Source organism: Anopheles ziemanni, chromosome 3, assembly GCF_943734765.1.
Source record: "Anopheles ziemanni chromosome 3, idAnoZiCoDA_A2_x.2, whole genome shotgun sequence".
NCBI classification, from domain to species: domain Eukaryota; kingdom Metazoa; phylum Arthropoda; class Insecta; order Diptera; family Culicidae; genus Anopheles; species Anopheles ziemanni.
In genome coordinates this window covers 66,055,651-66,199,829 of record NC_080706.1, presented here as the reverse complement: position 1 = coordinate 66,199,829, position 144,179 = coordinate 66,055,651, and the positions used below count along the sequence as shown (strand labels likewise).

General features: G+C 39.8%; 1 protein-coding gene and 2 non-coding genes across 3 annotated transcripts; 2 read left to right on the top strand and 1 right to left on the bottom strand.

The window, feature by feature from the left end:
• The first annotated feature begins 42,103 nt into the window (after nt 1–42,103).
• On the top strand, nt 42,104–42,175 carry Trnae-cuc (transfer RNA glutamic acid (anticodon CUC)). Its single transcript has one exon. It is a non-coding gene; the product is annotated as a tRNA-Glu (tRNA).
• A 12,804-nt stretch (nt 42,176–54,979) lies between these two features.
• LOC131285296 (uncharacterized) lies at nt 54,980–127,616 on the top strand. The gene is made up of 7 exons (XM_058314150.1): nt 54,980–55,052; nt 122,755–122,951; nt 123,040–123,211; nt 123,335–123,440; nt 123,717–123,898; nt 126,997–127,122; nt 127,498–127,616. Exons 1-7 carry the CDS (start codon nt 54,980–54,982, stop codon nt 127,614–127,616), a joined length of 975 nt encoding a protein of 324 aa, XP_058170133.1.
• A 2,767-nt stretch (nt 127,617–130,383) lies between these two features.
• On the bottom strand, nt 130,384–130,455 carry Trnae-cuc (transfer RNA glutamic acid (anticodon CUC)). Its single transcript has one exon. It is a non-coding gene; the product is annotated as a tRNA-Glu (tRNA).
• Between the last annotated feature and the right edge of the window lie 13,724 nt (nt 130,456–144,179).

The window sequence follows — 144,179 nt, the reverse complement described above, 5'->3', positions numbered from 1 at the left end:
TCAGTGCAGAGCCAACCTTTTTCGATGGTGACGAATGGATGAAAAAGTTTTTATCAGATCCGGCGCCTTCTTGCAGCATATGGGTCGACGGCCTTCGAAGTAGCGATTTGACATTTGGCGCCAGCCAAGCACACGAGATTTCCGTTTGACGGCGGGGCAACAATCTCCAATTTGCATATCAAACCACCCATCTTTTCTCTGCAGCTGCTTTTGGAAGGAAGCAACCACGAAGCAAATGGAAGACGGTGCGGTTGGGTTTGAGCGTGAACCGTTGGAGTGTCATTTATTTTCTGAATACACTTTTTCTCCTATTAATAACTTCCGGCATATTGAGATGCCGAATTTGAGCAGATTCTGTAATTGGATGCAACCGAATCTAGTGATACGGAAGGAAGCGAATTCTGCAAAAGGATCATACTGATACAAGTAACAACTATCATAAAAATCATTAGTTCAGTAATACCATATTTGGCCAGACTGTGTGCTGTATTTTGTGGAAATGCCACACTTTCCGAATGCTTCTTTTTAATTGATTCATTTAAAGATGAAAAAATAAGAAAAAAAGAAAATAAGAAATAGCTGTAGAATCATGTTGTATTCTTAAACCAGAATTCTTTCACTTCATTTGAGATAATAAATGTAAAAATATTTTAAGATTTGCAGAACGTTACCTTGTCTTTCACATTTTGTACATTATTTATGGTAGTTAATCAAGGGCTTAAGATTTTGTATTTATTCACGACAGATTATTCAAAAGCAAATTTACAATACTCATGTAAACCAACTTCAGTCGGTCAACACTTGACAAATATATAGGTATTTATCAGTCGTACTTTGATAAGAAGAAATGTTTCGTATTCAAAATAGCTAGTCAAAACGTTTCCATAAGCTCTGTTGACAGTTTGATACATATGGAGTTAAGAGTGGACCATGCATCACAAACCGAGTATGTGGAATGATGAACGATCAGTCAACAGATCCAGTACGTGACAAACTTCAAACGATTGTGATCCATTTTCTAAGAACTTTTCTCGGGCAAAACAAGAAACGTCTTGTGCTTGTGATGAAAAGGTGTTAGGGCCTTCACCCCCTTTATAATTTATTCAAAACGCTTTCATCAGATATTTTTCACCTCAAACGTGGTAAAAAAATATGTAAAATTGCTGAGGAAGAAAAATAAAATCAAAACATTGACTAACGCATTTACGGAGGTACACTCATATAGAACAAAAAACTCATTGCCTTCGAGATTCGTCTCCTTTCTTAACCAGCACCAAAATGACTGAAACCAGAGTGACAAACTGCCGAGAAAGCCGCGCGGCAGAATGATGAAAACCAGCAAAACGTTTGCCAGCCCGCTTGACGATAAACAAACGTAGGCCACAAAGCAGCGCGTGAAAGAAGCAAGTAAATGAAAAACTACCGTCATTTTGTTTTGTCATAAAAAACCAATTTCCCCCCGGGCACTTTCAGATGCTGACAGCTGGCACCAAAATTGGCAATGGCGTTCGGTCGCTCGATCTTATTGCAGCACTCGCGTGTTGAAATAAAAAGATATGCACAGAGAAAACTCGGGAGAAGAAATGTGGTTAGAAAATCTCCGGTACATGTTTTCAAGAAACCAACCGAGCGACTGGTCTGAGCTAATGTTCGGTAAAATTTCTTGATGTTGCCTTAGAGAAAAACTTTGTCTTACTGGACCCAAGCCTTGCGAAATAAAAATGTGGCAGTATCTTTTAGACCAGACTAACCAGTGCATTTTATTTTTTTACGACTGTGTGGAATAAATGCTATTTAAATGTTTTGTTTGCTATCGAAAAAGTTTATTCTCTAGATTTAATATGATCATTAGCATTGAACAGAATTTCTAATGATCATATTAAATCTGAGCATACCGTTAGAATCAAACTTTTGGTTTTGAAAAAACAAATTTTAATACAGTTTATTACTATAAGTTGCTAATCTTAATCTATTCTTTAGCAATTCAACCGACAATCAATGGAAAAACTTTGTGAAAACTAGCAAAAGAAATGTCAATGGCATCTTTCTTAAAACCCGATGTAAAGGAATCATATGTTAGTAGAAAACTTAAGTTCAACAGAAAATTTCTTTTGCAAACTCTCAATACCGCCACTTGTAAGAACGCCAGAGTAGAGAACCGACCTAGTAACAAAGCGGACAATGAAGATGAAAGCAATTCCATTCTTTGCAGTCGAGAAATCGTGCGTGAGGTCAAATTCAAAACTCAAAAACCGGACTATATTCAACATTAAGAAATTCCTTTTATCGTAACCATATCTTTTCCCTACCAGCGCAGCAGCATACAATGCACTTATTCTGAAGAAAAACCTCTAGAAATATCGACCTGAATGAATTAAAAGAATTTCTTCAGAATGGTATTTAAAGCATTGATTGAATGACGAGAAATGAAAGAAAAAACATAAAAGAACATTTTTTCTTATTAACGGGAACTCTATGTGCAAACAGTAGCTATCGCAACGAACAATATGTTTAACGAAGATATCTATTGCTTGGAACTATTGAACAAGCTCTAGAGCATCATCGAGGTTTTATATTTTCAAAAGACTTTTAGCACAATTTCTCGAGTTCTCTATTGCTAAGCTGATTTGTTGCTATCGAATTACAAAAAGAGCTTTAGTAAATAATTCTGCTTGATCCTACTAGCTGTGCTTAGAAGATACAAATACTTTAATACTATAAAATTTGTCAGAACGATGATTATACTAGTACATTAAAATATCTGTGATAGAATAAATTGAAAAAGCTATGGAAAAATCCAAGGGCTTGACAGTTTGAAAAACAGTTATTAAAAGCTGATTAACTTGATGAGATTCTCAACAGTTTTGAACCCATCAGTAGAAGCAATTTTTTTTTTTTTTATGTGGCACGACATCCCCTAGTGGGACAAGGCCTCTCTCCGAAGAGAGTTTGTATGACCGAAAGACGGTATATTATAGATCGATGGTCAGCCGTTCGTAATACCGGAGGGTGCCAGACTCGAGATTCGATCCCACACCTGTGGTGTGGTGTTTCCTCGCGCTACCACTGCGCCATGGGCACCCCCAGCAGAAGCAATTAGGTTGGTTTAAATCATTCCTATCCGATCAGTCATCCGAAGGTGGAACTTGTTTCATGATCGTAAAATCTTGATTTTAAACCTTTCCATTTCTTCACATGCATTTATTGGAAAACACTATGAATTTGTAGAAATCCAGGAACCGTGCACATACACAAGCCAGTCAAACAAACATCATGCAGGTTGAGTTGTGACGATGTGTCAGTCAACTTGATGCATTTTCTATAAAGTGCAGCCCGAAGCGCATCGGAATTATGCATGCATCTCTCGACCGTACTGAACAGCAGAGCACTGTACAGCCACAATGTGAAACAAATGAAGGGAAATTATTCACCATTGTCCGGTTTGCCCCTTGCCCATGCAAATGTGTTTCATCTGGTTTCCATGGTGCTTTCGTGTAGCGTTTGTTGTTCGCCCGGAAAATCGCCCAGTGAGGTGAAATGTTTTCGCACGTGTCCCAGCTGATTGTGATTGATTAATTACATTTTGTGTACACATAAGAAACAACATAAAACTGACGGCGGTTCATAGCTTTCGGATCGTAAAATTTGTGGAGGCATGTTAAACATTGTGCTTCCTTATAAGGTTCATGAAAAATATAACGGAAACACCCAGAATCTGGTGCCATCAGCTTCAAACGGTTATCCAATGACAGGGTGACGGTTTGTATTTATGGTAGTAGGTTACCATGGTTTGGTATTTGCGAACTCACACTCTCTCCTGACGGACAGTGCTAACCACTCCGGTATTTAAATTTTTGTGGTTTAGAATGCAGTGGAAACACCAATATATTTCTGCATGCAAACATATATGAAATTATGCTTCAGCTTCACCTATAGATCTGCCTATCAGTTCTGTTAAGTCAAATCTTGGAAAGCTCTTGACTTGTTTCACAAATTTTACACATTTCATTTAGATTGTTCCCTTTATTTTAAATGCAACAATCAATTCTAATTTATCTCTTATATCCTCTCTTGTTAAGGTGAAATGTTCATTCTACTGGTTGCGATGAAAAATAGAAAACTAAACATGACAAATGTGGTATGTTAAAACAACACATTTTTATACTTCTATGTTAGTTAAATGGGTCTCAAGAAAAATATTTTCTCTGTCCACCGACCTGACTAGACTCATTTGTCAACGTGTTAAGAATTTATAACACCTAAACAGTGAAAAGCATAAACGTGTGTAACCAACTAGCATAACATCCCAAACAAGTAAATGTGTTAGTAAAGCCAGTCACGTTCGATTCTACAACAAAGTTGTTTCCTATTTTATCATGAACGGTTGTTATTCTTCCAATTCGAAGGAAAGCAGTGTGGAAAGCTGCTCGTTCTGAACACCTTCGGTCCATTGGATACGAATATGGATGAAGTCACAGATCATCAACTTGTAGAGAAAAACAAACAAGCTTCTAAGTGCCCTAGTTCCCAACTATGAACGGTGGGCGTTGCTTGGAAAAAGGTAGAAATCATCTGCAAAACAACAACCAAAAACCCGTAACCCTGTCTTACCAGTAGCTTGAAATAATCCAGAATGCACACAAACGGGACTGATGCCGGAAACAAGGGGCGTATTGGTTGGTATGCTTACAAATCTACCTCGCCAACAAACGGTGGGAAGATGTCTAAAGCATATAAATTACTACCTTTCCTTTCCTTTTGTGCATTTCCCTTAAGCCTTCAACAAATTCTTACAATCCTCGAATGAAAAAATGGAGCCTAACCGATCGGAACGACGAGTTCGGTTTCATCTTCAATAAATTTTCATCTATTTACCAATCAGGTTGGCGCCTCAATAATTTATATCGAAGCATTCTAGTGAAAGAGAGGTTTGGTGGTGGGCAGAAAGAGAGTCACAGAAAGGGGCTGCTCAGCTCTGACCACCTTAGACATATTTTGTCGATGATTGAGTGTTGCAGCTTTGGAACGAAAGCACTCTTGTATCTGTCTTCTTGGAACACGATTCTTCGACTGAATCACAACAATTCCATAGATCCAAATAGCCTAATGGGTTGCGCCTGAGCTTTCTCAAAAAACACAAAAATATCCTGCAAAAACGATTTGCAACGCCTATATTTACACTTCATGGCAACGATCCATTCCATTTTGGAGAAAGCTCCACTACATCTTTGAGAATACCTAGATAGTATAACATTGATTCCATCTTGCCTTTTCTTTCGCTACTTCGGCTTCGCCGATCTGCAACGTTTTTGCTCTGAATCCAATGATCCACAGCGAAAACAAATCTCCGGCGAGATGTGAATGTAAAACAAGAAACCACAAACATATTCGAAGCAAAAGCGAAATGTTGGAAGAAATGTTATTAACCTGCTCGAAGATTCTGGGCAGCATCTTACTCGATTGTCCAACATCGTCCATTGTCCTCAATTTCAGGCACTTCGACTGGAAAGTAGGGAAAATATACTGCCTTCCGGGTACCGTCTTTCACTTCCTGGAATTGGTTCCCAATTTAAGAGTGGACACAGATAGTGGAATGCACTAACGCGCACTCGGCCGTCCCGGAAGCCAAAAGCCCTGAAGTGCACGAAAGTAGGCATAAATTTCCCTCCCAACACAACAGAGCAACTGGGGAGGTCGATGTTTCCGAGTGCCAACATTCCCAGCGGTACGGAATCGGTTCTTTGGCTTCCATCGGAAGATTTTCCACTTTCATAAAGCGCTGAGTCTCAGGGGTGTCGACCTGGTATCGAAGCATCTTATCCTTCTTTTTCTTTACTCGTTTTTCATCCTGCCACTTTAACCGAGAGCGTTGGCATTGATTCGCTTGCCTACCGGGTAAGGCAAAATGTTTCTTCCAAACTGAAACAGTATGAACCTCTGGAACCGAGCCCATGCGAATTATGGTCGTTTGACATCACAGATGGGTAGAAGAGAGCTTCCTTAGTAATAGGAACATAAATTCGGTTATCATAGCCAAACGGAGTATACTTTTTGCTTATCGTCAGCACTTTAATACTCTTGAAAACCATAACCTCACTTGAAAAATGCTGATATTGTGAAAAACCGATTTGCCAAACACAGGAAATTGCTTAATGATTGCACTAGTGCTATTTTCAACGAATGACATAATCATAGTTTAAATCAAGACTGTTGCCGGTCGAGTATTGCTGGTGTGTGGGATAATTACGGGCATTCATATATGTACATTTGACAATAAAACTAATCAAATGGCGTGTGGGATAGCATTTAAATTAATTGCATTCTAAGCGGGTTTAATTTTGCATCCAAATTAAGGGAAGCCAAATTGTACAGAATAATGTACTATTTGGTTACAGATAGAGCTGTAGTATGCGTGGAGATTTTCAATGGAGCACAAACCACAAACTAACAAAGGAATTAACATGTTCTGAATAAATCTCAATCGACAATACCGGAAGCAAAAACTGGAGTACATTCCAAATATCTGCGTACTTTTGTGTACCAATTCACAAAATTAAACGTAGCTGTGTGAGCATCAGCATACACATTTATATCCAATTAGTGCGAATTCTAGGTTGGTTTTTCGAGGCAAATATTTCGAAATAACATGCCTCAGAATTCCATGAGCTCGTATTGGACCTCTTTCCTGAGCGATACACTAAAGAAAGCAAATTTCCACTGCCTCTATTGAGCACGTCTTCTCTCCAATCTGTACGCAATCCATTGTATTGCATAAGTGTTTGGATTTGACTTCTGGTCTCTAGATCAAAGAATAATTACGGATGGAAAAACATCCAAAATCATGTTATCCTGAACACATACACCGAACCAGATTATCCTTATTGAACAGAAAGCATCCGTTGTTACCTGCTGATGTCTAGACGAGTATCCAAAAACCGAACCTAAAAGCAGCAGCTGTGACAACAGGCAGAAAACAGTAAGTTCGGAAAATGGCTGGCCTCTACCCTGTTTCTTCCGCATCACCTTGCAGATGTGGTGAAGTTGTTCGTTGTCTGTTCCAGTCCATCGGTGCATCAAAGAATGGAAGCTGATTCGTCCAACAGAAGACTCTCTTGCTGTGGTGAGAGTAAAGTGAGAAGCAAGGATAAACCACCCTCAAATTACCATCCCACTTTGTCTGAGGATCGAACGTTAGCCGGGTGATTGGGAACTGTATTTTTCCATTCTTCAAGACAGAGAGACAGATTCGTTAGCATACGGGGAAAAGGATTGCAGAATTGTATAAAATCATTGCAACTTCGCTTGGCAAAACAAATATTTGAACTGAAGAGTAGAAGCACTCCTTTCAGGATGATATGATATTCCTGTTGCTCGTACACATACTCGTACGTTCTTGACTTGCATAGCTCCCATCAAAAGTTATTGTGAGGGTTCGTTCAGTCTGAAAGCATTCGGTAGTTTGCTATTTATTTTTTTTAAACAAAAAATGGTTTTCCATGATAGGCATAGTTTTACGTAGATTTTTGTAACACTTGGCATCCTATATCCCACACAACACGAAGTCGTATTAAGTTGAATAAATTGAATCTCATATTAGTATATTTCGAATCGGAATCGCATTATGCATAGACAATGTACGAGCAATGTATATTCTTTGTTGCATATGATGCCGATTAAGAATGTAATACGATTTTCTTTATGCATACGTATAGATATACGAACAATGTACGGCTGATGTATATCGTAAGTCGTATATGATGCCGACTTAGAAAATATACGACTAAACATGTACATTTTGAACAATGTACGGTTAGCGCCTCCACTTTTGTCCGTATAGGCATTATTTTAGCATCATTTACGATTCAATCATATTGCATAGAAGTACGATTATTTCAAGTTGATATTCGATTTATATGCATATGTGTTGTGTGGGATATCATGTGCACAAATTCTAGACAACATATTTGGCAGGTTTCTGCAGGTGACAAGATATTTGGGTTATGAATTAACATCAAAATTTGAACTTAACCTATGTTTTATGGCCTAGAGTGACGTGTTACGTGTACTGAACCGTCTGTGAGGCATGAACAACCTTCCTTACCCTAACGTGTCCATCGCACAGTAGGCTTTGGCAGATTGGACGATAATAGCGAGTAAAAGAATTTAAAGGTTTGGCAAAACGATGAGAATTTGTTGGACGAGCCTCGACGACAATGATTGACGTGCATATGGTGTCTTTCTATCTGGTTCAATACTTTTTTTCGTCCTTCTTACTGCAGCCATATTGGATCCTCTCCAACAAAGTTGGTTTTAATTCCATTTTTCAGTCATTTGCAAAACCAGAACGTGTCCAGAGTTACGAACGTACTGTGTAGTGTGTACCATGCTATTAACGTATGAATTCTTCTCAGTAAAGGCAACCTTCTATCATTTCTAGTTTCAACGTTATCCAAATGATTTTTTTCCAGACGATTCTCTTATCTAGGTATTGTGAAAGACAAAAACGATGCAGCACTTCACACTTTCCTTCACGATACGGAAACGCTTTGGAACGACATCAAAAATTGAAATTGATTGATATGTGGGATGGACGCATGCAGAACAACGAATTTGACCTGGCCAAATGTTAGGTGACGGGATAAGGAATTAGATTTTACTGAGGCCGTAACGAAGCCAAAGCACTAGCCGAAGGCTGATTTTGTTCCTGAAGAAACAGACGTGCACTTTTCGAGCGGTTAAAAAAACTCGACAACGAGACGATAAGGATAAGGAGTTAAGATCCTTATCTGAGGTCGAAAGCCCTCTGGTCGGTGTTTAGAGTATAATTACGGCCATCTGTTGTGTAAGCCGTGTTAATTGATATGAAACCTTGGTCGAAGAACGAATGTTCGTTCCAGTGTAAGTACGAAACTTCAATCTATTTATTGTGACGACTTGACAGTTCGAACGGAAAAGGGGTTCCGTCTGTATCCGGGACTTGTTTTTCAATTAAATTTGATTATTTCGTTTAGTTTAGTTACCATTAAGGTAATCCACGACAGAGTAGTGAGTGATTGAATCACAATCCGACGAAGTTCGTCAACTTACTCACCACGACTAACGAAACCTTCGAGCTTTGACAATAAACTTGTTGTGAATAGTTTAATCTTCTAGCACTCTAATGTTTCGTTTTCTTACACTTCGAAAGTTAGTGAAACTTGGCGACACTTCCTCATTAAAACATGCTAGGGTGTTTGTATGTTCACAAACTACGCTAATCCTCACGTACTGCGTACGGTTGAAGACACATACCTTATTGTTTGTGTAAAGCATACTTATCGCACCGCCTCTCGAACGTGAACTAAGAAACCACCGCGGCTCTACACGAACTGGTGCATCGTTGCTTCCCACATATTCCTCACATGTTTGTGGAGAAAGCATTTCTCCCCAAAACGAGACAAGTTCAGTGCGCGCATGTAGCAAAGCATCACCAGAAAACGAGTACGACATTAGGTTTGAGGTTGGAATGCAGTAAAAACAATAGTTAACGATTGAAGTTGACTGTTGTACTCTCATTTCCACTCCGTCGATTGTACATTCAAGGAAATACTTTTGCGAGAGATTGGGGCATGAATAGTTTTCACATATTCTTTTCATGCAAGGTTTGAGTTTTCTTTCATATTATTTTAAGTTGTAACGAAATTTATTTGCAATAGGGTTTAGTTTTTCACTTGTTTATTTTATTGTTACTACAATAAGCACAACGATTTGAAGTTATATTTTGTGTATTTGTATATGATTTGCTTTTATTGCTTCTTGTTTCAAACGAATTTTTAACTTTTTCTGTTAACCTAAGGACAAATACTCAGTTTTCTCAAATGATCAAGAGTCTTGAGAAGTAAAATTTTAGTTTAAAAAAACTTTTTTTTCCATCATATTTCTTCATCAAACATCCGTATCTTTACTAATAAGGACAATGTATCACAGAATGAAATAAAGTTTAGAAACTCCACCATCAATTGAAGAGTTAATATTTCACTTCTTTGCTCGGATAACCATGACTGCTCACATTCCTTTTTTTTGCTTTAGCCGTGTAGCTCTTTCCACACAAAATTTCCGGATTTGACGTGTTTACTGTGTAGCGTTCCCAAAGGTGGTTTTAGGGATGATTTACCGAGCATTTTATTGAAATAGTTTCCCTAATTTTATGATGCTGTATGAGGCCCTTCCGCTTTTTTGCCGTAATTTCCTCCTGTATTGGTTGGTTAGGTTTGATGACATTTTCCGGATTATTACAACCCCGGAATGTGAGGGTCGCATGCCAAAGAATGCGTTCTACTGTTCGGCAGTTGGTCGATTGGTGGAGGAACTTTCGGCTGGTTTGTCTCTGGTTGATCCTAACTTGGAAAATGATTTGGGCTAGAAGGTACTACAAACCTTTTTTGTAAGGTACTTTTTTTGTGTACAATTTGCCTCACTTGACAGGGTTGTTGCGATGATTGGATGTTGGGTTTTATTTCTATGGCATTCCTCATTTTTGATGAACCGTTCGTTATTTTCCTTTCATAGTTGGAACTAAAATATGAACTTCCATGAATGTGAAAACCATCAAAGAACAGTTAGTTTAGTTTTCCATCAACAGTTAGTTAAGGCTAGAAGTTTACACACACGTTTTCATGCATGGTTTTACTTGAAAAGATGTTACTGTATGTATTCATGATTTTACTCTGCACGGTTCATTTATGCCTAATTTATTAAGTAATATGTGTAACATTATTATATATTTAACATTGATATATTTCTTATGTAAGTTCATGCGTATAAGCGTATAACGACAAAGTGAGCGTATTGGCGATAGTTTGGCTTAGCATGGATACAAAGGACAAAATATTCTAAGGAAGAATTATCCCCCTTTCTTTCCTGATAAAAAAAATATAAAAAGCATACATTATCATTTCTAACCATACCGGGAAGGCTTCACAATGAATAACAAAACTGTTATCTTTGGCAAGAATACGAGGCCGTGACTCTATCGATTTCTTCTGATGCTCATACATCCGAGAAAAATCATTCCACCTGTCCATCCATGATCTACCTTCTCATCATTACCTTTTTCATTTACATCAGCATCATTATAATCATGACCTTCAGTATAGTCATCAGTTTATATTTTCTGTACAGCACAACGCTCAACCCACACGATCATTGTTGTTCATTATCAATGCTTGTCATTATCTAGCTTGCCGCTAGCGACGTTCATGAGGTCGACGTTGGTGGGGTAATCGAGGCACCCTCAAGGCATGCTATTGTTTTAATGGACCGAAACACCTCCCCACCAAGTGATGGATCCATTTCTCTCCAAACGAAAAGGAAGTTCTTATGTCTTTCGTTGAGCATCTATCTGGCGTCTAGAGGTGGTGTTGGCAATCTACTTCCTATGCCCTCGTCACCCTGTGATATGCAAACAGAAAACGCTAACCAACAAAGAAAAAACTCGGAAAAGTGCCATCGGCTATCACCCTTCGTTTCTGTAGCACCCGACTTCGTCACGACCTGAGAAACTCGCTCTGGTTTGATGCTAAACGATGACGAAACAAAAACAGAATGCCTGAAGCAACCATGGGTGGATCTCAAGCGCGGGCAATGAAATTAATACCGAGTTGAGAAACAATAGAATGCCTGTGACACATTTTTGTTTTATGATCACTCCATAAAGATATCGCTCGCTTCAACAAGAGGTTCCGCCAATGTCAACCGAAGCCCGCACACAATAATCTTCTCATCCAACGCCTTCCATCCGGACGTCATACTGCTTAGCTGTCTCGCTTTTCTCCAATTAATGATTCGTGGTAGCATACGTTAGTCGTCGTTATGGTTTTAGCCATGGCGAAATCCATCTCTTCGAGGTTTATACCCGGCAGGTTAGGAAAGCGGAAACGTGTGCTTTCGCTCAAGTTCACTGCATGAAACACTGAAGACAGCTTGATAATGAAATAGTCAGAAGGTAATAAAACATTTATAAGCATTATAAATTGAATAACCGTGCGGCTCCCGATGAGGGCGCGAACGGCGAAACCACATGTGCCAGAACATTCGCACTGGTTTAGCAAAGTGAACGAAACAACCGAGCGAAGGCGACCTATTTAAGGCCTGAGGATTGTATTTCTCTTTGTAATTTATCGTCAAGCGAGCAAATGGCTTCTAGCGACTTTCAACAGAAAGTCCTTGCATGGTGGTATGTTTTTATAGAAGGATCAAATGAAATTGCATGCCTGTTTTATTTGAGAGTTCCTTTCTGCAGGAGAGCGAAAAATAGCTAACAACATGCCATTGTTTGTTTATCTACTTCCGTTGCAGAAGAACCAGCCTGCTTCATCATAATGTACTACGATGTGAGCGCTTTATGCTGGCTGGCTAATTGCATGAACGCCAGCTGCACTTTTCATGTTCCACATAGTGGCTTGAGGCTTTTAAGGGTTCGTCGTCTTGTTTCGCAGATTGTGCTACAATTAAGCAGACACTGTATAATTTTAATTGGATTTTAATCTAACCCCGGGTCTGAAAAAGATGAACTAGGGGTGGGCAATGGGTGAGAGGTCGTTAGATGTTGCATTCAATGTGCAATATAATACTATATGGTGTTAGTGAAACACGAAGTGGTATCATTTTATTAAATGGAATGTGCTACCATCATAACAATTCAAACTATGGTGATTTTTTTAAACAAACCGATCTCTTTTGCTCATAAAACGTTTGAAAAATACTAAGGAATAACACACATTGTATATAAAACTAACAACTACAGGTTCAATAAAATATGTTTTAATATTTTGATTTGATGTGTGTTGCTAACTAGTTTACAAATCAGCATTAAACCGAAAGCAATGCTGCTGGCAGATGAAGGCATCGTTTTGCATGTTTAATATATTCAGTAAAATCAGCCTCGAGCCAAATGAGCGCTTGCATTATCAAATAGGCTATTATCATACGTTTGAATTTCATAATCGACGTACAAATAATTGGCACCACGACTAGGAAAGCATTAGACAAAATGTACAAAAACAACAATAGATTTTGAAAAATTTGGTTAATGAATGTGCATTAAGTGACCAATGTATATTAGAATTAACTGATTCGTTAACAAGTTCGAACGAATGAAGCAATTGTGTTCTGTTGAATTTGCATATGCAACAGTAGTATAGCGTTCAAAATTATCATCAGGTAGTAAACAACGTGTGGAATATTAAGTGAGGGAATATCACAACAAACACACTAAAGCACTGGGTTGCATTTGCTGTAAACAACAATGGATTCCGCAAATGCAATGCATCGTTAATGACATACGGATGTGTGATATTTGGAAACATATTTCATTTATTTGTATTGCATACAATAGGTTAATTATGCAGAAAGAAAAAGTGTGCGATGAAATTGAACACAGTACACCGAGTCTGGAAATTTAATCTATTTACATTATCGGATGGGTGATTGAACATGATTGTAGAGCCGATTCGGCGGGATACGTTTATTTTTTCGAAACAAAATTCGAGGAAATGCTAAATAAATTCTTGTTCATCCATGTTGCGCAATTGTTGGATCAATCAAACTGTATCCATAGGTGTACAAATGGGATAAAAAAGGGAAATTTTCTTCATATTTTTTTCAAAAATCAAAAACGAAGGATCCCATTAAAATGCATATCTCTGATATGGAAACCAGCTCGGCCTGATTGATGCCTGACAACAATAATACACTGAATATTGATAGTGAAAGCTGTGATTTACATGTTCATTTATTCGGTATGTGTTTTTGAATTGTGTTACAAACATCGAGATCGAAAAATTTGTATTTGTGGATTTGTTTAAAAGGTGTAAAACTCATCTTACTAAAATGTAAATTATTAAATAGAACAACATTTTTCTATTACGCAAGAGATTGACAAAGGTAACCAAAACATGTCAAAAAACATTTTCTCTGCATGCAATGAATTTGTGATACACAAAGATATTTTCAAACAACGTGCTCTTTTGTGATGACCATCTTTATCTTTAAATTCAAATCTCATCCTCTTACGTCCAAAGCGCTTAGCAGTCAGTCAGTTTCCGCTACTTCACCGTGGAAAGGCATTTCAACCGATCAAACAAACAAGTGCATACTGCATCGATGCATGACCAATCCAAATGATCGTTTATCAGATAACGAGTGTAACGCAAACGACAAACCCGACGTCTGGCATGCTGTTAGTCCGGAATTTGGTTCGATAGAATCGATTTTAAAACGACGAAAATGCTCAGTTTGCTTCCCTTCGACCATCAACGTGCAGTAACTCGGCTGAATGTGTCATTAACATCGCATAAGTTCCCCTAACCTCCATGGCGGCCGTTACGCCCTGTGTGCTTGGTAGGAACCGCTCATCCTATCTGGAAAGGCTTAATTTGGTTTTGATTACTGTTATTGTTACTGTTATTGTTATTATAGCCAAGCCCACTATCTCGTTTGTATGCAAATTTCGTCGGCCATAAAATAATCATCAAATTATCATATTTATTATTAAAAGGAACTACTTCTCACGTCATCTTTCACTCTCTTCCACTCTCGCTCTCTCTCTTTCTTCTTCCTCAAAAGCACATCCGACTGGAAATCCCCATGAGCTGAGTCCCTCCGTCAACCAAAAGAAAACAGTACAACACTATCGAGTACAGAACCATAGGCCGACCGACAACTACGATACGAGAAAGTGAGAGTAGCCATTCCAACTCACTTCTCACACCTTTGTACTCTCCATTTCGTTGAGATAGACGAATTACTCGTCTAAATTCTCCACTTTGAAAAGACACCCAATGGAGGCGCCCAGTGGTGATGGAGGCGCCCGGTGGTAGATGGAGGTGCCAAGTACTGATGGAGGCGCCCAGTTAGTTTCAGCAACCGGTCCACAGAGGCGTACTGCATTGGCGTAAGGTGATAAAATTTAATTTTTATCATCACTCAAGCTAAGAGTATAACAAAAGCACCTATCTGAGCCCCTAATGAGGGAAGCGGTTTGCTGGTGGCCAAAGTGGAGTCGTTTCTGAGAAGGTACCGAGTAATACCGAACCGCTTTGCATTTCCTCACGGTCGTAAAGCCATCGTCACCCATTCACCAGTTCTCACCAAGCCTTGGCCCAACGTTGACGATGAAAATATTGCCCACTAAACGGCAAGCTCTTGGTGGGCTTACGCTAACCGGCTTTTCACGAGCCTCTTTCGAATGGAAGCCCAAATGTCATATTTCACGGGAAATGCCTGGCACGGTGATAAATATTTATTTTCATTACCATTCAAAGAATGCCGCCCCGGATCGTCGAAACCGTTCAGCATCGCAACGTTTGGTGGCCACTGGTTCCGAAAATTATCACCCCACTAGTTTGTTTAGCGGAAGCCCAGTGGAAATGGCAAATAGACAACCGTTTTAGCACAGCAAAAGGTGCGCTCAGTGCCAGGTTCTACCGAGCGGAACAAAGCGGAATGGATTAGGCCCTGGAATGCATGATAAATTTAAAATGTCATCAATAAAACAACGGTACGGAACTCATACTGTACAGAAATAGGCATCGGGGCTCCGAGCAAACGCACAACCATGACGAATGACGCTGAAAATGATATTATGGCGTTCTTTGGTGGAACGAAAGGCTGTGCAGAGGATTTTGATCCCGATATGTATAACATCAAATTTAGAAGCCTTTGTCTTTTATTGTTACATTTGGTTTAGTTATGGAATCTGTTGAATAACGTTTTCTATGATGTTGAATACCTTTAGAATACCCCCAAACTTTACATGGATTCATTTTAATTAGGCAACGGCTTCCAAAGTTGCAAAGACAAAACCTGTTTTAACGACAAACATCTCCCCACACGAGTGGAACGGGTGTTTACCTTTATGACACCACACTGCAGTTTACGAAATCAGAGCTCCACTACTTGAACCTAGGTTTCTACAATATCCATCGCAAAGGGTAACCGTCGCACAACAAACACATTTTGCTGTGTGTAAGGTTACACAACAGATTTTCCCAAGCCCTAATCGTAGTTTGCACTCAGACGTTTTATGCATCAAACCAGCCACCATATCGTTCATTCTAAAAGCCAAAGTGTAATCATGCTCTGCTTCGAACGACAGATGCATTAAAACACTTCGTTTGACTTTAGTGCCCTTTGTTCCATCACGTACCCAGAGCTTGATTCCCTTAACTTCTTGTGAAATTTGGACGAATGTGGATAATTTGTATGTCTCATCGACAGACGGTTCTTGGGTTGAAAGGTAATCTCGAGTGGCAATAGAAAAGAAAAGTCTGTAAGATTTTAAAGTTAAAAGACACCTTCAGTGAGCTTTTAACCCAAAATACTTGGTATATGAAGACAAAAACATGAAAAATTGTAAACTTGCATACATAATAACAGAAAAAATGTTTACGGTTTAAAATAATTTACTTGGGGCATGTCCAGCCCAGATAATATATATTAATATATTGATATTTATGTATGAGATGGTATTATAGTTTAGGTAGCCATTGACATCTTGTAATTGTATCGACTCATGGAGATAATTTTGAATTAAATAAAAAATTAATTTTATGCCTTATCAAACTTTTTATCAAAATAGATCTGATTGAATATAGTTATTGTGAAATAATTCATTTTAAACTATTAAGTTATTTCAAATAGTTTTCGTATAGTTCTTTTCTTGACAGCTTATTTCATATGGGAGTAATAAACAAATTTTTTTTTTGCAGATCACTATCGTTGTAAACGAATCCACTTCTATCGGTGTAACTATTCGTTTTTACTTTTGTTACTCTAAACGACCAGACCGTAAACGATTACCTTGCACTTCTGATTGTCTATTACCGAGATGGTTCGCAAAAAACGAATCCAAAGTAGCTTGATCATTTCACTCCGTTTCAAAGCGAGTAAAATTCTGGACTCGGATGCCGTGTTCGGTCGAGTGAGCTTTCATCATTTCCGGGCATTGTTTCCTGCAACCATTTAGGTTCAATTTCCGCTTCCGTCATTCCACTACCCGGTAGGTGATTGCAGTTTTAGTGAGAGGCGAAATCGTCGGTCGTCCTTGTGGTGTCCAAAAAGGCACCATTACGCTGTTGCTCTTGGTTATGTTTTCGACTCGAACTCTATTGGTATTGGGGCGCCCATTCGTTGTGTTCCGCTTTTTCCTTGTGTTCTACATTTTTTCGTTCGTTCAGTTTAATTATACACATCCTTTTCGATGTGCAATCGATTCTGTAATACCAAGCGGAGACCATGTGGTTCTCTCTGAGTAGCCCAATTACTTGCTTACGGTTCGTCTTCTTTACAATTCGTTTACCGTAGAAATAGTTTTACGGATAACTTATTTAACGTGTCCGAGAACGTTACCGCACGACAACGGTTGTTAATGAACATTTAGAGCGTAATCTACTTCTGCATCGTGCGATGTTATCGAAGAAACGAAACGATGGAAGTATTTATAAATTGTGGAAAGTGTGGGAAGTGTCGAATTCATTAGGCAAACAACATTTTGATAGCTAGATGAATTTTTTTAAATTTTTAAAAGTTTTTATGCATTCACCTTCCCGGATGTCGCAAAATATGAATCGGACAGCGATAAACGATAGAAGATCAGTAATGAAAGAGTGTGCTAGCAATACCCGCATTTTTCGCTCCCAGATTATGACTGTGCGTTGGCGATCCCGTTCTGGCCCACTTGAACTGATAGTGTGCTGGTCTCCTTTAGCAGCTCTCCCGGGAGAGCGCTGTGTGACATTGAGAGATCGCATGTTGCGTTCTCTCGCAGCAGTGCTGTAGAACGAGAGTACTTCTTCAGTACTCATAGCAAACGTTACAGCGTTTTACATCTCACCTAGCAACTGCGGCAGTGTATGTAGAACATCAAGAATGATAGCCTACTGTAGAGTATTTGATGTTGAATCGCAAAACCCATAAGTGGCAACAGAAACGGGTTAGTAGAAAAGTCATCACTTTCTAGGATCTACCAGAATGAAAGTTGTCTCATGGATGTTTGAAGTAGAGACGACCAGTTGAAAGGTACAGGATAAGGTAGGCTATGATCGCTTTTTCGCATCAGAAAATTAGCGCGAATCACAACAATCCTCGCAAAAGTATGTTTTCGACCGGAAAGCGATTTTCCCCTACTTTTACCTGCACCCCTCGACTGGTCGTGCCTACTTCGAACATCCACGCGACAACTTTCATTCTGGAAGATCCTAGAAAGTGATGGATATTCTACTTACCGGTTTGTGTTGCCACTTGTGGGTTTTGCTATTCTACATCAAATACTCTACAGTAGGCTATCATTCTTGATGTTCTACATACACTGCCCCAGTTGCTACGTGAGATGTAAAACGCTGTAAAACAGAATGCAGTCCTACTCTTACTCCTTGATAATTGGTACTAGGACATCGCGATCCTGTTCACAGCAAAGCAAAACGAGTTGCGCCACATCCTGCAGTAACAGGCAGTGGATTTCTACTCCTTCCTTAAGTTTGATAATGAATTATAACACTCCGACTCAACTAACTTAATGACAATTTTCATATAAAAGAATCATTCCTGTTTTCTCTGTTCATGTAATAGGTAAAAGTATAAAATAAATTAAATGAAAAAATAAATTTCAAAACAAAAGTTTTTCCCTAAACGTACTAAAAAATAAAAAATAATGTATGTGAAATGACATATGTATCTATGTATCAGTTTTTCGTTTTTGTCATTATTCGCATAGCATCGTAGATGGCGATCGAACTGAGAGCAATCTCGATGTAATGCGAATAACGATAAAGACGAAAAACTGATACATAAATGCATATGTCATTTAACATACATTATTTTTTATTTTTTAGTACGTTTAGGGAAAAACTTTTGTTTTGAAATTTATTTTTTCATTTAATTTATATTCCAATTTTATGCGTGTATACTCTTGCTCAGAGCCTTAAATCTGCCAGTTATTCAGTAAGTTTCTAGAAATTTGATTACGCATTGAAGAAGTTCATAAATCATTCGTCGAATGTATTGGCATAACATGTATTTCATAGTGATGATTGTGAGATTATGTTAGATATATTTAAAAGAGTATTTGATAGACTACTCATTTCATTACTCGAGAGAGAATCAACCAGATCCTGGAAATGATAACTTGTGTAAATATTTCTTTACTGCTTGGTGACATTTGGAACATTTCCTGATAGTAATAAATAAATCTAAAATTGTATCAAAACACGTTAAACAAAATGATCATTTTATTTCAAAACCGACAATTGTTTAAAAACATTTTGCGGCCATTCTATGATGAAACATAAAATAACTTAGGAGTCATTTGTTTGTAAGAATCAAAATTAGGACATATACTGTTGGGATTAATTCTACTTCAGCCAATATTGCACAGCCTATCGGTCTCAGCATAGAACACATTTTGTGGTGATGAGGGTCTTGTCCAGTTTAGAGAATGGTCGTAGTGTCAATCCGTCAATCAATTAACGAGCGAAATTAAGTTTATCCAATCCTCTCTACATTGTTCCTCCACATATTTATCAGAGCTCTGCACAGCTGGACCGAACCTTTAGCAATCGATGGGGCGAAGATTGTGACCATTTTTCCGGAACGTGCCGAACGGATGGACGTGATGATTTATACTACCCTCCATCGTGCAGATTGCTCTGGAGAAATGCTTCGTTACGCCCATCGACTTCCTGCTGAGGCAATGGTTCATTAAACCCCTCTTCAAAAATGGTCCTAACGGTACCATGACGTTCCGAGATAGCCTAAGCCGCTGCGTCCTCCATTGAACACGACCACAACGATCGGAAAGGACTAGTAGATGCTCACTCAAGACGCTGGTGTGTTAATTAACAGCAGCGTCAGTGTCATAAAATTTTCAATTAAACCAACACAAAGCGGGAATTGTAAAAATAATCATAGACTTTTATGCTCCACCGGGAATCGGGTTGGGCTGGCGACGGTCCAGGATGAAACCCGACGCCGATCCTTCCGATCTTGGACGTTGCGAAGCTTTGGCAGGCTGTGGATGGGATTAGGCGACCCTTGACACCGGTGGTGCTATGTTTTGTCACTTATTGCCACCATCACCTCCCCCAGGGAATGGGGTGATAAAGGACAGAGAAAGTCAAGACATGTGCGACTTGCGGAGCGGCGCAGAAAAGTTTTTGGGATAGTCGTATGTAGGTTGGAAGTTTTCGTAAATTGCTTCTAAAAGAAAAATAACATTTGCGAATATCTTTGAAGACGCTTGTTATCTTATTTGGTTGAATTGGGAGTCATAAATCGAAAATTTTATTAAAACCACCTTTTTTTACATTGCCTGGCATGCTGACAGTCCGTTTCCATATGTGAAAAAGGCATTGCGCATGTTTCGATGACAGTTTGAATATATCATCGAAGAAAGTTTAGGGCGAAAAAAGGAAGATTTGGATTTGTCAAAATTAAAATTAATTTTTGCATCTTTTTGTTTTGTTAGCAGAAAAGTTACCGACATCAGCCATTGCATATGATGTTATAAAGAATGGTTTATAATAAATTGTCACAACGTTAGGGGAGGTTTTCCTTTTCTCTTTAAATCTTACACTGTTAACAATTGATAACTTATTTGTTATTAGTCTTACCAATTCGTGAATTGTAAAAGCCATGTTTTCCTTTTGGCTCCTCATCTTTTTCTGTTTTCCGGTTCATATTGAAGGAACATACTGAATTTTTCACCATAACGAACGCATTACAAAATATTTGCTTGTTAATTTTACTTTTTACTTTTCAAAAACAGCAACTTACTTATTTGAATTTGCTTCAAATGTAAACAGGATAATTTGATCTTGATTTCTTTGTTTAACATCAAATGCTTAAGAACGATGTTCCAAAACTCCAGAGCGGATTACATTAGATCGTGTTCTTATAGAAGTGGTGAACTAACTGTTTGTTTTGGACAGTCGTGAAACCCTTTTCCACCATTCTCACATGGGACTTAAGGCTCCCAAAATGGTTCTCAATTTGTCGTCCAATTTCCCTCGTGGTGTTAAATAATCGAAATTTATTTCTATCATATCTGTCAACCCCGAAAGATTTATGAATTTATTCCAAATGGGTCTAACACCATAAAACCGCCTCCTTTTGTGAACGTGAGGCAAAGAACACAATTTAAATTCATTTAACAAAAAAAAAAAAACGTTTCGTCAGTGATGTTTACGGTTTTCTTTTTCGAAAATTCTCTACCAATACAATTTACGATACATTTTTTTGTCTCACTAATGTGCTTCAGTGTGTGCATTTTACGGTTGGGCGGGTATTATGTGGGAACTCTTCTTCACCGTTCAATTCGCGACTTTACCTCGGTGCGCTCGGGAAACAAAATTGTTCCAATCCCTTAATCCGATTTGTACGCGACGAACCATTTTCCCGGGACCAAGCAATGAACGCGGGTAATTGTCAGGCTAGCCGGGAAGTGACTAATTCCGCGCACAACCGATGCCAGATGAGCCTTAAATGTGGCCTCTACCAACTGACCACACTGACATGGTTGAGCGTGGTGAAGTTCATGACAGTGGAGCGCTTCCAAAGGGTTTGTCAACGTAATTTGAATGACTTTTACAGCACATTTTAGCCAAAATAATTCAAGTTATCGTCTTTTTCATCAATGAAACAATATTTTCTGTTACTTACCGTATTCTTCATTAAATAAGGGTATCTTAAAAATAGTACTATCGTATTAAAACCGATTTGACAAACGCTTGTCTATTTGTATTCAACTGAGAAACAAATGATCACGAAAAAGGTTTCCACTTGACGGTAAAACTTGACCACATACGATTTTGCTGTTCTGGTGCAACATTCAAATTATACCCAGAGGTTCCCTCGCTTGACACCAACTGCAGCCTGGCAGCACCGACCGTTGAGGTTCATTGGTTGGATAATCTGATAGAGAAATTCGTCACCATAAAACCCATGCTGTCGTATGCTGTAGAGGGAAGCGAATGAAGGCATGTTGTACAACATCCTATTGGACAGGTGTACCGTCCGTTCTTCCGGTGCATTCGACTCGTCTACCGGCGATTGACACTGGCCACATCGGGTTCCGCTTCCGGAACACGGATGAAATTTTCATTTGAACAATTGTTCAAACATCAGCACAAATCAAATCAATTAAAGGCCAATTATTAGCACACGGCACGCTCGGGGGATCCGGAAAACATGTCGTCATCTTGCCGGAAACACCTGTCCACCCTCTGGCATGGGTCACTTCGTTCCACCCTTTCGTTGCACCCTTTTTCCGCCAGCCAAAACCCTTGCGGTCATGCGTAACGTTCGTGGTTCGCTGGGAAATCATATAATTTTTCGTGTCAGTGCGACGCTGTAGTGAAGGGTATGGGTCCATTTTTCACCGGTAACGGGCGGTCAGGCCAGCATTCCATGCTTTTCGAGGGTTCATGGCGATGGAGAAAATGACGGTATAATTCATGAGTTTTCGATCTGATCTTTTTCGTTTGTTTGCGAGTCTGTGCGGAGGTAGACAGTTCGACACTGATTGAGGGGATTGCGGGTACCAACTGCCTGTACGTAAGTAGGCGCTGTTTGAGGTGCCATTCCATACGTGCCACGGTTATTTGAGGTGTTTGTGTGTGTATCGTCCGCCGAAGTCCTTTATTTTCCATTTCTCATACCAAACATTCCAAACAAACTGGATTGAAAACTGCTCGGATGATGCTGGTCCAACACCCTCACACTTGACCACTTCACATACTCGAATAGAAACAATGGGAATTGATTGAATTTTCCCGTTCGGAACATCGATGAAGACAGCATACGACGCCATTTTCCGTTGAACCCACCGCGATTCGATTTTATGCCGGAATGACCACAAGGAATGAAAGAAAGATATACCATTTGGCATCATGCGTATATAATTGAGTACACCCTTATGTGTTGCGTACTAAATGAACGCCCGAAAGAAAAACTGATGAGAATAACGGAAACGGAAATATAAATCCTAACGGAAATCGAACATATTTTAAATTTACCCCCATGAGACAAATAGCGGTGATTAAAATGTTCTCCTGAACTTCCGAACATTAGATTTAAAAAAATGGTTGGATCGAAGAAAATAAATCCGAACTAAAATACGAAAGTATGAAAATAATATCTTGACATCAATAATAATCAAATTTAGTTTCACAGAATCTTGCTCTTGTAATCTACTCCGTAAAGTAATGATATTGGTCTGATCTATATTAACGAGTCTGATCTACAATTCGCTAAATGCTTATGGTGAAGCTCCAGATAAAAATCAAATAAAGAATGATTGAATCATGATGCAGAAAACTTATCCATATTCAACTAAAAATTCAAAGCGCGCTAGATCAAAAAGAAAGTAGAACAAAACGGATTGACGCCCTCGTCCCAAGAGTCGATACGCGATTGATGGCGGGTGTGAATGATTGTTTTTTCGTTTGAAATATTGACGCTAGATCTCATGAATTTTAAATGCTCCTCACCTGGGCTAATAGTCGAAACCCTATCCAGATTTTCCTCTAGCAAGCATAGGTATTGAATCTCATATTCTAATCGGTACCCTCGATTCGTTTCAGAACGGAATGTTGCTTGATTTTCGTATCAATGATTCATGGAGTGGGTGAAAATCGAGCTTTTTTTTCGGCAAAATTCAAATCCGATTTAAAATCACCGCCATTTTTCCGTACCCAACGAGGACGCAACGATTTCGGAAAATGTTTTTCCCTTCCGATTCTATTATGTTTATTTTATATGACCTACCATTTGGCGCTGGCTTGAAGATGTGCCACATTTGGTGGCATTTTCCGTTTCAACTCTTTGGGTTTTTTTTATTGCGTATCATGCAACAGAAATGCGCAGTTTCCGGGTTCTTGCCGCCTCACGCTTTTTATGAGCTTCAGCTGATTTTCCAGGGTGGCGTTTTGTCAAGCATCAACGGAAGTTTGATGCTGCTTCATGCTCGTTGCAGTGGTGGCATAAATATTTATGAACAGCTATTTATTCCATTCGTCCAGAGTCGCGAAGTTATTGACTTTTAGAGTACTCTACGCAAGGCAAGACACATGATTGCATAATTTGGCGCTTACGTTGGTTTTTTACCCAAATCGTTCCATGTTTGGTAGGGGACTATTGAATTGTACGGGACTATATATGAGATGCTAATAATGCGAGCGTTTTAAGATCCAAGAATTTTAGATTCGATTTTTCTCATATAGCTCAACTAAAGCTCAACTGAGTTGAGCCTACACAACGTTCACATACTTAGAACAGTAAAATTTACAGAATCATTGCCATTCTGTGTGAAAAAGGAAATGTCGTTGGAAAACGAAGGCGTAAATCGGCATAAACGTAATGAAATGGCCATAAACATCAATCAAACGATTTCACTCGCCACAAAAAAAAAAGTCAAAATTCTTCCAACGTGCTGCAAACCATGATATTCGAGGAAACGTTATGAAATACCTTCTCGTTGCGCCCTTATAGCATTCGTTCATCACAACGATTTCCGAGGTACTTGGAGAGTTGATGAGTTTTTTATTTGATGCAATTTAAACTCGCAATTCAAAAGCACAGAGATCAATCAGTTAAGTGTATTTCAATTCTGTTGAAGGTTTTAAGAAGGTGAAATAGATGGATTTGATGAACTTACCAGGATATGAAAATAATAAAATGAACATCATGAAAATAAAACTAAGATTTTGCATAAATTTCAAACTGTTGTTATACAGAAACTTCCACTTAAATAAAAAGCATGAAATTGTGTAACGCCATATTGTAGAAAGGATATTGATTATGCACTCAATGTCCAAACTGTTGGTTGTGTTTCCCAGCACAATATTATGATAACGTTCAAACAATATTGCGTGAGTACAAAAACGAAATATTCATAACTTGCAATATTTGCAATGGAAGGAAATAAATCAACAAATGAACAGTGTACCACATACATTTTATCGCTGACAAAAGGAATCTGAAAGCTATTTCCCTTTCAGGGAATAGGTTCATGAATAACTTAACATGTTGTAATTGACAAAATATGATTCCACGAAAGTCTACGGAATGCCTAATTGACCGATATGTTTTGCAGAATTTCGAACACTTTACACACGAAATGGTGAGAGTTCTTTACGAGTGATATTTCTATCAAAACTTTTTCGTGTCAATTCTAGGACCAAATGGTTCAACAAATATAAAATTAAAACAAAAACAGAAATGCAACCATTCAAACCGCGTAAAGTGCGAGGGTGGGGAACGGAGGTGCAATTGAAGTAAAACCTCCTCATTTCACTTCCATTACGTTCGTTGTATGGTGGCTTCATTTTCCCAATGAAATATTTACAGATTTTGATTGCATTTTAAGAGGATAAAACTATTTTTGTTCGAAAGCGATGCACTTTTGAGTTTGAAAGGTTGGAATACGTTCCTCACATAACTGAAATTGATAAGATATTTTGTTTTATTTTCAATTTTTAGTAAAAGTACTACTACATACACACTCATACTACAGTGCGATCGGCAGCTCACTCAAGTGAGTGGCTTTTCACATTGGATTCGATAATTTATTTTAAGCTAAAGTGAAGTAAACCAACGTCTTACGAATGAAAGTTTCCAGGAAACACATTAAAAAAATGTATCCTAAGGGCGAACTTACATAGCATGATGTTTTCTGAAGCAATCAAAGGTAATGCACCCACTCAGCAGTTCCCTGACTCGATTTAGCGATTCGTATGGACCGGTGCACCGGTGAAAGAAACGTGGTTTTGCAGAAAAGAAGATCATCCTGGCAGACCCGGCAGAGCTAAAAACAGAAACCTTTTGGAAAGAAGTCAGCCGAGAGCAAACTAACTGAAGCCAAACAATTTTGTCAAATACCTTCACCCTTTCCACATGTACAGTGCCGAAGGTCAGCAAATAACATAACGATGTAGCCATGACTGAAAGGGCTTGGCAACGGAGCGGAACGGTTGTAGGTGTTTGTGCCGAAACCATAGGACGAAGCGAAATTGCTTCCGGCAGTTTGATGTTCACACGTGCCCGGGAAGAGGAAGCTACTCAACACCTTCCACGCCGGTGATGGTCTTGTCCAATTTATCTTATTTTGACTTCTGGCAACTTGGAAGTCTGTTGTCCATCACGGTTGGGAAAGTTTTTCGCCATGTTTTGCAGGCTGTTTTTAGCTCGAACCTTGCCCACCATACGGTTACTTCGGAGAACGAAAGAAAGGAAATGGTGAAAAACAGTATTGTTCCTGTTCCAAGAGAACTTTCATCAGTCAACGAGTTTGGTGGTCCTTTCATAAAAAAAGTGAAGCGTATAAAGAAAGGACTGAGGCTAGCAAGAAAACTTTTCTCATCTTGCACGAACGAAGTAACGAGACTTTTTTGGGTCACTGCCAATCGTTTGTTGCAACGTGTCGAAGTGAGTCAAATGTCACTAGCGACTCTCAGTTTTATTTTTGAATTTCCTTTCAAGTTTTCTCAGAAGAATCTTCAATAACATTTTAGTTATAAACAAGCAAAATATTTAAAAAAAACTGTTTGTTTACCTTTTTAGTGACGTCTGTCAGATTCTCCATGAAGTTCCATTTTTATAAAGATTATCTGGTTCAAAATCAAGAGCTTTCAAGCACATAAAATAATGCCATTAGTTCCTAAACGTTTTAAGCCATTTCATAATTGTAGATAGAACCAATTTGGCAGACATCAAATAACATTATAGTTATAAACGCATCAAGATAGAGATATCTCAAAGTATTACCAGTGCCGTTTGAGTTTCAACAGATCAATTGTTTAAAGAAAACATTGCATGATTGGTATTTGCATACTTTTATATGAAAATGGACGGAACCCAATCTGAAGCAATCTTCACAGTGTTACTATTTGCTCTGCAGTGTCACCCAAAACAATGATTCATAAATGCAAAATTGGATAATGGAAACAGGAGAAAGGATCAATTCACTGTAAACAAACATAAACTTCCCCATCGTTGGAAATGTGCGCTGTGGTAACACATCGTAGGTGGACACATTGTTTTTGTACTGACTCGCACGGGAAAGAAATCACGCTGGAAATGCTGGGCAAAAAACAGGGCTTTGAAATATCACCGAACGTGGAAAAACAAGCGTCACCCTGGGGACCATGGTATTTATTTTTATTATTTTTTCCCCCATCCACAGCTCGACTGGGACTTTCTGATTCAATGGGCGAGAGACCGGTGCCTTTCCCATTTGCATGGATGAAATTTTTCATTTGCTACGCTCGCTTTTTTGTTCTCCTCCACGATACTGTTTTTTTTTTCGCTTGAGTTTAACGCTCCGCTGTTTACCCGGTCTCGATGAGTTCGAAGAAGAGCTCGGTTGGAACCGAGAATTGATTGGTATCGGTATTTTGTCCATTTGACTCCCGGATGATTGACGTGACGTGATTTATTATTGAAAATGACAGATTTTCCAGCCGTTCCGGTTACCGGTCGCTGCAGACACCGATGAGAAATAGTGGAGACTGTTCGTGTACCGTTACCGTCTGGGATGCATCCGACCGAGGAAGGACACGCAACGATGTATAATGAAAAATTGGAGAGCGCAAGAAAAATGATCTCATATTAATCATGGTTCGCAGGCAAACATGTTGTGCCATAGTGAGGATTTAGCCAATCGAAGAATTTCTTTGGCAAGTTAAATTCGTTTTTAAATGTTATTGGTGATCCTATCTCTATTTAATTAAAGTAAATAAAATCCACTACAGAAAAAACAAAAAAGAATAACCAAAGACAAACCTGTATGTACTCTAACTTGTAAATGTAATCTTAAAAGGAATCTTTTAAGTTCAAACACCACACTTTTTTAAACAACAAGCTAGCAAGTACGGCTGTTTCTAAAACCCGTTTAAGAGATGCAAATGAAATGGAACATTTTTTCGATCAGGTTTAAGGCTGCATATGGTTTAATTTGCATTCGATTTCCTCGAACATAGTTAGGGTAGGGTAAAAGAAACCGGTAGCTGAAATGGTGGCCAAGGAATAAGAACAACGAAAGGTTTACAACTGAAAAAGTGCCAGAGGGATGAATTAAAATAATCCTACAAAACAAATTGAAGCCTATTTGCCTTTTGGGGTTGCACTTTGTAGCCTGATGGAAATGTGGTCTATTCAAAGCTTGAACCAGGGCTTCCTCGTAGTCAACTTTCATGTCATATTCATTTTGTTTGTGTGTGGAAGGAGAAAGTACCGTAGCGCATCCTTTGAACGAGGCAATTCTTCTGGAATCGATATATCGTGTACAATTAAATTCTTCCAGCAACCATCATCGTTCGAACGTTCCATTGGGAGGGGCCATTTTTCTCACCCGAGTGCCCTCCAACCGAAGGTAGACACCATTTACGAAGATCGTTGCAAATCTCGGCTCACAAACCGAACGTACTTCAATGGCTTTCAAACACACAAACACCAGTTCCTGTTGGCTAATCGAGTACACACCTTCGGCAAGGATTTCATTACGCACACTGCGGCGATAACGAACCTAACACGGCATGCGTTTGCTGAAACACAGGACTTCCGGGGCACAAATCACCCACCACCCACCGGAGCCATCGGGAGATATGATAGCATTCGAAATTGGCTGTGCATAATTTATCACCATGAAAGGAAAATAAACCGAACCACATGAACCGCCGGTGGAGTCACCGGTTGTGAGGTGGCTTCCCTAACCTCAAACAGAAGGAAATGGGGATCGTACGTTCGAACGTACGTTGCCACCGATTCCCATTTGTGCCCATTTGTGCCTCTCGGTTTGATTATTCATCGTGCTAGTTTAAACTGTGTAGCCAATTGCATTGCGGGTGGCAAAACTGTGGAACCATTCCTTTGGTTTAGCTCCACTAGACGAGTTGTGTAACCAGAATCCTGCGTTCACCTGGCAATAAGAGACAAAGGGAGGTTAGTAGGCAATGGCGTTATTTTTAAGGCCAGGTTTCCTTTTCTATACGATTCCCTCTTCGTATACGATTAACCACATCAAGTGTACGCAAGCGGAGCACAACGCACCAAACGTTCCAATTGGTGCTGGGTAATTTGTTCGTGTGTTACACAAGGGTGAATCTGATTCCTGTATCTTCCATAAACCGTGGGCTAAACCATATCAGCAAATCCTCGCTCAATGTATGAACGATCGTTTCGAACGGGATATGTTCTGTTTCAAATGCAATTGTGCATAAAATAACCCGACAAAAACGTTGGTTTCTTGAAAGTGTTGGAAAAAGAAACCGAACGGAAGTGGAAAGTATCGAAAAAGGGAAGAGCAGCGAGTGGAAAGTGGCAGATGTTAGAGCTTCTAAGTGGATGCTGTTATGCAGAACCAGAAAAAGCTTTCGTCGAGAGTTGTTAATTGTTGTAACGCGTATCACGACCATTTATTTTCTAAGGGTATTGTATTTTTCCTTTTTGTATTTGCTGAAGCTTGAAGTTGAATGTTATAGTTTCAGCACTCTTCAGCTTACTTAACAGTCGAGCCTTCACTAAAAGGATAATGGTTAATTGAATCATGTCCAGCATTCATTTAACTTATATTTCTCAACGAAATGTAAACCGTCCAGTTCAACATGAATCGGGCACGCCACACACACCGCGGTTGCCGCAGCATCTCAAGCTCTACCGCTCCAGAGCTTTTTAAACCGCGTCAAGTATTCAACCCAGAAATGGTGGGTTTTTCGTTTTGTATGGGAATGACAACGCAGCGCGTTGTCAAAAAATTTGGATCGAGCACTTTTTTGAACGCCACAAATGCCTTCAATTTCAAAAAAAGGGACGTTACAATTATTGATATGAAGTTAATTATTCAATAAACGATACCATGTTATTGTTTATTGTTCGTGTTAATATGGTTTTCATTATTCGCGATATTTTTAGTTGTTTATTATTCCAAAATTCCATGTGAATAATAAATGTTTCTTATTTTTATTTTACTTTCCCGTGTTGACAATGGTGAAAAGGATGGAAGGAATACTTCTAGAAACTATTTAACTCCCTCGATGTGTTTTCTTGTTTGGGGGTACTTTAACATCCGCGCTGGGTGCCGGTTCCTCCCGCCTTTCCCATTCCATGTCTCTCACCGCAGAGACCGCTTTCTCTCCTCAAGGCTTCTGTAAACTTTTCACCATGCACTGTCCAAGCGTTTTCGTTGGCCAGGCTCAGTCGGTGGCCCCTGGCCCTACGGGCCTTGCTCATACCCCCTGTGACATCCACACTTGCAACCTGATGGAGATCAGCGAGGGTGTTTGGTGTGGTGCCTAATAACGGGCACTTGCTGTATGCTGACGATGTAAAATTATTCCTTCCCATATCCTCTCCTTCCGACTTTATACTCCTTCAAGAATCCCTCAACCGCTTTGCACATTTAATTGTTGTGTTATATCCTTCAGTCGATCCGCTGGGGTGACCCACGACTACTATATTGGTAGGGTAGCTTTGTCGCGGGTGTCGGCTATCAAGGACCTTGGGGTGTGGCTGGATGTCACCTTGTCCTTCTGCTGGCAGGCTTATATCTCGCCTAGCGTCGGAGGTGCGGGACCCGCGCTGCTTGCTGGCGCTTTACTGTTGTTGGGTCAGACGGATGCTCGCGTATGCTTCCGTGGTATGGACCCTAACAGGTGTCATTGCCGTGGGACGGTTAGAAGGGGTGCAGAGACGCTTCACGCGTCTGGCGGTGAGGCGTCTTCTCGGCAGCAATGCCTCCTCCCTCCCGCCTTACGAGTCGCGGTGTCAATTGTTGAGGCTATCCTCGATTCAGACTCGCCACCGGAACACTCAAGCTACTTTCATCGCCCAACTTCTCCTGCACTCCACTGACGCTCCAGAACTCCTGTCCCATATTCCTCTCTATGTCCCTTCCTATATCCTTCTGGAAAGGTCACCTTTCCTTATTCCCACCAGCCGTACACATTTCTCCCAGAATGATCCATTTTGTCTGCGCCATGTATTCCTTCAATAGCTCTAGCCACTTGTTTGACTACAACGTCTCCATCCCTTCCTTTCGTTCACGTCTTACCAATATAATAAAACCATTATCAGTAAACGTTGTAGAATGTCTTCATAGAATGGAAAATATAGCGTCGCATACATAAGTGTAAATTTATAACGACCTAATACAGTTTCCCTATCATTGAAACGAGAATATTAGAACACTCGTTTAGTTGTCCGTTATAGTTAACGTTGAATATTTGAATTGTTTTGAAAAGACAAATCAGAGCTTGCGGTAGAACGGGACATCTTTGAGATAGAGCGAGAGGCTTCGCGGCTACGCAAAACGCGCTAGGATCAAGCAAATCGAGTAGTTTCTGCGTTGTCAAATTTGACAACGCGCTGCGGAACGCGGTCTGTGTGGCAGCGGCAAATAAGAAGTATTATCTTATGCTTTTAAACAGTTTCAGTGTTTTCCCACATCACAAGAAAGCTAACCTATAAAAACCTTACCTCATATAAGGCTGTTTGGATGAAACATTGGTTACCATTGCGGTTATCAAGATCTCTAACGTATGCCTCATGGAAAAATTCACCCTTCCGATGCTGGAAATCTTTACAGAAAATTAACCATTGCCTTGTCTTGATCAACATGAGATCCGACAAGATTCACGATTTCTCCATAATAAGGAAATGTTACAAACAGGTGGTTTTAACGCTTTTCCATCGTGTCTGAATAGGTTATGTTTATTCCTCGAGATGGTGTTAGGTAATATCCTCTCTAACACCTAAATCATATTGGCTACAAATCCAATGGAGAAGATTCTAACGAAGTTTTTTACAACTGCGCGAAGAGGATAGGTGTCCTCGATTTACGACTCAAGATAGGAAGCCATTTACATCGGTGTTTACGGCAAGAAAATCCACTGCAGGCAAATTGTTTAAAGAAGCTGATGTTATGATAATGCAAAACATGTATTTCAGCTTTTTTTTGTATCAATCTTTTTGCTTGGGGAGAAATCTTATAACGTGGCATTATTTTGTCGTATGTTTTGTTTGTGGTGATACCTCTCGCCATTTCTCGAAAACTTGGAATCGAATTTTAAAGCACCGATCGAAAATGTAGAATTTGAGTAATAAATTGTACTGAAAAGTTACGTAATGACAATTTACAAGTATCAGCATAAAAATACGGTTACAATTGTTCATATTCTGATAATGATATTCAAACTGTTGTAAAGTAGCATGAACAAAGTTTGGCCCTATTTTTGAACGGATTTAAAGGCTACTTTCAAGCTCAAATCGTCTTCTAAATCACTAGCGAGAATGATGGGGTTGATCACGTTGGCAATGATGGGAAATCATCTCCTGCTAAACGATTCCGTGCTATGACGTAAAGCATAACGAGGGCGTTCAGATTGCAGCTGCAAGCTTCGCCAGTCATATTCGGATCAGACACTTACTGAAGGTGTTCTTTCCAATCCAGAAAACAGCACCACTAACGAGAAGTGTTTCAAAGAACTGGAAAGACGATGCTCTCGAAGGTGCACTGCATCTTACGCCTGGATGGAGGTGCTTTCTGAGGATAGAAAATCGTTCAGACGTTTGCACCATCACCATATTTCGTTTTCGTTATATATTTTTCCGATGCTTCTTAGCGGAACTTTTCTTGGTCCATCTGAATAAGTTTGTGGCAAAGGACGGCTTTATGCATCCCCTGCGCAAACACTTCAGTAATGCTTGCCTTCGCTGTTATTCGTGAGCGTTTTTCGTTGCTGTGCTAGCTCAAACACCCGTTTTACATAGGAAATAGTTGAAGGTCTCTTAAGGAGCAGGTTGAAGTTGGACGGATAAACCAATAAGAGGAAAATAAACGTTGGACGAAAAGTGTTGAAAGGGTGAAACTGCCGAAATACTGACCTCATTCATTTTTTTATTTCTGTTTAAAGATGTTACCAAGGTTCTTGTAGCACCATTTAGCCATCATAAAGTATTATGGCCTTGATCTTGGCAGTCATACTTTTGTTTGCATCAGTTTGTCACTTTTGCAAGCAGCTAGACAAACCTACAATCTCCTTGTTGCTAAAACTAAGTCAATGAATTAAAATATTTGTTCTCTGGTAACCTACTAACTTTTCCGTTCAGACTGTTTATTTGTAGCGATTGAATAATGAAAATCTGAAATTGCATTTTGATGCGAACATATAAAGTGTGATTTTAATCTCACAACATAATCATCAGTTTCATTTTCTTTTAACTTAAAGGTAATGCATCGCACAAAAACTCCCAAAAAGAGAAAATTTTAGTTTCAAAGGAACTGTACTTTGGACTACTTTCATATCGTTGCTTCTCGACGACATGCAGGATCAAATAGAGCATATTTTCCCGTTGATGTTCCTCATTACGTACCACCAACGTTGCGAATGAGAAGCATGTTGTTGTAAATTATGAAGGGTAATAAGTTAAATTTAACACATCGTTTCGGTGCGTAAGTAGGCTATCTTTCAAAGCGTCAGCAATGAAGGAGGCGTTCCATAGTTCAAATTCTGGGAGAAACAAACGATGCCTTCCGTAGGCTAACAAAGAAAATCTACCCTCTTTGATTAAAATAGCGAGGAAAGCATGTAGTTTGAATCATGTTATGAAAAATTGAAGACGATTCTCAAACTCATCACTCATTTAAAGCGTTTTTATTACCATTCATCTGCAATAATCGTACTTCAAGCATTATTTTGAAATGATTGATGATATACCATAGCTATCATCGCACTGAGGATCTATCTCAATCGGAGGTGTTTGTTTCAAATTATTCTTACCACAGGCATTTCTTCTTAACAATCAAATTCAACTAGGTTGCAATAGGTCGGAGTAATTCTTTTCTGTTTTGAATAATTATGTACGAAGGATATGTACCGCTGTACACGGCGATAGTATAAAAGCAGAGTGAAGCCGTAGTTGTTGTGTTGCAATGCATTAACAATGATTATTTAGGCATCCTACATAGCGCACAATTTAAAATTCTTCAAAACAAACACAAAACCTCCATGAAATAACTCAAATTTTGCTCACTACATTAATCTGATATATTGCTCCATTATTTTGCGCAGTTTTGTCATCACAGGAGCGACCTGATAGCGATTCCGACTCACCGTTCAAATGGCACATGGAATATTGCACACATTTCGGTGTACATGCAACACCTTTGTACTTCCGTTGGCAGAATTTTTATTATTGCAAACACTCTTCCCACATTCATCATTCACAGTTTTACTCTACTCTATTTTATGGTATTTTGTTTTCTACTTTTCGCTCTGAGCTAGACAATGAAAGGTTGTGAACTATAGATTAAATGCAGATGTTCGTTGCAGGAAAATGCTGCAGGCAAATGTTTCCCGCATCGTTGCAGGTAAACTCTGCAGGAGGCGCATCTTTAAATCCTTAATAAATCTTCGTTTAGTTTGAGACAAACCATTTAAAACCACAAGCGTTTACAATAAAAAGCAATATAGAAAGCAAGTTAATATGTTTAGTCATATGGAAAACAAGATTAACTTTAAGAAATAATGAAAATAGTAAAATATCATGCAATAAAAAGATTACGGTGTGACTGTGTTGGTCGGGCTGACGCTGGTGGTCCACTCCGGGGCGCGATCCCACTACTGCTTGCCGCGGAGACTCTTAGCTGCTGGTTTTCACCCCTCGCTCGGTTTGTCTCTCCTTGGCCAACCTGAATATCTCGGACTCCTCCGTGACACCCATATTGACGGCCAGCTTAGTGCGGACGTCCCGTCAACATGGTCCAGGTCCAGCGCACAGAACTCCCGCCCTCAAATCAGTCCGCAATCCGACCCACGGGTAGCCGCGTTACAGGAGACGCCACGCTCCCAGTCGAAAGTTGCTGCACTGTGAAACGCACAGATTTGTTCGCTCTGAACGTTTGTTCACCGGAGCGTGACTCGATCTATTTTTAGCTCGTGTGTCACGTACGTGTATCATTTCAGGTGTCAATTGTATTTAATATATACATTTCAGGTGTCAATTGTATTCTATATTAATTGTTGTAACTATCGGGTTTTCTAGATTTTTATCTGCGACTTAATTTTTTATTGGGTTGCAAATTGCTTTCATCGGTTGTTACATTGTAAACGAGAATAAGGGCTCTACAGCTACTTTGGAACATGTTAGATAGTAACTTCACGATACGAACATGTTACCTTCCGGGCAAGCTTCAACACAACTGCAACCGAAGCAGTTGTACATTAGAAATTCGGGAAAGTTGTCGAATCTACAATTCGCCAGCGTTCCATACGGCGTCAGCGAAATGCATAAATTGAAAGTTCCTCGGAACGGAACCGAATGCACATCAAGAGGATAGCAAATTGCAAATTGTTACACCAACGAGCAGGAAGTAGTGTGCAACAACCAATTTGGAAGGAACTAATTCGGAACAACTTTTCCTTTCCAACTGGCGTTGGAATTGAAATGGTCAAGCGGAATTGAAAGCATGACGGTTCGAGATGTAATTTGTCTATGTTCTGAATTCTGGCAGCGATGTTTCCAGCATTTGGTTTTATCGCGCAAAATAACCAATGTTTATTAGAAATGGCAGCAATTTTCCTTAAAGCCTTATGTAAAAGGTACGGAATAGAACAAAGTAAAAGGAGGATTGGAAGCGCCGGATCGTTTGAATGCCGTATGAAAGAAATGGAAAATTGAGAAATGGAACCAATTTACGAGATCCGTGTTAAAAGAAAAAAGTTGATCTGTTTAAATCACCTTTAAGTTTGTAATGTACTGCTTGATGTTTGTCACGATCTTCTTAGGAATGTCATTAAATTATGTTCTGCTAAGGAGATTAGATCACTTGGAATTAAACCTTTGGAATCATATTTGTTTAAAAGCTTACTAACGATCTCAATGTCAGTCGTTTTCGTTATCGAAAAGTAAACATTGTTTGTGCATTTTTCATGCACGTTTTCTTAATGTTTCGCGGCTTTTTTCTTAATGTTGGTTAAATTCAGCCATCCATGATTTCTACGAATGAATAAAAAACCAGAAAATTACGTTTATGATCTTGTCTCTTATTGAAACACAATACAAATGCTTGAATTTAAATTCATGTGTGGAAAGAAAGAGTTTCACGAAACCATGATTTGAATCTGCACTTCATTTCGTGTCGTGGGAATTCGTGGAATACTCGGCGGTAAAATCACGATGCAATGTGATAAATCTGCCACAAAATCCTTGTGGCTTCGTTTGTCCTTTGGGTTGCTGACCAAGTCACGACGGGTGTGCATTTGAGCGAAGCTATTCCGATTGTCCGACGGTTGAAAAAATCCCGCGAGAGAGGTTCTTTCAAACCGCTCGGTAGAAAAGGAAGTGTAAAGCTACAGGTGTAACTGTGCCAAGGGTGGTGGTGGGTGGCGTGTAACCTATTCTCTTTTGTTTTCCTTGGTGTTGGTCAGAAAAGAAGGCAAGTTAACCGTTTCATGTTCATGTTCATGTTCATGTGGCGCGATGCAAGTACATTGCGTCCCTTGTAGGAAACCACGATTCCTCTGTTCTTTCCCAGACAATTGTTCAGCCATCATCCATTGTGACTTTGACTTCATTTCTTCTTTGTACGAAAGAGGGGTTGAGCTGCACTAAAGCAAAGGCATCTTCACTATTTTGATTTTTTCCCAAGTTTCGATGACATGAAACGACGATCCTTTTATACTCGACGTATGTTTTGTTTCCGATTTTTCCATCTCTCGCTTTGATTTATGTAGTTCAACTCACGCGAATCGTATGCTTGGTCACTCAAGTGCAATATTATAGTTCGCTACCTTTTTCGTCGGGTTTCGATTCTATTCGTTGCCGTTTATTACCATTTCTTGTCATCTTCTATTATATTTTATCGTTCCTTAGAGAAAGGAGAAAAGTCACCCATATTTTAGACGATGGAGGCACCTGGTATTATGCAGAAAGAATAAACAAACATAATAAAATATTGTAAAGTTTGGGTATTACTGGCAAATTTTTAAATAACTGTCGCATTCAATGTCAGCCAACACCATGACAATTTAAAATGAAATTTTACCATAGCTCTTTACTTAAATCTAGCTCTTTCGGGTGCAACGATGCCTTGGAAGCATTTGCAATAAATTGGCTAGCGAAAAGCAAACCATTTGTTTTCTCTTTTCTCTTACATTTTTTTGGAAATAGCCCTTCAGTCATCCTGTCCACTCGGAAAAACAATCCACTCAACAACGCAAGCTTCAGGAATGTTCGAAAATATCTTTTAACCTTTGGTCCATCAGAAGAAACACTAGAAGAGAGTAAGGAAAAAACAGGAAAATTAAAATCACAAAACACCATGTGTGCATGTTTGAATTCAATTTCCACCGCATAAATTAAAGCCTTGCTGTGTACAGCACAAAGCCAGGATGAAGCTTGCGGCATGAAATGCTTTCACCAAACCGAAAAGCTTACCTTTGTCCAAAGTTGCATGCTGCTGGGACATGAACATTCGTGCCTTCGGTGTTGCCCGGCCTCGTTTGCCGACGGCGCCATTGCTGACTCCCTGACTTTGCCGTTTTAGAACCGGTGAAACAAAATCTGTTCAAGCCGAAAATCGAGTCGCTTCTTTTTTGTGGTGTTTCCGTAAAAAAATCGAAAAGCCACATACTTGCCTTGAGCCGAACGTTTGCGTCTTGCCCCGGAGGAAACTGTGTTGCTGATGCCCGATGTTGTTTCGGCCTTCGCTCTACATTACAATCAACGTGATGGTTGTCGGTACGGGTCCACTCCACTCTGGAGCTGATGGATGACCAAGGATGGGAGGGGAGAGTGAACAAAAGGATTAAATTTATTATGTTGTTATTTGTGGCACTGGCCATTCCTTTAACCACGGTTTGAGGTTATGGGAAGTGAACAATAAAACTTTAATGTGGACACTGGATGACGAAAAAGTATTACCTTTAACCTGGTTAGTTGTTCGAGACTGGCCTACACTTGAAAGCAAAATGAAACAGAAATATAAAATAAAAGGACGCAAGAGAAAAAGAACGTCAGAAAAGCATGTAACAAATTGCTTAGAAAATGCAGTTTAAGGGTCAATAAACTACGGTCTGACTTAAAAAAGTTTAACATGGATTCTAGGTTTAGTAAAAAACCAAAAAGCAACAAATTTTTTATTCAAAAAAGTTGTTTTGACAACTTACTTATTATTGTACTACGACTCATTGATTCAAAACTAAATTTTTTACCTTATTAAACTTTGAAAAGATGATTTGTGAAGTTTTTTGTACCATTACAAAAATCTTGCTCAGCAAGAATCTCCAGTTTTATTACTCATAAGGATAATTTTTAACTCGCAAAAGAGTATCAACATGAGTCTTTCTTGTTTATATTTTTGTTGTCCTAAATTATATTCTGTAGGTTGCACTTTTTCTCATAAACCCTTGATTTTAATGCAACAATCAACCGTCTTCCACTAGATGCCTCCGTTTAAACGACGGGGGTTCATTCGAAAACTATTAACCTTCTTCCGCACATTGTGGGAAATTTTCCACCCGAATGAAATATACTCCAATCAATGTGGAAACCCTGCGAAAAACCAATGGCACAAAGAAAATTAGCTCCACTTTCCTTTTGTTGTTCCGAACGGTGCAAAGATTCCGGCGATTGCCATTTGTCGTCGTACAGTCGGTTTGACTAATTCACCACCCAACGTACTTCGACAAATAGTGATCGAACTGAGGTGTGAACTTGGTTGATGGAAGACGATGAAGCCTTTCCAAAGAATTGAATCACGTGCCAGTCGGGTCACTGGTGTTGGTGGGAGTTTAAAATAGATTTTCAACAACACCTTACACACCTCGGTGCAGCCGTTGAAAGGCGATAGGTTTTATTGTGTAGTCGCAAGGTAATGGAGAAAGCTCGAGCTCGAGTTCTCATCTCAAATGCATTCATGAGGAAAATTCCAACGCCGCAGCGGGTGGAAAAGGTGAGCATTATCGAGGGTTCCGGGTTTCGTTTGATTGGTTTGTTCGAAGGCGTTCGAATGAACGTCGACGGTGTTGGGCTGCAAAAAGTCAGTTCGTGGTCTGGAGGCGGCAGGATGAGATGAAATGGAGTGTGTTTCAGGTGTATTAACGTGACTACTGAAGCATGGAATGAGGACGTAATTTTCGTCTCCCCTCTTGGAGGAAATTTTTCCGTCGCGCCAGTAATGACGACGAACTTGTGCTATTCTAGGTTAGAGGTCGTCATGTTAGAACGTGCAACGGGCGTGAAAAAGAGCAAAGAGTGTCATGGTGTGCAAGGAAATTCTTTTCAGATTCCTGTGTGTCGTGTGTAGGAAGCACGAAGCAGTTCCGGTGACATGTTTGCATCGTAAATGTGCCTTATCGAAAGCGCCGGAAGAAAACAGGGAAGACAAAAAACACAAAAATATATGCAACGGAAATTCTAACCTCGAACACCGATTACCTGTCCTCTCGACCTATGTTCCCTTGGTTTCATGAGTGGCTTTTGCATTCCACTCTTCTAGGGAGCGTCTTTTTGTGCTTTTTCTTTTCTCCATCCCATCACTTTTCATTTAAAGCTTATGTTGCTGTCGAGTTCAAGTTCCTGTTTCGTTCATGGATCTCCTAACTTCTCAAGAAACACAAAAGAAAAATCCCACGAACACATAGAAACGAACGGAAAGAAAACGAATGGAGGAAACAAACAGGAAACATAACGTGTGTCACGCAGAAGCATCAACATGGGCTCCGAATTTCAATTTACTACCAACGCCTTGTTCCTCGTTCGTTCCTCCGTTTTGGAAAATTTTCCTCCTCTTGCCTGGTGTCGTTGGAAAATGCTTGCACGTGTTTCACGAAAGCTGTGCGTGCAAATTATCGTGCAGGTGGGCGGCTTTCAGAGCATCTAGCACAAAATGGATGCCATGTGTTGTACGTGTTCTCCATGGAGCTTATAGGCTCTGTATGCTCATTTGAATTGTTTGTCACAAAGATATTGAAGCTTGCAATGTGAGCGAGGAACTTTGACTGGAATTGAATGAATGATAACTTGTAGAATATTATTAATATGCATCAAAACAGATCTCAAACAGGATTGTGAACAAATGATCTCTTTCTTGAAAGTTCTTCACGGTCAAATTTAAGGGATATAGTTGTGTCTTTGTCGCTCTTGTTCGTTTACCATTACGTTACTTTTTACTTACACATTCATCCAAAATACATCTTTTATCCAGTCGATTAAATGTTGTTCACTGTTTTATTTTCTCTGTTAAATTTTCTCTTTTGCCTGCTTTTTTGGTTTGATTTTTCTGCAAATGTGAACAGATGTTTGTGTATATAAAACTCTTGATAGCAACAAAAACACTCCTAAAAGTGCTTAAATACTTGGGTTGTTTTTAAGGTTATTGTTGTTTAAGATTATCTGTGAAATTAAACCGCTCATCTTCGTCTCTGAGTGACCAAAGTACAAAGCAGAGCTACGTGAAGTGCACTCTTGAGAGCGATTACTCACCAGGATTAAGGTACTTGGCTTCGCTCAAAGACTCGTTGGATTATATTATGTAACGGAACACCTTTTTCCAGGGGGTGAATAACTACATCATGTGCATGTTTGCAAATGTGTTTGTTTCGTTTCTGGTCGATGTCGTTTTTGTAGGTTGCAAGGACTGCATGATAATGAATCATCTCTTTATTGCAACACCCAAAGAACGGTTTATTAATATTTATGTAATTTCATGGACAATTGAAGGAAAATTCACGCACGATTTAGGAACACCATAGACGGGTTTCGATAAAATTAAATTATCAATTACTTGTACGGATGTTTATCGATAAAAAAAACCTACAGTTCCTGGTATCACTTTGTAACGATTAATTCAATTTGATACGATAAAACAAAAAAATTTTTTATGGAAATAAAACTCTTTGAATATCCGTGAGAGAAGCCACATCATGCGTGACACTTTTCTTTTTGTGGGTCATGCAGAAACAGCTGATGAACTGGTGGAAAACAGGCAATGCTGTTCAATCGGGGGCAATAATGATTTAAATACCAACAATCATTTTCGTATCAGTAAAGAAGCTATAATCAATCAATTAATTAATCAGTGTCGGTTTTGGTACTTATTGCGCTTTTGCCAATTTATCAAACAACCAACTATTCGATGTAAGACTTGTTTGTATCTGTGTGAGTAATCGAACCGGTTCTCGTTCTCGTGCCAGAAAACTGATTGCATACGGTTGCGAACGGTTTTCCACTCCTGAAGGGAGGATCATTATTCCTCCATTGACAGGAGTGATTTTTTATCGTAGTGACAATTTCACGGTGGTTTACCGATATGATGCTACTGTCCATGCCGTGCGTCGTTTGTGGTAGCGTGAGGGGTTTAATAAAATTGATGACCGTTCGGAAAACGCCACCCGCGGTCGCGGGGACAAGTGATTAGTTTTCATTAACTTTGAAATGTAGCTGAAATTAAATTTCATTTACAAATTTAATTAGCTCATTAAGTGTAGGCCGGGTGAAGGGACAATGAAACCAACCGTGTGTCCTTCTCCTTTCCATTTCACACCTATCAAACCTTAAAATCGGTTGTGGAAAATCCATTCGAGCGAGAAAATTGTCCGCTCACTCTGGTTTAGCTTTGATTTCCGGGGTTTTTGTCACACTTGGCACAGGTGGTTTGGTGTTTTTTTTATTGACGTATTGTTTTAGTTTCATCGCGTGCGGTTGCAGCCATGCACAGTTGTTTAGCTTAATTTGTTTTTAATGGACGTTAAAGTGTGATTTAATTCGCTTCACTACTTGTGATCGGTATTGTTTCGAGGAACCATTGCGATTATGTGTATTTAAAGTTAATTAGCGATTCTTTTGTGCTCAAAGTCAACGCTAGGGAGAGTCCATGTTTTGAATTTGTACAATAAAAAGCAAAAACATATCGTAGTGCTGCAATAGAAAGCTGTTAAACGAAGTTTGCTTATTCTGCAAAACATGCTATAAACAAAAGATTAATCGTAATTTATTTTTGCAATAGTGTTGATTTTCTATTTTAAATCATAGCGCTGGCCACCCTCTACATCACTTAACCAGAGGTAGATAGACATCCCATATTGTCTAGTGGTTAGGATATCCGGCTCTCACCCGGAAGGCCCGGGTTCGATTCCCGGTATGGGAAGAATTTTTTTTCTGTATGTTGAAGGTTTTTTATTCACTCTAAGCATTTTCTTTTGTATGCAAATCACCAGGCTGTTCCAAATCAGTAATATACCATTTGTTATTGCGATTAAACTCTTATTTGATGGCCTCTCAAGACTGGACTAATTATATCATCGCGCTTTTGGGATTCAAATCAATGTTTAATCCATTTCAATCCATGCTTGTTGTCGTTCGATAGTACACAAAATCCCCATTGCACTCCGAGTGCACCAAAGGTATGTTGAAATCAACGGTAGGAAAGCAATCAGATTTCTGGGCATAAATGGATTAATTTCTAGCCACTTCGTGCAACCTCGATAAAGATCTCCTAGCGTTCCTGGCTACAGATGGTCCATCTGGTGAGTTTCACTTAAGATATTTGTCAAGTCATCGAACGTTGTTTAAGATGAAAATTTAATTACACTTACGACAAACAGGTTATACCAGGGAGGAGCAGACCGTGGTATCAATGTGGTGTCAGTGTAAACACACGCCATGATCAATGTCAGAAGATTCAATTCCTCGCTCGGTCGCTTTGCAAGGGAGGAGTCGGAGTTTGTCTCATAAATCATAAATAATGTGTCTACTTAACGTTGCTTCTGGCGGATTTAACGATGGGAGTGTTGCGTGAAATTAAGCAGATAGAATCGTTTCCCGCGAGTTCGAAGGAGTTGGAGACAGGTTGTTTACACCTTGATAAAGATCAATTCACAGCAGGGTGACTGAGGTCAACGGTGGTTGAGGTAAAGCTGTGGAGCTCTTGCTTGAAACTTTGGTTCACATCCGTCGTGTGGTATCCTGCATCAAGAAACGAGTTAATACCGTCAGGAAATGACTGGCCATCTACTCCAGCTCAGGTATACTTACTCTTGAGTTCTAACAAGTTCTCAAAGGTTCGAGATGGGGTTTCAAATATATCCACCGACAGGAAATGAAAAGCGGGAATGTATTCCTAGCAGCGGTACCAAGCGTTAGGCAAGTCTCAGATTAATACATGTAACTACGGAAGCAAGCATTCCCTTCATTTATCCAAAGGGTATTGCAACCGCATGGAAGAAGAAAATGACATGGTGTAAGGCCACAGCCGACCCAACAACCCTGAGCGTGTTGGTTTTCTTCAGAGTTAGAGTTCTGATTAGTTCGGATAGGTACGATAAGATAAAGGAAAAGTATAAAAGACAATTTAAAAAATTTACATGTATTTTTTAAAAGTAGCGTTAATACATAGTGAATATTTTTTTCATTTAAATATTTCAATTGTAATCCTCCAAAGATTTAAAAAATAAAAGAATCAAAGAGATTGTCGTTAGTCTTTCTTTAAGGGTGTCAAAAACAAATGATATAACGCATCAACTTGCTTTCGGTCTGGAAATAGGAATCCCACGCGACGATACAGGTCTGGATATTAACAGTGCTAGTAAAGTACTCACCAAGTCCTATCCCAGTCTCCGTTCCTCCACCCATTTTAGCCATTACTTTTTCCACGACCAAAGAGAGCTGAATCAGATAAATCTAGCAGCGAATATCTGATTCCTCCCGGTGGGAGAGTGGTGCAGAAAATGATTATAAAACATTTATAAATAAATATATGTGCATTCCTCCAACGGACGTCTTTCGCCAGCTCTGGGACAAAGCCAACGCGAACCGTGCATATAATCGACACAGACCAGCATGAACGAACACGAAAGAACAAATGTTGCAGGAAGTAAGGGAGGTTGCATGTTTACTCGGTTGCACCTCCCGACTCTCCGGCGTGAACATTAACTGGCCCTAAACTTTTGCTGGAATTCTATCCCACCCCTAAGGGTTTCTTCCTGCCTCGGTGGAATGCATTCCGAGCACATGTAATTTACGTTGCCTTTAGTGGAGAATTATGTTCCCTTTAGCCGTCGATGTCGTTTGCCATTCGTTTCCACAAGCAACCTTTTCCCCATTGGATGCCCTACGAGGCGCTGGCGTGGACTTGATCCAACCTTGCACTGTACATTTTAACGCTAGCTTGAAGAACTTTACAGCGTTAGGACATTTCCTGAACGGTGGAAGGTATAGCAGAACCCTGACTTTCCCACAGTTGAGGCTTTCACCGTAATTGTCCGAACTTCTGTGCTGCTTTCCTCCTTTGTCCTTAAACCACCACACATTCCTTTCCCCGATGGACGAGATTTGCAGTTTCTGCTGCCCTCGAATCGATTATAAGATTCTCGCGTGGTTTAAACGGGGCATAATTTACCACATTGGATAATGACATTGGTGTCCCTGGTGAAGTCCGACGGTGCTTTCCGGCAATTTGAAAATTGTTAAAAATTGCTGGCACAAAATTGCAGCCCGTTTTTCGGTCGATAGACGGTGAGGATTGGAAGAGGATGAAGTCGACTGCACAGCGGACCTGATGAGACTTGCGTCCTCCGAAGCATTATGGAAATGACATGCAGAAATTCAATGCATTCTGTTTCCGGTGTTTCTCGGTTTAGCCTCAACTTCTTACCAGCGGTGGGTGGCAGTGACGCACGCCACGCCATTTAAATTTCTTCCTCAGGGGATTATGTAAAAAAGTCGACCTTTTCAACGATAGGGAAGACAGAAGTAACTAGATATCCGTATATATCAGAGCGGCAAGTTTCGCGTTTTTAATGTTTGCAAAGATTTAATAAAGACATTTTGTAGTGTATGTGAGGTCGTTTATGTGTCGTTGACCTACCTTCAAACCTTTATTCGAGTCTATTTTTTGCATGCAACGTACTGTAGTTTCTTATCGATCTGCCCTTATCGTGTTGGGCTGTAACACGTTATGCTACGTAAGACACGATAAATACACTATAATAGACGTGTGTTTGACTGTTAAATTTACAAAATCAATATTGATTCCATTTCTTGGGCAAAAACAACCCACTGGATTGCAAATGGTTCCTGAAAACTAAATGATATTTAATTTCCATCTCACAAAGGTATACTTGCTGAGTTTTTTCGTAACGTAACGTGCGTTAGCTGATGGAAAATTACACGTCTGCATTACGTTGGACATGCAACGTGTTTAGTAAATTATAGCCTAGTGGCGTGCATGACCTGACTAGGCTCTGTTTGGCTGATGTGTTATTATGATGAAGTGACAAAATGTAATAAATAATTACAACGTTGCATAAATTGGCAATATGTTCGGATCTTTCGGTTTAAAAATGGCGTGCAATGACGGTGGGCTTGGTTATTAACCGTAGAACTGCCATTAGTCTAATGAAATGTTTGACAGTTTTGCAATCGGTTCATAATTAGTTCAAGTTGTGTTACCTTCATTGTGCTTCGAAGAAGGATTGGTATGTAATGTGGTGTGAGAATAGGTTTCCTAGAGTTTGAAAACTACAATAATCTTTCAACTATGGTTGGGTAACCGCTTTTGATTTAAGCTACCGTCAGCGCAGTTGGTTGTTGATCCTAGCAATTTTATAAAAGACCACAAAAGTATTTATTTTTGATTTAATTGAATTTTCGATCAATAAATTCATACACAGCTAAAATCATGCTTTAGCCATTAACATGGTTCACAATTGAAGGAAAACAATAAAACCGGATTCAAACCATGAAAACATATACTTTTTCATTAAAAAAAAACACGAAGAAAGCTTTTCTAGGAGACGATATCTCGTAATGAACCTTTCCTCGAGCGTGGCACTGGCTACGGAAAAAAGATAATGAACGAAACAGTTGGCTTGCACTGTTTTACGTTCTCTATATCCTCAATGTGTCCGCCAGAGGTACGAAAGAATTGCTTGCTATTGGTAATCGCGGAAATGGGAAATTACGCTCGAAGTGAACCATAAATTACAATGCAGCTCGTCTTGAGCAGCTTCCGTATTCGAAGATAACTCGAACAGAGCGTCGAAGGCGAAAAAACACTATCAAAGAAAACGTTACGTTACGGGAGGTTCAAACTTGGTTTGTAATCACATGCCAGCCACTGTCCGTTTACTTCGTTTCCGCACATCGTAAGTTCTTTCTCTAAAGAATGGCTAAGAAAACCCCTGAAACGATCATCACTTCAGACCTTCCGGACACGGTAATAGGTTTGGATTTTATCGTCTTGATGTTTCAGAGCAAAGAGAACGACTGTGGTAGGATTAGAGGAATGAAATTCATTAAACCCATTCGACAATTTATCGCACGTTACGCTGTGACTCAGGACGTTTAGGACTTTCCCAACGATCCAATTGCTAGCACTGTCTAAAGAATTCGACGATAAGCTAGACCAAAGAAAATGAAAACGAATAATTGTATGGCGTGGTTTAACAAATTCACAAGCCCTTTTTTACTCCAAGAAAGGCAACGTTATGAGCAAAATAGCTTGACCTAAAACTTACACATTGTGTCACAATCTGAAATGTGATTTAAACTGCATGCTGAAAATAAGGGGGATAGGAAATGTTATGCATTGAGAAATCTGCATTTTGTGTCATGCTTTCTTTCACAACTCCATCAAACTAGACTTGCATCCCAGTTGTTTAAGATTAATTTGTAATAGACACAAATTTGTTAATAAAATATCAACTGGTTGAATGCCTTTAGCCAAAGCTCCTTGAACCATCTGTATTTTTATTTTCTAATATGTTTTTTAACATGTTCATTTACATCTGATCTTTTTTCTAGCAATTGCCATGATATTTATAACTATACGAGGGTTGCCTTTTAAGTTTCGGGATTTGGAAAAACTGGTGATGCAATCTGTTAATTAACAATTTTATCGTAAAGTTTGACGTTTTTGAGGTTATACGTTCTCAGAACTTTTTGACATATGAACGCTATTTGTGTTGTTAAAATAAATTCTTTTCTTAAATGTTCAATTTCCGAGCCATTTCAATCAGTTTTAACATATTTTCCCATTCATTGGATGACACCTTATGCGTGATCATCATTTTTAATGATTTTTCTTTTTTTTCCTTATTTGGCAAACACCGCCATATTAACTGCCCCAAACAAAGCTCCATTTCAGGGGAAATGCCAACTCCCAAACATGAAAGACTTCCAAGATTACCGGCTACTTCTTTAAAAAAATGTGGATTATGTGGATGAGGTAGCTGAAGTAGATGTTCATAATGTGCTTGTATAATAGCTTGGCGGTTTTTTCGGGAGTCAGTTAACAGATTCCACACATCAGAGTAATACTTTTCTCTGTAAACAAAATTACCCCCTTTGGATTGCGGAATGAGATTGTTTCGCACTGTTCGGTCACTAAAACTGTACCTAATATAATTGATTACGATTCTTGCCTTCAGCATGACTGTATCCACGTTTTCGTTAGAAGTTTTCTGTTCAAGGTCTGTTTCCTGTTGTTGTTGGACCTGGTGGGTTTCACTAATTTTAAGTTTCTTAGCCACTTGGTTTAGCGTAATACAATCTGAATAAACCTGATCGTCCGCAAGATCATCTGCGGAATAAACATACTGGAAAATCCGTTCTATTGCGTTATCTGCCTTTGGTAATGAATTATAATGGCTGAGATTATCATCTTTCATTATTTATTTATTTATTTATTTATTTGTATAGTCGTCGGATCTCATAGGTCTTCACGACACAACTTAAGCATATATTACAAAAACGGGTTAAAACGCGTGATTACAGAATCGTTATACGAGGCGAAGACGTAGGCGCTCACGAAACACTGACGTAGAAAGATTAAAGTCACATAAGTCTAATACTGAGTTCAAATTGTTGCACATAACTTGTAGCGGGTCGCATTGCCCATAGTTTGTCCTGGTACGTTCAGTACGGAAATGAAACCTCGTACGAAGTGATCTGCTGGGTGCATAAAAGTTGACCCCACCCAGAAGGGCAGGGGAGTCGATTTCGCCTTTCAACAGTTTAAATAGAAACGTACACAGCATGTCCTGGAGACGCTTGTCAAGAGGATCCAGGCCCAGCAAAAGGCACCGTTGTTTGTAGGAAGGCAGCACCTGATTATTTCGCCACGGAAGAAGACGAACTGCATACCGGGTCAGTTTGCGCTGGATACTCTCGATGCGGGTGATGAAGTGCGCAGATTGTGGAGACCAAACCACACAACAATAGTCAAGAACGGAGCGTACAATTGCACAGTATACAGCTTTGATACACATCGGGTCGCGAAAGTCACGACAAACTCTTAAAACGAGACCCAGCAGTTGATTGGCCTTAGAGATGACGTACTCGTAGTGCTCACGGAACGAAAGCTCCGAGTCAAGCAGGACACCAAGGTCGCGAATGCAGGACGTTCTGGACAGGATATTGTCATTAAGTACGTAATTGTAATGAAGCGGGTGTCGAGATCTACTAAATGAAATAGATGAGCACTTCTCATGAGATAACTGCAGATTGTTATCAGTGCACCAAACTCCTAGTTTCCCGAGCAGGTTTTGAAGCCGCAGACAGTCATCCGTATTTTTTACAGCCGAGAATATCTTGATATCATCTGCATACATCAAAAATGAGCCTGCTGGTAGAATGGACGCCAGATCGTTAATGTAGATCAGGAACAAAACTGGGCCCAGATTACTGCCTTGTGGGACTCCCGAAGAGCTGGCAAAGGTATACGATAGATGTGGTCCAATACCAACTTGATAGGTTCGACCATGAAGGTACGAACGAAGCCAGCCGATAAAAGAAGCGGGAAAGCCCAATTTACACAATTTGGAGAGTAACACCTTGTGCGAGATGCTATCGAAGGCAGCTTTGAAATCGATGTAAACGGCGTCGACTTGTGAGCCACGGTCCATGTTTTGCAGGCAGAATCTCACGAACTCGATTAGGTTGGTGGCTGAGGAGCGTTTGGGCATAAATCCATGCTGGCTAGGGCTAATGTAGTTGCTGACAGCATTGAGCAGAGGCGTGTACATAATTTGTTCGAAGACTTTAGCACAAGCGCATAGTGAGACAATTCCTCGATAGTTAAGGGCATCACTACGACTGCCTTTTTTATGGATTGGTACCATACGCGCGTGTTTCCAGACTGTAGGGTATGTGCCTGTCTGAAGTGATGCGTTGAATAATTTAGATAACACCGGGGCAAGAGCAACTCTGCAGTGTTTAAGAATATAGGCCGGGATGTTATCAGGACCCGAAGTGACCTTTGGTTTCAGTTTGTCAAGTTTTAATAACACTAGGACTTCGTCAATCGTCGGTGGATGAAATTCAATGACGTCAGGTTGAATATTTATTGTAGGATTCGTCGGTGTTGTAGAATTCGCAGTTGTGGGGCGAAAAGTATCGGCGAAGCGGTCTGCTAACATGTTGCATATGTCGTGGACTTCAGTTTTGGATTCACCATTGTAGCTCATCATAGATGGAATAGAGTCGGATTTGCGACGACAATTGAAAAACTTCCAAAATTGCTTTGGATTAGAGCTCAGTGTTGATTGTGATCGGTTGATATACAAACGGTGAAGTTTACGATTCATGGCACGATAATTGTCAAGAGCAAATGCATAATGCCTACTATGTGTTTCACACTGCGTTCTATGATATAGTTTGTATGCATTCACTTTAATGCGTTTCAAGCGTCGCAGGGTAGCATTAGACCACGGGGGTCCCGACTTGGCTTTGAAAACTGGCACACATGCTTTAATTGCAGATTGCATGTAAGCTACGAAATGATTTGCAGCATCGTCTACCGAGTTGAAAGCATTGCAATCGAAGCTTTGGTTAAATGATTCAATAAGATCGGTCAGTCGGGAGATGTCAGCTTTATAAAAATTCAACCGAGAACCTCCAGGAGTCGCAGTTCTGGTTTGACGTGAGTGTGGTAGATGTACATCTAAAATCAGGGCAGGATGGTATGAATCCTCATTAAGTAGTGGTTTAAGACACTTTATAACTGGATCGGCGACACTTGAAGCAGCAGTGAAATTAGCGAAGATCAAGTCAAGCAGACGGCCAAAGGAGTTGCGAACAGCGTTAATTTGAAATAGACCGTTGAATGTCATGCCATCAGTGAATCCAGTGTTGGCCATAGATTGCGACTCGGGCACATAGTGTGTTAACGAGGAAAGTTGAGAACTATCAACATGTGACGATGTGTTGGAGCACTTCCATACAATATCGGATCTATTAAAGTCGCCAAAAACATACAGCGGATCACGATCACTAGTCCGGTTCGACATATCGCGAATACTATCATGTAAGAGATCGATAGTGACTAGGTTGGTGGTATGGGTTGGAGGAATGTAAACAGCACCAACAGTAACAGAGGTATTGGACAATTGCACTTTTATCCAGACTTGCTCAAGATTGTCAGCAAACGGTGTGAGCTCTGATGAAACCAACGCAGCTTTGCAGGCAATAAGGACACCGCCACCGCGAGAAAAAATACTGTTATCGGGAGCGCGATCACAACGATAAATGCGGTAGCGTCCATCGGCGAAGAGAGATGTGGGTATGGTGTTGACGAGCCATGTTTCGGTGAAAATAATAATATCATAGTCCGACTCATGAAGAGCCAGCCGCAGGTCAGTGATTTTCGTACGCAGACCGCGCACGTTCTGGTAGTAGATAGAAAGTGCTGATCTGTTGTGATTTTGATGACGGGTGACAGGACGATGCTTGGCAGTTGTTTTCGTAATGGTGAGTGTATGAGGCGATGATTGTGGGTTAATCGGGAGTGTAGTTAAGGCAGGATTCTGATTAATGAAAGAAATGCCATCCCGATTACTTTGTCCGAAAGAAGGTATCCAGTTTGGGCTGGTTCGGGCTGATATCAGGAGCCGGCCCTCGTTTCCTTTTGCGTGGCGGGTCAGCGGCGGGTAACGTGGTGTGCGAAGGATGACCAGGAGCGGTGAATGAGTTGGTGCCAGGTGTTGAAGTGGAAGGTGTGCCCGAGTGTATAAGTGTTCTGTTTACGTGTTGGGTAGCAGTGTGTTGATGACGCCCAGTATCACGGCGGGACGATAGTGGTGAGAGTGGCGAATCTGGTGGAGATGGAGATGGTTGACGAAAGCGATTCTCTGGGCGTGAATGGACCACAAACTCCCGGACACGGATACCAGTAGGCCAAGTTTCTGAAGAGAGAGCTTTCTCACTGCAGGACATGGGGATCCGCACCTTGAAGGAGAGAGCACTGCGAGTTGCCGGATTCACATTTCTCGCCAGAAGAGAGAATGCTATCACATCGTCAGTGCCAAGCCTGCGTTGCACCGACGCGACAACTTGATCGACGGTGACACTCGGTGCAACGCCCATAAGATGCAACCAGAAGCGCAGGGGCCTGGCGTTCTGGGAGGCAACTAGGCTCGGTGAGGAAATGCTGGAACCGGTGATCACTGCGCGAGCATAATCAATGGGCTTCTCAGCGACAGTCTCGAACAATTCCTGAGGTTGAGCCCGCCGGATGGTAGAAAAGGCCGAATTACGCACAGCATCTGAAGAAGGCCCACGACGCCGTGGAGATCCATTGGTCAGACCATCAGCCGGTTCCGAAAGAGTGGGAAGGGCCCGGGTCCATGGGGCCACCATGGCACGCATTTCGGTGGACAAAGGCTCGAGGATAGCGTCCTTCAGTGATGAAACGATTGAGCTAATCGCGGAGGCGTGCCCCGCCTGTAGGCCGACCTCCTTCATAACTTTGCTCCTTGGATTGGCAAGAGCTTTGGTGCAGCCAGGACAGCTCCAATGAACATCGTGCCGTAGCTTGATATTGGTCACCATATCGTCAGGCAAAGTGGTGCAGGAATCATGAAAAAGTTCTTCACAATAGCAGCATCGCATCGTAGCCGCGTCTGGGGCAAATTCATTAGCACAGGCAAAACAAACGGACGCCATTCTAGCTCAGGCCTGGCTCGAACAAAAACACAGACGCCAAGGATAACGAACTAACGTGATAATGTGAAGAGGCTGCTAATAAGCGTGAGTGATATTTATGAACAGTATGTATCACTATCTAACGAAGAGCAGATCCGATAGTTAACAACACTGATTTAACGCACAAATTTTACAATTTTAGCGGAGCGATTAAGGAACGCGACCGATATGACCGATTGACAGATCGACTGATTATAATTGCAATTTTCTTTACGACCATGAATTCTATATCAGACGGAATGTCAACTCTCAAGCAGCAAAGACTTATAAGGTGATCGATTACTTTTTCTTTTAAATAGGAAATATCCATGTATCTATTCATACTAATGAGGGCTTCGTAATGTGGTTCTGTAATATCCTTCCGAATCTGTTGAGTGTTTGTTAAGGCGTTCCACAGTTGATCGTATTGTTCTGCGAAGTAATGGTATGAGTTGGGAGCATAGCAAAGCTTACGCTCGATGTCTTGGTTACCCCAATTGTACAAAAGATAATTTACCGCCAATCTTACCTTCATCAGGGCCATTTCAACATAATCAATCTTCGCTTTTGGTTCTAAATTACTTTCCTGATGCTGGGGCTGCACCTCCCGATTCTTTTTCTGATCTTGTCCTTGCACCATCACTGAATTCACCACTGCGTTTAGTTCCTTCTTTTCCTGGTCTTGCGTTTGCTCAAGCGGCTCCTGCTGCTCTCTTATTTGCTTTCGATTTTGTTCCACACCTTTTTCATGTTTTTCCGGTTGGTTCAGTTGCTGTTCGTTTAAGTACATAGACGGTTTTGATGTTGCTGCTGCTTTTCCTGACTCTGTTTCTTGTCTCTGCAACATTTCTGATTCCACCACTTCGTTCAGTTCCTTCTTTTCCGGGTCTCGGTCTTTCGTTTGCTCATGCTGCTGCTCTTGATGTGCTTCAGTTTGCCTAAAATTCTTTTCCACTCCTTGTTCCTCTAATAGCAATGTTTCCTTCGGTTCGTTCAGTTCCTGTTCCTCCATGCCTTGAACCAATTTTTGAGAATGGCATATATAGCTGGCTGATCGCTCATTGGGCACCATATTTTTATTCCCGGTTACATTCTGCCAAAGATCCTCCGCATGAGTAGCGACATCACAATAAAGCTTCTCGAATGCTATGTACACTTTCTCTTGCTCCTCAAATTCATCATCACCTTTAACACGCGTCACTATCATACCATGCAACTGAATGTACTCATTGTAGTGTGAGGATAACATTTTTGATAACACTTTAATCCGCGCACATCCGTTTAATTGACTCTCGTCCAGCAGACGCTGCATGCGCTCTACCTTTGCCAGAACATGGCTCCGATGGCGAATGATTCCACGAAGTTGAACGGGTGCAGCTTGCCCACTTTCCTCTTGCGAAGGCGATGGTATCGGGCATTCGTTTTCTTTGGGAGACATCCTCGCAGTAGGGTTTGATGAAACCAACTAACTTCCCGAAGGCCGATCCCGCATTTTTATATCTACCCTCCAACGACGACGGGAGCATCAAATTGACGATAGTCTACCCAAGAAAACTTACTCATGAATACATAAGTTTACCACTGGAATGGTTCGATTGTTATTACCTGCAAAAGAAGGAAAAGGTAGATTGCAGCCTTTTGGGCTTACATACATTTTGGGATATGACTGTTTCACGGCAAGGATTAGATTACATTCCGCGCTTACAATAAAAGTACAGTTTTGAAGATCTTTTATTACCTTCTGTTTTTCTACAACACAAACATGATTGAATTTGATGAAAAATTTGATAGAATTTCGTTTTTGATAATAATTCTCTCAGAAGTCTATAAACATGCTGGATAACTTTCTATTTTTTCAACCTGAGTCTGAGGAACTGCAATCGCATATAAAGGGAACAGGTAAACGTGCTTTGCTGTACATGTATCGGCTTGTAATAACACGGCTCAATGCAGGCAGAAATTCGACAGTCAGATCATGGTTCTCTATCTTACGTCAAGTACCTGGACCGGGTAGCAAAACATATTGATGTTGATGCCTGGGTGAGGATTATTATGGAAGTACCCTCAAGGTAACATTTTTCATATCAAATAGTCTGTAGGTGTTTATCACCACTGTACCATACAAATTCGTTGAGGTACGATATAAATTGAAGTCGGGACGTATATGAGAATGTACCTACGTAAAATGGTGAAACTGTAATCTAAAAAAGCGAAAATGATTTTTGCGAAATTAAGACTGCTACTGCAAATGAAATTAAAGAATTTGATTCTTTTAAATGTAATACTTATGAGTTTATTGCAAAAATCTGTAATTAAATGCCAAAACAATCTTATGAAAATCCATGTGTTCAGATGTTCATAAATTGCATTTGTATAACAATCATCTTGCGTTCCTTCCTGAAACAAGTAAACATCGAAATCGCATACTTCAAATTGAGCAAGTATTTCAGGATTTCGATTTGTGTTCCTTCCGCTTAGGTCGATCTCCCCAAAATGTACCACAGATTCCTACAACATGATCAAGATCTTTATGTACTGTTTTACATACTTCATTCCTTTCAACAGTAAGTAAAATATCTTCAACATCCAACATATGCATCCTCTTTTCGTCTTCGTTTATTCGTACACCATTAGATGTTCCCAAACTTTGAACCAATGGCCAAAACTAACTCTCATTTCAGCGCTTCGCTAGAGGTGAAGTTACTCATCCCAATTTTGCCTCAACTCTTCCTCGCATATGTTGCCTTCTTCATCTCACGCTTCAGTTGGTTTGCTAGTTTGCCAGTGCTCCAGGGCGTCATCGTTAGAGTCCTGTAACTATCTTATCGTGGTGACATGAGTTGGAACTGATGCTTCTCGTACCGTTTGACTCCGTTTTCATCTTCTCCCGTACACCGACCCGAGGGGAAATGTAGGAGTATAGGAATGATTTATGTGTGTTATTAGTTTCCACGACTTCATATTGAAGGTGTCCCGGGTCAAATCGGGTAGCATGGTTGGTGACGATGTGATTCTAAACCCTAGAAGTTCTGGCAACTTTCAGCATTACTTCTTCTACCCACGACGTAGGTTTTTTTCAGTTCACATTTAACGATCTTAGGTAAACCGCTGGTGAGATGCACGATGTTTGACGCGTTCCCACGGGGATGTTTGGTAGTTAGTACAGAAGTTTGCGTTGAAGTGTTGTAGCATAAGAAATGGGAAAACAGTTTTCAGGCGTTTTTCGTGCTCTGCTCTAATTCTGTAGCCTACCATCGGTGTGTTGAGTCATATAATATTAAGTTTGTTAACTTTTTATCCGATTTACGCAAAGTGTTTTTGTCGAAGTGGCAAATGGTACTTTTGACAGCGACGATGTGCAAAACTTGTTTTTTTGTTTCGTTTACACTACCTTTAATTTACTTTCTCTCACCTTTTAGCCTAAGTTTTTCTCATGTGTATATTTGGTTGGCCCGTCACGTTGTAATTCATTTGGCTTTTTCTTCGTGTTTGGTAAGATGTAGTGAGTATAACTGACGTTCAAGATCACATATACATAAAAGTATCAAATTCTGATTCATATTGTATGTGAATGTAAAATTAAAGGTTTTAGGTAATCAATCTCTCATCGATAATACGAGGAATGAAGCACCTTAGCCTATTTTTCGTTAAAATATATGTTATCTGCTCTAACGGATTTTTTAGTGACTCTTCCAATCTACATACCTCTCTGTTTAAGAATTTTAAAAACTCAACCTTAATTAAAAACTCTCAAAATACTCTCCTGATCTTACGTAAGACAAATCTTCAATCAAGTACAGACTGGAACTAGTTTCTTTTTATCCTGGTATACAGTTTTATTATTGATACCTATCTCTGAACTTCTCTATTGTCGAAAGGATTCCATTTTAGAATGGGGTTTAAAATTTGGTTCTTTTCTGGCACTGTTTTTTTGCAAATGTAATTTAATTTAAGAGCGTAATTGTTACTCTATCGAATTTTAGGAAAACAACTAGCACCTAAAGCGAGATGTAACTTTCTAAAGAAAGAATGTTGAACCTTAAATTAGGAACGTGCCACCTCTTGTTACGCGAATCAAATAAGCTATAACTGCAGTAAATTTCCACGTGGATATAGCCACGAAGAAAGGCAAAATGGTCGGATGGTAAACACCTCGTGTTGTAAGCCGCCATAAAATATATTCGTTGAATCTAGTGTTTACGAAGCAGAAACGGTGCTACCTTTGCATGAAATACAGTTTGAAACCACCAACAACGACACAGCCACCATTCGAGCCATTCAAGAAAAGCGAGAGTTTCTGGTTGCCAATGGGAATCCTTTTCCATGAAGCTTTCTTCTTACTTCGGGGACACCGATCTTAGACAGCCAGCGCTTTTGAGTCTATCCGGCGCTCCAGTGGGAAGGTGATGATTGAATTTGCATAGATTTTCAGGCTAATTTAATGGACCTGCAGGGAAGCAGTTCGAAAATCCGTACGCTTTTCGGGTTTGCTTACGAAACGCTAGAGCTTTCTTCGTTGGTCCTCGGTTTGTGCAGGTGTTCAGGAAGTGGTGCCAAACTCACCTTCAAGGTAGCTTGAAGCTGAAACGTGGCACATTTTACCGAATGAAGCATGTCCTAGCCGTTCCTGTCGCTTCCTCCACTTTCAGGTCTCAGCCGAAGCTCTCTAAAGGAAACAAGTGGATGGATAATGATGCCATTAAGCAAACAGTCAAGTCGATCGAGGCTTTTTTTTTCCTTGAGGATCCTGAGTGCCATTCGATGTCTCGCTGCCGGCGCTTTTTGTCCCCTTTTCAATGCCACCGTCTATATCCACCTCATCGTCAGCGGCATTCTCATCTATCATTTGCATAAAATATCCTTCTTCCGAATACGCAAGGCGTCGTGCTCCTTTGGGACTGATAAATTCCAGGGGAATAGAGCGTCTTTTGTAAAGATTTTGGCCAGCCTTTGCCCGAACCCGAACACGAAAGCGACACGGACCTGTTACCGATTCAGGATCAAACAAGCGTAGTGACAGTCGCGAGGGAACCGAACTCCAGTTTCCTTTTATTCTCCAGTTCCACCAGCTCTCTCCAGTGGCCACGACTGATTCCGGCTTCTTCTTTCATTACTCAAATCCCCCATCCGGTGGGGTGAATCCTTCTGGCATCCCGCGAGGAAAGCGTGTTGCGACTTTTCCTGAGCTTCCAATCGACCAGCAGCTCGTCGAGTGGATCAATACGAAGAAATTGAGTGAATGCTAGAAATGGATCCGTGTACATAAAACACCGTTTCATTCCACCTGAGATTTTCTGAAAGCAACGCCAAAAAAATCCGAAGACTATCGTATCTTGTTTGGAAAGTGATACTTGAAAGAAAAGAAGAAAAGATGCTAAGAACGCTGGCTTTGGAGTCGGATTTAGATGGATTTAAAAAAAAAAGAGAGCACAAATCTTCCTTTTATAGGTCTCAATAGTTCGCCACCGTCCGGAGTGGAATGAATGATAAAGAAACATCAGGGGAGGGGCAAAATGTTTGGCTAACGAAACAGGACAAGAAAAACCGCCATACACGAAGCTTGGCCACGACGAAGACATTGACTTATCGGTGAAACCCCAATCAACACCGTCCAAAGACGCAGGTACTTTCAAACTCTCGATGTCACTCGATTCTTTTGCAAGTCTTCCTATGCAATTTAACTTTTCGATTGTATCGCACTTGAGACTTCGGTTCTCGAGAAGGATTCGACTGTGGATGGCATGGTAGATTTTTGTGAAATCTGCAAACACAACTGCAGTTGAACTTTGTTTGGATGGTGCATTCAAAGGAAAGCTCGTTGAGGAATGTTGACTGTGTGAAAGGCAAAGAATGTAGTGAAAACGTGATGAGATTAAGGTAGAAGAACAAAAATCGGGGAGAGCAAACATTAGTTTGTCTTCACGAAGTGTCAGTCTCAATGTTTGATTTGTTTCCGTATTTTCTTTGCTGTATCTAACTCTTCCAACTTAAAATGGATGGAAAGAGCTGCTTCAAAACGTTTCTAGTGGTTGACATTTGAAATTGTCATACATCGTAAAAGTGATGTTAAAGATAATGGGAAGGTAAGATTTTCGATTTTTTAGAATTGTTCCATGGACGGTTTCAGAAAAACGACGCTGTTTAATATTTTAAAGTAAATTTTATTACCTTATGAAAGATTTTTTATGTGTTATAATGTTGACTAGTTTCGTAGTTTAACTTCATTCTTTACTGAGCTTGCTAAGTTCATTGCTACAGTATTTTCAACAACTGGCCTAGATTTGCCAGCACACATAGTGTAAGACTGAAACGAATAGCTGCCATAAATTTGTCCAAAGGGGCTCATTCGAACTAGAAGAAAACGGTGCAAAACATGACAGAAAATAAGTGTGTGCCACTTTCGACGCGCCGTGAGAAAATTGTCCCCAATCTGGGGTTTCACCGCTGCAGATTGTCTGAATCTGAACCAGAGATTGTGGGTGGAGAAAAGTTTCAACAGAAAGAAAAAACAAAAAAATTCTAAACTCCCGTTCCCGGAAAAGCGTTCTTAAAACTGAAACAAGACATCTGGGAAATCGTGAAAATTAAGTCTGTTCTTCGTTCGGCCGATGTCGAGAGCGGTAGAGGAGGACGGCGGTAATCAGAAGTGCCATTCGTTTCTTGCCATACAACGAAAATCCACCGGAAAATCGCACGGTGGTATGGCTGTCGTGAAATAGAACCTCGGGGTAGGCTGAATTGTATGAGGGAACAAAAACCACACCAGTGCAAAATGAAGACATACGGAGGTGGATGAAGCGACAATGAAGTTGCTGTTTTTTCATAAATCATGTTTTTCATTTTCAGCTGTTTCCGGCACACCGCATGCTGATGGTGACCCGCGAGTGCCTCTGACGGGGTGGGCTGTTGCCAACACGGGATTACGGGATGTTGAGCGCATTTTATGTTTCCACTGTTGTCGACACCACGCAAAACATTGGTCGTATGTTTTCTATGTTTTTTGCCTTTTTTTTATGTACGTCTTTGCATAAAGCATGGGCATTTTTTCCTTGAAGATTTCTTGAAAACATTTAAGCTTTCCCATGCTCACTGCAGGCGTTAGGTTAAGTGAAGGAAAACATGTGGTAGGTACGTGATGGCGCGAAAAAGAACACAGCAAAATAATAAAGACTAAAAGTTGGTGCAAACCGTGGAGGCAAAAAGTTTGCGGTTGCTACCAAACTTACCATTACGTCACTTACACAAAACTCTCGTGGGTGGGTATTTGTGGGACAGTAAAGTCGTATGAACAATATCGGTTCTTGACGTTTTTCTATACGAGGTTTTAGCTTCACGCTTTCAACTAAAACTTTTCTTCCTCAGTTTATTCGTGGCGTAACAAAAACGACTGGCGTTGCAGCCACGCTTGGCATGGTATTACTTATTTATTTTAATGTGACATAAGGGAATCATTATAAATCGGATCTTATATGCTTTAACCATTCGTTTTGGTTCGTTCATTCACGGTGAAGTAGTTTAGTTCCTTGTAATGTTTTATTCTGGCTTTGAGATTCAAGTTAACGCACGAGATTCATGAACACCTGAAACAGAATTTGTTTCCCACACAATAATATTAGCGATTTCTTTTCAACGTTACGTAACTTTACAAAAAGATTCATCTCTAAGTTTTATAGAATCATGTTAAGAAATTCCACTCATGAGCATTTTGTTTCAAGCGTTTTAAATTCTATCTATCAAAGTATACTTACTTGAAATCGGAGTAATTTAAACCCAACATCTTCTGAAGGCAAAAATCTCCAGCGGTTTTAGTCAAGTATCAAAATTAACTGAATTTTTAACGTACATTATGAGAATGGCTTAAACAGTAGACGACGCAATGATTCTCCAAAATCTTCCGGTAATGAAGTATGGCTGCAATTGAATAAATTATTCAAAACATCCTTGGCAGCAAAGCAACACTTCTTCCTATAACAGCGTCATGATGGTGGTACCGCTTGCAAAACTAAAAGATAGGTTGGTTGCTAGCTAAGAGATGGGTTGGTTGTTGAAAACATTTTGACAGCGAAGAGGTGAAAAATTATCATCTCACTCGAACCCGTTACTACGCTCAATTTGTAAAAGCAGGGGAAAGTTTGAGCGAAAAGATGAATGCTTGAGCTTATGTAAAGGAGCAGCAAATGAACAAATTTCGAAACGTGCAGGCAATTGTGCAAGCAGTTCAGTTTTAGGAATTATGAAAACAGACGTAGGATTAGATCATACGTTAGAGTAGAAACATGTTAATGGAACGATGCTCTCAAAATGGCAGATTTTGTAATTTCATTTAAATTTGATATTTAAAATTAAACTAAAGTCAAAAGTTTTCAATCCAAACATTCAAAACTAACGATGAGACACACTCAACCTTCCATTTATTTTTAATTGTGTTGAGATCCACCAAACAATGTATGCTAATTGCGAAACAGCACAAAACAGTGCGTTTATCATTCCAACGCGATGACGGTCGAGATTTAACTTGAGTGATGAAAATAAAAAAAATACTATTGCGCTTCGTTCGGATGCAAATGCTCCCATTGTTTCTTCTCTCGGTTCAAGTGCTGGTGCATTAGTCACACCGAACCAGGCACACCACCGTTGGAACAGTAAACGGTACCTCACTGCGAGACGTTATGATGAAGCATTGTTATGGAATGAAATCCACGCTCCCTAGAATGTTGCCACACGAATGCATCTCATTTGCATCGGTGACGAATCTCCGCTTGACGCTGACAAATCGTCGGTTTTGAGGTGGTGTTTCCAAGTAAATTTTTTACGGTTTCGAGATGTGAGAGATCGTTGCATAGTGGGTGTAGTGGTAGTTGATGAATGCATATTTTTAAAATGTTTGAATAATTTAACAGCTACGATGTACCATTTTTATTTAACATTCAATTAGTTTCACGTAGGTAAGGTTACTTTATTTTTTTAAAAATGCTGTAGGTTTGTTTTTGTAAGACGGACTAAAATAGAAAATCTGAATGAATAAAATGAAATTGAAAAAAATGAAAAAAAAAAAAGAAAAACATAAAACGAAAATGCAATCATGATCCAATATAAAAACAAAAACACTTGTTTTATTATTGTTACATATACTTCGTATTGTCTTCTACAAAACCACTAAAAAATTCCCTCCATTGTATGACATAAATAAAAAGAGCTGATAACAAGCACTTGCTTCTACCACTAACCACAGTGCCATCACTCATCGTAGTGTCCTGGGTCCGCCCGCAGCGTAGCAATTAGTCGGAGTCACTTCGAAGCACCACGTCTTCAGACCCTCGCCTTCCCTCATTTAACGTATATCTTTTCCGCACGATGAAACACTTGATTGCGCGTCCAACGCTGCTTTGGGTGCTTAGTCGTGATGGGAATGTGGTGAGTTTTTCGCTCCGAACCGTAAATGAATGCAATTTTTCATCAAACATTAGTCTTTTTGTGTCGTGGTGTTTTTTGTTTTTTGTCAGCTCGGGTTGTGTTTTTCTTCTGCCGTTTTTATTTTCTATTTCGTGAATAATGTACAGCGCAGAAAATACGTTGACAGTTGATTAGTCGGTCGAGTGCATCATCAACGTATCAACAAATTAGGTTTTAGCAGACTAATTGCATTCCAGCCATTGTAGGATGCAAGTCGAGAAATAGAGCAGAAGGGTAAATTGTTAAACAACGTGTAAAGTTTTGAATTAAAAACAGCAAAAGAGTGCATAGAAAAAAGGAAAACGTGAAACATACTTCTACTGTTCAATCATTGAATCAATCCAATCATTTATAACAATCCATCCTTACAATGGTTAGCAGTGAAAGAAAACAATGTCCCATTAACATCATAAATCGGTAAAGTCATTCCTCAGCGGATTGGGAGTAACCCCTACTTGCACTTACACCTTGAACCGCTCAATTAATCCAATTGTCACCATTTGCGGTCGTTAATTAATTGCCCTAGCGGGACCAGCTGCTGCTCCCATGACCCAGGTTGATGACGTGGTAGTGCTTGAATGAAGCATAATTTCTATCCATCGCCCGAAACTTGATATCATTAAGCTTTCCGTACAAAAAAACAAAACGATGGTGACACCCAATGAAGGTATTTTCAGGGAAAAGTCCGAAGGGGGAAAGGTAATTTTTACGAGGACAGTTTTCCCATAAATCATAACGTAACAATCTTATTTATGGGCTCGTGAAAGCTTTACCACTCATTGGCACTGTTTTTCTTTTACGAAGGATAATTTGACTGAACCAACGATGGAAGGTGAAATTCCTACACGTGCTGCCGTCAGGTGGGCAGCTTCTGTTTACTTTGTTTAATACGGCGCATGGGGGTCAGCCACTACTAACATTTTTCCTGCCTATTAGCTCCTTCTGCATTTTGCCTTTACCTTTGTTAACTTCATTTTTTTACCGATTCCAAAGCAATAACGCACGGTACGTTGGCCGATGTGTAATAACCGTGTTTCACAGCTCCATCATTGTGCTCGGTGGAGGCGCCCAGTATCGGTTGTGGAGCTCCAAAATGGAGGCGCCTAGTAGCCGGTAGCTATAAAGAAATTATTTGCCCATTTCCTCCGAAATTACCTTCGCGCAACGTTTTACTGTGTTTCATAATACCTCGGACAGCGCCCGCCAAGCGGATCCTATCCATGATTGCTTAATTAAACGCCGCAGTGCGTTTGAAGATAATTGGATTTTTTTAATGAGTCCCCAAAAGGTTGATCATCGCACTGCGTGGGTTGATGAATTCCACCGGGTTGTGGTTTCATTTTCTGCCATGTTGCGTCCGTCAAAGTAATTGGTGGCTGACAAGCTACGACGGTAGAAATGTGCGATGGTGCCATGTGTGAAGAAACCAAATTCGAGTTTCCCTTTACTATGTGCATGTCTCAATATAACACCTTTCCATTAAAGTATCGGCATAAACAAGGTTGTGCTATTAACTAATTTGATTAAATAATATAAAATAAATTTAAAAAAATATACGCTGAATAAAAATTACTCGTAGTAGAATACTTAGCAGAAAAATTACAATGTAAATCACACATGAAACACAATGTCAAATATTGACAATCCAAAATTCAGTTTTTATTTACTAAGCATACAAAGTTTAGTCAGTATCTTTTTGTTTCGAAAAATATTTGTTGCTCCAAAACTTACTAGAAATCGTCTATTTGTGTAACCCAGGTTTGTATATACTTTAATTTGTCAGCTATTTGCAAATTATTCATTACTTTTTCATTTATGATTTGATTACTAATATTTTGAGTTGTGGAATATTTAGGTGATATTTCTTATCCACGACTGTTTTTGGGATATGTTTGTAAATTGCATATATTTATTCACAGTGTTTCAAGCTAGTTTGTTTATTCCTCTTACCCTCCTAATCTACGCCATGTTTTCTCGGTTGATATGTTGTGGTTTTCGTGATATGGGTCATAAAACAAAATCATAAAATCATGACCACAGGTGGTATTCACGTGTGGCCATTACCTATGCCCTACTGAACTGGAGTATCTTTTTACTCCGGCAAGGGCTCTTGTACGCCTATTGTGCAGAAACGTGGCTCTTTTCCGAGTCTCAGGCTTGCCGAAATCAGGCTGATTAATGACAGAGCCGTGAAGTTCTGCGGGATCGTGCAGAATGGACATCGTTGCTAAGTTGGGCATATATCGGATAGACTTGAAACGTGATTAATTATCATCTCATCATAGACATGATATGTTGGAGTCGCGGTTTAAGGGGCCGTTGCAAGGCAGTACACTTAAAGCAACCAAGTACCCTAGTGACATGGTGACTCTTCAATACTGACGGTAGTAATGGTACACACGTTTTACCCATTTGTTTTGGAGTATTCAGATTAATGCTGCACTTAGAGTTGAAATATTAATTTTTTCGCCATGCTATTTTTATGTTGGGTAAAAAGTAAAAATACAAAACAAAGTTTAATTAACTACAAACTACGTTGCACATTATTTTTGATCAATTACATTGTAAGTGATTTTATTTTATATTCAAACAAATACGGTACGGTAAATCCAGTTCTTTTATGAAAATATCAAACAAAACATATTTACTTTTACCATTGCTCATGATGACGGTAATTTTATCAACAGCCGACAAAACAAAGGACAAAGACTCTCGTAAGATTCGAAGTGGAATCAAATAGGACGGTGAAAACACTGCTTCAGTTTAATCCTGAAGTATTACCCCTCCGAAAATGACTTTTAGGAAAATGAACTTACTGCGAGTAAAACAATGGGTTGAAAAATGTGTTTCACAAAAAATAATACCATCACCATCATCATCACTAGAGCAGTAAAAACGCGACCGAGCCAATGCACGGAATAATCAGATAAATGGAGCAATTTATGGGGCCATTTTTTTTGGACTAAATGGGGATTGTCTCCCTTTCCCCTCCCGGCCAGAGGAAAAGCTGGAATTTTACTAATAGTGACGAATTGGGCACCCATAAGGAAGAAGTGGTGACATATGCCAAGGATATCGTAAACGAATGGGCTACAATTCGAACCGGGTGTGAGCCGGCATTAAGGTTGAGTGAAAGTGATTTTCCGTGTTTGCGTCGATTTCGATCCGATGTGGGGTGAAAAATTAGCTCCGGAAGCTATTCCCAAAACGTTGCTGGTGATGTATTTGTGTGTGTGTTTGGTTTGGTTGTATACTAAACTGGCACGTCGTCGACTAATTTGGGGCTTAGATAGGAAAAACCTGCTGAAGGTACGCTCGGGCTATAAATCCTCCCTGGTAATCAAATAGATATTATCTCCCTTGGTGTGGGTTAAGCCAACCCTCCACCTAAAAACACGATACATTAGCGATTGATCCCTGATACGAGAACTTCAGCAATGCGCGACAGCCAGCGCCCTTTCTTGAAATATGTTTCAACGTGGTGTAGAAAGTCATTTCATTGCATATGAACGAATGGTAAAATTCAATTCCTTCGGCTTCTGTTGGATAGGAATAGGGAACATTAACCTGTATAGGTACATACCAAAGGTCATTGCAAGACGTGCTGGTATCCAGTTGTTGTTACCACCTGTTTTCGAATTGGTTTGAATGGAAAGGAGGACTAATTAGGCTCGACCTTTTGAACAGTTATGAAATCGTTCGTCACCTGGTAAACAACTCGTGAGTTCAATTAAGGACCAGACTTTGCTCGTGACATGATTATGATCGTTCAATAGATAATTAGACAACAAGGGAACAGAAAATGTTTTACAATTGCTTTACGGGGCATTAATATGATATAAAAACACAAAATATTGATGATGCATCCATGTGTTTCAGATAACTGACTAACGAAAATAAACTTTCATTCAAGAACTTCATACGAACAAGTAGATGGATAATTTTGCATCATACCACTAGGAATAAATAAAAATCTTAGTGACATAATATTTCAAGCTAAAATATATTATATTTTAAAAACCTGTCGGATGCTCGTGACATGATTTAGATCGTTCAAAAGAAAATTAGACAACAAAGGAACAGAAAATGTTTTACAATTCCTTTACGAGACATTAACATAATATAAAAACACAAAAGATTGATGATGCATCCATGTGCTTCAGAAAACTTTTTTTTTTTTTTTTGTGGCACGACATCCCCTAGTGGGACAAGGCCTCTCTCCGAAGAGAGTTTGTGTGACCGAAGGACGGTATATTAAGGGGACGGGAAACGAAGCGTAATCGCTAGCGTAATCGTGTTATTCTGCTGGTCCATCTGTCAAAAAGAATTTTGGCTCACCTACCCTGTAATCGCATGCGTAATCTTGTCAGTACGTAAACAAACGAATCAATAGTTCATTCATCCGTAATTATTTATCAAATTTCTATGATTATTTAGCGTAGTTTTTGTATTTTTAACAATAAACAACAAAATAATAGCAGTAGCTTCAAGAAATGTTGCCATTTTTAACAAATTGCAAAACATAAACAAAGCAAAGATGACGCTTGGCCTGAATATCGACGATACACGAGAGACCAGCGATTACGCTTCGTTTACCGTGCCCTTTATAGATCGGTGGTCAGCCGTTCGTAATACCGGAGGGTGCCAGACTCGAGATTCGATCCCACGCCTGTGGTGTGGTGTTTCCTCGCGCTACCGCTGCGCCATGGGCACCCCCGCTACCGCTGCGCCATGGGCTTCAGAAAACTGGCTATCGAAAATAAACTTTCATTCAAGAACTTCATACAAACAAGTAGAGCGATAATTTTGCTACATACCACTAGGAATAAATAAAAATTTTTGTGACATATTTTAAACTTCAAAAACCTGTCGGATGCCATTTTCATCCCATACAACAACCTCATTTAGCTGTATAGTTAATTTCGTAACCTATCAATTCAATTATGAAACAACATAAAATCAAAACTAATGCAGAACTAAACCCCTCTACGTTTCTCTCTACGTGTGATGAAACATTTAATTTCAGTTTCACCTTCAGTGTCGCCTTTAACCGCCCGCGCTGTCTGACCTGGACATATGTCCGGTAGAAACACATTACTCCCGTCGTTGGGCATATGAATTTTTATCATTAATTTTCACTGTGCTTCCCCTTAGGGCTGGTCGTCAGATGGACGACCACATCGTTCGGCTGGAGGAATCTGTCTGGACGGGCCAAGAATAAGGATAAAGCAATGGTTTGTAGGTTCATTACTTTTGCGCTCTCGAGGGACCGGTATGGGTTTGCTCGCTGCCGTCCATTTATCCTCGAACCATCCTGAAACCCAGCAGTTTATCTGAACCACATTTGGAACCATGGTGCCAGCTCAACAAGCATCGTTTTAGCGACAAGGCAACGTTGACGCTGGTCATAAATATAAACAGAACTCAAATTAAACTTTTTTAATTTAATCTTTTATGAACTACTCTTCCAATATGAGTGTGGTTTGGTCTTTTCCGTCAGGATAGGAGCATGTGTGCAATACTTTCAGGGAAAGGTATTTGGCAAGCTAACTGTAAACAAATTAAAATAAAAACATATAGCCCTACCTACCTTGGGGAATGGCAAGGCAAAATGACATTCACTGAAAGGGGAAGAAAAGTAGCTGAATAAAAGTGACGAAATTTAAAATGAAACTACACTTCTGAAATTTGTCAATTTTAATAGAGAATTCACACTATCCTGACTATGCAAAACTTATGCTTTTGTTATTTGATTATTTTGAAACGTTCAACAATATTGACTTCACCATTTCAATCAAGTAACAAAATTAATCAATCTTCCCATCATAACGTTATTTTAAGTTCTCTTTGAAACGTTCAACAATATTGACTTCACCATTTCAATCAAGTAACAAAATTAATCAATCTTCCCATCATAACGTTATTTTAAGTTCTCCTTTCCTTTCCGGGAGAATACCCTTTTTCGTTATCTGTATTCATTTATTTTAATTTAAAGACTGTCAAGTTTCTTCATAAATATGTAATAGAGTATATCCTGGATTATAATTTGATCGTTAATGTGCTGCGAATGTGCCTACACTGCAGGCCTATAAATAGGTAATTTGATGATCTGTTGTTTCTGGAGCTGCGGGGATAGTAAAACCCCACTGGAATAGGGAAATGGTAAAAGTGTATTTCCAGGGGCGAAAGTTTAATGGATTTGTGTGGCCGCTTGTGTTACGCAGCATGGTCTTCCATCCGTATGTGTTGCCATCCTCCCTCGAGCTTCCTGTCAGGAGTTCTGAGAACTTGAAACTTTCGTCTACAAGAATCACCGCCGGGCCTGATAAGATAAAGCATTACCATCCACCGGAAGGCACCATGACCGATGGTTCGGCAAATGGTGATCCGGAAGTTTCACGTGGCTCTTTGGTTCTGGTGGCTACCGGGCGGTCCCGGACGAAAGGGGACGGCAGGTTTTTGGTATTAATTGAAGCAACGAATACCTTTATCGTGCAACTAGCCGATGTCCGGGAAAGTTTCTGCACACTCATTCCTTACCATTATGGAAAAGGGGAAATCGTTAAATTGTTTATTCGGACAGCTACGGACCCTGTAAGCAAACGAAGGTAGACACCCATCGTATGCTGGGTCGACAGTCCTTATCGGTTTACCGGCGTCACAGGCATGTCGGGAGGTTGATTAACTATTCTGTTGGTGTAATCCTATCCAGCTATTGTCAATCTGTCTGGCCACGGGTATCCCAGTGGATATAATCTACGACGAAAGAGAGCCTCCGTCAAACAACTCCCTGAATTGATTGAGATCGTACGTTACGCTACTAGCTCGGACTAATGTACGTGAAAAGAATTCGATAATGCTTTTCATGTTGGTATGCCTTTTTTTGAGTTTTATTGATAAATAAATGCTACATTGTTGGATATTTTTAAGTAAAATTCTTCTTTCTCACATCCTTTATACCCCTTGGTAATTTATTTATTAAACAAAATCTCGACATTTAGTACGACGATTACTTATAAAAGTTTATTAAAAGTTCATCCCTTTCAAACATTAAGTAAACCACTAACATTGTTATACTTTTATGCTATACTCTCTGTTTACAACACCATCAGACCCTTTTTTACAAACCCGGATGTAATGTGATGATTTTAATGTGTTTGCAATGTTCTTCCATTCCTTGTCATCCATTTCTGATTCGCTGTCTGCATTGTTTCGTATTGTTACGTATTGATGTGAGTTTTCAGATCAAGAGTAAGTCTCAATCCGGTTCGACATCCTTTCCGATTAATCTAGCAATAAGTAAGTGTTTGAGTGAAATGAACTCAATCCTTCTTTATTTACAAAAACCCATAGACCTGACTATTATTTTCATATGTTACGAAGGCGGAGTTCAAGATATTGGGAACATTTATGCAACTCCGTCATTTATGTTGATAATTTGGTGATATTTGGTAAAAAGAGGATGAACACAAATGAAAATCTTCTTTCCTAGCGTTCTTTTCAAATAAATAAATTTATAACATACTTGATTCTAGGATAAGTATTGTTGCCGCTTTATCAAGTTTTGGTATTCAACAAGAATTGTTCTATGCCACAGTCGTTTAACTGAACCAAGAAACTAATATGGGCGCAGTTATCCAAAGAACATGTACTGTGATACGCCTTGGAACACTGCCTGATTGCAATCCATCACCTTTTTTATGAGCTTTTGCATGTTTCCTGTTGCGAATCCACTCGACCAAAAGCAAACACTTTTTCACCAAACATAAGTTGACGTTATCCAAAAGCCGCCGTCTCAAGCTGGGATTCCTAGCAAATGGTTTGAAAAATGGTTTCCGCAACGGTTGGCACTCCGCAAGCACTCCTCGGAGACGACAGTGCCCTTTTGCCGGATGGCGGTGCGTTTTCCGGCTCGGTTAGTTCGTGTTGCGGTGGCACTTAATCATGCTCGGCCAGAAAGAAGGCCGGGACCGGGGACGCTCCGAATGCCGAAATCGTGGACGTCACCGGATGCCGTGGTAGAGCCGAACGCAGCCGGTACCATTTGTCCGGACCCGTACACAAATTACGTCCGACGAGCCGCTAAACCCGCCATGACGTAAAATGGCGAGAGGCGTATCCTTTGGAGTTTTCGAGCGCGGCGTCTTTGACACAAGTGGTTCCGGGTGTAGACAAATGAAGAAAATGAATTTCACCCTCCCCGAGAGACGGTTTGAAGGACCCCGCGTTTGACTTTTGGACTCTTGCCTACCGTTCTCCCTGAAATTATAAACCACAATCGATGATTATCCTCACCCGCCATTAAAGCGTGCCCTTTTATTATAAAATGGGGTGCTGGGTTTTCGAGTAAAGTGCGCCGTAAGGGGTGGTGCGATTATAATTTCCCACCCCGTACGCTCCACGGGGAACCCACTTCAATATTCGGCTCTTGAGGGCCCTTAAGAGTTGCCCTGCAGAATTTACATTAAACACCGGTTATTATGGGTGCGCGTGTGTTCAAGTGATATTTTGCAACCTTTTAATGATTCGAATTTTACTGCAGCTAAGCTGATCGTTTGAGTACATGCCTAAGTATCACGGTGTTTAATAAGATTAAGCGAGTCGCTATACTGTGTTTTCGACAAGGATAATTAAAAAATGATTTTATAAATATAATCTGCTATCAACTCGTCACACGAGCATTCAGATTAAAACTCGTACCAATTAAAACCGTGCTGCAAATGCGTTCACATTGCAGCAAATTTCCCAGAAGCCTCGGTTTTTCGACCACAAACCGCAGAAGCAATCCTACAAATCCATGGGCAGGCAGCCGGAAAACACGACGAGGCGAAAGAAGCAGATACTCGCCGCACCGTGAGGTCCATTTGTAAATTAATCTGTGCCCATCTCCGGCTGTAATGGGAGAATCTGCCAAATCCCCTCCCGGCCGTGACCATAATTCTTGCGTACGGATGAAAAATATCATTTCCACAACATATTAATTTCAGCTCGCCTCCTTCTCGCCGGGGGGAATAAACGGGGTTATGTGCAATTTTCCGGGCCGCGTGACGGATGTAGATTGGATTTTCCGCACTTCTGCACTTAGGCGGTGCACCAAAGTTTCGTTCGAATGCCAACGCATTTGCAAAGCGGAAGCAGTCGGGTTTCTCGGGGTGCTGTGGTGGAAAAGCCGATCCAGGCCCTCGTGGGCTCTCTGGCCAGGGGTGGGCGGTGGTGGTTTTCAGCAAAACAAATAATTTTCTCATGTTTATGTGTCGGTTCCAATTTGCAGCCAACTTCCGGCGTGCCTGTGTCGAGCGAACCGGAAAGCGGTTGTACGGAAGAACGCTTCAAGAATTCTTATCAGTTGGGAAGAACACCGTTCGGGAAAGTGGAAGGAGGGTTTTCTATCTATTCGGTTGAACGTGTAGCTGGCAAACGAAAGCGATATGTGCCTCGGGGAACTGTTTCTGCATATAAATATTGCCTTTCCTTTTTTTTCTACTGCCGGGTTGGTGTTTCCGGTTCGCGAATGCATTTACTCGAAAGATGTCGTTCTTTAGGGAGTGCATGTGGCGAATATAGATTTGATTGTAATGGAAAACATCGACAGTGGAGGATTTAAAAAATCAAACGATTCCAGTAATCACTGTAGGATCATATAATGTCAACAAAGGGGATACATTTAATGTTTGTCTATTTTAATTTATTCCTTAAAGTGAGAGTGAAGGATTTTAGGGTTTTAATTTATTTCGATCAGTTTTCAACATAAAGATGTTCCATAATTTTCGTCCAGCACTGTTTCACGTCATCGTTTCCATCTTTGGCACACTTCTGCACTCGTATGGTGGAAAAGCGATTCACTTGGCACACACTAGCGGTGCATTTTTCAGCACGCCATTTGCCGCGCTCTACCCGGAAACGACTCTTTCGCCAGGACGATTGTCGCCCGGGTGTGTCGTCGGTGTCGAACGGAAATGGAGTGTTCTTTGGAATTGATCACCGGACCTCCTTAATCCCAGCCTTACCCTTTCCGTTGCACGCCATAATTGTAATTGCATTTTGAAAAATGGTGCGCGCGTTCCGCTTGTGCGACGAGCGGAAACGATTTAATTTCGATTGCACTGCTGGCGAGCGGGTGAAAATTATGATAGTGCATACCGTACCCTCCCAGGCGGTGGGAAAGGCTGGCGCCACGTGATTTTTCTTTTCCCCCCCCATGGGTGGAAACGGTGAAACTAATGGTCGAACGTGTGGGAACGCTCTTTTTCCGGGCTCGGAAGTTTCCCGCAGGCAGCAGCAGCGCGTACGCCGGAGGAATCTGTAACGAAGCGGTTTGCTGCCTCGTGCTACGTGCAGTAATGAGACGCAAAACGATACTTTCTGGCCCGAGTTGCTCGGTCCACCCGTGGCTTGGTTTTAATTACGAACTCTGGAAATTTATCTGGCCCGTGCCCGGCAAGAAGTATTAATTGTATAGCTTCTTATTTGTTTTGACGATGCCAAAGAAACAGAAAGATACCCCAGTTGTGCAGAGTTTTTGCCTGTTTGATATTCTGTTGGCCTTAAACAGGCACCAAGTTAGTATTTTAAGTTTGTACTTACAATATAAAACTACACTTCGGACAAGAATAATTTAGCAAGGATGTGTATAAATTTAGTAGAGAGTCATTTTTCCATATTTCACCATAACTAATCAGCAAAACTTAAGCATTCGATTTCATTTTGTGTTTACTGAAGATATCATTCCGAGTTGAATTTAAAAAAAAGCTCGTTCAGCTTTAGTTGCAATAGAAAAACATCTTCTCGTTGCAAGAGTTTGGAAGAAAAAACATAAAAACAAACATTAAAGCATTCCACCTAAAGGTCCTTTTGCTAGCCTTGGAGCCGAGGGCTGCTTTTAAAATATAGAGCAAGCGGTGGAATAAAAATAACAAAACGGTGAAGATAAATTGGGAGCAATAAAATAACCGACCAAATCAGTTACTGACATTTTCAATCAACCCTTCCTGTTAAACTCGCAAAAGCCTCGCGGCGCAAACAAATTGATTCCCAATTTGTTTTCCCCTTCTGGTCCTGGGTCCAAATTTGGGGCTCGTGCTGGCAGCCAATGGGGCAGGGCATAAGAAAAGGTAGAATGAAATCCGGGAAAAAACATCTGTGAGAAAATTCATCCGGCCTCGGATACCCCCCCACCCCCTCCTCCGATGCGGTATCATTTGATAAGGAATGATTTGGTAGAAAATTCGTCAATTTTATGTTCTTTTTTCTGGTTCTGATTTTCCGGTTCTTCCTTCGCCTTGGTCTGTTGTACGAGGAGAAGGGTCGTGAGGGTGGTATAGCGTTTCCACCGGATGCCGAAAGCATCACCACCGAAAGGGGCGGAGTTTTGGGAAAATCCCGCCGTAAGGTTGCAATCATTGGCAAAGTTTGTCGGGTTGATAATCTCGTCGATAAATTTATTCCCAGCTGGATGTTTTTTCCGGTTGTTTTGGTGAAGCGAGAAACCACCCCATATTGGACGGTAAGTGCGCGGTGATGATCTTACGCCACGGGAAATTGAAAAGTTTGTCGGTGCGAGCGTGGGAGATGATTTGTATCCGTTTTCAATTTCGAACGCTTCGCTCAGGTTGGCCAATTCGTGCCTGTGTCGGTCTGTTTACGGGAATTTTCACACCCTCTCCATAATCAACGATAGGGTAGAATTGTAGATGCGTTGCTAAAACACGTAGAACACCTCCACCATTGTAAAGGTGAGTAAGTGTTGCGATCAAATCCATTTTGATTATGTTTTCCACTTAATTTCCCGGCATGTTGGGAAGCGGATGTTTTTCATCTCCATGTTTGCATTTCATTTATTACACTCACGGATAGAATCGCGCGCACTACGAACAGATGGTGGATTGTATGCTAAATTTTATTTGAAGGGGAAATTTGATCGCTAGATTTGAACTCGCGTGCGCGCATTTTCTCCCGGAAGTTAAACATGCTGTTTCAAATTCGTGCTAAGATAAACGAGAATCTTGAACTCGGTTACCATCTGCCATGGAAGATTTATTTACTTGTCAGGCGGTTGTGTTTATACAGTCTTCTATTGGACTGAACTACGTTGCACGAAGATTATTCACACCTTCGAGAGCACCATTCTCGATATCCTGTCACCGGGAGTGTCGTTTCCGTTTCCCGATTGAAATGCCCGCATGAGTTCATTTTTGTTAGGGATTCACCTGCGTCTACAGGGAAGCTTCCTCATTGGTGTATGAGACATTTGTTTATGATGTAACGAAATAAAATAATTTCAAAATGGCGAATTGTGTTTGGGTATGGCTCAAGCAGACAAACAATGTTGATTGACACGTAGGAAAATATAAGAGGATGTCAAAAATTATTCTAATGAGCTTTGGATAGCGTCTTAAATTCAATAAACATCTTTCGATATCCGTCTTGAAATTTTCTTATTAGTTTGATTAATCTATTAATTACTTCCCGTTATTGTAAATTTAAATATCTTTTTGTTTTCATGTTGCAGTTTTCATTTGTCTTGATCGTATTGATCTAGTTCCTTCTAGTTTTAGCATTTCAATTCAATTTGACTGGTTTTTTGATCATTACGATTCCACCAGAAAATATGAAAAGCGTTAGCTGTTAAGCATAACTCTTCTATGTGGTTTTTTTGACTGAAATAAGTGGAACTAAGCCTTTTGCAAAAAAGAGTTGCTGTGACTGACATGTTCATTATACATCGTTCAAAATGATGTGAGACTTGTGAAAGTTTCCTTCAAACGGAAGCGGTTAACTTTTGATCGACCATTGCTGTCTAATCAGCGAGTTAGTTGTTCGTTTGCTTTTTCTGTATTACGACTCTTTCCAGATACCGCATGTGAGCATTTTAGCATAGATTGCTGCAAAGTTTAAAACTATTGTGACGGTGTACATCCGGTACACAGCAGGAAGGCGGTGGAAGTAACTGTTGAATAGCTTCACCGTAATTGAAACTGAGCTACATTATTCTCCCGTGAGAAAAAGGATAACGGGAGTATCTAGGCACAATTTTTCCATTAGCCGTGGACGAAAGTTCGCCAGTTAACTGTTGCATTATTAGGAGCGGACGTTTGTTTCCTTTCAGTATGGAAACACTAGCTTGACGCCCCTGCGTTGCTCGGTGATGAAAGGATTGAGAAAAGTATTATGGTTTTGACTAATACTTGAAAGATATGTTTGAATTTAATAGTTACAATAACGACATATTTAAAATGTTTGATATTTCATCAATTTCCCTTTGATGTATAAACCTTAGGGTAACTATGTTGGATACACCTTGACATTTGTTTACATGCTTGTTTTGTCTGTGTTAGTAAAACTGAGTTTAAATTGTAAAATTTAGAAGATTTTATTAAAAAATAGTGATCAAACAAACCTTCAACAACATCTGCAGTACTTAAACTTAATGTGTGAAAAGTTTCAGAAGCGACGGGTCAGTTTTGGTTGAGTTTTTAGTGTACATAGAACTCCATACATAAAAAAAGCTAAAATATGTAGCAGATACGTTGCTAGCCGCAATTTTGATAAAAAAAGTAGTAAATCAAAGCTTGTACGAGCGAGCAGTTTTTTAACTACTTTGCCAGGAAATTTCTAATTTGTTGTTCTAATGGATGGAAAATCAGTCAAAGGGCAAACTATTGATCATACGAGTTTTCATCTTACATGATCATTGGATACATGATGGTTAAATTGAATTGTTGAACAGTCATTATTTTAAAAGCATTTTCTCAAAGTCAACTCATTATTATGCATGAAATAACTATGGAAAAAACTGCATGCAACAAATCCTTCCCATTATAATGCATTTTTTTTAAAGCCTCCAATAAAGCAATACCGGGGGTCCGCGACAGCCGAGCGGTAGCGCCAGTTATAAAATCGACCCATGAGCGCCGGGGCTCACCACCTCGACGGCGTGGGTTTGAATCCCAACCGAGACCGGACCCTCCCCTGTACGAGAGGACTGACTATCCACGTACAACAGGGAAACAAGTCTCGTAAGCCCTTAACGGGCAGGCATGACCAACAAGGTCGTTACGCCAAGAAGAACAATAAAGCAATACCATGTTTTAAATCAATTTGCTACCGGCATTTGATAGCAAGCATAACCGGATGCCCTTACGTATTCAGATTATTTGTTTTTACTAACAGCGTAATAGAGTTTCTATAACAAATTTCACCACAAAACACATTTTTTAACAAATTTTACAATACTGATCCGCAATGATTGAAAGTTTTGAATTGGCCATGTGTGATAAATGGAGTCTTTTGACCGTTACTAGATGTAATTGACATAAGCTCTGCCAAGGCCTTTATTGGTAACATTACTCTTCGTCAATAAAACGTCAATTATTTAACCATTTTGGGTTGCCTTAGTTCACAGCCTTTGTAATTCTTCGAACAGAAGCTCCCTGAATCAACAACCTCATGAAAAGCACATGGAACAATACTTTATGGCAGTGGTCGTAAATCTGTTACGTTGCTTCAGTCGGGAACTCAACTTCCTTCCTTTCATTTCTTTTCTTCCTGAAAAAACATCAACAGTGACATAGGACATAGACATAGAGCTATCAGTGAAACTTCGGAAGAAGGCTAGCATGGGCATACGTGTTTGAAGGCGATAGAACGATTGCACAATGAAACATTTCATTCTTGAAAGCATAATAAAAAACTGTCCGATGAAAACAGACAATAAAAAAACACAAAAAAAATAAGAACGCGTATGGGAGCAAAGACATAGTAAGTTAGGAAAATTTAGAGATATGCAATGCATGCAATTCACCGGCACGTTGTTGTTTGAAAGTCTTTCTAACGATTACAAAAGAACATAATTACAACTTAATGAAAGGAATGAAAAAAAAAAATTTTGTCACATTCGTCTAACACATATCAACTGTTTTCAATGTAAAGCGGAGATAATCCTTTTGTTCAGTTTTATAAACAGATTCTTGTAGTAGGAGTGGACGATAAATGAAGTTGAGAAAAACAATGTGTAACCCATTACGTTTTAAAAACCAACATTACTTTTGATTGGTTTGTTTGTTTGTGATTGATCTACAGAGAAAATCATCTTTTTATGATCAAATGGAAAGCATTTTCTCGACAATCAATATTTAAATGATTGTTTTTTGATACGCTAACATTTTAAGTTCAAACGAAGAAATTTAAAGTGTGTTGTCAAAACCTTAAGTAAATAGCCAATTTATTGCAAACCACTGTTTCAAAATGGGAAAAATAAATGCTTAGCAAGTAGAACATCCATTACAAAACACGTCACACGCTTTCTAATTTTTTTGACTAACAAATCGGCATGACATTTTTCAGCAAAACCTTCCATGCTACTAGAGAACGCTATTATATCATTTCCAGCGTCATTCGTCATGGTTGTGCGTTTGCTCGGAGCCCCAATGCCTATTTCAAAACAGTATGAGTTCCGTACCGTTGTTTTGTTGATGACATTTTAAATTTATCATGCATTCCAGGGCCTAATCCATTCTGCTTTGTTCCGCTCGGTAGAAGTTGGCATTGGGCGCACCTTTTGCTGTGCTAAAACGGTTGTCTATTTGCCATTCCCAGTGGGCTTCCGGCAAACAAACTAGTGGGGTGATAATTTTTGGAACCAGTGGCCACCAAACGTTGCGATGCTGAACGGTTTCGACGATGCGGGGCGGCATTCTTTGAATGGTAATGAAAATAAATATTTATCACCGTGCCAGGCATTTCCCGTGAAATATGACATTTGTGCTTCCATTCGAAAGAGGCTCGTGAAAAGCCGGTTAGCGTAAGCCCACCGTGAGCTTGCTGTTTAGTGAGCAATATTTTCATCGTCATCGTTGGGCTAGGCTTGGTGAGAACTGGTTGACGTTGACTTCCCGATCGTGAGGAAATACAAAGCGTTTCGGTGGTTTGGTATTACTCGGCAGAATAAGCCTTCAGTACTTTATCAGAGACGGCTCCACTTCGTCCAACAGCAAACCCCTTTCCTCATTAGGTGCTCAGATAGGTGCTTTTGTTATACTCCTAGCTTGAGTGATGATAAAAATTAAATTTTATCACCTTACGCCAATGCAGTACGCCTCTGTGAACCGTTTACTGAAACTAACTGGGCGCCTCCATTAGTACCGAATGCCTGGGTCAGCACTGGGCGTCTCCATCACCACCGGGCGCCTCCATTAGATGGCTACGCAACGGGTGCTTTTTTGCCAAGCGATTCGTCTCACTTCCTCAATTGCTTGAGGTGAGAAATAATTATTCCTTTTAGTGGACAAGATGTCCAGAATCAGCGAGAGAGAGAGAAAATAGAGCTACCAATACTTTTAATATTAAATATGATAATTTGATGATCATTTTATGGCCGGCCAATTTGCATACAGACGAGATAGTGGGTTTGGCTATACTAACAATAATAATAATAATAATAGTAATCAAAACCGAATCCAGCTTTCCGGTTCCACCACAAAGGATGAGGGTTGCTCGTACAAGCTTGAAGGGCGTAACGAGGGTTGGCAAAACTTATTCAATGTTAATGTCATATTCAGCCAGTTAACTGCACGATGATGGTTGAAGGGAAGCAACCTGATTAACAAGGCTTTTGGGAATGAGTTAAGGCAAACTTCTGCATTATGCACCAGATCAAAGGAATTATCGTTTGCGTTATTCTCGGAAAAGCCGTATTGATGCATCGATACTACTATGGTCGTTCTGATTTTTGCGTTGATTGAGATGTTATTAAATGCCAACCGTTCTAGGAAATCTTTGAAGGATGCAATCAGTCAGTTTAGTACCTTAGAACCTGCCTCGTAACAAAAACTGTTAAAATTATGCATCCATGCATTAACCATAAAACTTATTTTCAACAGCGTAAAAAGGATCGCTTTCATTGTGAAGGATTCTTCCACATCGAAAGCTATTATCATGTTGTCATGTAATTCACATAAATGAATAAATCAAGGATATTCAAAATTGAACAGAATTTCATCATAACGATAATCATGATATCATAATAGTCATTATAATATTATCATCATACGTAAGTTAATTAGGAAAATTGTTTGTCGCGCGTGTAATTGAGAAGTTCGGGTTGTAATGGTGCACCAACATTGTCGTTTGTACATTTTTTGCATCAGAAAATCTAATGAATCGCGAATGCAGCGAAAGATCATTGAAATTAGTAAGAATTTTTTTTCACACTTTCAAACATTACTCCCGGGAAAATATTCTACCATTTAATCAATTCAATGGTGTCCTTGTGGAACTAAAATGTGAATTTTCTCGGCCTTTGCATTCACGTTTAGAATACTAAACACGTTGATTTTGGAATTCAAACGTGTGAAAATGAGCTAGTTTTTATTGGGTTCGCAATTTTCGAGGGAAATATATTATGCGGAATAAATTAAACATTCAAAATAAATCTGCATCAAATTCTAGCAATATTTTACGTGTGATTTAAGCAATTTGTAGCCAAAAATTATGGATTGTAATGAAGAAAGAAATTTAAAACATTTTTTATTGGTTGGTAGACATATTGTATGTTTGGTTTGTGAATGCAATAGATACTTAAATAAAGTGGCATAAAAACATACCACCATGCAAGAACTGTTCGTTAAATGTAGCTTCAAGTCGTTTGCTTGGCTTGGCGATAAATTACAAAGTGAATCGTTGTTTCAACATGACCTTTAGACCTTAAATAGGTCGCTTTCGCTCGGTTGTTTCGTTCACTTTGCTAAACCAGTGCGAATGTTCTGGCACATGTGGTTTCACCGTTCGCGCCCTCATCGGGAGTCGCACGGTTATTCAATTTATAATGCTTATAAATGTTTTATTACCTTCTGACTATTTCATTATCAAGCTGTCTTCAACGTTTCATGCAGTGAACTTGAGCGAAAGCACACGTTTCCGCTTTCCACCTCGGCGAGTATAAACCTCGAAGGGATGAATTTCGCTTTGGCTAAAACCATAACGACGACTAACGTATGCTACCACGAATCATTAATTGGAGAAAAGCGAGACAGCTAAGCAGTATGACGTCCGGATGGAAGGCATTGGATGAGAAGATTATTGTGTGCGGGCTTCGGTTGACATTGGCGGAACCTCTTGTTGAAGCGAGCGATATCTTTATGGAGTGATCATAAAACAAAAATGTGTCACAGGCATTCTATTGTTTCTCGACCCGGTATTAATTTCATTGCCCGCGCTTGAGATCCACCCGTGGTTGCTTCAGGCATTCTGTTTGTGTTTCGTCATCGTTTAGCATCAAACCGGAGCGAGTTTCTCGGGTCGTGACGAAGTCGGGTGCTACGGAAACGAAGGGTGATAGCCGATGGCACTTTTCCGAGCTTTTTCTTTGTTGGCTATCGTTGTCTGTTTGCATATCACAGAGTGACGAGGGCATAGGAAGTAGATTGCCAACACCACCTCTTGACGTCAGATAGATGCTCAACGAAAGACATAAGAACTTCCTTTCCGGTTGGAGCGAAATGGATCCATCACTTGGTGGGGAGGTGTTTCGGGCCATTAAAACAATAGCATGCCTTGAGGGTGCCTCGATTACCCCACCAACGTCGGCCTCATGAACGTCGCTAGCGGCAAACTAGATAATGACAAGCTTTGATAATGAACAACAATGATCGTGTGGCTTGAGCGATGAAAGCAAAATTATAATGATGACAATGATGATGGTATTGATGATGTTGATGATGGGGATGACAATAACAATTTCTTCATCAAAAGCCGTATAGAGATTGTGAAAAAGAAGGTGAAAGTGGGAGGTAAAAAATGGACAAAGCGATTATATTTGGATTAACACAATTCGGAGATAGATTCTTTACTTATGTTTGTTATAGCTTTTCTTTTGGGATCGTGTCGGTTGTCCAAATGACAATCTTTTGCTTGGTGAGGTTTTGATAGTTTCAGCATAACCTTAAAAATGGAAACGACTGAATGAATGAATATAAAAATTAACAAATCTACTTCGAACGCAACATGAAATTTAGTTAAAGAGCTGTCACCCTTACCCTTAAATTTTGAAACCTTAAGTTATGTTCCATGTAATGAAAAACAACTGGGAGTTTTTGTATGCAGCAACTAAGGAACGCACTACGCTCGAACAAGTTTTAAAAGAATTTATGTTACAAAATTTGAGAAATTAGAGAACCAATTTCAATATAATTCAAGTAACATAAAATCCAACATCTCTGATTCTAGCTACCAGCTAAAAGAAGTATTATAGGAACATTATAAGGTACTAGTGCCTTGATGATATCAAACATTTTTTTGTTTGACAAAATTATGATAAGCTGTTCGAAAAATAATCTTTTTTTTAAATAATTCATTGTTTAAATCGAGCAAAAGATGAGGCAACATGTAATATAATAACAAAAACTTGTATCTTAAATGTTTTGAGCCTATAAAGTATAGCAAAAATTGAAAGATTGTTTCATCTTCAATCAATTGGTAATATACCCCATTCATACAAAAATTTGAATCAAGTACGTAGAGGTTATTGAAAAAACTTATCAAAGGCTTGAAGTAAGTTCAATTTATCATTTCAAGGTACATTCTACATCCCCGGAAGTTCAAAACATCAACATCGGTGGTTTGAATTGTTTTTGTTTAATTTCGAACAATTTTCAAGTAGTGCACTCCAACACTCAGCGGAATTCGTGTGCCTAACTTGTCTCGTTTGCGGATAAATGATTTACCCACAAACATGGGTGAAACGATGCATCGCTCATGTCGATTCGCGATGGTTTCCTGGTTACCAGCTACACGTTCGAGCGACACTGTGTTAAGTATGTTTTACACAAACAATAAGGTATGTGTCTTCAACCGCACACTGTAGGCGAGGTTTACTGGTGCTTCTGAATCGACAAACACACTAGCATGTTTTAATGAGGAAGTGTCGCAAAGTTTCTTCATTCGTGGTACAAATTGGAGGAATCAGAATGTGGAGGAGGAAAATTAGATACTGAAAGTTTACGAGAACACTACATCTTTGAACGTCGTACCGGGGTGGTTAAGATTGAGCTGTTTATAACAAGTTTCTTGTTAAAGTGCGAGTGCTTCGTTTGTTGATCAACGTGATGATTGACTACGCCACCGGCTTGGGATTCAATTATTCGCTACACCGTCGGTGGGATTACCCTCGGGACGAATGAACTAAACGAATGAAATTGAAAAACAAGATCCCAGAAACACACGGAACCCTTTTCGCTCGAACTGTCAAGTCGTCACAATTGATGGCTGAAAGTTTCATCCCAACCCCAGAACGAACATTCGTTCTCGTCCTGGGCCAGGGTTTCACATCAATTAGCACGGCTTACACATCGAATGGACGTAATTACACTCTAAACACCGACGTCTGTCTGCGATATCCGGTGGGCCTTCCTGCAAAAACTCCGATCCGGACCTAAACCGTATCGTGCCGTTGCCGAGCTTTCTTAGCCGTTCGAAAAGTGTCCATTTGTTTCATTAGTAACGAAATCAGCCATCAGCCAGCGACTTGGCTTCGTTCGTGGGCTCGGGAAAATCTAATTTCGTTTCCGTCACCCAACATTTGCTCGCACTCACATTCGTTCTCGTCTCGACGGGACAATTAATTTCAGCTCAGTTTTTGATGTCATTTCCGAGCAAGCGTTTTGGAGGGTAACGATGGTGTGAAAAGCTTTGTAGTTTTTGCAGTTCGCAACGGCCAGTACTCGGTTCGGAAAACGTCATTCTCATATTGTTGAAGTCAAGCTGCAACCGGGGGTTGTTTTTCCAACGCAGAATCCGTATGTGACACAAGCCCGGCACGGCATGAGCTATGCGTTGCATACGTTTTTCCCTGTTGCTAAACAGCGCACGAATCTCGCTCTGATATTGAAAATGATTGAAAAATAAAATTAAAATCTGTTTCACCCGATACCCCCTTTCCAGTCCGGCTCTCACAGGCTACGATCTCAGGAGCTCATAGGCTTGGGCTGGTAAAGTATGGGAGGATGAATCAGAAAGCAAAGTCACGGATGCATGTCAATCGTCGTCCTTGGAGCGCTCGAATTATCGCCTGAGGGGACTAAACCTCCAAAATTCTCATCGTTCTGCTAAACCCTTTAAGTTCCCTTGTTCACTGTTATCGTCCAATCTGCCAAAGCCAACTGTGTGATGCGCACGATTAGATGAGGAGGGTTGCTCATCCTTCATAGGAGGTCCAGACGGTTTGCAACGGACGTAACACGTCACGATAGGCGTTTTATGGGCTGAGTTCAAATTTAAATGTTAATTCATCACCAGCACATCTTGTCACCAACTGACATCTTGCACATCTGTCGTCTAGTATTTGGGCGCAAGTGATCAAAATCTGTCCAGAACCACAGTTGTCTTGGAGAGAATTTTCCTGTTCCGTTATAAAAACAGATGCTAATACTTGTTTGAACGAAGCCTCCTTCTCACTTTTGGCATGAATTGCACCCAGTGAGGAATGTACGAACTGGTATTTGTCACGTGTATGGAAGCGTAATCCTCGCAGAAAAGCATCGACTCTACAGTTCAAATATTTGTTTTCCCAAACGAAGTTGGAATGATTTTGCAGAGTCCTTGCGAACCATTTGTGACTTAGATGTCGAATCTATAGTTTGTATTGAAAAAATGTAAACAAATCATGGTCACCCATATTTTTACACGGGAGCTATGCAATGAAACCGATGTTAAATCAAGAATCATCTCTTCAAAGATAGTCTTCTGATGCATTCTTCTATTCACTTAGAAAAAAAGGAAAGTCGTCTGATATACGAGTCGGGTTTCATTCCTTGATGCACCGATTGACTAGATCAGACAACGAATAACTTCACCTGCAAAGTGATGTGTAAGAAGCATGGCAGAACTCTGGTATTTCGAGAAATGCGTGTTGTGCTGCTGCTAGTTCTTGGTTCTAGAGAAAAGCCATCTAGACATGGTTTTTCGATTGTTATCTGTTAAACGAGAACGATTTCGGTTTTTTTCGATCCATAATTCTTCTGTGATCAGGACGTTAGAAGTAAAAAACAACATCTGTGCTATACAAAACATTCCGTTCAGGCCGATTTCCACTAAAGTAATGGAAATATGTTTATTTAAACGTTTGGAAAGCCGAATACTTACTGTTTGAAATCCAAAATACATATTTGACTTTTAAAGATATTTTAGAACTGTTTACTTTGGTTATTTTAATTATTGCAAAGATGTCAACAACCATTTATGCAATCATGAATATATAAATATTGAGAACAAACGAGTTTGTTTCAGTATGCATCGTGATGATACCCGTGAATCGAAAGGATTAGAATCAAAATATGGTTCATAGATACTTCGTCTGAGTGCTAAAATGCAATGTAATGTTCTGCAAATCTTTGCTTGCAGTTTAGCTTGTATGGATGAAAAATAAAAACCACATAGAATGCAATTAATTTAATTACTGAGCGTGAAATTTGATACACTGCTCGATAGGCACGCGTAATATTTCCACTCTCCGCAAACACAACTCAGCGAACCCAAGTATTGAACACTTACCAAGCAACCTTTTTAATGAAAATAGCGCTAACCATTAGTTTGATGTATTAAGCAAATCGAGTTTTCACAACATCAGGATTTTTAGAACGTGATTGTGGTTTTCAATGAATGAACTGAATTGCTGATTATCGACACAAAAGGGTGAACTTATTTTCCTGTAAATCGCACTGCCATCTCTACAATTCAGCTTTGTAAAACAACCACAACTCGTATGGGCTGGGTTCCAAAGGGTCATATGTATCTTTGCGTTTTGGAACAACATTTTGCCGGACCCGCTAGCAAGGCAAGTGCATGGAACCGCGAATCGCTTCCAAGCCTTTTTGTTTGAGTGGCTTCATGGAGAGCAAGTTAAGAAATGAGAAGGATAAGATTTTCCCATACTGGATCGTCAATCCAAGACCTTTTAAATTGTGCAAGCACTTTCTGAAAGTGGATAGTCTTCCGATCGGAGCCAAAGGTCCCAAGCAGTACCTCTGGGAAGAGACCGAAACAGAAGCGCTCCGGTTGCTCTGTTGTGTTGGGAGGGAAATTTATGCCTACTTTCGTGCACTTCCGGAGTTTTGCGCTTCCTGGACGGCCCAGTGCGCGTTAGTGCATTCCATTATCTGTGTCTATTCTTGGATTGGGAACCAGAGGAAGTAAAAGACAGTACCCGAAAGGCAGTATATTTTCCTTATTTTTCAATCGACATGCCTGGAATTGAGAACAATGGACGATGTTGGACAATCGAGTAAGATGCTGCCCAGAATCTTCGGAAACAGGTTGGAAACATTGCTTTCAACATTTCGTTTTTGCTTCGAATATGTTTGTGGTTTCATGTTTTTCATTCACATCCCATTTAAAGACTTGTTTTCGCTGTGGCTCATTGGGTTTCAAGTGGAAGCATTGCAGATCAGTAATGTTGGAGATGCGAAAGAAAAGGAAAGATGAAATCTATCTTTTACAAAAGAGAAGTTCTCAAAGATGGCGAGTCGTAGTGGAGCTTTCTCGGAAATGGAATGGAACGTTGCCATGAAGTGTAAATATAGGCGTTGCAGATCCTTTCTGCAGGAAATTTTAGTATTTTCGAGAAAAGCAAAAGCACAACCCATCAGATTTTTGTATGCACGCATCAGTTCTGATACAGTCGTAGAATCGTATTCCAAGAAGACATATACAAGAGTGCTTTCCTTCCAATGCTTCAACACTCAATAAACGACAAAATATATGCAAGTTGGCCAGAGCTGGGCAGCCCCTTTCTGTGGCTCTCTCCCACCACCAAACCTCTCTTTCAATAGAATGCTTCGATATAAATTATTGAGGCGCCAACCTGATTGGTAAATAGATGAAAACTTATTGAAGATGAAACCAAACTCGTCGTTCCGATCGGTTAGGCTCCATGCTGCCCGGGAGTATCCGGATATTGAAGGAATTTGTTGGAAGGATTCCGAGAAATAAACCAAAGGAGGAGAAAGGTAGTAATTTATATGCTTTTGAGACCTTTTCTCCGTTTGCTGGCGAGCGAAGATTTGTAAGCATACCAACCAATACGCCCCTTGTTTCCGGCATCAGCCGTTTGTGGGCATTCTGGATTATTCCAAACTACTGGGAAGGTAGAGTTTGGATTGTTTTTGTTGCTGCTGTAGGAGGATTTCTACCATTTCTGAACCTCGTCAGCATCCCACAGCTGGTAACCAGGGATACTTTCTAGCTTGTTTGTTTTTCTACAAGTTGATGATCTGTGGCTTTATCCATATCCGCAAGCAAAAGAGGAGGTGTCCAAAACGAGCAACTTTCTACACTGCTGTTTCGGATATTGCTGTGAAAACGAAAGAAATCAACTCTTCACAATAAGACAGTTAAAAACTTTATCTGAAAACCAAACGTGACTAGATTTACTACCATATTGACTTGTGATCTTACGCTATTTTGTTTCGCTTGAAAATGCTTCAGGGTAGATGTGATTTTAAAAATCTTAACACGTCTTCAAAATCACAATAGGGTCTTGACAGGTTGGCGTGCATTGAGATGAATTACGATTATTTCTCTTGGGGGTCGTCAATCAGACACTTTTGTATGTTCCTTTTAGAACTGCATGTAGCCTGCAGTGCCAAAAATTTTACGTTTTACCTCATTTTAAAAAGCCATGGAAGGAGAGATATAGATAGAGGAGTTAGAATTCATTGTTTCAATTATAAGAGACGTGGCACCAGTTTCTAAATCATAACTCTCGATTAACCTATGCTAGAAGGACCAATAAAGTTTGAAAAGTTTGTTTAGAGATTCGTGTATAACGTTCAAGTTAAGCAGAGCCAATCGTGGAGCTGCCTTGTGTTTTTAAGTATGTTTCCACGTGGAATAGCTTGCGTGTGTCACTGGAAAAGATAAGTGGGTTCCTTTGCATTGCACACCACAAATTGAATTACTGGAATAGTGAGGAAGGAGTATGAGCTTGCAAATGGTAACCTACTACCATACAAACCGTCATCCTGTCGTTGGATACCCGCTTGAAGCTGATGGTACCACGGTGTTTCCTTTGTGTTTTTCCTGAACCTCTGATCCGAAGGCCGCCAACATTCGTCCGAGGTTATATGACCCGCTGCTTGTTTTCTGTTGTCTCGAGTGTGTACACAAAATGTAATTAATCAATCACAATCAGGTGGGACACGTGCGAAAACGTCCAACCTCACTGACCAACAACACACGCCAAACGAAAGCACCATGGAAGGGCATCACCATCCGCTTCCGTGTGGTGGAACCCTTGTTCATTGGGGCATGCCGAACAATGGAGAATAGCTTCCCTACATTTGTGTCATGTTAAACCAGCATACTTTGCAGTCCTATAGGTAGTATAGGGAGTTGCATGCATAATTCCGTTGCACTTCGGGCTGCACTTTGTAGAAAATGCATCAACTTGACTGACGCATTGTGCGCTGTTGTCTGCATCGTCACAACTCGGCCAGCATTATGTTAACCTGACCGATGCGTATGGTTCCTGGATTTCCACTAGGTCATAATGTTTTACGATGAATGCGTGCGAAGAGATGGAAAGGATGCAATTTACAGTCATGATTTCATAATTATGGAACAAGTTTAACACTCGGATGACTGATGTGGTAGGAATAATTCCACCCAACACATGCCATGGTCAGTTTCAATACTGACGAGAAACCCGTCGGTTTAATCAGTATTGATTTATATACCATAATGTTTGTATTTGCAACCGTAATAAAAAAAAGTTGGCTCAAACTAACCATATTCCTATCCGCAGCTTTTACTTTTTTTATTTTTTCTCATTAGACGTAACGCATCATTAGACGTAACAATATTTTTCTCCTTCCGGTAAATAATGTATTTGTTTCATCAACGTGTACCAAGTTCTTGATCAAGGGTAACTATTTACCTTAGTTCTTATTGTAGTTCTAAAGTACCATACACGCTTAGCTCAATTCAATTGTGTGCTGTTACGCTTTCATGGGAAAGAATTAGTTTAGCTGAAAGGAATTGTCCGTCATTTTTCATATCATTGGATGTAGCTCCAGTAACTTGCTTTGAGCTTTGAATTTAACCACACCCATGAGTTCTCAACAACGACAGAATGAAATTTCTTTCATCACAATTGTTGGTATCGCTGCTTGGTTGGTTCTCTACTATGGAGTTCATACAAGTGGCGTTATCGAGTGTTTGCAGAATATATTTTCCTTTGAACCTAGGTTTGATTCGAGAAGCAAATAATGTTCATACCATTTTGCCATTGCTGTACACAAAGCGCTTTGAAACTACATTTTCTGGGATAGCTCTAAACATTTTTGCTTTTGATGTCGATCAAGTTTGTTTTACGCTCAATAATGGTCAAACGTCAATATTTCAAAAGAAAGTTAAAGTTGCCATAATATTGAAGTTTGCAGGATTGCAAATATTATAAATTCAAAAATGCATTACCATTCTTTCCCTCTGACTTGTTTTGACCACAAGGAAATTCTTTTCAATTTAACTTGAAGTAAAAAGGTTTTTGAAAGTAACAATGCATCTGAAGCATAATTTTTAAAGCATAATAACCATAACACTATAAAGCTTTAATGCAAGCCTGGCCTAAAAGATGCTGCCGCATTTTTACTTCACCAAGCTTGGGTCCAGTAAGACAAAGTTTTTCTCTAAGGCAACATCAAGAAATTTTACCGTACATTAGCTCAGACCAGTCGCTCGGTTGGTTTCTTGAAAAACATGTACCGGAGATTTTCCAACCACATTCCTTCTCCTGTGTTTTCTCTGTGCATATCTTTTTATTTCAGCACGCGAGCGCTGCAGTCAGATCGAGCGCCCGAACGCCATTGCCAATTTTGGTGCCAGCTGTCAGCATCTGAAAGCGCACGGGGGGAAATTGGTTTTTTATGACAAATTTTCCGTTCCACCATTGCTGATGACGGTAGTTTTTCATTTACTTGCTTCTTTCACGCGCTGCTTTGCGGCCTACGTTTGTTTATCGTCAAGAGGGTTGGCAAACGTTTTGCTGGTTTCCATCATACTGCCGCGCGGCTTTCTCGGCAGTTTGTCACTCCGGTTTCAGTCATTTCGGTGCTGGTTGAAAAAGGAGACGAATCTCGAAGGCAGTGTGTTTTTTGTTCCATATGAGGGTACCTCCATAAATGCGTTAGTCAATGTTTTGATTTTATTTTTCTTCCTCAGCAATTTTACATTATTTTTTTACTACGTTTGAGCTGAAAAATATCTGATGAAAGCATTTTGAATAAATTATAAAGTTGACGAAGGCTCTAACACCTTTTCATCACAAGCACAAGACGTTTCTTGTTTTGCCCGAGAAAATATCTCAGAAAATGGATCACGATCGTTTGAAGTTTGTCATGGACTGGATCTTTCCACATACTCGGTTTGTGATGCATGGTCCACTCTTAACTCCATATGTATCAAACTGTCAACAGAGCTTATTGAAACGTTTCTTTCGCCCTTTTGAATGCGAATCATTTCTTCTTATCAAGGTACGACTGATAAATATCTATACATTTTTCAAGTGTTGACCGACTGTAAGCGATTTACATGAGTATTGAGAACTTGCTTTTGAATAATCCTCCGTAGATATAAAATCGTTAGACCTCAATCAATCAGCAAATTTAATGTCCAGAATACGAAAATTATAAAAGATAATAATACAACGTTTTTAAATCTAAAAAGGGTTTTTCATTTATTGTCTTACAAAAAATGAAAGAATTGTTGGCTAACCACACCCACATGATTTTAGAATTGTATCTTCTTCTTCTTTAAATAAATCTATTAAATAATATCATTCGGAAAGTGTGGTACTTCCAAATGCTTGCAAAATATTATATAACTGAACAAATGATTTTTATAATAGCTATCACTTGTATCAGCATGATCCTTTTGCAGCGAAAAGAAGCGAACTTTCGCAACACTCGATTTGGTTGCAACCAATTACAGTATCTTCCTAAATTCGGCACCTCAATACACCGGAAGATATTAATATGAGAAAAGGTGTCTTCACAATATGCACGACATTTCAAGGGTTCCAAAAAACTCTAACGTTCCGTACCATAATTCCATTAGCTTCGTGGTTGCTTCCTTCCAAAAGCAGCTGCAGAGAAAAGATGGGTGGTTTGATATGCAAATTGGAGATTGTTGCCCCGCCGCCAAACGGAAATCTCGTGTGCTTGGCTGGCGCCAAACGTCAAATCGCTACTTCGAAGGCCGTCGACCCATATGCTGCAAGAAGGCGCCGGATCTGATAAAAACTTTCCCATCCATTCGTCACCATCGAAAAAGGTTGGCTCTGCGCTGACGCTAAGTGACATTTTTCTGCCTGTGGCGTAGCTTCCGGCTTCGCAGTTTCACATCCGGGCTGCAGCTTTGGATGATTCGCAACCATTTTGGCCTTGTAACTAAAACATTTCCTTGGGCACCAAGTCCGGATGGAAGAAGATAGACAAATACATCGTATGCCTAAGCTTCTTGACGCATTACCTTGGGCGACGAAGAAACTAACGTATCAGGAAATGTTTCTTGTACGGAAAGAAGTGGGTCTGTATAAGTCTGGTGCGATGAATAAGATTGCATCGTTTGCGGCTTTTATATTCGGCTATCGTTTCCGTCGTACAGCAAGTAATAGTTTTTATCTCTTTTTTGGTCAGAATTCGTCACTGTTCCTTATCCATGTCATCGCAACGGTGATGTCAGGACTCACTGTGTTTTTTCATTAGTAAAAAGAGCCTGATGACAGCAGAAAATAATGTTTTCATTTCTCAGCAATATTTGTTTACAGTTAACAACAAAAATTTACAAATATACCCACGTATTTGCAAGTTCAAAGTTAATTTGTGGTACTATGAATTGTGCTTTATTATTAGCAACAGAAGCAGAAGATTATTCCACTCTTCGAACGAAACATCCGCGGGCAAGTTCCGAATTTACTTGAACACTTGAAAGGTTAGCCGGAAACTGTGTTAATAAATTATGTCTACAATTGGATTCATGAAATGTACTTTCCTCTCCAGCTGTTGTTGATCACCAAGAGCGTCTTTCATCGTAACTTTGCGCCGAAAAGCGCATGGTCCCATGGAACCGAGCCGTCCAAGATTACATTGCCACCGAGTGGAAAAGCTTTCAGACTTCCGTCGAAACACTTTCAAACCCGCAACCACAGCGTTGGTTGGTAGAATATTTAAACTTCTTTTGATTCAGTTGCAAACAACATTATGGATATGTAATTTGGAAGCAGGAAGCTCTGTGAATATTATTCAACACACAAATTCCAGTGATACCTGGGTGGTGACATTTTGATGCTTTTTTCTGTGGGGGAAGAATTTATCACCTCCAAATGAGTTTAGGGTAAATTATTTGATTCAATTTCTTTTCTGTATCTCGAGATTGAGGTGCTTATGTGAGAACAATTTTTATCCAAACATGTTTTCATTTTTTTTTTTTTTGAATTTTGAAATTTTTCATTCAAAATTACTTGTTCCATGAATTGGCCGTCCTCTAGAAAATAATTATTGGGTAATTATGGACAAAGTTTCTATGAAAACCCTTTTGGTGGGAACAAATGTACTAAGAGGCCTGGCAAGAAATGAGGAGGAGAGACAAAATAATTTAATCATTGACAGAATTGCAATTCAAATTGAATACTAACCAACCGCAGAACTGAAAATTTTCAGAGCTAACCTATCCTTCCCTCGAGAACATCGTCGTGTTTTACTTCGTCATATTTTAGCTCATACTAGGGGATGTTGGAATTTTAGTTAGTCGATAATCTATATTGCACAAGACCAGCTTTACATATTTCGAATACACTTTTCATGAATGATCAAGAAATGTTTGCTTCATGTTATTAGACTTTAATGTTTTCGAAAACAGATTAATAAAATGATATTAGCTAGCACGCAATGTTTTAAACTCATAAACAGATCTTGAAATAAAATTTTCACTTTTCCTGCAATGTTTCTGAGAACTATTATTGAGTAGAAAAAATTAAACTCATCCCTATCGGTTTTTCATACATCCACATTAAGCGAAAAACTTCCCGGTTATTGGTGGGTTCATCCCCGAAATCCTGCCACAACCTGTGAATGACCTCCGTCAATCTTCTACATTCACGTTTCCATATTTTCACGCTAAAAAAGAAAGCAAAATTAGAAAGCCTGGCTGTACGTCATGTAGATGGTTAAACTTTTCTCATTAAACAGATTGCTTGCAATGCTGTAAACCCTCGGGTCGCGACTATCTTGCTCTTTCAGTTGCTTTTCTGTTAGTCGGTTTGCTTTAACAGACCCTTTGTTATATGGGTTGTTCCTTCACAAAAACCTATTTTGTTTTTTTATTAGAATGCAACATTGTAATATTCAGATAAAATTGTCATACAGGCGTCAGAATTTAATTTAAAATCTTTACACGCTTTTGATGTTTAGCACCGTTTTTTTATCTGGTTCTCCATAAGCCTTGCAAGGGTAGGATTTAGAATGAAATCGACTTTGCCACGTACCACTTATCAAGCGAAAAAAGGTGGCGAGAAAGCATAACTAATAACCGCGCAAAGCACAGCAAAAAATATATTTTAAAAATCATACAAGTACCGCACTGCGCTCATTGTTGCCTCGAAGCAACTTTGCGCAACGATTGATGAAGCCGTGTGGCATAAACGAGTTGTTAATTTTGCATAAGGTATTAAAACTTTTGATGAAGCGTTTTTCCAACACGGACGCTGGTTTGATGCTTTTGATAGAATCCGGTTTATCAGAACGGTTTCGTTTTCCGTTTCGAGATTTAGGTAGAAAACTCTTGTTTGAAATAAAGTGCCTGTGAAATGTATCGTACAGGGAACGATGAAAAAAAGCACCTAAACCCAAAGCGCAACAACGTTCAAATTTTCATGTATGATGAGTTCCTCAACATTCAACAAATTACATAAAGAGAATTCACAGTGAATAATTTTCCATCCGGAATTTTAAAAACACATCCTACGGATTTTTCACGACATTTCGTTGAAGATTTTTGAATAAAAAAATTAAAGTTTCGGTTTTTCAAGTTGCAGTGTATTTTTATTCGGCTATTTTTTGTTTTAAAAATCATCATATTAAATATTCTCATTGAATCAAAGCTAAATTCAAAACAAACGTATTGTTGATTGTATCGAGGGTACTCGTTAAATTAGCTAGTGGCATGATAAGATAAAAATATTAAGTCGTTAATCTATCCCAAATGCGAAACAGCACACGTATCCGTGCCGCAACTAGTTTTAACCATTTTGGAACCGGCAAACGAAAGAAAAATGATTATTAAACAGTGTTTCCAGCAGTGTCGCGTGTCCATTTAAATTAAAACAATGTCTAACATTTGGCAGACATTTCTTCGCATGGGTTTGAATTTTGCTTAACACTTTTTATTGAGTGACCATTTAATTACAACGAATTATTTTATAAGTTGAGAGACGGTTTAGATAGTTTATTTATTTGGATCTTTATCTGCATATTTAACCGCTCTGTTGGAATCTAAAGTTGTTTAAAATTGTTTATTTGTATTAGAGTGTTAGCTTCTAAACCAAGTAAGATATTTCCGTTCTTGAAGAATAATTGTAAGAGTTTGAAAGTGATAGGAAATCAAACAAGCGACTCAATTCTGATTTGTTCCAAGCGAAATAGTCAGCGTTCTCATTTTTAAGGTCTGAAAGGTAAGGTAATTTATCGTGCTATAACTTACAAAGTAAGTACTTCCATTAAAAAGCTCCAAAAGCAAGAAGAGAAGTTTATCTAGTCAGTGATATCACGGCAAAATAAAAAAAGGGAAGGAAATAAAGTAAAAATAAACCTGCCGCTAGCGATGCAAGTCATTAGAATTCATTGTACTCGTGCTGAGGGTACGAAAGGCACCCAGCATATAATTACCGAAGGGAACCGGGTTTCCGGTCAGTTCCGTGTGTGCGTGTGTGTGTGTGTGTGTGTGTGTGGTGCAATGTTCCAGTCAACTCCCGTGCGCGACCGTTTCATAAATTGCATCACGTTCGCTTTCCCGCCGGGACGTTCCAAACCACGTTTCCCGTTGGGTGCGTTCGCGTGCCTCGCAGTTTATTTCATCGCGATCTTCCTTCATCAGCGACCAGCTGTTTCGGTCACTATATATGTGTGTGTGTGTGTATGTGTATGTGTTTAATTGAGGCATGAGAAACGGCAATCTTGCTATTAGGCTAGCGTTCAAATTAATGCGCCTTCGCTCTAAATTAATTTATGATTCCCTCTGCTTTGAGTTTCCTGCGGTTCGCTGGCGGTTGGCAAAACGCTGCACATTGCACATTGGTTGAACATACACAAGCCTGTACGTGTTGACAATCAAGCCCTATCGCGGATTTATCATAGAGAAATGTTTGGCGGTTGTGAAACCCCAATTTTTGCCACAAACGCTCACATGAACGATTAATCGTCCATTCGCTTTCGGTTCCGGTCTCGCAAATTCTCATATGAATCTCGTGGAATGAATAAACTTACGGTAGTTAGAATCCTTAACCTTCCAGGACCGCTACCGAAGCTAACACTGAACATGCGAAACGGTAATTAACATTAGCATGAACCAACATTTATCAGGATTGTTGAACACAATTCTGTTAGGTTTTTACCGAAACATTCATTACTTGTGTATAAATGAACAAATAGTGATTGCCAAACCACGTTCGTTTGGTTTCGTACGACATTCTAACATATTAAAAATTTCCATAGCGTATGACACCATGTCGCTGTGTCTTACTGCCTTCAATTACTGTTCTAAATATTTTTAAATGATTCGACATGTTGGACTACGGCTTGATTACTTTAAAATTATAACCGAAAACCATTTTCCTTCCGTCTCCATAGTTTCTGCATGAATTATTCAATTCTATCAACTAGCATACATTGTTGCCAAGAGTTCACTTTTCGTCGAGTAAGAAGTAAACCCGTTGTACAGTCTTATGTTTTATTCATAAGACCGCGCTAGTTCCTTTCCAAACGTTACTTGCGTACCATTACTGCATCTCTCTGCAGGAGCATTTCCGATGTATCGAACGCGTGAAGTAACATTTGTCGAATTGCAAATTTGTTAACTTGTAGCGTGCAGTAGTTTGCACATCGACTCTAACACAGTTGCTTGTAAAATTTACACAAGAAACTTAATACGAGATATTAACAATCTGCAACTTTAAGAAAGAAGAAGGTAAGCTCTGTAATCAACTGGGAATTTCCCATTGTCTTCATCTCACAGTAAAATAAATCGTGTGAAAAATAACAGTAGTATTTACTACCTTGGTAACAAAGAAGCTTGAGTTGAATTGAACTACAAACGAATACAGTGATGTTGCAATTTGTTGCTTGGCTGTGCAAAGCAAATCATTCGGGGCGAAATATATCCCATTCAGGTTCGTTCTCACAGTAGGTTCTTTTTTCGAGCAAGAATATTTTTATGGCATGATAAACAAGTACTCCATACTCCTTCTACGCTTCACTGTCTGGCGAAGTAAGTGTTGCCATGCACACCTCACAGATTTTCTTCTCGTTTCTCACCACATAGCATAGGTATTGCAACAACTGGATAGGAAATAAGGGAAAATTCTGCTCCTTTCGGATGAAGCATATTCCTGCCGGGCTTAGAGGGGCAAGAAGAGAAGTGTAGTTGGTACTGTTTCTTGCACTTATCATAAATCCTCCCGAACGCAACTGCACTGTGCATCCTGGGAAAATAAAGCCACCATTGCACCGAGGGATATCTTTGTCCTTGCATACGGTGGAAATCCTTGGAAACCCCCGGCGGAAACCAAGGTGACAGTAAAGTACAGTCTTCTTTCGTAGACTAAACTCTACGCAGGTAAGTTTTCGCATTACGGACGAAAGAAAGGCGAAAGCAAATAAGAAAAGCAAGCCTGAGAATTTTACCACGAGGATTCCTAGAATTGTAGGGTAATAGAGAAGGAAATTTTCCAACACGTTCTCGGAAGCAACGAGGTTTCCGCCATGGCCACTGTTGGTGGCAATCACTAGGCACTCCTACTAGGTTAAGTTTTACCGCAGGAGTACCTCTTAGCGCTGCTTTTAAATTTATGGAGAGATTATGGAAATTATTGTCAAAGGACAGCAAATTAAGCTCTTAATTCCATTAGGTGCCCTCTACCGGGCGTCCATACGTCTTGTATGGACCACAAAGGTGCTAGGTAGAACTTAATTCAGCACAAGGCTCATCCGGAGATCCTTCTGAGATCTCATTTAAGGGACATCCTTTATGTAAGTGTAAAGCAGTTCTTTGTAAGCGTAAAGCCAAGTGTTCATATAAAAAGAAATATTCTCTTGAATAGTGGTAGTCATCGAGAATACACTAAAACTCACTCACATGTACTGTGATAAGACGAGGGGTGTGTGTGCACTTGGTTAGTTTTCGCTTTTTAATTTACATTCCCCAAGGGTGTAAAACAACTAAGATAGTACGGTAAAGGATACGAAAAAGAGCTACAAATAATAAGATCTGCAACTTGACCAAAAAGAAAGGGTCGAACCATCGGGAAGCTCAATTCACAATTGGTACATGATGTTTACATATCGTTGTCAGTCAAAAACCTAATTTAATTATGTCAAATCGCATTTGTGAACTTAAACGGAGTGGTTTTGTGTGTATTCTGAACCATGGTATAAACAAATTCTCAATTCCAATTTGACTGATTAAAAAACAATGAGTTTTAGGGTTCAGTTTATGTTTAGGCTTTAAATTTCTCACAAATTGCTTCCATACCTCTATGCATGTTATTCATCAGACCCTCGTGAAACTCATTCCACGTATCCCAATCGCGATTGTAAAGCTGATCGATGACATCATCGAGACACTGATGATGATTCTACGGTATCAAACACACATACAGGAATACACTCTTGTGGTTTGGTGATTATTTCCCATACATCCGCGAAAACTCTAGCCACGAATAATAAATACCCGTGCTGGAACGGATGTTCCTCGAAGCCCGGGCGGAAATGGTACGGGAATCTCAATTTACCAATCAATACTGCCAATCAATCACGCCCATGCGAATGACTTCAGCCACCAAAGACCAACGCAAGCGAGCGAGGGTTTGATCCCAACGGAAAATACCTCGAGGTCCAACGAGCACGTGTGAGTGGCATTTTATGGGAATGTATCGCTCATTTTCATTCCCATTTCGTAAGGGACGTTATACCTGGTGAAAAACGAAGAACGACGGAATCCCTGCAGATGAGCGCTAATTAGGGATTACAAATGAAGCGTAGCATTTTTCGCATTTGCATAAACGAGCAGCGCGTTATGAGGGGATCCATTTTCGGAAGCAGAATCTGAATGCATTACACAGCCCAGTGATCTTGAGATGGTTTGCGTAACATTCCTCTCAGGTTTCGTGCAATTTGATCCAACTTGCAGCAGATCAAACGCGTGCATGTTCAAAACACGCAAAGTGCAAGTGGAAGAATTCACCTAACAAACAGATTCAAACCCTTTGGTATTTTGTATTGGCATGGAGAGCAAGTTACAACAAGTGGTTTCTTTCAACTTCAAAGATTGCCCAAATTGGCAAAGATCAAAGCTGAAATACCATGCAGTGTTGCAAAAGGATGAGAAAGAAAAAATGAAAGCGATGTAATTTTATGGAGAACTGCAAGGCATGCAACATTGTCGGGTATATGGTTCGAAGTCATGAAAACGCTGTTGAAGAAGTTCTTATCAACACAACTGAGTTTAAAGTTGATTCAAATTCAGCTAACTGGTTTTACTTCTACATACGCAAAAGAATGGTGATGAAGACAGTGGCACGCGCCAAAAGGAACATGTTTGTCTGACCAACATCTTCGGATGCCGTTTTTGTATTTCTTTCATTCATCCTTCATCCTTCATTCTGTTTCGTTACGTATTCCTTATTCCTTCTTCCTTTACATTCGCTTTTGTTGATCATCCACACGATGCGTGCATTGATGTATGATTATGTGTGTGCGTGTGTGTGTGTGTGTGTGTGTCCGGGTGCAGTTTTCATAACATTCTTACGCACCCTTATTGTCGTTCGAATGTTCCGTTTCGCTTGGCCGGTCATAAGAGAACTGTATGTGGGGTTCCCGTCGTACTTCAACCGGAACTGGCATCGTTGAATTTTTCCCGGTTCCGTGGTCGCGTGCCGACACATTTGTTTCGCTCTAATGTGTTGGAATCAAATTAAGAAGAGAACTACCAGCTTTACATCCAGGATTTGAAAGCGGCAGTTTGGTTACTTTCCTTTGCATCTCAGCTTGTTTGTAAATATCGATTCTTGTTGGGAAAAAACACTGAATTTCGATTAGTATCAATAAAAATATTTACATGTTCAAAAGTTCAATGTAATCCTGTTTTTGAGCGATTATAAAATTATGAGATATGAAGATTTGAACATGATTTCCATCACCATTTTTACCTATATTTCATAAAAAAGCTTGGTAAGATTTTATACGCTTGAATTAAATTTCACTTCGTGAAAAATCATAACAATACCCTGATGCAGTGATGAGGAAAATTGAAACGATGATGAAATGGAAGCAATTGATCTCCAGCAAAAAACACCGTAAAGCGAAAAACCGATGAAAACGTAATCAATTGGAGGTTAACGTTCAATAAAGAAAGCAATACAATAAATTCCACCTCCCTTAACCTTAAGGAACTGTAACCTCCCGAAACTGTCGGTTCTTCATGGGTTTTTCCGGATTTGATTTTTCCTTTTTCCTTGGCTGTTGGATGAATAGATTTTTTTTTGTATTATGAGGCGACTGAGCGCGTGTGTGTTTGTTTTTGGCTTGAGAGATCGATTTGTTTTGGCGAAGGAAAAACACACAAAGGCAACATAAATATCGGCTTACGGATACCGTTTCTTCCTTTAACGCTTCGATTATCGCTACATGGAATCGCGTTCCATTGCTTGACCTTCGGGCGAGCCCTTCCGACGTACGTTGACTGTTGGAACATCTCCAAGAAAACCTCTAAAACAAACATCACATCTGTGTTACCGTAAGTCGGACCTTCGTTTCGATGGCCACCCCAATGTTTGACCATCTTTCGTAGAAAAGGTATGAAGGGAGACCAGGAAAAAGACGTCTTGTCAAAAATATGACGTATTCTACTACGATTTTCATGGAACCGATACTTACGACGAACTTTTTTGTGGTAAATTTCAACAATTTTTGATCGGCGATTCCTTTGTGTGTGTTATGGCTTTTTCTTAATTTCAAGCAACAACACCTGGGTAGTTTCAACGGCAAAATTCAACCCTAGTTTGTCCGAACCAACTCATTTGACTTTTCTCTCGGTTCAAGGAAGCGGAACCGAGGGTGAGTGAACTGAAAAGGGGAAAAACTTTGCTGGCGCATCCCCATCATCCGTCCTCCAACAGTATGGGCATCGTTCAAAGAGGACACCCCTCTGTTATGATACGAACTTTTCACGCCTGGATGCTTCCGGTCTGTGTTTTTCTCGCTACTGGAAGCAAGTGAGAAGGTTGAATGAGATGACAACGTGCTAAAACAAAATTTTTATGATGAGATTTCAGGTCTGGATTGTGAGACGACTTTCTTCCTTTTGGATATCTCACATTATGAGCTGAATCTCTCTGACCTAGTGAATCACATTCATGTTGTCCCGATTTAATGTTGACAGAGCGCAACAACGAGAATTTTCTCTCACATTTCCAAGAAAAGGGCTCGTCTTCGATGCAATTTCCCCTTCGAGATGCCGGCTGCACGTTGTGCATTTAAATGCACGAGCATCGTGAGCGGGACATTCTCAGGCGGCTAACTAAATTCACCCGGAAACGCGTGTGTCGCACGACGTGCCTTCGAAAGTGGAGAGTTTGTTGCGCAACAGCGCCAGCTGTGTCGGGTTCGTGAGCAAATGTGCTTCCGGTGGGCTTCGGCCGTTTTGCTGTCAGTTGTTCTCGGAACGTCGACCACGTCGGTCGTGATGCAGTGTCGGTTCTTTACCCTCCGTCCGGATGAAATTATTCTGTGTCATTACTTCGCGACCGTTTGGGGTGAAAAGTGATTCGTCTTAGAGTATCTAAAGTGAGTTTTAGTTACGTTTTTTATATCCAATTCTACATTTCTTTTGCTCGTGGCTCGGTTGGTTTACGAAAATTCTTCAGTGCATATTCGTGATATACTTTAATGTGCGACAACAGAGAAAATCGTTCGCTCGGTTAAAGTGACGCCCTATATTGGAGTGTGTTGTGGTGTGCAAAGAAGAGACCCGGAAATAATCCTAGTTGGAAGAGAAATTCGGGTTCACAAACTCGTGAGAAGGAAATAGAGCGTTGAACGCGAGTGAGAGCAATACGCGTGATCCCGTGTCTGCATAATATTTTTCATCGTGTACGTCCCTTTTCCGAGTCTTTCCGGGGGGTTGTAAAAAAAAGCCGGTTGATTCACCAACAAATGCTGTGTCGTAAAAATTCACTACTACTTTTGTATGAAGCCGATAAATACTATAAATTTGACGAGTTTTGGTGACCGACTACGCTCGTGAGATTATATTCCAGAGAGAGAATAAAGTGAGAGCAAGTGGTTTTTCCAAATGTTTTCCTTCATGCTGGTCGAGCTGCATGGGTGTTTTTCGATTTTCCTGACAAAACGCGGAAGTTGTCCATGATAATATTGGGAAGTTTAAGGTTTCATATGAAGCAGTTCGTAGCTGTAAACAACGGATTATTGGAGTTAGAAAATGGCGTAGCATAAGAAGTGACCCTTCTATAATCCTATTGCAATTTCCGGTTCTTCCTTCCATTAGTTCCTCGCTTCGGAGAAACAGTCTGTGGTACTCGATAGCTCCACTTTAACCGGTACACTGAATAACAGCTCTCCTCATCTCCCCTTCTCTCCCTTTTTTTCCGCACTCTCTCTTTCTTTTTGTTCCTGGAATAGACAACATAAAATCGATGGAGGCGCCACGAATGTAAACAAAGTCATTGTACAAAAAGTATAGGTTAAGAGCGTTCGCGTTTTCTCTCGTCCCGTTTCCACGAAAACCCAGTCACGTCTTGACAATTTCGTGTTTAAGTTTCGTGCGTGTGTGCCGGGGTATGTGCAGCAATATTTTGGCATGTGTTGAAAGAAGCAGAAAGCCGGTTTTGGATAAATAAAAGAAAGCGCGTGAGTGCTTCGCCTTACGAACCTAAAGCCTGTTTTCGAAATAAAGGTCTTCAACTGGGAAGGAAAGTTCCCAGGTGAAAAGTGTTTGTTCCGTTCTATTTAATCGATTCCCAATATTTTTTACTGCTTGTATTAGCTCCAGCGATGCGTGGGTGTTGATAAAAATAAGTGCACGACATTGTGTTACGCTTCCTTCCCCAAGTGGTTTCTCTTCCGGTCGGTGTGCTTTCGACGAAATATCTTCGCGGGAAGGAGTCAGCGATACCAAGTGTAAACGTTGTGCCGGTACACGGTCGGATTTCGATTTCGGTGTATTCTTTTAAATAAAATTGATATATCGCTTCCTCGGAGATAAAATTCGACCTGGCAGAGCTGAAGTCCTAGTCAACGGTACACATAAGTCATCTAGAGTGGAGTATCCTCGAGCAAAAGTAGAGCACCATTTCCCGAGTCAGCTAGGAAAACCCCCGTGCGTGGTGAATTGACTGATCGTGAAATCATAAATATGGATTATCGGACGAGTATAACAATTGGATTACTCTGCATACTCTTTGGAGGTAAGAATATAATAATATGTTGTTGTTTTGCGACTTTTATGTTTTCTTTTACTTTGTTAAGGAGATTTGGATCCGAGTATTTGTTAACCGAATGCAAATTAGGTACTGTTCAAATTCTATACCTGAGGTAAATTCAAGTTCAAATTCCATACCTGAGCAATATTCAACTACATGATTATGCTGGTTAATAATGGAGGATTCTTACCAAATTCACATTTGCATTTACTTTAATGAAAAGTTACTGGGCGCAAACGTAGACAATATAAAGAGAAATAAACGTAGACGTAGACAATATAAAGGCACTAAAGGCGTACTCGATAGTTCAAAGTTGCTGCAAAGGCTATTTGACAAACTCAGTAACGTTCAACGGCAAACAATTGTTCTAAATAAAATGTTAAAATGTTAAAAATATTGAGGTTCACTGCCAACGGCCACAAGGTCTGCCATTGCGTAATTGTGTTCTCTTTTATAGCTAGTATAAGGCTCAAAGAAACCGAGATTTATACGATTTGTGATGACCACATATCGGAGCACACAAAAGCCTATTTTCAATCAGTTTATGGTTTCTTGGTTTGCATCTTTCAATTTAAAGAGTGCTTATACTTTTTTCCAATCGTCCTACGCAATGGTGAATATTTTTCGTAGCTCTTACGGTATCTGAATAGTTATGTTTTGCAAAGTTGTCTGGTTTTAATGTGCTTTTTGTTTATACATTTTTTGAAACATTGAAAATCTAAATTTTACGGATTTAATATTTCAAAAAATATTGCTATCAGAACTTGATTGCTTGATCTAGTCATGAAATATGCTAAATGATAACAAGTTACATCACAAACTTGTGCATTTTCTATTATAAAAAACGGTACCACTGCATTTCAAATCATTTTGTACGCCATAATTATCAAAGAAGATGGCCTCTTATTTGACCTGAGCCGCCTTATTAAATTTACTTAAGGTCTTTAAATTTTTATATGCCACAAGTTTGAGTCCATTAAAAAAAACATATTTTAGTCCTGTGCACCGCATCGTTATCTATAAAGAGTCCTTCGTCTCCCATCTTCTTTACCTACAAATAATTGTGCATGGTCCACAAAATTGCACTCCGACAAACGATAGGAGCTACTTCCTTCTGGACCCATGCACACTTCCGATCACGTCTTTTGCAGTATTGATTTGAAATAGGACCGTAGTCCACTTGTCGAACCGTACTCATGTTCAGTACTTTTTCATGGTATATCTGAATTTCCTCGTTTGTCTGTTTGCCTGCAATCGATACGGCACTATCAGTTGCGACTCACATTCTCGATCTATTTTCTTTTTGCTCGTTCTTCGGCATAGTTGCGGTGGGATGGTTTTCTTCTAATGGATTTCATGTTCAACTGCAGAATGTGCTCCTGCTTTTTGCTCGCTCAGGTTTTCATCCTCCATTAGCCATGTGCTTGGGTACGTTTTTTTTCGATACCTTAACCGATATTGGATCTATGTCCTACAAAAAGATTGATTTCAACGAGTGGATGGACTCTTTGTTCACGACCAATCACGTTCACAAATCAATAGTGTTTTTTTTGTTATAATAAAAAGGAAAAGACGGTTGATTACGTTAGTTTGATGTTTGATCCTACGCTTTTTGTCATGTTCAAGCTTATGCTATTTGCTATGGCGTTCCTTACGACCATTGACTGCACGTATTTTAAGATTCTTAGTTTGTTAAGACTTCCACATATTTACTGATTGTAAAAAACACAGAAGTTCTTCCTAGTCCGAGCGACCCGGCATTGAGATATGTAAAGCGCCCGTGGCGGCACGTACGACTTCAAATTAATATACATAGTTGCGTTGTACACCTTTCGTTCCTGTGTACCCTTTTCTTTGCACATGTATCGATTTCGGGTCGACCCAGATGGAATGAACAATCACTCAGCTCTACATCTTTCAGCTTATTTATAACTCCCTCGGTGCAACGAAAGCCCGTAAGTCATCGGTGTGGTGTGGAATACCGTGGTTATCAACGGTTCGTGCGTGTTAGAAACTTGATATACGTAATGGCTAGGGCTCAGTCTTCCATATGATCAATTCATCTTATCGAAGTATAGTGCCTCGAGCAACGTTCCATCGTTATCGATGTGGATGCCGCAAGGGAATTGAGGATTAAACGACGGTCGACACCAGAAGAAGTGAAGTGAAAGGAGCATAGGAATGTGGAGCCTCATCCAATACTATATTCGATTTCTTTTGCCGCAGAAGCAAGTCACCTGTGGACATTTTACTTCTAATATTTTGTTTTTCTTAAGCTTTGTCTGTAAAGTATAATGATATAGTAGAACTTTTCTATATTTTACAAGATGTAATGTAACTGAATTCTCTTGAGTAACCTGTTTATGTTCGATCTCTTTATGCCCTATGATGATAATCGTTTGGTTTCGTAAATAATTTGAGTTTATCTTTCGTCTTATAATAACTGGAATCTCGTGGGAAATGGCATCAATAAAATAGAAGTGATGCAAAAATCGCTCAGTATTATATTGCTTCCGTATTCGTACAACACAAAGCAAGAAATTACAAAAAGTGTTTAAAAGGGGCCCTTTCCATCTTTCGACACGAAAGGACTGTCGCTTTCACTCAGTTAAACCCATAAACATTGCAACTTGATATGCACTATGGAAGGTTTTCCGGCAGGAAAAGGCGTGGGCAAAATAAGGTATTCCGATGCTGATTATCAGATTAGAAGGTGACAGGTAGGGGGTCTGCTTTTCCGTGGGGCATTTCCTCCAGGATCAATCAGGATCGTAAAATGGTTAATATTACTGGCGCAGTAATTTTCAAAGACATTTGCTGGTTTTGTTTTGATATGTAGTTTTTTCTTTTCATCTCTCTACATTGGGTTTTTCTGAAGAAAGCTTTTTTTGTTAAAGTTCAAAAATTGAAAACAAATTTTCAGTTATTGAAACGCTTGTTTCATGTTAGGTTTTATGGAAAGCATTGCTATTAAACATATCATGAATTTCAGACTTTAACCTGCACACATTGCGTGAGCGCAAAATGTCCATCTATTGAATTCGCTCAAGCATTTTGCAGCGCTTTAAATATTTCGCTGAAAACCATTTCATGACTCGGTATTAACAAGGTTGAAAAAAACGAAAATATCTGCTTCCGTTCTCTCGCCGAACGCAATTTCTACCACATCCGTCGGCGATTTGCTTGCTTCCGGCTGTGTGGGCCAGCTTTTTCAGTGTTCTGTATTATTTTGGCAGACCGGCCGCCCTAGAGTACAGGTTCGAGGTACAAACCAACGATGTCGTGCGGTCAAGCAGGTCAGACAAAATAATATTCTTTGATCCCGGCCCATCGTGGCACGTCACGCAGCGGACGGAAGTTGCCAGCGTACAAATCGTGCCCTGGCTGCTGACCAGAATCGGAGCAATTTTCCAGTCTGAATAATAAATTTGAATCAATTGGAAAATACTTTCAAAATAGGCGAGGGTAGATTGTCTTTGTTCATGGTTTAGTGAGTCTATGCGATGCAAATTTAAGTGTCAACAATAATATCTAAACAACTAAACTACCAGCAATTGAAGAACTTAATTTTGTTCATTTTTGATTCATGAATGCTGATTTTATTTTTTTTAAAACCTGACTTCAAAATGTTGATAAATATTTTTAAATTAATAAGATTCTTGTAATAAGCTAAATCGAATTACGAAACTTGACCAACCGTTCCAGAAAATCATTATTGGTTGCAGGAAAACAATGTTTTGATGGCTTATCGATCTTCCATAAGTTTTCTTTAGCTTATTTGTGTGTCATATTATCAAACAACAAACCCTAATTTAATTTGTTCAGTATACCGGAAAGTCATTTCTCTGGGGAAAGATAAAGACCACGTTTCTGGAAGCGATGGTCGGATGCCCAAGTTTCTTTGCGATACGCATGAAAAAGGATCAGTTGTGCGATTCCGTTCTGCCATCAGGATGTGTGTAAGTCAAGACGGTCCTATGTAGAACGGACCTTGAGGGCACGAGACCGGGAAAACATCGTTGACGACAACTTTTCGTACCCAAGGGCATACTACCTGATGTTGCCAGCGTAACGCTTACGCTACAGCTGAATCGTTGCCCGAAATTCAACGATGAAACTTTTTCCCAAGGCATCGGGCACCATTTTCCTAACGAATAAGCAAAACAGGCCAAAGAAAGTTCAGCCATCAGTAAGTGCCTGGTGGTGAGAAAATTCACACGTGTCTCACTTTTCCGCTGGGACTTCTCTTTGTCTCTGAAAGCCGCAGACACCAAATTGCGCCTCGTAATTGGCATGCCCAGGGTAATGATTGTTTCGCTTTGTTTCAAATATTATTACGAAAATAGAAAATTGGAACTCAATAGCGTCCGCACAAGTATGTCCCTTTTTCTGAGTCATGCATTGTCGTAAGACAGTAAAGCGGTACTTCTAATCAATTGGTAGAATTGTCATTCCATTTAGTAGAATCAACCTTCTCGTTACCCTTCAGTGTTGTATCGTTTAAAGTGTCTAAAGTTTTTCCATTGTATTGGATGGATGGAATACCGTATTTAAAGGTACCTTTACTAATCTTTAATATAGTAAACACATGAAAGTTTTTCAGCTAGAAGAATATTCGAAACATAAAATAGAATGCACAAAAAAGTTGAGATGTACAATTGCAAACGATAAAAGAACCTTTGATTTCGCGGTTGAACTTGAAGAAAAATACGCACAACAATCTTCAGTATCAACATCAAAATACAGTTTGCACAGCGGAAACATTTGATCCAAATACCATGGAGCTAATATTTGTCAAGCATACATTCGTATAGCATGTTAAACCCCGTTACGTGTGAAGATGTGTTACATTGTAAACCACAGCATCGTTTTCGTTTGACGCAAATGCGTGCTCTGGGTTTCAGTTTCCGATGTCTCGATACCGGAGCATGTTTACTTGTTGAATTGGGGAAAGCTCTGTATCACTTTGCTTTCTCACGTGAACATGATACGCGAGCTATGCTTGTTCTAGCAAATCAACAAGACTGCCTCGGACGGAATGTATGTTTGAACCGCCAGCACACCAATCAATAGGTACGGTCACACGAGACGAACCCTGCTCGAATTTGGACGCTCGGCGAACCTTTTCTTGAATGTGTTAGTGAATCGAGCAGAGTTCGCGAACCTTTTTCGAGCAGAAAAGGTTCACCGATTTTGGTGGATAGCACGAACCTTTGCCGCGAACCTTTTTGACGTCCCGTTCGATTTCCCCATTTGTTTACAATGCTTACTTTGATTTATTCTTACCAACTATCAATGAAACTATATCAAAGATTCGTTACGTGTGAACGCTAAAAGGTTCGGCGAACCTTTTTTTGGCATTCGTTTGTAATAGTGTGCAAAAGGTTCGCCATCAAAGGTTCGTCTCGTGTGACCGTACCTAATGAAAGGTATACATGTCAAGTCTTCAATGAAAAGAGAGAAACAACTAAACGGTTGGCGCGAACGAGTTGAATTGTTTTAGATCGTTTTCAGTCCATCTCTAAACGCTTTTCCTCGCGTTTCGTTCAACGTTTCATTCTAATGCTGACGAAAGGATGATGAGGAACTCTCGACATCACACCGAAAGCGCAAATTAAATGCTTCAACCGGCTTTCAATTGACACACCTAGCGGTGATCAAGTATTCACGTGTCTTAAGCGAAACACTTAACGTCGATAATCGCTTAGGAAAAGTGTGGGTAATGCGAATTAAAAACCTAAAATAAAGCTTCACCTTCAATTGAAACGGTTATTTGGGATATGCTTTGGGTAAGGGAAGTGTCTCAATGTGGTTTTTACATGTAATTTTAAGAAACTTAGCCAATGCAATGGAAAACTATTAAAAGCTCCTGAGGACATCAATGTAGTAAGTTTTCAAAAATAGTTTAATCTACTTTTATGGACTTATATATGTGTTGTATTGTTTCTCAATAGTATTTCATTAGTTTTATTTTTTGATACAAATCAGTCCTACTCATATTTAGTGAAAATTTTGTTCTGTATACCTACAATTCAACCGAATTTAGAGGTGAAATTGCTCAGACTTTGACGTTTATATTGAGGTCAACGTCTGCCAACTTCAGCTACCGAGAGCTGTACGCGCTCTAATGGCAATCTGCCCAAAGCAAACCTTTGCTCATTCCCCTGAGAAGCCATCCGCTACCGACGTGCCACGTCACGATTTTCGGCTGGTTTAGAACGCTACCGTAGACTATCGGTAAAGAGACGTTGGTCTATGTTTGGGGAAATAACAAGACCTACACGGTTACGGCCAACCCACGGAACGGGAAAGTGCGAATCATGGTTGGCCATTCTTTCCACCACGGTGTGGTTTATTTTCGTTTGCTTCCGGAAAGGACATCGCTACGCCGATGCGACTGCAACAACGTCCGCGAAGATAACAAAACCCGAGCTTGAAAAACACACCAGAGCACACCCTTTCCCATGGTGGCCAGGGCTCTGATAGCCGTCGTCACCTAATGGCAATAATTCTACTCGCATCCTTGCGTGTCGGCCATCGTTCGTTCGCTGGTTGCCTCGCCATAATTGTCACAGCTGCGTGAAAAGTTTCGCAGAAGACTTCTTGCCTAAAGCAACAAACTGTGAAAAGGAGTCACAAGGGACGCAGACGCCGTGGCTAGCCGTAACCGCAAATGGTGAACGTTGGGTTTGCTTTCGTTCTATCGTAAACGACGAGCTTGGGATGGGAAAATAATGGAAAAGCAAACAATCGAAAGAACAAAATCTGATGACGCAAAATATGAATTCGATTTAACAGTGACGGTTCCTTTTTTCCAAACGAAATTTTCTTCTGCGAAATGCTCTCAAAGCCTTTAGCCGTTTGTTTTTCCTTCGTCAGCCATTTTAATTGCATTAAAAAACAAAAGCGATGGAAACATTAGGATACGACCTACAAGAACGTTGGTCATTCGATTAGTATGCAACGAGCAAGTTCAAGGCCAACACGAAGGATTGAGACAACAAGAAAAGGGTTTTTTTGCCTGATGTTGTTCGTTGATTTATAAAATGGTGATAAAATGATGATTGAATACTACTATACGTTGCTTCTATAGTTTTGTTTACTTGACCGTTCTCGCATAACTCGAGGGTGTTGCAAAAGTTTGTTCAATTCACTTCGATTAATTTACGTTAAATATATGCTCTTATATTATCGTAACTGAGTCTTACCACAGATTGAGCATATTTTGTAGAATTTTTGAGAGATTTATATAAAATAGCAAGTTTTTGTTTTTAAAAACTGATGGTTTTTCATCATTTTATGAAAAATTGTTTTCACTTCCCTCATTTCCCACAAAGATTTGCTTTACTCATTTTCTATTTAGGTGTCAAAACTAACCAATCATGAAGAAAAAGGCATGCTTTTAAAGTCAATTAACTCCAAGATAACAAATAGTTTTTAACACAACAGTAACATCGTTAATAACATGCCCAATAATAACAATTGGTCTAACCAACGAACGCAGTCAATTGACTAGATTGAATTTAACTCATAAAGCGCGGCCGAACCACGTCACAAGTTTGGATTTTCAGTGTGCACGGTACTCTTATCCCCTGGAAGAAACACTAAGACGCCGAAGTCGTTTGTCGAATGTGATCACACTGAGAGTGGCAAATTGGTAACTGGCTTTCTGTCGCCCGTACTGACTCGTCTTGTTGGATGATAAGCTGATTACCGGGACGGCACACATCTCAGTACGTTCAAGTGGATGCATCGTGTGGTGGTCGTGTAAAATGGATCTCCGAAAGCCACCAAGGAAATGGCCTACACCTATATTGTGATGTTGACCGGTGTTTGAAAGATGAAGATGATGGCGAACAGCAGACCGACAATCAACAATGAGCTTTCACTGGCGCGGGACAACTCGTGTTTCGAGTGACCGTTCAACGAAACAGTGGATAGCACACTGCGAACACACACACAACTCACAAAACCGTGTTTCCACTGATTTTCCACTGGTCGGACAGCGCTTTGCTTCATCTGTGGAACCTTGTTAATCCCCTGCGGCGAACTCAATTAGCAGGATTAGCTACGCGGCTTTCTCAGAAAATGTATGTACTAACTAAAGCAACTCAAACATGTCCACTTCAGTGGATCAGCCGTCTCGAGGACCGGAAAGCTCAACAAAGATGAACACGAACCGCGGATGGGGGAATTGGAGGAAAATCTGATGTAGGATGCTTCAATTTTTAATTTTTAATTAACTTCCACTCTCAACAGAGTTGCATAAATGCGTTGAGTCAGGCGGAAGCTAAGCTTCAATAAAAACTCGTTTCATGCTACTTCATTAAATTTGTAAGAATATAAACTCATAGGTAGAATAATTATAATCTAGATTAGTTATTAGAGATGAATGTGAAAAACGAAATGAAAGAAAAATGTGCCAAAAGCAACACAATTGTACAATCATTTAATCACAATAATACTTGCTTATAGTAGTCAAACTATCCATATCTTCAAAAATAATTCAAAGACCAGTAAAACTTGAATGCATTCAGTTCCGAGATGTCATTTAATAGTTATCGAGATTATGTTATCACCCATCGTGTATACTTTTTCTACTCTTATGTGAAACCTTCTGAATTTGTGTACTCTTTACCGATAACCAAAACTTGATGTTAGACAGTAGTAGTTCTCCCTTCTCCCCACAGTAGTAGTAGTATTCTCCGCAACACAAACGTTAGTGCTGAAATTATGTAATTAAAAACATAAAAATGTTAAAGTTAAGCATCTGTAGGAAACGGTAAAAGTTCTTCTGTAATGAAAAACGACACAGAAAAATTCAAAAATAGTTCGAATAATTCGAGCAACAACGGGGTGAAGTTTTCTTGCGAACGTTAGCTGGCGTTAATGGGAATTAAGGCCAAGCCTGGAAATGGATTGAAAGGCCGGAGTCGGGGGTAAATCCTTTACGGGACATTAAATTGCACTTATTCAATAAAATTTTAAAATTACTCCGTTTACTTTCGCCTGCCGATGGTAGACGGCTGCTAGCACTTGCATTATTTCATGTTTTTAATAGGATCCACAAAAGGGCAGCCCTTGCTCCGATGTTTCCTGAGTTTTTGTGAAAAGGAAGTATCGTACTCATTTGTTTTGTTTTCAAACGAAAGCATGGTAGCTAAATACAATTGTTTTATTGCAGATGTAAAAGCAAAAAGTAAGAATACCGTATGTTTCTTTTCTTTATTGTGGAAACCCACAAGTTGTCGGGAAACAAGAAGTCGTAAATAATCAATTCATTCGAACATTTCCTTAAAGTTAAAACAGAAAAGATAGTAATGAAAAAAAGTTAACATTAGTTGAGATTTAAGAGACTCAAAACCATCATAAAACAGTCGATCGAAAGTGCTGAAGCAAGATTCTGCCCATCCGATTATGTTTAACATTTGGTGACACTTTGAAACAAGGAAAGGTATACAACAATGTAACTCAATAATAGTTAGCCGATAATTTATTCTTCTTGATATTCATCCCTATGTATAAAATTTCTATGTCAAATTGAATCAACTCCCGCAGTTCCGCCCTTTTTAGCTTGAACTCTTCGAATACGCTTACTTAATCCACACTCATTTGAATATTTGTAAAGAGAGCACGAGTTCGACCGCTGTCAGCAACCAACAGGCGACCATATACCTCGTGATCTGCATAACGAACACAAGATTGCAAGGGTGAGCTTTGGGGAGGAAACGGTCCATTACTTCACACTAGAGAAAATAAGAACAATGTTGTGCTGATGTAAGACGCTCACATTGCACCCTGCGGCAGAAACATTTGTCTCGATACAGGAAGCTTTTCGAGAGAGTGTTGCCCAAGCTGCAACGAATCGTATCCACTGCAGTGGAAAGTGCAGGCTGTGAAACGCAACTGCAGCACAATTCGGCAATGACGCCTCTGTTGTTGAACATGCATGAAGTCAGAGTCTTGATGATCCATTTAATGGGAAATGACTTTCCCTGTTTACGAACATGGTTGAATGAGTATTCAAAAACGGTGAACAGCTGGAAACCCACAGCCGATATCCTTTCACATTAACGATAACGGTTGGATCCTGGTAATGGTGGATGCACGACACCGAGGCGTCCTGTGTTGCCATCATCAAGTGTCCCAAAATGCACCGATGCATTAATGGCCCGATATTAAAGGGATAACACACACCGATGGGAAAGGATCGATGCTGCAGTTATCATAAATATCAAAACAATTGCACCGTGTAATGCTTCGATCGCGGGCGGAAACTGAACACCACTGCGTCCCATTGCGTTGTTTGTGCATGGGGAACATATTTTCGGAACTAGTGATACCTTGTTCGATGGTTGGGCCCTAACTCGAGTGCAGATTGCACATTTGCGCCTGAAGAACTGAAGCCCCCTGTCGTTTTGTATTATCTCCAGCTCTCGCTCGTTGCCTTTGACTGACGAGGGATGCACAAATGGTTCGTTTCCATGCCGTCGCCTTTGGGTAGGTTATGGTTTGTCAGCATAATAAAAGCATCCCACGGTCCTTCTTCCACATCTCCCCGGAACTTACACGAACTCCATTCTATTCCAGAGAGCTGGCCCCGAGCTGGGTCGTTAGTTTTTATCGCACTGAATATTCATGACATTGTCACCCACGCCGGATTAGAAATGCTGGAGAAGCATGGATGTTTGCGAAACCAGGGCGATCTCACCGGGCGTGGATACGTTCTTTTATGATTTCACCTGAGGACTTTTCCGGAATCGCACCATCGACAGTTAACAGCCTCTTCTCGATTTGCGCCCCTTTTTCTTATATTCATTCTTTCCCCCGGTAAGATGGGTTTGCTACTCACACTTACTCAAAATTCAAGCTGTAAGGTTGGTAAGGCGATGCCGAAGGCTTGACGCATCTTTTTATGATAATTCAGAAGAACATCACCGGCGGCAGTTGTTGGGTACAGGAGTTTTTCTCTGGTTTGACCAAAAAAAAGTCAGCGAGCTGCTGCTAATATTTTACTTCCTGATACATTTTTTAAGTCGAGCATTTTTTTTAAAATAATTTCTCAGCAAAGCCTAAGCAATAATTTGCACGAGAACCACTTAAAATTTTTTTCCATTAGTTCAAATGTCATTGAAATATAATAAAAGCCGTCATTTACTCATGCCATTGGAAAGAAATGATTTTTCAAAACAAGTTTGATTCATTTTAAATTATCTTATCGAATGACTCACGGTAGAAATGAAACCTGAATCATAAATTTGTCACTGCCAGGAAAGTTTTTTATCATGTCTTAAACGCGTGTGTTAATTTATGACAGAGAAAATGTTTGCATTACCTGCTTCTTCTGGTTATTTTTCAAATCCATAAGAATTCAAATGAATCTCTGAAAGCATCATCAATTAACTACACATCGTAAAATTTTCCATCGTTATCTAAGACAAGGTGATGTTTCGAGTCCCGTTATATTAATGATTCGCGGACGTTATCGATATTCGATGTCACACTTCCGTAATTGATGTCTATCTACACCAGTGTACTCTATTTTCCATCGCAACGAAGTTTTATGTTTTGTCAAGTTTCGAAGTTATTTAATCTTGCTAGACCATCATTTCCGCGCCAACAAGGGCGAGAAGACGTTGGGGTTGTTATGTGTTTGCAACGTGCTCGCTGGCATTTCCTGGACGGGTCAGCGTCGGTTGGACCCTATCCGCTTCAATTTCCCAACAAACTTTTATGTTTATCGATAACACAAAGTTTTCCGGAATTTGCACCTTTCCGATGGGGAGCGTCTTGAATGAAGGTGTCCGGAAAAGTTTGACATTTCCTCCCCTCCGTCGGATGCCCTTCGTTATGAAAATCGCAGTTCCTTGGTTTAGTTTTTATATCTTCTACTAGCAGCTATGTGGTGGGAAAATTAATGATGTCCGTCAGGAAAATTAATTTGCCCGAGGCTTAGGTGAACTTGTTTGGTAAGGGTTTCGCTTTGCTCTGCACTTGGCGAATCTATCCTTTCCATGTTTTCCAAGCATTTCTCGGCTACAGCAATCTTTCTTGCAGCTTAGAAAGGGCTAAATTCGGTGCAAGAAAGAGAAAAAATATAATAATAATTTCCTTGAAATTTCTTCTCCCAAGCAAGGAGGAAATCTACTTCTATTAGCAATGGAAGTTGCTTATCGCAAGTGGTAGTCATTTTCCCGTCGTTCGAGAAGGAAACGAAAACTTTTAATCATAAACATTATATCATTGACGGATGACAAGAAATCAAGCTGTAATTCCTGGAAGAATTTGATCTTCCGCAGAAATCCCCATCGCTCATTTCTGAGCAAAACTTTATGAGACGTGTAAGTTTGGGTGGTTGAACAAAAAAGAAAAAAAAGACGCTGATTAATCTTACAAATGGAAGGCAATAATAAAGACGGTTCTCGGTTCTAGAAGAAAGTTCCCGCCAAGCATCTGATATTAGAACGGATGAACTGTCCGGAAGAAAGCTGTGTCATATTGATTTTCCATCATTTTCTGCGCGTTTTCATGGAAGAACGGAAACATTATCTGCATTCTAACGGTTATTAGGTTCCGGTCGTTAAATGTCGCCCCGCCAATTCCGTTTGTTTTCCATCGCAAATTTTGTACCCTTGCTAGCCTTGATCAAGGGATAAGAGAGTTAAAACGGTGGGACAAAATTGTTATCTGGCGAAAATGACGGTTCATTACGGGCTGTGAAGCAAAACGTTTTATGCCTCGAAGTAATTTTCTATTCTTGTATGCACGTTTTAAAATTAAAATCTCAAGGGTTAATCTTCCGAATAGTTATCGAGATTTGAGCAAGAAAACATTATATACTTTTTATATTTTAATTCAGCTCAATTGATGGAAAAATACGTTTCAGTAGTGGTTTACAAATTATTCATGTTAAGTTAGTATAGTGTTTGGGAATAACAATAAGTTTTATGTTTTATTTTCGGTTCAGTTTATATTTACCTATCTAATTTAAAAAAAAAACAACGTTATTTCTGATCCTTTTTGTAGAGTGAACCTTATTTTCATCAATAATGGTTAGCCAAACGAACAAGGAAAAAATGTGTATCATTCCACCATATCTGCTAGAGTCGACATAATGCATCACCGCTCTGCCCATATCGGAGAAAGTCCAACATGTGCGGGAAACATGATGCTGGTACGATTTGGTGAAGGAAACGCAAAAACAAGCATGTGGCAAAAATGAAATTAATATCCATCGCACCATCGCCACCGAGTGGCATTTGCTGTCATCCGTTCCGGTCCGAATACATGAGCCATCCAAAAATAACCTGGAAGAGATAACGCCCTATGACCGAGGCTAGCAGTAATAAGCCGCCTTCTTTGCGGAGCGGATGGCAAAGAAGACATTCTCCCAATTGCCTATGCTGACCCCCCGGCTTTTTTCCGTTGATGACCTCATGCCGAGAGTGCTACAGAAACATTGGAGTTCCGCACATGCCTGTTTATCACATACTTCGTTCTCTTTTGCAAACGATCAGGCGACAGACTGTTGCTTGTGCCGCACGAGAAGTGACACTAAAAATCACAACAGGGGACTGTGAGAAAAGAAACGGCAGACCAACGAGCAGAAACGAAAAAACGTAGGGAAGATTAGAAGGGAAACGAAAATCAAGAAAGCAAGCAAGCCATAAACGATCCACTCACAAACACCGTAAAAAATCGCCGGGTAAATTGTCCAATGTAATTGATCCGACCCGAAGGGCGAAAAGGGCAACGAGTATGAGAGACAAACACAGTAACATTGATAGAGCAATGTGAAAGAAGATATATAAAGATTTGTGGTCAACTTCCTGATCAAAGTCCAGTGGGATTAAGTTCCATTCTGGCACTCGATCGGTGAATAGTTTAACCTGATTTGTTACTGGAACTGGTCAGTTGAACATCTGCGTGAAGTGGATCGGGTATCATTTTTACTATCTTTTTTATTAAAAGTCTAGCTTGAACATTTTGTTTGGCACGAGCGCAAGCCGTTGGTTGCAGAAGCGTTTAAGAATTGAACCAAACCGACCATTTGGTTTTATCCCCCCTTGGAAATGATAATCTCATGCAATCGATATCCCTACACACACACACACGCAGCTCGTACGAACGCCACTTTACCAAACGCACCGCTCATCATCAGTTTCCTCTTTTATCATCTGATTTGATCGGATTCGTTTAAGCTCCTGAAACCTTCGTTATGATGGAGGATATTTTTTGGTTTCCATATTGCACAGGTGTTTTAATATTTTATTTAAGAAACCCCATGCATTCGTTTCCCAAAATGAATGGCAACAAAAAAACAGGCTACTAAGTTACTCAAAGAGTGACCAGTGTTGACCCCCCAAAAAAAAGGATGCAGAAAACGGAAGGAAATTGGATTAAATCAAAGGAAATTAAAAATTCAATCAGTGCAGCTGTTACGAAAAATATTGAACAGGTTTGTCGGAACAAAACAACGAATGGATAAAGAAAGTTATTGCTACAATAAGCATATTAAGTTTATTTTAAAAGCAGTTCGGTTCCTGATTTTAAGAAAACCATGTGCCAATTTTTGATCAAAATATGCTTAACGACGTAAAAAAGGGAAAAATGAAAGGCTTGCTTCGAAATTTTTAGAAGCATGGACATGTCAAGGATTGTTTTTGGAGTGCTGTACTTGGTCAGAGGTACTGAAAATTAAGGCTTAGCGAATGGTCCACTGCTGGCATATCAGAAACCTCTTTTGCTCCTTTAGGAAATTCAAGTTTGGCATCTTTCGAAATCCTCTTGCAACACACGTGTAACATAATATGTTGTTTTGTATTCTCTTTTACTTCCGCCTCAATTCGATTCTTTGATTTTCTTCCAATTTCTACCTCCGAGAGAGAGTTTGATAAAATGAATTCAAATTAGATGTTAAACTCCCTTCCTATTAGAAACATAAGAATTATTTTCTCTCTTTCATTCCTAGAAAAGCTACAGCGAATGTTTATTATTGAACATTTGTTAGAGTACGTGATATTCGTGCTTTTCCCATCCTTTGATCATCAATGAGAGAAAATCAATCAATCGTCGCCAACATTACATAAGACGTACCCAGGATGTGCTGAATGTAGATTATTGGGCAGGCGCTCCCTAATGAGCATCATTATTTTTACAACTCTTACGTCTTACTGATCGATTCATCTGCGTTTCGTCTTCTGAGCAACTGAGAAAGCTAAACAGAGGAAATCAATAATAGACACTGGAACTAAGTTAGCAGATCGATGGCAAACTTCCGGGAACAGGAAGTTGTTCGACAGATTCAATGAGAAAAGGTCATTGTTAGACGAAAATACTTCACTTAATAGTTCGGTCGATAATATTTAATTAATTAATTTTAATTTTAAAATTCTAAGGTCAACTTTTTTGGTCATTTTCCCAGATTTTCCTAATTTGAATATTTATAGATTTACTAAATTATTAGGAAAAACATAACATTATGTGACTCTGATGGTTCAATTTTGTTAATCATCTGTAGTCATCCTTTCGAAATTTAGTTGTCAATTAACTACAGCAATAAATAACTATAATTTATAGAAAAAACTAACGAATTTCAATAGGCATTGGAAATACATTATAGAGGATTTAATTGAATATCACCCACAACACACACAAATTCTTGTGTTGTTTAAAAAAAAATGTTCCGCGACACATTCCAGGTGGCGGCATCTGGACCCAAATGAATGCAGGTTGAATTTTGCATACCACGCTTGCGGAAAATGCGAAAAGCATTCATATTTGTCATGTTCATTAGTAATGAAGCCGACAACTCGAATGCCATTTGCTCGCTTTCAACTCACCGTGCGAAAGGGATGATGAAAATGCCGCTTAAGCTCGTGGAAAGATCGGTGGAAATTTTCGGATTTTTCACCACATGAAATACACACCCACTATCAAACTCTAGTGATTCTTGGCCACTTCAGGCTCCGCAACGAAAACAAAAACATTTATAAATTTCATATTAATGCAGCTGGAATTGCGGTAACAACAGAAGCCCGGAAAAGTGGAGAAAAAGGGGTGGCGAATTATGATGCTTTGTTGATCGTGTCGATGGCGACGTGTTTTCGGTGTCAGTGGCTTTTGGAACAAGCGAAAAGTACACCATCGTCGACCAAGCAGGGGTGGTTTATAGGGCGGCAGAGGTAGACATGATCGTGGCGGTTTGAAAAGTGCATGTTCGGGTAAAACTGCACTCCATAAATCATAAACAAACTTTGCTGTTTTCGTGCCGCAAATGCTCCCTGCCAAAATGGGAAAACCATGCACTAGGATTGTGTAGCCCCGAGGGAAACAAGCGTGGCCATCTGGATCTAATCGTTGAAAACACTAGTCAAACATGAATGTTGGCTCATATTTTGGAGCGTGAGTGGTGCTGCTTCCCGCGCTTCCAGCTCTTGACAGCGTTTACCCCCCTGTTCAGCGTTCTACAATGAGGTCAAACAGAGCCTTATTCAGCTCGACGCTCGTAGTTTGAAGTGTATCAAGCATAATTGGTGGGTATGCTATATAACCAGGCAAATCGCAAGTGACCCGAACGATTGTCACCGCGTGTTTAAAAGCTATATTCATGGATGAGAAGGACCGTTTTGGATTTGATCCTGGAAGAGGATCTCTCTATGTGTTTGAGAAAAAGAGTCTGCCCCGCTGAAGAGCTAAGCAGACCATACATTTTTATGAAGTAGAAAGATACCGCACTATGGAAAATTTTCATTGATATGAGTTTATATGACTATAATTTTTTCCTGCAAAGTTTTGACATCTATAGTTAGTAGCTATACAGTTTTTTTTGCCTATTTAACATGCTGAACATTGTCAAGTGAATCGAATGCTTCGTTTCATTTAGACATAGAAACTTGAAATGTTGGAAAATACGGGGTGGTTTCTAAGGTAACAGGAAAATAGACTAGGGGACACTTAATGAGTAGGTCGCTTAGAGTAGACCCAAAAAACAAGCCCCGATCTAGGAATGGAATTGCGGAACGAATTCCACCGGATAACGCATCCCTCTTGTACCGTTATATCCTCATTTTCTGCGTGCCACCAGGAAGGACCTATTCCCGAACTTGGTCAGCTAAATAATAAAGCATCCCGTGGATGTTTGCGATGTACGTGCTTCGGTTCCGCACTGCATGTTTTGCGCGTTTTTCTTTGCGTTCACAGGGGACAAATTTCCACCAAGCATCAATCGTGTCAGCAGCATAGGCTTGTTCTGTGTCGAGGAATGTGTTCGGCGGGAAAACCTCGCTTTGTTCTCCGTACCTGAACAAGGAATGTTTATTCATTTAATATACCTTGGTGAACGCCTCTGTACTTGTCGCAGAAATTTATTTATTAAAATACAAACGACATCCTGAAAACACGGACAGGAAGGTGAAACGATGTTTAACAGCTCATCAAAGAGACGCGCTGGTTGATTTGTTTTTAATGATATTTTACTATATTAAAGTTGTTTGAAAATATGTTTACCAATAGCCTTCTACTTCAGACGTAGACTAAAATCTAGTCTAATGAATGTAACTTCCAGATTAAATACAAAATACTATTAAAAACATTAACCACTTTATTGAACCAGCATCGTACATCTAAAAAACTACAAGGTCGTGAGTTGACAAGTTCGATTGTTTTCACATTCTGCTATAGAACTAGATGACGTATCGGAAATAGAATCGTTGTACACTAGAAAAGTTTTATTTCATTCTGTGACGATATTGAATCGTAATGCGATGCAGTTCATAGGAAAAGGAGTAGTTGAACCAGTGTATCAGGTTAAGGATGTTACAGGTACCTAAAAACCAAGTTCTCTTACTTGATGCGTTCCTGAACGACTGTTCATACTATTAGGGTCCATCTCAAATGCTGTGATGGTTCTGTAGCAAAAATAACTTCTTCTACTTTTGTTGTAGAAAGCAAAGGAGGAAGAAGCACATGTGGAAGTTCAAAAGGGAGTCCCACGATAAGAAACGCATTGGTGCAACCAGCAGGATCTTATACTGCTTTTCGTTTATTTTCATTTCCGGATTTTCTGTCCTGGATCGTGATCTGAGTTCTTCTGCCGATGATTGTTTCCATCACTTGGATCGCTACTCTGAGACATCCTTGTCAACTCTTCTTTTGACTTTTGAATTCCTAAAAAAAGTAGCAACAGCTTGACGAAGCAAACGTCAAATAAAAAAGAGTTATTCTCCTTGTTTAACTTGACGCAGGTTACCAAGAGTGTTTCATATTCTGTACTTTAAAGTTAGAAATCTCTTTCCTCTGGAACTTGTCTAAACGCGACCTGAGTCTGGAAAAGTGATTGCATGAAATGTAGTTTTACCAAATTTTACGTTCGAACAGTATTTAGCTTACAATTGAAAACAAAGTCTATCGTTCTAGTTTGATATAGTAAAAGCGTTCTAAATCACATGTGAGGAGCTGGAAACCCTTTGAATGCAATTATCACTTACACTATTCAACGAGCTTCAGTGTTGTTATCCACAAGAGTATCGATAACCTCAATCCGGTTGTATTGCCAAGCCGTATGTCGGTAAATTCAATTTGACGAACCGTTTCGTTCACCGGCACCTTTTTCAATATTGAGCCTCTGTCATGCTACTAGGATAAATGAGCTGAACACACGATGGAATGGAGGCTGGTCACATTTAATTTTCTCCTCGGGAGCCCTCTGCGCCACCCGGTGTCATTTGTCGACCGAGATGGAAGAAAACTCATTTCCTCGGTATTCTCATCTCGTATTTCCGGCACAATTTTAGCATGGGTGACACGACAGCCAACTGGAGTTGTTTTGCGTATTAAGCACTGAAAGTTTTTCCTTCTTACACCCACTCATTCCCCGCTCGTATCGGCACGATGGATGAAAAATGGGTCGAAATTTGTCATCTCACACAAACACTGACTACAAGTTGACGTTATGCCCAGTTGAAGGTTTGCATTACCTCCAAATCTCTTCCCCGTGCTCGTTGCCATATTGATCGAATTTAACGAGCTCCGGGAACTGAACCGGGTTTGGGCTAAACGAAATGGAATAAATCCAATTTGAATATGCTCGGGTTACGGAATGGATCATTGCTTTTAGGAAACGGCAGACGTGTCAGGAGTATGTAGGTGATACCTAATTTATTCACCGGTCCGAAACAAATCCAACATAAGCCAGAGGATATGACAGGCCAAGAATTTAATACAGATTTATTTGGTTAGGTGTACAAAACGTTAGAACAAAGAAACAGCATCACGAGATATTTTCTTTCACGTTATTTTGGTTGTTTTGTCTAGTCCAAAAATAATTCTTGGACAACATGTTGTCTTTCTAAAAACTATTCTTGAACAAATAAAACATACCGCTCCTTCATAAATGCATGAGGCTTAGACCATGGTATTAGTAAAACAAATGAAAAGGAAAACAGCCTGACTAAGAAAAACAAAATCAAGCTGCCTGTTCTCTTTTGCAAACCTATTGAGAGGCAAAAACCGAAAGAAAAACTCCTAAGTTATTTAATAAGTCATAGATATAGGTGGATGCACAAATTTCCCAAAATGGTCGATTACGGCAACTCTACGATCCACTTGTATTTTAGCCTGGCTTCAAAATGAAGGAAATGAAATCCCAAAAATTTCCGTTCTTCGTATCCATTATTTTTGTTTTCGTTACTTACCAAAGAACAATTAAACCCTTTCGATCCTTCCTTGTAACTTTTGACACTTTAAGTTCCAACGGTCAAAAAGGCAACGTCGTCAAGCGAATCGAATTCGTGACCTTTTTATCTATATCCTTGTTCATTTTGGGCGTATTTGGGCTGAACAGATGAAAAAAATCGTAATACATAAAGAGTTTTAAGACATGGTTTTGAACTTTTCGTACAATTTCAGTTTTATTTTCATTGCAGGAAAAACTTTTTATTGTTTTCTATCCTTTCAGTCGTGTTTTGGCAGAAACTTTTAAACCAAAACAATCACCGAAAAAAAACTTTCTCAAAAGTACAGCGCTGAATTGATGGTCGCATTGTCGTGGAGTTCACTTTCCAGGCAAAGGGACACTTGTGGGAAATAAAATACGACTGAAAACAACAATGTCCTCCGTCTTGGATTGTCGAACCAGTTGAGAAATTGAAAAAAAAACTCCTCTTCTGCGGGAAAGTTTCCGGAACGTTTCCAGTGTCTTTACGATTGTGTAAATCCTACTTCAAGAGCTTTTAATCGATGTACTCGAAAGGAGGAAATAAAAATCTTTTCTGAAAGCCAAACGGGGTTTGAACAAGCTCTTTGCTCTACTGTTTGGTGCAGAGATTCAACTGATGTTTGCTGTTTCACGGGCCATTAAAATTTGTCAACAGGAAAAGTTTCTGATCGGTTTGACTAAACAACAAACCATTTTAAATTGATGTTTGCCAGACACCATTTTTTGTGCAGTTTTGTTTTGAATTTTCAATGACATACTTGTAATTGGTAAAACAGTGTATGTTCTAAATAATATTGATTATCCTACACTTCTAAGTGTGAAAAAATCCTTACACACGCGTATTTTTAAATCAATTTTCAATAAACTTTGTGTTTCTATTTTATTTTTCAACTAATAATAAAACAAAGAAAAAAGAAACCTATGAAAAAAGTACTTGTTTCATGCTACAAACATTTGGACCATCGAACAAGGCGCCTATGTTAAGTTTGGGCTCTTTTGCGGTTCCATAAATCTATCCACTTGATCGTTTCCGCTATAAACCTTTCATCTCGGCACTTCCGATTGGGGATGCTTTCTTGCAGCTGCCAGTGAACCTGCAAAATGTTTCTACTCGCCGCATTTTGACTGCTCGAAATAATATGTTTGCCAAAATCGGAACAACCGTTTACCTCATGTTTCGCTCAGTTGGCACCGAAGATATATTCTAGAAGCATAAAACGGTGAAACCCTACAACTTCCGCCAGCATCTTCCAATCCACATAGTCGATGTCCTTACTTTTGGAGAGTGTGACCATGTTGCCACCATGTGTGAGAGAATCCAACTAGTAAACCTATCTCCTTCGTTCTTCTCAACTTTCAGCATATACCACACCTCTTTTCCACTGATCTAACATTCCGTGCTTGGGAAGAATGCAATTCCATCCATAAAAGATAACTGTTTTCCTATCGACAGCCTTGAAAGGCGTTGCGAACGGAAAGGCAAACATAGGAAAATGCCGACTTCAGCATTTGCTCATGCTGTACGTAACGGATGAATTGGTTGCCTCCGAGAAAGAAGTGAAGCAAACTTCGAAGCCGTTAGTTTGTTCTCTTTTCACGAACGTCTTCACAATGTCCAAGTTGCCTTCCGGTTGTTAGGAAACTGAAAATATATGTGCTAGCGTTTGAGATGACTGTTGTGCCATTATGTATGATTTATGTCATACACAGGAAAAGAAACACATGAAGAACTTATTATTAAAAACACGTAAAAACACCAGTTAATATTTAAAGAATTTTGATGAAATATCCTAAAAAATAAAAACGTTAATGAAATTTTCTCTTTTTCTCGATCTCTTCACAGTATGCTCAGCAGTAAAAATCATCAACCTGAAAGTTCCACCCACGTACCTGCTGGATCAGACCTCCAAAACGCCCGACCCGCTAATACTCGATTGCGAGTACGAGGTGGACGAGAACGAGAAAGGATTCGTGCTTAAATGGCTGCTCGATGGGCAACCCGTCTATCAGTGGATCCCTTCAAAGAATCCCTTCCCATTCGTAAGTATTCCAAGGCCACAGAATTTTTGAAACTTGAATTAAGCGATACCTTCTATATATTTTTTCTTGCATTGCTTTAATTACACAGCAATCGTTCAAGAACCGAGTTGACACCAGCTACGTCGTGTCGCAGGAGGATATGCACAAACACCGGGCAATGGCGATTATCAAACCGTTGGCCAATTTCACCGGGGAGTATAGCTGCATCGTGCAGACATACGCTTCGATTGACCGGAAGGCAGCTAAACTGAAAATTATAGGTAAGTTTCCTTTTGAAACAACCTATCTTGCGAACCGGAAATGCTATGTTGAAACATGCGAAAATTAAATGTTTCTTCCAAATAACTAACACATATTTGTTTATATATCTCTATGACCTGTAGTGCGTGAAAGCAAATTCGATCTTAGCTATTACTCCATTGCAAGTGGTGAAGTCATCGTTGAATGCCATGCACGTGATATTTCTCCTATGCCAGAACTTCAAATTCGGTAAGTATGTTTTAGTAAATTAAGTAAAGGAGACTAAGCATCCTTACAGGTTTCACCACTGTGTCTGATTCTATAACTTTCTCAAACGGAAATAAAACTTGGATAAACCAGAGAAAATTAATGAATCCGATTTCCAAGAGAGAAACAAAAAGACGATTGATTAACATTACCTTGTTCATCAAAAAAAAATCTTGAAATAGAGATTATGCTATGATAAGGTGATACTTTAACGTTTTTTTTATTTCTCAATCTTTTACTCTCATCTTTTTGTCACAGAATAAACCATGAGCTGTTTGAGACGGAAAATTTAAAAACCGTTCAGGGTGAGAACGGACTCTACAACGTGTCCATCAGTGGAGCTCTGCGGAAGGATCAGCTCGAATCGCCGGCCCAAATTGAGTGTTTGCTCGCAATACCGGAAACGAATTATAACAAACGCCGATCCACGACGTATTATGGTAAGTGTCGAAAATTTGCGCTCCACATCACCGTTTTGGTTTGCTTTTCTTTTAGCAAGGATATGAGTCAACTGTCGTTGTTGTTTGTTCATGATGTTTCGTCAATTACCAGGGGCCTGTTCACGTCCGTCAATTTATTTCTAGTATCATGCTTGTATGTGAACAATTTAGAAGTTTTTCGTTACTCCCTCCCTCCTTTTTCACTATCATTTTTTTTCCAGTAAACCACGTAATGTTAGCAGATTAAAATCTGGTCCTTTTAACTTTTGACCGTGTTCCTTCAGAGAGCTTTCCAGCGAGCTTGTGTCCTTTTATTTATTTTTTTAACATACCGTACCTTCGAAATGCCTCAAGAAATCACTTCGTAAGGAGATACCGATGGCGTTAACAATTTCATGCCCGACAGATAAATCCCCCGGACCGGAGACTTTTCTTTCGGGTGCAATTTCTTCATCCCCTTGTTTGACGAGGGTGAGGGCAAGAAGATGCTGAACTTTGGTCGCTGTACGTCAGTCGTACGAATGGTGAGGAGGGAGTGGGGGGAAGTTAAAACCAAACCTTCGTACCTCAACTGTCAATCAGTGAACCGGGAAGCCAGACCTTTCGCAGACGCTGTACGCCGGGTCGAGTGTCAACAGATGTCTAACCGTTTTCGTAGATACAGAAGTGATTTACGCTTCGGAAAGCATCAACTGTCACTTCGTTTTTCTTATCTTTTATTTAGTTTTCTCTTCACTTTTTTAAGGAGAATTAAAAATAACGTAGAAATAACGTGAATGCCCATTCTGTTTCTAAGGCTTTGCTTTAAGAAAGACGGTCGCTAAAGTAAACATCGCTTGGTCATGGTCGCTTAAAGTTTTTTCCCCCTAATCTTCTTACAATGGACGTTTACATCAATCTTCGGTTAGAGCGATGTTCTTTTATGATGCCTAATAAAGCATCGTAGAGAAGTTAATAGACAAACCAAACTCTTGTTTAATTGTTTCACTTGTTTACAGACTACTTCCTACTCTTTCCTCAAAAGTACCGACACTAATTGCCGTCATAAGAGCAAATGGGAGTGGTACCAGGAATCTTCTGGATATTTAATGCGTCCAAATACATGCAGCTGAAAATTGTTTCGTTCTGGTATTAAAGTTTCCAAAGGTGTTAGGAGAAGATGTTCACTGTGCATATCACCGAAGTACTAAGGTCGGAAGTTTAGCTTCAGCTCGACGAGAAGACAGTTCCAGAGAGACGGCATGGTATTTAATTGTCAGTTGTTTTCAATTAATCCTCAAATGTCCACCGGAAAGTCAGTGCCATAAGCCTTGAGTAGCCACTGGCAAGAGTGATGGTGTCTCTAATGTGCAAATTGGAAGTGATTATCAAATGTTTGCATACCGGATTGTCAAGATAACACCTACGTGTTTGAAATAGCACTGCTAAAATGGAAATTTGTTGATAGAATTAATTAAGTATATCGAGTTATGTTGATGATTTCTATCCTAAATTTTGCTGCAATCAATGAAATTTAGTTTATTTTAATTGATCGTGGAATTATAAACATACTTTCTAATCATGTAATATCGTTTTTAACTTCATTTTTAATTTGAAAAACTTCAATATAATACAACAATATCAAATAGTAATGAAGAAAACTTTCTGAGAAAAAGATGCACATCGACTAAAATTTCCAGGTTCCATTTCAAAACCTCTAACTCTTGTTTCCCAAAAGACATTTGCCACAGGACATTCTGAACGAAATCCTTAACTCAAACACAACTATCCAGAACACTCAGCTCCCACCAGATGCTCGTCTCATGATTCACGCTTAATCGCAATGACGACAGTCCATCTTAGGACCATCTAGCCGTTTGTTCATTTACTTATCGTCCGTTCTTCTTCGGTGCGTCTGATTGTTAAACAACCGTAAGACCTGCTCTTAGAGTAGACGGAACGTTCCGAACTAGAAATGTGCACACAAACTCGCACACAGAACACCAAACAAACCAATAAAACTGGTCTTATCCGATGGAATTGATTTCGCATCGTAATCCTAGTCCCACAACCATGAGAGAAACGTTTTCGTGGTGGCAATAGCGTATCACTTCCGCTTCGCTGGGAGAAGAAAGAAAAACAGGCAAAGTGTTCTCGAGCCCGATGAAGCTTTGAGCTGGCGAACCTCTTTCTCCAATGTTCTTTTTTTTATCTTGCAAGCCTTTCTTGAAGGGCTTAAAGCAAGGTATCAACACATTATCAGCGCTTCCGTTCGGGAGCATTTCGCAAATATTTTCCGTGCTTTTAGGGCGATGGATATTCAACCATTAGGGCTGAATTCAACGGTTTCTGAAGTCACGAGGGAAAGCATAACATTCACACGCTATGCGTAGGCCAATAATGGGGGATGATGATTGAGTAGGTTGAAAACAGAATCGTGAAAAACAAATCAACAATCTCACCATCCTGGCCACGGCGAGGATACGGTGGATACAAAAATGTTTATTTTCGGCCCAAGGAAAGTTGAATGCTGAACTGTTTTTTCGGATAAAGTGCTTTTGTTGTTTTCTTTCACACAAATTGTTTGGATCAAACTACGCCCACTTAACACCAAACTATTAAGGCTGATATGAGTTTGAACGTAGGTCATTTTATTGTGAAAAAATCATTTGCGTCACTAAACTTTGTTAATCTCATGAAATGGAAGTGCATGTTTTTCTCTTGATGTTGAGTTAGTTTAAGAAAACAAAACTGGCTATTGATAGACAAAGACCAGTGAATTCTCCATTTGTATTTCATAAAGCATAGTAAAGGTTTTGTATAATAACATGTTGTACTTATTTATTTCGTTTAATTGTGAAAAAATGAGTAAAAGAGTAGTCCAAAATTACAAAGCCTTGCATGAGAACTTGTTTTTACAATTACTATCCTTTTCATTGAAAGATACCTCATAAACTGTACCATACTAACTGATATTTTCCTCCCTTCATTTTCCTTTCCTCCTCTTGCATTTTGCGTACTTTTTAAATCTCATTTCATCACATCATACCATTCGTTTTTCACTCCTATCTTTCTTCGTCATGTTCCCCAAATTCCCATCTTAAATGTTTCCCTTCAAGCATCCAAAGCTAAAATAAATTATAAACCGCTTGCAGAATCGCACCTCAAAACTACCACTAGCACAGTAGCAACTACAACGACGGTTCGAATGCTACAAACGGCACCGGAAAACTTACAGAAGAAGGGTAAGCACAAATGGAAAACATAAAAATCATTGGTGCCGCACTATGATTTGTTCCATCTTGTGTTCATCTTCGTTAACGCATTGAGTTTCGCTTTGTTGGTTTTGTTAATACAAGGTTATTAAAGCGAATTGTTTTTTTGTTCAATTTTGTAGTATCAAACGGCATATATTATACTTCGTTCTTCGAGTTTTCTAAAATTCATTTAAAAATTTGTTCAGTTTTATATTTTGGGTTTTAGATTCTGGAGAATTATTGTTTTGTTATGTTATTTTTCAATTACATATCCTCTTTTAATTATGCATCATTTAAAATCAGTTTATTTTATTTTCTATATTTTAAATTTGTCTTTCCTTTGTTCATTTCAATATTCTTTAGGATTCAACGCTTCCGAGTCTAACGGCGCTAGCAGCCTTCCGGTGCCGATGCAAACGACCACAAACATGCTGGCGACCGTAGTCACGATTTTACTGATTTTCACCACGACGCTATTGTAGATAAACTTTAAGCAGTACACCGACGTGGAGATCCGGAACCGGCGCCTGCACATCAACTTCATACACAGCTAAGCTGGCCAAACGCTTTGAGGTGCAGGTGTTGGTGAAAACGACCGAAAATCATGCTTCATGACGGGCCACCAGTAGGGCGTAAAAATGAGCGAATGAAGCATGAAAAATCATTCAACTTTTTAAATTTTAGAAAAGCTTTAATGCTTTCAGCTTCAAAGGTGGAAGGTGTTCGTTCGCGACTTACATCCTCGGTATATTAAAGTGCTGGTTGTAATGAATAATTGTTCTTGATTTTAATATGCTTGATTATCCTTCCTTTTGCTGTTCAACAACTACGTATCGGTAAAGACACAACAAATACCAAAACAGAATCGAACCAATGAGTTACCAAAAGCGACTAGCTATTTGACCGTAGAAGAATAATGCGATGTACAGTTTTGCGAATATTCCTACTCAGAATATAGATTTTTTAAAAACTCTAGGTTCTAAGATATGTTATCTTTTTTCACTTTGTTCGTGTATAAGTTAGCTTAAGCGATTGTTTTTATTCGAAACGCATAGCTGAGGCCAGTAGAAAGGAGGGTACAAATGAAGAACGTGAGTGAAGTCCGGTTCACAGCCGTCGGTGTATGTGTCAAAGTGTATTCAAGGTAGAAGAGAAACGCTGTAAAAAAAATCTTATGCAAACCAATCGATAAAAAGAGTCAAACTTTATGAAATAAAATCGTCGCACGATTTTAACATTAATGTAAAGGTAAGGAAACATGCTCGAGAAGTTGGGCGCAGGGTAAAAGAAAATCTCGCTAATTGCACGAAAGTGAGAAACTTACCGAATGCACACTGTAAAGAGTGAACCTGATGGATATTAAACCATTAGTAAGATAAGGGCGCGAAAAAAAACACAAATAATCATCTATTTTATACAACAACTGTGAATAATAATAGGAGGGATCGTGTGTTTTTGCAATACGATGCCCAAGTGCGTATGAATGTTGAATGGGGTGAATGAATGAAACATGTATGTGTGATGTATAAAATGCGTGCGAAAATTGATGCCTTATGAATATTAAATAGTCGAACAGGAAGAAGAACAAGATAAGGACTCGATAAAAAGAAAAAAACACCGCACAAGTCATACAATTACTGCAAGTAATTTTTAGTTCTAGTTTAAGTCAGGATCCAAGTCAGCAACAGACAAAATGTGTATCATGAAGGTGGTCGAATGGGTTAATGCAACCAGTTTATCGTTCTTGGAGCCAAAATGGATAGCAATAAGCACTTTGGTCAAATTACAACCTAAGAAACTCAGTTTCAGAAACCGGTTTGAAATAGTGCAGTATGACATCGTTGAAATTTACGAGTGAAGTGTTGTAAACGTACATTCAAACACCATAATAGTGCTACCGATGTGAAATTCAAAGACGCAAGCAATCCATATCTGGCTTTCTAAGGAAGAAGAGCGATCAAAAAGGGCCAGTTTCCTTATGCCGACCAATTGGATGCGAAAGAGAAGAACATGTGCAAACAAAAAAAAAACCCAAAATCGAAAGGTAGGCTAAATATGTTGCGTAAACAAATCATTATCGGAAACCGGAAAAGCTTTCCACATGAACACCCATCGAGAAACAGTGGTTCGAAGCGATTGGACAGGGCTGTTAGACGTACAGGTTTTCTAAACAAATGAAAGTGACGGAAAATCGATGCTTTATTTCTTGCACATTTTTGAAATGTACAAGTCTGTATGTAAAACGCGAAAACAGAGACGAAAAACGATTGTGGGAAATAAAGAAAATCAGAAAGATGATATCCCTGTTTTGGTTTTAGGAGAGAAACCTGTATATATCCGAAACGTCCTCTGTGGACAGTGGCAAAATCAAAGGTGATATGTTTCATTCATTAAAGGACACAGCGTTTAATAACTGAGCATACAACTTAATGAATTTCGCACATAATCCATGTGAGTAAACCAAAACGGAGTACCGACCAAAACAAAATAAAATAAAACCTTCACCGATGGGTTTCACACGGAGCGTGTCGTCGTTAAATTTAAGCCGCTTTCCTGCAATGATTCGGGTGCTCATTATACGGCTCGGTTCTGGCCTCATTTGGGCAAATCACGCCGGGCGCACCCCACGACCTATAATCTTTCCGAAGTTCCTTTTTCGCGCTCATTTTCGCGTGCCCCCGCGCCATTGCCGTGCGTGAACTGGGCAACACGAGCCCCGCAAAGGATGCTTTCAATAAAAATTATCATCACTTGATTAAGTCATTACGTAGTAAAACTCCAATAAAACCGGGGCGTAATTAAAGGGACGAGTGAAGGTGCCCGACGTCGAATACGTATGCACATGTACGTGTGCCGTGCTTTTGCTGTATGCTCGACCACATTCACATCACGGCTTGTTACGGAACGAGAGAAGCTTTTTAATAATTACCGTAACGTGAGGAGGTCCTTCCTGGACAGCCTTTTGTGCAACCGATTATTTTGGTTTTCCGTGCATTCGAAAGTCATGTCGTTTAAATTGAGATCCGTTTTAAGTGCATGTACGCTACATTGTATTTACCGTTGGCGTTAAAGGGCCACTTCATTGATGGTTTACGGTGGATACAATTTTCAAAAGGTACTAAAAAATTTGACTACAATTCACACTATGTCTACTGATAAAAGACGAGGTTGACCAATATTTACTAATAGAAAACTCGTATATTTACATTTATCAGTCGAAAGAAAAAAAATTTCATAAAAAAAAGTTATTTCCCATACCGGGAATCGAACCCGGGCCTTCCGGGTGAGAGCCGGATATCCTAACCACTAGACAATATGGGATGTTGTCAACTAACCCGGTTTTAATGATCCCCGTTAACTGAGATGAGATGGTGCAAAATAAAATACATCAAAATGCTGATAGTTATTTTTAACATGTTATGTTTTTTTCATTGCTGAATCATCTGCTAACCTACACTGCGACGACCAATGGCGAAGAGGTGTGTCGGTAAACATTTTTTTTTTTGTATTGGATTTCGCTTATCTTATCAGAAAACTTCTGTCTCGAAAACAAAAATGATTTATGAGAGCTTCCAAGTTTAAAACAAGTCTAACTTTATTTCTACTCAAGCTAAAAATAGATTGAGTCGCGCTCCGGTAACCACAAGCATCCATAGCGAACAAATCTGTGCGTTTCACAGTGCAGCAACTTTCAACTGGGAGCGTGGCGTCTCCTGTAACGCGGCTACCCGTGGGTTGGATTGCGGACTGATTTGAGGGCGGGAGTTCTGTGCGCTGGACCTGGGCCATGTTGACGGGACGTCCGCACTAAGCTGGCCGTCAATATGGGTGTCATGGAGGAGTCCGAGACATTCAGGTTGGCCAAGGAGAGACAAACCGAGCGAGGGGTGAAAACCAGCAGCTAAGAGTCTCCGCGGCAAGCAGTAGTGGGATCGCGCCCCGGAGTGGACCACCAGCGTCAGCCCGACCAACACAGTCACACCGTAATCTTTTTGGCATCGAATTATTGTTTTTACTACTTATTTTGATCATATAATTTGTGAGCTTTATTAATTGGCAAAATGGAGATGTTTTTTTTAAATGTAAAAAAAGTTACATCATTTTTAAAAAGTTAGGAATTTAAAAAAAAGTTAAGGGAGAATAGTGCTAAACAAGCAAAATTAACAAGATAGATTACTTCCAGATTCTCAAATGATCCAACGAAACTGTCAGCTCAAACTAATGTATAGAAGCATTTTGGGTAATTCTAACACATTATTCCAGGACTTGCTTATCCCCCAGTATAATGTAATGTATCATGACGCCATCGTTAAAATAAATTACCACCAAAATAATTATACACGACGCGCCCTAACTCCTTCTCCAACCGTATCCCATCCCATGCTTGCAGGATTTTCCTGAAGACAGCTCAAACGGGATCTTCAGCTTTTAATGTGCGTTGGTGCGTCTTCACAAGATCATATTCTTACGGATGTACGCTAGCAGCGCAATAAGTTCGCTGCTCCATAATCCGACCGGTACAGATATCAACACTTAGCGAGTATCTGGAAACATTAGTTGCCAGCAAGATTGGATAACGTGCGAGTAAGATGATGATGGATGAAGTGGAACGTATAGCCTGATGTTCTTTATGAAGGTAGCAGCAGCGGGTTGTTTAATGTGCGCCGTATAGACAGCGGGGTCATAAAGCAAGCTAACCAGAACATTGCTGGCGATAAACGAAAATATACGGCCTATCTGCGTACCAAATGAATGTGTTGTTAAAGACTGCGTGTCACTTTAATGACAATTTCCATCCCCCCTTCGTTGGAGCATTTTATATTCACGTAACTGGAGCTCTGTGGGGCGCGGCTGGACGTTTAAAAAAGTGTTGTGTGATTAATCGAGGGTATTACTAACCATCCGTGGCCTTATTGTTTTTTGTTTTTATTTCCAGACGACAAGTTCCGGGAACCATCTTTTACAGTATGTTTATGTTGCTTCAATGGCTTTAAGGTGGCTGTTGAATATGGAAGGGAGTTTTTGGGAATCGGTACCCAGTTTCAAACAAAAGAAATATTTTTAGGATTCTCAAGTAAACTTAAGCTACTTCAATCAAAAGGGCAGTCAACGAAGGTATATCAGTAGCTCCCAGCCCAAAAAATTGTGTCATCGTTACAATATAAGTTTCCGTCCTGAAATTATGATCAATGTGATTATTCTAGAGATAATTAATCAACATTTTAATGCAAAAACGAATCTTACCTGAATCCTTTGTGGGTATAAGAACACGATATGGTCTCAGGTTCCTTTACCAGGTCTTAATTCTTTTCGCTTCGAGCCTAAACAATTTCAATAAACCCCTTTCTATCGATCTCATTCATTTTATTTCAAACAGGTAAATTTTAAACGTTTTTCTTGATTTAAAGAGGACCTAAAGAAAAAGGATTATTGTAAAACATCGCCACGATTTCGATTTCGGCTAGTAGAAAAACTTAGATTAGATACAATGAAAACGATTGACGAAAGGAATGAGTTGGGATCCACTTTATCACTCAGGATTAATTGAGCTTTTGCCAGCTTTTCCAACGTTTACAGCAACTCAACTCAACCTTATCGAAACGCAAGTGTGAAAGACTTGGCCACTATGTATTTGGATATCCAGCTGATGCGCGTTGCAGCAATTATCAAGCAACCCGCGAAAGGCCGATGTTCGCTGGCTCGAGGCCTTGCGTATCGTTTTGGTTCCGTCAGCAAGTCGAGCATGCAGACAAATCAGCAACCAAACGGGTTGATGGAAGGGTATGAACATCCATTCGACGTCCCTGCTTTACTGGAACGGGACCACACTTCACTTAGCTTCCCTTGCTTGCAAATCACTTCCTCCACAATAGACACGACAATGAAACGGATTAAGCTGCTCACATAAAGCTCACAATTTTGCTCAGTCTCTCCCTCTCTCCCTGTCTTTCTGCAACCCCATCAGTGGATGCAATACTCATCAGTCTTTATCGCCCTGCTGGACCATTACATGCACAATTACATTTGAAATGAAACATATCCCACCCGGGCACGATCGTTCACTGATAGGCGGTGGTTTTGCCGGCGTGGTTAAGCTTCCCGGTGGTCGGAGGGCGGGGGAAGCAGGTCAGCATTACGGGAAAAGCGGAAAGGTGCACCCTGGTGTAACACACGAACAAATTACCTAGCACCAATTTGATCGTTTGTTGCGTTTTGTATGGCCAATGGAATTAGTCCAATAAAGAAGATGGCGGCAGAAGCGTTGAGTTTGGCGCTTGGAAAGTGGGGGGGGAAACGGGTGGGAGAGCGTTTGCTAGCATAACGCCATTTCATGCCCAGAACCATGGAGCCAATCGCACGCCGAGCAAGTCGGCGATTCACTAGCAAATACCTACCGGGAATGAGAGAGAACCACCGGTGCGGAACGGTCGGTTGTGCAGGAGCGGGGGATGATTTTCCACATTTTACCACCCACAGTGCAATCGAAAGCGGCCGCCCTGTTCAAACGAGCACGAGTATGTACTCCTATACCTGGCCTGGCCGGAAAATCGACAAAGCGAGAAGCGTGTACCAACAACGCACGCGTTTGATCCCCTTATGTTTGAGGTTATAAGCCTCCGCCGGTGCGAGGCGGGTTCCTGCGGTTAGGTTTATTTCCCTAGCACGGCAATAAATTATGCACAGCCTACTTCAAGGGCTATCATATCTGTCGGTGGGGTAGGGCGTTATGCAACCCGGAAGCCCGGTCGTGCCCTGCCAATTGTGCTCGTTAGCTGCTTTGGAACGTAACAAAATTCAACCTAAAGAAATGTACACTGTTTGCCGTGTATCGGATGCTGGGAGCTCAAAACATCCTACAGGACGGCCAGGAGGACAATCCCAGATTAGTTGAATCCCATGAGAACGAAGTGTCTTTCGCTCTTAGCGAAGGGTGATGGTTACTAGCAAAATGTATTCCTACATGATAAATCGAATCCACTGGATTTCACACTGGGAAAGGTGTTCCAGATGGTGATAAATGTATTTGTTTATCGTTTTTTTGCTGAACGCAAGCCTATCCTGGGATTGACATCATTCCCAATGCCAATTCCAAGATGCCTTTCGTTAAGGTTTTGCTTCGTCTAGCCCACAATTCCAATCTAATTTTCATCTCTCTCTACAAAGTGATATCATATTAACTAAAAAGGCATTTTATTTTTTTCTATTTTTCTTTCGCCATTCATGCAATAACCGGAAACATCTGTTTTGTATGTGTATGCGTGCCAATTGAAAGAAAAGGTTTCGATTTCTTTCAAATGTTTTCAAACTTCTAATCCCAGCTATTCGTAGGCAAATTGAATGCAAATTAAATCGTTCCCGAAGTGAAGCGTAATTGAATAAATATAAAATTTCACCTTGGACTGGATTTCGGGGGGAAAGATACGCGTAGAAAGCAGAATACCTGGATGCAAAATGGTTCGGTGAATTCTAAGATTAGAGAACGTCGTTCCAATAGTATCGGCACTTAAATGTTAATTCAAAACTCTGCACCGACTTTGGCCTTGCCGTTCAATAGTTTCTGTTTGTTCAATGTTTCGCTTACTGATTGGAGTTGACATTTTTTGTTTGCTTGTTGAATTAATTTAGAAGGAAATAAACCTTTAAAATTGCTTCACGATTTCTTTGGAAGATCCAGCATTTAAGAAGCAAGACAATTCCAAACGAAAAGACCAACTAACATTTAACAAACGCAAAACCAATGTAGAAAGCACTTTAACTTAGGCAGGTATAACTTAAGAGCAGTACAACCTTAGAAATATACGATGATACGAGAAATTCTACCAATTGTTCATACACCATTTTAAAAGACTAACATTTTCCAGCACTTAAAAATCCCACACTGATGAGTTAATACGTTTTAACATTGTTATAAACATTTCCATACCACAAGGGAACAAAAATCGAAATTTAGTTCTGTTTGGTTCTTAATAATCATAATTTGATACTCAATAAAAAAATAGTACAAAACGCACTAAAAAATCTACCGCTGTTTTACATAAAGCAAAGAAACTAAAAATATGTAATTGTGCAATATAATAAACTGGTGAATGGTGTTGGTGGTTTGACCAATATTACTTTTGCTTGAATTTACCGAACGAAATACGATATCAAATGTTGTTGAAACCTAAATTAGAAAATGAAAATAATAAATTAAATGTAGAGGCTCTAAGATATATTTTCAAAACTTTATGTGGCCATCGCACCAAAATTGGTTCAATAAGCGTTGCCAAACTTGTCATAACTTCAAATAAGTTTCGTAACAAAATTGCTGCTCACTGAAAACTGGAAACATTAACTGCACTACAAGCATCAGCAGCAGCTCCGAAGATCAGATTCGCCATCAAACATCCACGACAGGATATCAATCTTCAGCTTCAACCCCGATGCAGCCATCCTGTCACCACGCTCTCTCTCTGTTTGCCTCTCTGGGTTTATGTGGAGGACAATATTTATTAATGTCATCGTATCCCTTTGCGCTGCTCAGCCAACCGACGAATATTGATGTTGTCGTACGAAAGTTGCCTGATAGCCCGATTTCTGGCGAAAGCAAGATTTTGTCAATCATCTTTTGGCGCAGTACGGTTCAACCGAACCGTACCCCCGGCCAAGTAGCAACTCCCGGCAAAAGTTTCCTTGGGTAACTAGTTTTTCCTCAGCGCCGGCCGGATTGGATTACCGAACCCGGGGTAAGCATGAGGGTTCGCTGGCGATACGTTAAAAAACCACAACCGGTCGGGGTCGGGGGTCTTGCTGGTTTGACGATGTGGATTGGTTAAAAAAGTGGAACACGAAACTAAAATTTCATCACTTCGTCCTGCATTTCGCACCCCGAACATCATCCGGGAAAGACTTTCGTCAGCCTTTCGTTAGAGACGAACTTTCTCAATTTGATGCTGAAAGGATGAAAATATCAAAGTAAAATTACAGCACCCATCCTTCGGTGCGCCTTTGCATTCCTTCGCAAGGCCATTCGGTGAGGGCAGAAGGAACCGGGCGGGAAATGTAATCATAAAAGATTAAGTCAAGCACAAAGTTTGTCTCTGCTGCGGAGGGATAAGTTTTCTTTCGGTGGAAAAGAGTTCGATGCGAGAATTTCATACACATACACACCGCTGAGAGCTAATTGAGAAGACTTCTCAGTGAGGAAAGAAAGGACAACAGAAAAAAAAACAGGAAATGACTTTCGATGCTTACTGACACGCTCTACACGTACGGGTTAAATCGATCGATTGGCAGTGATCCGAGTCGGTGTTGGTTCGTTCGACCATGGTCAGTTAACTTTCTCTCGTTGGACACCTTGTCACGCCGGCGTTCCACAGATGGCGTGTGGAATGAAAATCCCTTTACTCCGGCAAAATTTTTTGAAGTGATCCTTTTTTGTTTGCCCTACATAGGGTTTCTTCCCAAGCTTAGCAATCTGAATCTCAGAGGAATTTCTTTCTAAGGCGACAAGAAGAGTTGAAATATTTTTTGCTCTTCATATAGGATGTTTCTTTCGTAATGCAAACTCCGTAAAAAAACTTATACTCCAAGACCAAGATGGATATTAAGCATAAGTTCTGCAAGAGCAAACCGAAGGGCTTTCCCTTCACAACGTGAGCACCTGCGGATATTAAACTGCTGAAAGAAAATGTTACTTTACCCTATGTTTTTTGGCACATTGGTCCATTTTGTGATGTTTGTTCTATGTACGTAGAATTATTAGGTTGTTTTCATGTTTGCTGATCTTGGACTTTCGATGCTTGAACCTGTTGGAAAAGGAAGCATATTGCTGATGTTAACGAGCTCCCAAAAAACCTATGTGCTCAATTTCCGTTTCTGCGATAGATCGAAGAAAAATTGAACTTTGATGATTGGAGTCTTATATGCAAAAACAAATTGAAAACTGAAAATAAAATCCTATTTAGAAAAAAAAACAAGTTTGCAATAGAAAAGAAATTATACTTGAACATTCAATTTTTTGCATTTGACAATTGAAATCTTTAAAGCTTATCAGACATTGACTAAAGCCATACCAATCCTGTTACAAAAACATGTTTCAATTAAAAACCGAAAATATTTAATGCAGTATGGAATGTATCTCGAACTGCTTACAACTTCTTAGTTTTGCACAAGGGTCGTGCTTAACTTGATTAATTTTTAATGACGAAATGTTAATACTAATGTAAGTTTACATTTCAAATTTCAACTAAATCTACCGTTTTGGCATGGAGAAATAAAAACTAAGCAATCATTTTATCCTACCGTAAATCTCGATATGAGCTTAAACACGCTCACGATTGGCAGGATTTATGTATACAACCCAAAACAAAGCACGCCAAACCTCTTGGCCAATAAAGGTAAGCCAAAAAGGAATCTGTTGAGCAGTCGAATTATTTTCTTTTGGATTATACCTGTAAAGACCATTCCCTTAATCACAACACCCAAGATCGATGCGAGGGCGCATTATGAAATCGCTTCATCGACGATCGTAAACCTCGTTCGGAACAGATTTTTCGTGATTGAATTTCGATTGGCGACTAACAGTGCTGTGGGGAGGTGGAAAAGGTTGCCAGGGATACCTGTCGGCGGTTTGTTTTTTTCCGCTCCCTCAGTACTTTGCCTCTTTGGCTGACCTTCGCTGCAGGCTTTTACAGGTTAAAAATCGTTTCTCACGGAAACATTGTCCGAATTTCATTCCATTCAAACCCTGCCTTGACCCGTGGCCATCGATCCGTGATGGTTGATAAGGATGAGTGAGAAAAACTAACAACATATTTTATCACGCTTCTTTTCATTTTAACCCGGAACGGTTGGAAAAACGAGGTGTTTGATTTATTACTCAAACTGAAAATGTATCCGTTGACCCGGACAAAAAGGCAAAAAAGGCGGTTGAGTGTTAATCCCGGGCTGGTGAAAATGAAACTGTTGTTGTTGCCAAGAAGAAAAAAAGTAATTTGATTACAATAGGATTACACATGTGAAAAACTTTAACAAAGATAAGGTTAGTGATTCCCAAAAATTCTTAAAATGTTAAATCAATGTATAAAGCATTATCTGTGATAATTATTTAGTTTGATGTTTTTCAATCTTTGATTAAAATAAAGATATGCTGACGGCTGCGAATATGTAAAAATTGTGAAATTCAAAAAGATGGTCCATACACATACACAAAAAAACAAAGCAAAAAGTAAAACAAATTTTATAACTGACAGAAAAACAAAGACAAACTTTTTTCGATTTTGTCTAAATAGTTTTGACAAATAGTTAAGAAAAGTAAAAACCAGTAACACACTAATAAGACTTTCAAAAGTTAATGAAAAAATGTGGAAAAATGTGGTTTATGGTAAAGCCATCTACGAAAATCAATCGATAAATTCGTTTGAATGGGTAAAGTTTGTCATTTTCAAACATTTCATGTCCGGTGGGGCAGTCCATTTCAAATGGATTGGATTGATGTTTCCTAAACGTTTGTTCTCATTTGTCTCCCAACAGCATTCCTTCTCCAAAGAACAAGGAGTTAACGACCATCGAAGGTGACAATTGAATAAATTGAACGAACTTTGGTATGAGGGGGCACTAAACTGCCTCCTGGTCAGTTTTGCATAACTTCGCTGATTTATGTCCTAAATGATGCTTTGTTATGATAATCACCCCGTTTTATTATGATCTTCGTGCTAACAAACGAAGGCAAAAACTGGACTGCGTACATTGCATTTATAGATTAATTGAGAATGTTGACCGAATTCCACAGCATAGCTGACAACAGAATTGATTTACGAGTCTTCGGATCTGATACCAAGTATGTGCCTCAAATGGATTACATTCTGTGTTTTTATTGCGCTTCATTTTCTGACATTCTATAAACGTAAACGTGGAAACACTCAATGTGTTCGTTTTCTGTGTGTATGATATCACACAAACACTGCATCCACCTCTATTTCCGATACTGTATATTCGCACCACGAAATTTCTAGTCTTTCACCTTATTTGAATAGAGTCGAATTCCAAAACCTTTGGAGCGCCTTGGCGGTCTTTCACGAACGCCGCCATATCCAATGATTTATCACACTTTGTTGACCACATCTGCAAGCTGTCAATCGGGCACTCTCCTTCAGGCTGTAACTCACCATCAAATATCTCACAGTTCCGTAATTGATACCGTCACGATGGAGTTTCTAGCGCAACACGAAACTCCACCCGATACAAAACTACCATATTTGCATTGGAAATGACGGTATGAATAAAGCAAATATAATTCACTCCCAGCAAAGGGCTAATGGCAGCCGGATACTTCCCGGCATGAAATTAATCCAACGTCCAACGTCGTCAACGTTGATGGCACCTTCCATTCCTTTCCACTTTCCATTACCCCCAGGACGCACTTGAAATCGGCAATGACAACTCTCAACCGGTCAATGCGGACTTCGCGAAGCTAGTGTACTGCACTGGATGATACCAGCGATAGCACGATTCAATTAAATATCTGTCACAGGACGTACCGATACTCTGAACTCCGTGTTTGAGCTCTCCATCCAGATGGACGGAAGCAGCGAATGACCGGAATGATTGATGAATTTCACGGAACCAACAATGTTTGATAAGGCACAGCCACGAGTCCAATATATGATGCTGCAGCCCTTGCACAGTGGGCTGCCTAGCGGAGTATGGCTGTGTCAGTTTTGTGAGTGGAACGTGTTATTATTTGAAAAGGACAAATACATCATTTATCACTTAAAGTCTAATAAACCTACTTGATTTACAAACTACAATTTTAAAATGTTTTTGTACAAAATTAACCACAACAAACATCCCTTCTCATATTTTTTTACGGAAGGTCTCACAATTTCCGAAAATATTCATACTGTACATAAACGGTTTATTTTAGAGTTCAGTATCTCAGATTCAACTTCATTAGTCTGAATAATTCATTGTTTAGATTTTGGTATTCAGGAATCTCTGAATGGGATGTCTAAAATGAGATTCTGGCATGCAGTTTGAAGAATGACAAAGTTAACAGTTCCGAGATTAGTTGGTATATTTGCTTGTCATTGTCCAATTTACATCAAAGAATCTTTGAAGATTCATTTAATGATTTCCAAAAATGTATAATTTTTCTGAGAGTTAAAACTAAATCGTGGTGCATCAGTCCAAGATTTGATTGGTGGCAAACATGGTCTTCCATATTGCACAGAGAATCATGTCGCATCGTAGTGTGGATATTTATTCATGTCAAAATACTAGAGACTCAGTGTTGAGCAATTATTGAAAAATAGCTTTCAAATACCAGATTTTTAAAAGACCTTGATCACTTGTGTAATTGTACTAATACCAGAAGTATTTCTGTCATAAGAAGATTGTTTAATTGTTTAGAAGATTATCAACACCATGTTTACGGTATAGTTCTTCAAAAACATGTATTTATTTAATGCTCCACCCTGATATGATCATGCATCATGTCGCGTAGGATAACTGGATTAAAAGCCTGACGATCAACTTCAACTACCCGTGCACACAATAAAGCCCTGCGACAATGGTGATGCAGTGCGGTTCACCGAATTAAATCACACTTTTGTGTTCATTAAAAACAAATTAAGCTTAAAAACTGTAATCCCAAATGTGATTGCTACCGCAGGCGATGAAACTATAACAATGGGTGAGAAAAATACAACAACAAATCATCCGTGACTAATGTGACATAAAAAGGCAGGCTAATGTGGTTGCGGCCGGATGTGAAATAGTTCATTGCTTGCGTGGATTCCCAGCTTCCAGTGGAACCGCGGGCAGTGTAAATAAGGGAAAAGTGGATGGTTTTATTTCACCTCATCGACCTACGCCTAATGAGCTAATTAGTTTTGTAAATTAAATTAAGTGTTCGCTACAATGCAAAGCGAACAGACCTAATCGCGTGTGCGTTTGGACCCCTTCCAATCGATTGCATTTCCGGCTAACCAGATATTTTTGTGAAGCTTTTCAAGGTACAACAACTCTCACGAATAAACATGACCTAGTTAAGTAAACCTAGTGTGGTCAAATACTGATAACTGATGAACACAAAACATATCATGAACATATGAGATTATAACAATGATAAGCTTTTGTGCGGACTTAACTGAAGATGATAATGAGAAAGTGTTTTCAAAATTTATGAGTGTTATAACGAAAATAATCACAGAAAAACTGCATTACATAAGTCTTAAACAATCAAATATGTTTTTATTTTCTTGACACATACTCTCAATATCGTAAATCTTTTACAGTCATTCAATTGAAATAAAACGGAATAAGTACAATGCAGACAACCCATACCTCAAACCATTGGGATGTTATGCAAAAATGTAAAATCCAAAGGGGTTTGGTGACCAATGAGTTGTTCCTTTTTTTATTTATATTATGTTACATTTATGTTGCAACTTGAAAGGTGCCCAACAAAAATAAACTCTTAATAAACAGTCTTCCCGATATCTTAAAGTATCATGGTGTCGTAAAATTGTGTCAAAACCCCCATTCACTTCTAAGCAACCATGCTCATAAGAATGGGCTTTATGTATGGCTGAAGGAAACATACCAGGCTGTCAGTAGCGATAAACGACAATTTATGGCCTCTCTTCGTTGAGCACGCATTCCAAACGACTGTCTCGTTAGCAAATTCGTCGTCATTTGTAGTGTTCTGCAATTATTATTGCATATTTGGGTGGTTGCCGTAGCAGGATATCTTAAATTGTATAGTTTATTACACCTTTTCTGAACTTTACTTATCTCTGAATGCTTTATATAGAATATCAATAATTTTGGCTGCTTGAACAAGTCATCTTGTTTCTTGCCTACTTCATCATAAATATAGGCAGAAGCATGTCAACAGGTGGTTCATGAAAGCTCCCACCAACATCTATCTTCACTGCTCTCTATATTTGCGAGCAGGAAGTTATGACTATGAAATACGGTACCCTGTTAACACTATTGATTACGACAATAAATAACGACTGTACATTTTAACGATGCACTATGCAAGCAATTGATCAATCAAGTAGCGGTTTCAATTGATGTGTATCATTCAAACCATGTCGTCATGCCACCAAATAGTCAAGTTGCTGCAGAATGTAATATTGTATTGAAGCTTACATTGCTGGTCAACCGGGCTAAGATGGCGTCTTCAAACACCAGGCGTCTCCATCGGCAAGTGAAGGTAGCTGACTGCGTTAACGGAAAGGAAAAACATATAACCATACCAAGTTGGCTTGCCTAATGAAATCAAAAATTTTGAAATAAATAACAACAGCACATTGCAATCGTTCGCGAAGTTGATTTTCTCAGGCCAAAAATAGACGGGGCACGTCCGGCGACGTTTTCAAACTGACATTATTTAGATCACTTTCCTGGAAAAAGAGATCTAAAAAATGTTGAACGTGATCTAAAAGACATATTCATATGTATCCGCAAAAAGTATATAGTAGTACTTCTAATAAGTTCATAGTAATGAACTTCTTTCTGTGTATCATTTCGAAAGCTGAATTATATTTAAAAAAAAACTAAAGTTTTTAAAAAACATCATTTCAAGCGACAAATGACTGCCAACAATGAAACGTTTTTACGTCGAACAAAATAATAAAAAAAATCAATAACCTTCGGCATGTGAATTGAATCTTTACGGTTCAGTTGTGATAGGGGAACATTGCAATATGCTTCCAGTCTTTCAATACGCTTGACTTCCTATACGCAAAAGGAGTGTGTGAATCAAGCCAATCTCGTTCTAATGCCAGCAAATTGTATGGTAGAACGGAATCATATTAGAAATATAAATTGATCCGTGATGAATCGACCGCATGAAACACCCAGACAATTGTGTTGAAAATCTAAGTGATAGAAAATAATAACGCTGAGCTATCTTTCTGTTTATCATTCTCAGAACTACCTAGATAGTGCTTTCGATTGAAAAATGCCCCACTTTAGCTCATTCGATCATCATAGATTGTTGAAATAAGCAACCGTTGGGGTGCAGGAGCCTCGAATGCCACATAATTAGCAGTCCAAGAGCGGTTGCGCAGAAATGATGAGCTATTCTTGAATTCATGCAATCATCAACTACCACTCTACCTCCAAGCGAACACTGCATCGAATTAAACCCCCGGTCGGAAACCCATGATATGCATGAATTTCCTACAACGGTCCGTCTACTTCACAAGTTCCGGAGCAACTCGTCGATCCCTCTGCCGCTCCCCGAAACCACCAATGACCGATGTGAAAAATTGAAATCCCCAGGGTATCCGCAATCGTACATGAAATTATTCGATTTTCCAGCGAAACGGAAATGTTCGGCAGGTTGCGGTGGTGTCCACCATCGGCAGCCGGAAGAGCGGGTTGCCGTCGAGGTAAAAGAGTGCGTGCCCGTAGGACATACCGGTGTTTCCTGCAGAATGGCGGTATGTTTTCCGGCATGCTCCACCACTTGCTGTGCACCAATAATTGGCCTTTAATTGATTTGATTTGTGCTGATGTTTGAACAATTGTGCAAATGAAAATTTCATCCCGCTCCGGAAGCGAAACCCGGTGCGGCCACTGTCGAACCAACTGACAACCTCCCCGGTTGGCCCGGTCCGGATGTGATCGGGTGGAGGCACAATGCACGTACACCTGTCCAAAAGGATGCTCCAGGATATCCCCCGAGGCCTGTTAGCATTGGTGGTTGGACGTTGGATTTACGGTGATGAATTCCTCTATCAGTGTGCCTATCCAGTGGGGCACATGTGAGTACATGCAGCTGCAAAAGATTTATGTGGAATCATTGCACCGAGCGCATTGGAATATTCACGCTGATGGTATGAGGACGACACGCTGAGGTGTGGATCCTATCCTCCGGGGGAAATGTTTGTGGTGCCACAAAATCACTTGCCCTGCATGATGAACATGAGTTCAGCCAAACTGACCACCGTCTCAGGCCCGAAGGTATTTGTATGTTTGTTGTTAAACGTCGCCTCAAGGAATACATGTATAAACTTTTTTAATTTTTCATATTCTTGTTATAAATT

Coding starts and splice junctions, on each gene's coding strand:
- LOC131285296 (XM_058314150.1), top strand. CDS start 54,980: ATGGTTGGTGACGATGTGATTCTAAACCCTAGAAGTTCTGGCAACTTT. Junction 123,441..123,716: donor ATGCCAGAACTTCAAATTCG/GTAAGTATGTTT, acceptor TTTTTGTCACAG/AATAAACCATGAGCTGTTTG. Junction 127,123..127,497: donor GGAAAACTTACAGAAGAAGG/GTAAGCACAAAT, acceptor AATATTCTTTAG/GATTCAACGCTTCCGAGTCT.